The sequence below is a fragment of the Paroedura picta genome, chromosome 9 (genome assembly GCF_049243985.1).
Source record: "Paroedura picta isolate Pp20150507F chromosome 9, Ppicta_v3.0, whole genome shotgun sequence".
NCBI lineage: Eukaryota > Metazoa > Chordata > Lepidosauria > Squamata > Gekkonidae > Paroedura > Paroedura picta.
Window position 1 is genome coordinate 63,325,867 of NC_135377.1, and position 112,337 is coordinate 63,438,203.

At 41.2% G+C, this 112,337-nt stretch overlaps 4 protein-coding genes across 12 annotated transcripts in view; all 4 read left to right on the forward strand.

Annotated features, from left to right (window-relative positions):
• Window positions 1–2,624: 2,624 nt before the first annotated feature.
• NHLRC1 (NHL repeat containing E3 ubiquitin protein ligase 1) lies at window positions 2,625–5,893 on the forward strand. The gene has a single exon (XM_077353060.1). The coding sequence runs from the start codon at window positions 2,754–2,756 to the stop codon at window positions 3,978–3,980; it is 1,227 nt and encodes a 408-aa protein (XP_077209175.1). The 5' UTR covers window positions 2,625–2,753; the 3' UTR covers window positions 3,981–5,893.
• An 11,521-nt stretch (window positions 5,894–17,414) lies between these two features.
• KIF13A (kinesin family member 13A) lies at window positions 17,415–88,902 on the forward strand. 6 transcript variants are annotated; one of them, XM_077353053.1, is made up of 40 exons: window positions 17,418–18,026; window positions 19,472–19,562; window positions 34,780–34,792; window positions 35,999–36,059; window positions 38,867–38,959; window positions 39,995–40,175; window positions 41,710–41,797; window positions 43,040–43,174; window positions 44,491–44,603; window positions 49,113–49,224; window positions 50,075–50,287; window positions 50,593–50,703; window positions 52,614–52,748; window positions 53,548–53,678; window positions 56,080–56,166; window positions 57,036–57,202; window positions 57,492–57,702; window positions 58,894–59,056; window positions 60,398–60,538; window positions 61,580–61,729; window positions 62,643–62,804; window positions 63,416–63,589; window positions 64,414–64,565; window positions 64,789–64,921; window positions 65,020–65,166; window positions 66,213–66,251; window positions 68,219–68,318; window positions 68,617–68,743; window positions 70,991–71,046; window positions 73,167–73,291; window positions 74,955–75,131; window positions 76,402–76,494; window positions 76,641–76,793; window positions 77,065–77,142; window positions 78,055–78,099; window positions 78,383–78,494; window positions 80,382–80,530; window positions 80,986–81,090; window positions 83,321–84,386; window positions 86,097–88,902. In XM_077353053.1, the coding sequence occupies exons 1-40, from the start codon at window positions 17,972–17,974 to the stop codon at window positions 86,372–86,374; spliced, it is 5,922 nt and encodes a 1,973-aa protein (XP_077209168.1). In that variant the 5' UTR covers window positions 17,418–17,971; the 3' UTR covers window positions 86,375–88,902. The 6 variants fall into 6 exon arrangements, with proteins under 6 accessions (XP_077209172.1, XP_077209168.1, XP_077209170.1 ...); XM_077353055.1 differs by having other exon boundaries at window positions 17,419–17,986; XM_077353057.1 differs by lacking the exon at window positions 86,097–88,902 and having other exon boundaries at window positions 17,415–18,026; window positions 81,035–81,090; window positions 83,321–83,554.
• SIRT5 (sirtuin 5) lies at window positions 87,305–103,518 on the forward strand. 4 transcript variants are annotated; one of them, XM_077353061.1, is made up of 10 exons: window positions 89,886–89,975; window positions 94,292–94,333; window positions 95,168–95,300; window positions 96,360–96,493; window positions 98,038–98,263; window positions 98,944–99,031; window positions 99,400–99,453; window positions 100,110–100,227; window positions 100,902–101,017; window positions 102,568–103,518. In XM_077353061.1, exons 1-10 carry the CDS (start codon window positions 89,973–89,975, stop codon window positions 102,641–102,643), a joined length of 990 nt encoding a protein of 329 aa, XP_077209176.1. In that variant the 5' UTR covers window positions 89,886–89,972; the 3' UTR covers window positions 102,644–103,518. The 4 variants fall into 4 exon arrangements, with proteins under 4 accessions (XP_077209180.1, XP_077209178.1, XP_077209176.1 ...); XM_077353064.1 differs by lacking the exon at window positions 89,886–89,975 and adding an exon at window positions 92,068–92,389; XM_077353065.1 differs by lacking the exons at window positions 89,886–89,975; window positions 94,292–94,333 and adding an exon at window positions 87,305–87,380.
• Window positions 103,519–105,174: 1,656 nt separating this feature from the next.
• The window catches only part of NOL7 (nucleolar protein 7), an 8,850-nt gene continuing 1,687 nt past the window's right edge, over window positions 105,175–112,337 (forward strand). The window contains exons 1-8 of the mRNA XM_077353066.1: window positions 105,175–105,387; window positions 106,339–106,399; window positions 108,604–108,662; window positions 109,695–109,726; window positions 110,112–110,193; window positions 110,620–110,741; window positions 110,828–110,905; window positions 111,709–112,337. The exon at window positions 111,709–112,337 is cut by the window's right edge and continues 1,687 nt beyond it. Coding sequence (XP_077209181.1) covers window positions 105,224–105,387; window positions 106,339–106,399; window positions 108,604–108,662; window positions 109,695–109,726; window positions 110,112–110,193; window positions 110,620–110,741; window positions 110,828–110,905; window positions 111,709–111,776 — 666 coding nt within the window. The 5' untranslated portion in view covers window positions 105,175–105,223 and the 3' untranslated portion in view covers window positions 111,777–112,337. The remainder of the gene's footprint in view (window positions 105,388–106,338; window positions 106,400–108,603; window positions 108,663–109,694; window positions 109,727–110,111; window positions 110,194–110,619; window positions 110,742–110,827; window positions 110,906–111,708) is intronic.

The following is a 112,337-nucleotide window of genomic DNA, read 5'->3' on the forward strand; positions in this document are numbered from 1 at the left end:
CTGTCACATCTCATCAGAGGAGAGGAAGGGAGAGTATATATAATATAAAGTATATATAGTATATATAAAATATACTTTTTAGATGAAATATTAGATAAAATATACTTTTTAGATGAAAATTAAAATTTAGGTGGATTTTTATATAGTTTGGGAGATCAGTGAGTTTTCTGATGTTATTCCAGAGCCTCAACCAAAGTCCTGACTGGAACAGCTTTGCCCTGTAAGCCAAGGTGGTGTTTAAGGTCCTGCAGTGACTTGATCTCAATGGCCAAAGTGCTCCCACCAGGCCAGGGCAGAAAAGGCCCTGGTTGAGGCTAATTTTAACTTCCTTGGGGCTAGGGGTCCTAAGCAGATTTTGTTGGCTTGATCTGAGTGTTCTTCAGTAGTAACTCTGATCTGAAATTTAATTGTGCGGTCCTGATCAGAGTTACATCATATGAAGCTTGCTGAAGTCAAGGCGCTTAGGAGGGTCGTTACTCTTTTAGGATTCCAGTGTAATTCATAAATCCATAACCAGTGAATCAAGCTGTGAGTTATGATGTATAGAGCCAGTCAGCTTCATGCCATTCAGGTTAGTTGTCTGTTGTGTCAGAACAGTTAGCTGTACTCCTTACCTGAGCTGTTGCCTTGATAATGAAAGCGTTTGCTGAGGCAGCTGTTCCCCGGCTGTCAATCCATGTTCTTGTTGCAAAAGCACTGGCTGCACTTGTTATGAAAGACTTCTAGCTGAGGAAACAGCTGCTGTGACAAGATCTCCTTTTTAAATCTGGGGAAATATAGATGAACAGCAAGGAGAAGCAGCTGGTTGTGCCTGCAGCAAAAAGGACATTTCTTCTTCTTCCCCCTCTTGGAAAGTAAAATTTAAAGCTTTAACACAAATGCAGGGTAAGATTGTGAAGGAATAATTTCCTAATGGTCACGTTCAGAGGTCTGTCTTCACCCCTTTTGTGAAAATAACTGGGCTTTTGATGAGTAGCTCCCTGGAATGAAAAGCCCCTAAGGAATGCCAAAAGTCCTGAGAAGAAACTGAAGAGGGGCAGGAATTAAAAATTAGCTTAGTTTCTGGCTAGTCATGAACTGTGCGATTAGATTGTGTTGAAGAAAACAGAACCTTTTACATTGAAGTGCAGAAGCTTTTAGAGTCCAGTTTGTGGAATAAGGTACAAGTCTCACAAACACATGGAAAAATATGTAGGATTTATAGGGCTGTATTTTGTACCAGGCTTTAATACAAAATTGCCAGATACGCAGTATTAATTGATTCTCCTCCCCCCATATAAAATCAGAAATCTGAGTATTCTCCCCCCTGAAAAATCTGGACACTTAGAAGCCATGTGGCAGGTAGACATTATTAGGTACAGCTTTCCCTGTTAATAACATACCCACACTCCCAGTAAGAAACAGTCCTGTGAAGGAAATGTAGGCTACAATAAGGGCGGCCCCCTTTCCTTCCATTTGCTGCTGTTGCCTTCACAAAAAAGAGGCATACTGCTTTTAGCAGGTTCTTCTGAACAGCTAACTAGTTTTCTTCCTTAATTTAATTCAGCTTTGATGAACATCTCCTTGTCTCAGTCAAGTGGCTTCCCTGCTCATCCCTGGGCCATGTTATGAAGGATCCCTAGCGGCTGCTTGTGTGAGCTCTTTGGGGAGCCCAGCAAAAAGCCTTTTTCAAGTGGTCTCATTCAAGCTAGAGCTTTTATTGGATGAAAGAAAAGGAAAGCCGGAGAGCCAAAATAGCTTTGTTAGAAAACTGATGGTTAGTTGGAAGAGAGCTAATAGGAAATTATAAAAATTGTACATACTCAGAAAAGGTAAAATTGGGGCTATTCAGTTTAATTGTATAGAATGTAGTGGGTAAAGGTTAGGAAAGTAAAGGGAGGGGGCAGAAGGACTTAAGGAAGATGGGACTAGGTGGCCAGAAGCCCATCCCCCCAAAATCATGGATTTCTGGATACTAGTATGCTAGGAAAGGGAATTGCTGTTAGTTTTTCTTGTCCCTGCTTTACGAGCTATAACCCTTTCCCCCCAGTCCTAGTTCTCTCTGCTATGCAATAATTAAAGGCACCAGGACTCTGGCCCTCCTATGTGGAAAGGAGAAGAATTAAGTCAAAACAAAAGAGTAATTGTGAATGGGGGTGGGACCGCAAGCAAGAGGAGCAGAGAGGGGGAGGACTTAATGTGGTTAGCAAAGGACCACGCCCCAAGTGGGTGAACAGAGCAGGAAGTGTCAAATGCGGCCAGTGTGAAACTCCCAAAATGCAACAGTTGTCTAACTTTCCTAAACAGCTTTCATATAGTCTAGCGATAGTGTTGATTTTGGAGAGCAAGGCCTTTAGAGGTTGCTATTGTTAAGAAAATCAAATCTCTGCTCATGTCTTTTGTTTGTTTTAGTGAACTTTAATCTTTCCTTGTATTTATATATCCATTTTGCTGGACTGAATTGCCATGGTTACAATTATATGGGATCATGACAGTTGGCAGGTTCATATTTATGTCCATTTTAATTCAAAATAAGACAGGGAAGGAAAAACTGGAGATTAATGGTATGTCAGAGCAATCTTGGCAGGCAGCCTGTAGTATTATACCAAATGCCCTATAGAGGGCAGCAAACGACAACCAAAACTTGCATATGGAATCCTGTCTTATAATTTGTTGACCTCTGATGTAAGGGGGTCTTGTGATCAGCCAATGTGACCAGAGGGCCAGCGCACTGTCAGCGGCGTGAAGCCGAAAACCTCTGGAGAATTGTAGACATGTCTGTCAAAGCCACCGAGAAAGTAGAAACAATGACAGAGCTGCTTGATCAGACGGAGACCGGTCTGCTTGAATGCAAAGTATGCTTTGAAAGATACGGCCAGCAGAAAAAACGTCGCCCAAGGAACTTGCCCTGTGGACACGTTATGTGCCTGGAATGCGTCTCTTCTCTAGCCCATCCCCGGAATTTTAAGTTGGAGTGCCCTTTCTGTCGGAGAGCCTGCAAATCTTCCGAGACCAGTGACTGTTTGCCGCTGTTGCACTTGATGGAAATCTTGAGCCCTTCAGCTATTAATGCTCCAGTTCCTGGAAGGACAATTGGGACAGGTGAGGATATGGCTGTATTACCATCTCATGTCTTGACATTCAGTCTTTCATTTGGAGGATGGGGAACGCTCATCAATCCAACCGGGATGGCCGTATGTCAGAAGTCCGGCTGCGTAGCTGTTGCTCATGACGGCAAGAAGAGGATTAAGCTGTTTTCTTTCAACGGGAGCTGCATACAACAGTTTGGAGAGAGAGGAGAGGCAGGAAATGACATCATGTACCCGACTGATGTCACAGTCACATTGGACGGCCACATCGTAGTCACAGACAGTGGAGACTGTTCTGTCAAAGTGTTTGATTTTAATGGCAGAGGCAAGCTAGTGATCTCGGAGTCCTTCTCTTTACCGTGGGGCCTTGATACGACGCCTCAGAACGATATTGTCATGAGCGATTCAGAGGCAGGCATTCTGTATCGCTTGACGGCTGACTTTAAAAAGGGAGAATTGAAGGCAGTGAAAAAAATGTATTCTAATCTGTGCAACCCGAGAAAAGTGGCCATTTCTCAGACCTCTGGGGCTATTACAGTAATAGAGCATTTGATGGCCAAAGGCCCAAGCTTTGGCTGCACAAGAGTGAAAGTCTTCAGTGCAGATATGAAGCTCATTAGTCAAGTAGATAGTTTTGGCCTGAATCTTGTGTTTCCTTCCAAGCCTTATGCCAGTGCTGTCACCTTCAGCAAGGAAGGGCATGTAATAGTAACCGATGCCTACAACCAAGCAGTATTTGGCCTTGGCAAACCTGAAGAATTCCCTGTATGTAAGCCCATCATTACCCAGGGACTCTCCTACCCCCTGGCATTAGCTTACACTGCCAATAATTCTCTGATTGTCTTGGATGGTGGGGATCATTCTTTAAAAGTCTATACCCAAGTGGGACCTGGGGATCCCCTGGAATTATAACTCCCCTCCAGGTGACAGAGATCAGGTCCCCTGGAGAAAATGGCGGATTTGGAGGGTGGACTCCATGCCATTGTACCCCGAGGTCCCTCCCCATCCCAAATCCCACTCAATTCTGGCTCCACCCCCAAAGACTTCAGGTTTTTCCAACCTGGAGCTGGCAAAATTAATACTACCTGTTTAAATAGTGGGGGAGGGTGCTTTCTTACAAACTGAGAGAAATGGTTCCAGTCCACAACCAAGGTGATCCGTGGGAAGTTCTTCATAACTCCCCAGGTTCTCTAGCAAGTAATTGAAGCCTCACCCATGTTAACCTACAATGATGTCACCAGCCCAGAGCCTTATGGGAAGGACTGGTTAGAAAAATAATAGTAAATTTATTATTGTTGTTGTTGTTGTTATTTATTATTATTATTATTTAAATCCAGCCCTGCTGATATGAAACAGACATAGGTCAGCTATCCTCTTACAACTGGCCGCAATACGTAGTAAGAATTTTTAAACAGGCCTGGACGAGAAGGTCCAGAAAACTTTATTTTCCTGGCTTTCTGCAAACTATGCAAAACCATTCAAGCGAGCTTTTCTGCGCAGGTAATAGGTTTGCGCTGCACAAAACGGTTTTACAAACTTGCTTGGATAAATTATTAGGGACAGTGGGTTTTTACTGCTGTGAATAGCTTATTGTAAGCAGGGTTCTATTCATGTGATTTCTGTACAGCTTAATGTGTCATGTGAATACTTATGCTGTGCTTCAGCTCTTTCTGGTAGTTCCAGACTTCTAAAATCCTAATGCATCGGTTCCTGAATGCCCCATTTTTGTAACTGCACTGTCTCACTGTGTGTAATCTGACGCCATTAAACAGTCAAATGATAAATAACATCAAAAATACAAATAAAATGTCAGTGCTGCTGGGTTCTAGATCAGTTTGGTTTGTGATGTAGAGCAGTGGTCCCCAACCTTTTTATCACCGGGGACCACTCAACGGCTTTTACTGAGGCCCGGTGGGGGGGGGGTAGTTTACTCCTCTACTCTCAACCACTGCTCTAGCACTCTCTGATCGCTATGGTAATGCTTAAACATCCCTTCAAAATAAGATACAGACATGCCACAACAATGAAGTGTGTTGTAAAGGGCTGGGGGGAATGAAGTAAAGGGCAGGTGGGCGGGAGAAGGTGTCCTTCGGGGCCCACCTCCAATTAATCGAAGGACCACATGTGGTCCGCGGCCCACAGGTTGGGGATTGCTAATGTAGAGGGTTCAAGTGAAAGCACTCTTTCAGCCTAACTCTACGTCCTACTGCACCAACAAGGCAATGATCTACAACCTCTGCATCTATAGGGCACCATAATGGATAAAACTGAACTGGCCATTAACAGATAACCAGAAGTGTAACATGGAGCAGTGGCATTATCTGTTGTGCTGCTATAGCCAGTTGCAGTGTGAACACACCAATTGAGCTAAACAAAACAGGGCAAAGGAGGGGGGTTGTAGGTGGGGGGATGGTGGCAGTCATGAGGCCTCTCACTTCAGTGCCATTGTAATTTTTTAAAATATGCTTTGGTGCCCGCCAATCCGGTTCCGCATGCCAAGTATTTAGAGTTATACTTTCTCAACTGTGTTGCACTGGATACATCTAACAGATTACAGACCTACTGTTAAGAAGGCAGCACTCGCTATATCATCTGTGCTCCCTCTTCCCACTCCTTTATAAAGATTTGAGGAAGGGGGGTTGGGCAGGCTGAAGACCACCATAATTTTTTAGGAGTCCATTTTATTGTATGTATATGTATGTCCACATTTATTTTAATGGGGTTTTACTGGGTTTTATATGGACAAATTGTGACCCACCACAAGCTGGTTCGAGAGTGGCAGGTAATATGTTTAAATAATAATAATAAAATAATAATTAATTTGCCTTCTGCCGGATGTCTCTGCAGTGCCGGTGGTCCATGCATCACTGTAACAACACCTATGACACATTGCTTGCAGTTTTAAATCAATATTATTGTATCCACTGTTGATTTAAGAGACGCCGATTGAATCGTACTTTTGTGTGTTGCATGTCTTTAATATAATCACGTGGGATCTTTTTTTCGGATGAATGTTAAATATCACCCATGTGTATAGTTCCTTAGATATTTCACACCATCCTTAATCAACTGTGACTTTTTGCAGAGGGATGGTGAGGGAGATTAACTAATTCCCATTTGGCCATTTTTCTGTTCCATATGGCTTTGCCATCTCTGGTTCACACACACCACCACCACCACAATGACAAAAGTGGAATGAAAAGCTGCTGGGTCGGTGAATGGGGAAAATGACCAGAAATGAGTGTTTCAGTGTTCTCTCTGAAAGATCCATGAGATGGCAAGTAAAGTATAATTTGGCCCTAACAGAGAGGTTTTTGCATGGTTAGAATATGCGTATGATTAGGGTTTCTAGCCTCCAAGTGGTAGCTGGAGATTTCCTGGGATCACTACTGATCTCCAGGTAACAGATCACAACTGATCTCCTGGAGAAAATAGCCACTTGGGAAAGTGGATTCTAAGGCATTATATCCCACTGAAGTCCCTCCCTTTCTCCAACCCCACCCTCCTCAGGCTCTGACCACAAACTCTCCAGGTATTTCCCAACCTGGAGCTGGCAACTCTATGTACAATATAACAGAAGAAGGAGCCAGTCTGTTCCAAACAATAAAAGACATTGTCTATTATTGTGTAAAACTATTTTTACAAGTATATTGAGATGAATGTAAGAATTCTGTAGGCATCAGATGCTCACTCCCGTATTCACTCTCCAGTATGGAATCACTTGACAGCTATGACCTTCAGTTGTCTATCTAAGACAAACAAGATAGACTTAGCACAAAAGCATACATGGACACAAATCTGACATGATTCAGAAACCTGTAGCAGAACATTTCTTAATCTACCTGTTGTTGTGAAAGTCAGCATTCTTCAACAGAGAGACTTTGGATGGAGACTCCGTATAAACCATTGAACTGGATTAATTCAGTAGCATTAATTGTATTGATCAGTCTGATACCTTCCACATCCTCTGTATGTGTTAAGCTATTGTAAAGTAAATAAGTAGTCTAATTAATGTCCCTTTAGACCTTTTAGAGCCAGCTTGGTGTAGTGATTTGGAATGCGGACTTCTAATCTGGCGAACCGGGTTCAATTCTGCGCTCCCCCACATGCAACCAGCTGGGTGACCTTGGGCTTACCACAGCACTGATAAAGTTGTTCTGACTGAGCAGTGATACCAGGGCTTTCTCAGCCTCACCCACCTCACAGGGTGTCTGTTGTGGGAAGAGGAAAGGGAAGGTGATTGTAAGCCACTTTGAGACTCCTTCGGGTAGAGAAAAGCAGCATACAAGAACCAACTCTTTATAACTTTTCTCCTTTTGTACAGCATTTACTGAATGAATGAGGGTTCACCTCAGCAATGCTTCGATAAACTCTTTCGCCTTGAAGGAGCCAAATGACTCCTTTTTTGGTTTTCCTACCCAATGACTTGCATGGCTGCTGCACTGGAATTTATAAACATGTGCTAGAAAATGGTTCATTATAAAAATCCTATAGCTCTGTGTATCAAAATATGCTGATGTCAACAGAGATGTTGATTTGGACGTAGATCAAAGTGTGCATCCCACTGAAATTAATGCGCTGTGGACAGACCACATCTGCATTTGGATACACAACTGAAATACTTTGGAGTCCTTTAAACTGACAAGAGGAAAGCCCCAAAGAAATTTGAGGACTCCTTTAGAGGGGAGAATTGTTAAAAATAAAATGGTTAAAAATAAAATGCATTCTGTTGTCTACTCTGGCATGTTTTTAAATACTGAAATAACTTAAAGGATCACTGGAGAAATCGCAAACTGCAGCACTTCTAAGATGGAAGGTTTAGGGAATCCAAATGTAATACATCCCAAAGGAACTTTGTTTTGGACAGATTTCAGACAGGACTTTATTGCCACCCATCCCATTGTCCATCTAGAATCTCTCAGTTGCACAGGGAACAAATATAAGCAGGCTTCCCATTCAGGCCCATTTATTGCCTAATGAACCTTGCAGACGACTACGGTAATCTTCGGAGACCCTGCTTCAGGGGCCCCACTTCTGAGATTAGGCAACCTGGGAGAGGGTTCTCTTGGAAAGGCTCCAAACTCTGGAACCCTCTGCCCAGTAAGTCTCATTCATACCCTTCTGTTGCCATCAGAGGATGAACTTTTTGTTTGGTTTCAATTGGCATTCCCTCAGTGATCTCCTTTCTGCCCAATGTTATTACATTGTTCTGTTTTTATGTATTTTAGCTCTGGGTTTAATGATAGCTTTTGGAAGTGGCATTAAGGGTTTCAAAATATGATTTTCTTCTGTATGTTTTAATTGATCTTTTTGTTTCAATATATAACCCACCACTCCCACACAGTGGCTCATGGCAGGTAACAATAATTTAAAACCTGGGGGGCAGCAATGGACTGGCTACCCAGCGGGGACCCCAGATCTTACTAGCCTGGCTTCAACCAAAGACCTGGCAGAAGAGCTCCATCTTGCAGGTCCTGCAGAACTGAAAAAGTTCTGACAGGGCCTGTAACTCTCCCAAGAGCTCATTCCACCAGGTAGGGGCCAGGACTGAAAAAGCCCTGGCCCTGGCCAGGTGAACCTTCCTTGGGCTGGGGACCTCCAACAAATTCATGCCTGCAGAGCAAAGTGCCCTGTGGAGGGGGGGGCACAAGGAAGATATATCCTGCAGATATAAGGGGCTCAGACCACAGATAGCCTTGAAAATTAGCACCAAAACCTTGAACCTGATCCGGGCCACAACAGGCTACCAATGTAGCTGCCTCGGCACAGACTGGATATGAGTCCTCCAAGATGTTCCTAGCAGCTGCATTTTGCACCAGTTGCAATTTCTGGGTCAGGGACAAGGGCAGGCCTGCATAGACCAAGTTATAGAAGTCTAGCCTGGGCGTGATCATTGTTTGGATAACTGTGGCCAAGCAATCTGATGACAGGTAGGGCGCTAGTAGCTTCACTTGACATAGATGGAAGTGCTGTGCGCACTACTCCCATGACCTGGTCCTCCACAGAAAGGGAGGCATCCAGGATCACCCCCAAGTTCCTGGATGACAGTGAGATATTAGTTGTACCCCAGCCAAGGTGGGTAGGTGCACTTCCCAATCTGCTGCCTTCCTGCCCAGGCATAGGACCTTCTTGGAGGGGTTGAGGTTAGCTGCTTTTGAGGGTAGAAAGGTGGAATATAATTTTTAAAAAATGAATGTTATTCAGAGAGCAAGCTACTGTATATGACATATAAAATTGATTTTCGGGTTTTTAAGAGGAGGCCACTTAGCACAAAACAAAAACTAATTAATATGGTTAACATTGTACATAATGAAGAAAATAGTTGGCTATTGTGTTACACATTTCCTGTACTATGATTGGATGTTTATGTATGTTTCTAAACAGAGGATGTTCGGACTGTGAGATGTATGGTGCACATATGCAGATTCAGTTGTGAACATTGACCAACAGGAATGGTTTATGTGCCACCATTTTGTAGAAAGCAGATTATTTTTGAATTTTCAGTGAAGTTTCAAGACGATATGTGTATGTATATACTGTTCCTTCTAGTGTTATTTTTTTCTTTACATGTTGATTTCTAAAAAGTGTAATTAAGAAACATTTTTAATGTCCTGAATACATAAATAATAATCTCACAGTGTTTATATATTGGCCCCCTTTGTTTTACTAGAAGCCCCTAGTTTCAATTCAGGAAACATGATCACAATAGAACTGCAGGCATCTGTTTCAGCCATCCTTGCATACCAGACATTCTTTATTGTAATGATGAAGAGACTGAATGCTTTTTAGGGAGGGGCGAATAATGGGAGTTTTGTCCTTTCCACAGCTTACGCTCATTTATGTTGAACAAGTCGCAAACTGTCTGTAGCAATTAATTGCTTTTTAGGGATAAAGCAATTCATTTCCCACTGAACTAGTGCAAAGAAATAAAGTAAATGTGTTAGAGCCAGAGCTTTTACCTATAATAACACACACTAGCTAACATATTCAAAATTAATCTTTATGTTTTCCATCAGGAAATTTTCTGAGAATGTCAATATGATCGCCTTTTTTCACATAGTTCATATATTGACATTCTTATTCCAGTTTGTTTATTGTAAAATGTTGGCACAGGTGCAGTCAGGGAACACATTTAGATACTGATTGAATGAAAGAAAGATACCTTTCATTCTCTTTCCTTTTGTGCCAGAGATCTGCATGCGTCTTTGTTTTAATAGTTCCGAAAAAGAGATTATTGCTGGATTTCCTAAAAAGTTGACTGATGTTCAGGTATCATACATCTGTTCCAACACACACTTCCATAGCTTTGTAAAACTCTTTAATAAATTATTTTAATAATTTGAATACTATCAAATATATGATAAATACTAATAGTATTTCCTGAATAACAGCTTTCTTACTGTATCAAGAAGTAATTTTAATCAAATAGGTACTCAAGCATAATAATGATATCTTTCAAGATGTTTCCCTGCCAGCAACAAAAAGAATTTTTCAACAACGGCCACTTATCCCAGAACTGCAGGTGTGAGGATACTCTGGCTTTTGCCTAAGAGGGTTAAGCCTGGTTTACATATGCAACAGAATGAGGGGACAAAATGTTCTGTACCACTTGGAACTGCCTGTTTCAATGTTCTCCTGAATGAATAGCACCGTGTTAGCAAAAAATGATCATAGTATGCAAAGGGACAGGCTAGAAACTTTCCCCATGAGGTGGTTTTCTTTTATTTGCAGGAAGTTTTTGGAAGGGTCATTAAATTAAAATCCTTTCAATTGTGGTCTAAAGTGTTATGGCGCTTTCTGCCACTTTAATATTTTACCACTTCATTCTCCTTCATGAATAAGCCAGGCCTTAAATTGGACACGCTGCTGAACTAAGCAGGAAGAACCCTAGACAGGGAAGGAATACAGTCAGGGGGAAACAAACAAACCTGTATTATCCTAAGCACAGTTAGACCCTTTTAAGCCCCATGGAGTCAGTAGTTTTAGGAAGTTGTGACTCTAGTCAGGATGGCCCATAACAGACTGAAGCAAGCAAAGAAGAAAACAGAAATGAGGTGGCAGAGGCTTAAGAGCCAGGGAAGGAGAAAGGAAGGATATGAGAAATGGGTCACAGGACCCAAGCTGTAAGGTGAGGGAGAGGGGGTCACATGCTGTGCTGAGATACCTGTGGAAGGGAGAACCAGAGGAAAACGGGAATGAATATTCAGAGCAGTGGCACAGGAATCTTATAGAATTATACCAAGAAATAGAAAGGAAAACGAAAAGAGATGAGATGCATAGAAACCTGTGGGAAAGTAAGGAAGCAGTCACATCATCATCATCATCATCATCATCATTATTTTATTTATTCCCTGCCATTCCCATTGCGGCGGGTTACAAACGTCCAGTAAAAAACCTATTAAAACCCCATTAAAATTGACACAAAACTTACAAGAACAGGCAATATGGCAAAACACCACCCTCCACCCATCCCTGCCTTTGGAAGGGGGGGGGGATGAGGGTCCAGGTAACACAGGTTGCAGCTAACACCAGGGTATTATGTAACTACATTATGTGTAGTTGCATTTGTTCATTATTAGGACATTTCCCACAAAATATTATTCAGTGTATAAACTGTAAAAAAATTCTGCATAAAATGCATTTCTTTTTATTGGTTCTCTGTTTAGCATGGCATAAGCTTGGTGGGGGAGGGATGTGAGTCCCCGCCAAAATGTCCTCTTTATATTCTGATAATAGTACCATAGATATTTTGGTTGCTTGGTTGGCTGGTTGAGACAGTCCATCCCTTGAACTATTTCAGTATTTCAATTTTCTGCTGTTTTTAATGTCCGATATCACCTGATAAATGTTTAACACATTTAAACCATATATCAAAAATTAATTAATTCCCAACCAATTGGGAAACCCTTCCAGGGCCATCAAGAAACCCCAGGATTTTACAAAATGAAGCTGATGGGCAGTAGGTTCAGGAGGGACAAAAGGAAATACTGCTTTACACAGAGAGTGATGAAAATGTGGAATTGGCTGTCTGAGAATATAGTGATGGCCACAGAAATAAACAGCTTTAAACGGAAATTAGATCCTTGAAGGATATGTCTAACAATAATTACTAGCCATGGTGACTGAGTAGAACTCCATGTTCAGAGGCACTAAACCTCTGAATCCCAGAGCCAGCAGGCAACATCAGTGGCAGGCCTCAGCCTCTATACACTGTTGTTGGCTCTTCAGAGGAACTGGTTGGCCTCTGTGTGAGACAGGATGCTGGACTAGATAGACTATTGGTCTAATCCAGCAGGGCTCTTATTTCTTAATATAACATATATTACAAATAAATTTATTTGGACTTTAACCATGCCATTCCAAGCAGAACTACTTAGAATGCCACCACGAATATATCTGTATAATTATGCATACTACTGTGCATAAATCTCACATTATCTGGATTAAATTAGTTTTGATTTAGGGGTGAATGTAACTTTTCAGAGTTGTCACTACAGTTCAACATTTCTTGGCTCATTCTGTCAGATTAACAATAGTAACATGGCAGGTGGAATAAGGAAACATGAGTTTCCAGTCTCTATTTTTAGAGCAGTGGAGTAGGGATTATCCTACAGAGAATTTCGTGTAGTTAAATCTTAATTTAACTAAATTGTCCCAGAGATATTCTCTCTTTAGCCAGATATTTATGCCCTTTATCAGTTATGCTGCAAACTATAGTGGGGTAGCCAGCAGAAATGAAAAAATGGGTTATACTAGAAGAGTTAGTCTTTATACCCTTTTGAAAAGCAGCTTTTCACTACCTGAGGAGTCTCAAAGCAGTTTATAATCTCCCTTCCCTTCCTCTCCCCTGTGAGGTAAATGGGGCTGAGAGAGCTCTAATAGAACTTCTCTGAGAACAGCTCTAACAGGAGAGTGGCTAGCCCAAAATAGTGGATTCACTACTTTGAATTTGCTTCAATATGCTCTGCTTGTTTGTTTGCAAATTAAACAAATGTTGCAAATACATTGTAAATTTTCAGTGCTTTCAGTAGGGCAAACTGAGCGACTTCTGGAATTTATCACAGTGGGGAGTCATTAACAACACAACAATATATGTAAGGTATATTTCTCTATATCCATATTTTGATGTTGGAATGGCATTCTCATGGGTCATTTGGGAAGGACAATGCAACTGCAATGCAGCAATATAGCTCTAAAGACTGATGATTTTTAGGTAGAAGAATTTCCTTATTGTTCAAATGGTGATTTAGTGAGTGAACATACATGGAATCTTTCAGTCAGATATTTTCCACTCTTATTGGATATGGTCTCGCAGTCTCCACTGGACATCAAGACCAGAGATTTGACCATGCGTTCAAACCTATGTTGTGTACTGTGTTGCTATATAACTATTCTGTGACCAGGGCAGGGGTGGCCAAACTGTGGCTCTCCACGGACTACGATTCCCATGAGCCCCTGAACTAGGGGATATACAGAGTACAATTCCTATCAGCACTTTTCTTGGAGTAAATCCCAATGAATAGACCTGAATAGGATTCTAAGCATTGGAGATAAGCAGGGTCAGGAGACCACAAAGGAAGACTTTGCAGAAGGAGGCAATGGCAAACCACCTCTGCTTCTCACTTACTTTGAAAGCCCCTTTTACCAGAAGTTGGCTGAAACTTGACAGCAGTTTACCCACACACAGAGGATTCTGAGCAGACTTGTCTAGGATTGCTCTTAGTGTCTGTCATATGATCTTTACCCTGGTAACACAGGGCCCATAACACCTGCTACATGTGCTCCACAGATAGCCCAGCCCTGCTACATGCACAGAATATGGTAATTTTAAAATGGCATAGTTATATATTTGATATTAATAGTTTATCTGACATTATCTATGGGTGTGTTTAGGGCAGGTGCGATGTGGTTCTTTTGGTTGACTGCAAATGCAATGCTCTACGAGCCACGGAGTGAGTACCACTGCTCAGAGTGATTCTCGGAGGTCTCAAGGAGAGATCTTTCCTAGATTTGTTACTTGATGTTTGTTCGTATTTTGTGCACTTAGATTCAAGTCCAAAGAGAAATCCAAAAGCAGACTTCTAGAGCACACGCCAGGGTCAGAGTCCAGGGAGTCAATCAATAATACAGGTTGCAAGGTCCAGAACTAACAGATACCTTACTTCCACACAGTCACTCCCTTGTTTGCTGTTTTCACCTGCCAGCCATTTTATTTATTTATTTTTAGATTTATATACTGCTGCTCCCCAGCAAGTCTCGCAGCGGTTTACAAAATAAAATATTAAAAACACAATAAAACTCTATAATTTACCCAATTAACAGTAAAACAGTACAACAATATAACATCATGGATGTTCCTGCTCTGATCTATTCTGAAATAGGGGACAGATACCTGAGCCATACTGGGAGGGTGGTATAGAAATGTAATAAATAATAATAAACCATTAAAAATACGACACATGAAAGTGCTTGTAAACTAGCGGCTGTACAAGGTGGGCCCAAGGTGAAATCTGGTTAGCATAATGGTTTGGGAACAGGGCAACAGATCACTCAAGTGGTGCTGGGGCTGAGGATATGGCCCAGTGAGATCTAAATCATGGCTGTTAATAACGGTCACATGTGAAGGAAATGTTTTTATTTCTTTTGGGATTTTTGCTTAGAAAAATCATCTTGGTAATGCTCTGTGAAAACTGGGGATGGCATCGCTACCGGTTGCTTGAACCACACCCTTACCAAGGCTTTACAAGTAAATGGACTTCCTTGCTTAAAAATGCCGCGAGGAATGTGAAAAATATAACAGGTGAGCCGATGTGGAGGGCAGGGGGGGGAGATGTGTTATTTTTTGAAAAGTACTTCTTTCCTATCATGGAACTGTTTGAGGTAGGGGATTTCATAAGGCGGCTTCCGTGGGGAGGAGCTGGCTGTTGTCTCCAAACAGTTTGAGAGACCAGTTCACTGGACCAGGTGTGGAGCGAGGTGTGGAAGACAGGTTCGGCCTACCGCCGCCTGAGAAGGGGCACAATCCGGGGGATGCCACTGTTACCTGCAAAGGGTCAGCCGCATTTCCACTCACCTCTGTGGGCTGCTGGTTTTGGGGTGAGAACTCTGTTTTAACCCTGCTCCTGCAAACACTCATTATCTTGGTTAATGTGAGGTCTGTGCTGTGCTGCACCTTCTGGCATTTGCAGCTCCCTCCTATTATTTCTTCTATGCTGCTCCTGAGGTTCTGGAGACAGGGGAGATGAACTGGCTAGTAGCTGGATCTTGGATGCCAATGCAGGGCCGGGGGGCTGAGGGGCAATGGTACTGGTTGAGGGTTTGGGTCAGGCCTGCTGGCTGCCTCTTCCCCAGGTCCTGGCTGTTTCATGACAGCCTGACCTGGATAGCCCAGACTAGCCTGTTCTCATCAGATCTTGGAAGCCAAGCTGGGTCAGTTCTGGCTAGCATTTGGATGGAAGATCTCCAAGGAATACCAGGGTTGTGACATGGAGGCAGGCAATAGCAAACTGCCTCTAAATGTCTCTTGCCTGGGAAATCCTAAGCATAGGCTGCCTAAGGAGGTGGTGAGCTCCCCCTCACTGGCAGTCTTCAAGCAAAGGTTGGATACACACTTTTCTTGGATGCTTTAGGATGCTTTGGGCTGATCCTGCATTGAGCAGGGGGTTGGACTAGATGGCCTGCATGGCCCCTTCCAACTCTATGATTCTATGAAGCAGTTGCCACACACAGGTAGCATCTGATTATAAACAGTAAACACATTCTCTACCACTAAGGTAGAACTTAGTGCTTTCTATCCATGCATTCTGCTGGCAAAAGCAACTACTTCCACTATTCACAAATTGCAGTATCGCTTGGGCTCCTCTCTATATGACTATACCCCTGAATCCTACAGTTGATATGGGACAGCACTGAAACATTAATATTTAGATAAAACCTTGCTGACTGTTTTAATGCCTTTAATTATGGCTTTAGTACCAAGGTTTATATTGTATTTTATTAAAGACTGTATATTTTATCAGAATATGTTGGAAACCACCTCAAGATTATTCTCTGCTAGAAGGGGTGGTGAAATCAAATAGATAAATATATCCAACATGATTTTTCTGCTCTACAATCTTCAATAAGAGGATTTTCATCTTATTGTATGATACTGCTTACTTGCATGAATCCTCTATAACTGGAAGAAAGTTGTTTTCTGCTTTAAATTTTGCCATGTCACACCACAACCCTTACTGCTCCCTAGGTCAGAATTTGGACTAATCTGTGCAAAGGACATAGAAGAAGTAAATCTTAAAACTGCTGTCCAATGACATTTAGAGGGAAATAGTCAAATAATCCTTCAAGCAGAATTATTAATCATATGACAGAGTTACACCCAGGAAGCATATAAAGCAAAATATGCAGCCAAGTAAGTACAACAGTTATGCAGACAGCTTGGGCAATCCCCCTACATACTAATAACTAAGTATGCCTGCAATCACAGCTGGAGAGAGTACAAAGAGCTCTGTCCTAAGTAGAAATAGAGGTGTTACAAGGATGATGCAAATGTTGGATGGTATGTAGTGATACAATCCCCAGGGGAAACCTGGGGACCCGCTGGAGTTATAGCTCATCCCCAGATGACAGAGATCAGTTCCCCAGGAGGAAATGGCTGCTTTGGAGGTCAGACCCTATGGCACAATACCACACTGAGGTCCTTGCTAGGGATGCCAACCCCCAGGTGGGACCTGGGGACCCCCTGGAGTTATAGCTCATCTCCAGGTGACAGCGATCAGTTCCCCTGGAGAAAAATGGCAGCTTTGGAGGGTGGACTACATAGCATTACGCTCCACTGAGGTCACTCCCTGCCCACTCCTGGTTCCACCATCCAAAGTCTCCAGGCATGTCCCAACCCAGAGCTGGCACTCCTAGTGGTATGGCCTTTAAGAGAAATAGCGGGCTCCATGCTGCAGGTTGTTCTGAAAAACGCAGAGACAACTATTTTCTCCTTCATTTCTACCAATGCTGCGTCGCAGCTGAAACGATGGTCTGGTCTTCGGTGGCGAGGAGGATTTACGGATCCCCATAAACGTTACAGTCCAGAAAGTCCCAATCTTACTTCATCCAGGCCGCGTCGTCCCCCAGCCCTCTCCAGCGCCGCCAACCATCCGCCGAGGCCGTTTAAGGCGGTCCCTGCCCCCCACCGCCTTAAACTTCGCCTCGCGCCGCCCTCCCCTCCGCGCGCTTCGGCGGGGAGGACGAGCTGGCTCACTCTCCCTCGCGCGCCCGCACATTCCCCCTCGCCAATCCGCGACCCGCCCCGAGGTTTCCTTCTGCGCGTGCGCGTCGCCAGCCCTCCCTCGCGCGCGGCCCTCGGGAGAACTTTCCCCAACGGCGCCTGTAAACGGCCGACCCTCTCCCCCTCCCGCCCCCGCCTTCCGAAGTGGCTCGGCCTTTTCCGGCTCTTCCCGACGTCTGCCTCCGCCTGGAATCTCAGCGGGGACTGAGCAGCGAAGCGGCGCCGGAAGATGGCGGTTGCGATGGGGAGGAGGCGGCCGCGGCAGCCGCCGCCCCGGGGCTGGCGAACAGGGCGACGGGGCTGAGGCAGGGAAGGGAAGGGCAGGGGAGCGCCTCTGCCGCCACCGCGTGGGAGTCTCGCCCGCCCCCCTCCTTCTCCTCCCCACAGCCCGAGATGGACCCGGGAGGCAGCGCTGTCGGCAGAGAGTCCCCAGAGCGCGCGGCGGTGGCGCTGCTGTCGCCCTGAAGCGCTGACTGGAGCCCGCCGCCGCCGCCGCTTCCCGAGGAAGGGAGGGAGGGCGTGTGGCTCCCTTTCCTCCTCCGCCTCCTCCTTCTCCCCGGCCGGCTGTGTGCAGGAGGGCTCGCCGGCTGCTGGGCACCCCGCGCCGCCTCCGCCTCCAGGGAAGATGTCGGACACCAAGGTGAAAGTTGCCGTCCGAGTCCGGCCCATGAACAAGAGAGGTACAAACAAGCAGGCGGGCGAGGCGGGCGGTCGCGCGCGCCCCCTCCTAGCCTAGCCTCCGGCTGACCCCGTCTCAACCCTTTCGTGGACACACCTTTTCCCTCCCTCCCTCCTCTTCTTCTCGCTGCAGTAAATTGTTTGCAAAAGTTAGCTCGGGATGGGAGAGCGCGAGCCAAAGGTTGCAGGGCTCTGGCGAACTTGTCGGGCGGGGCGGGGGGATAAAGGACCAAGAAAGTCCTCTGTTTTGTCCAGTGTATGCAAAGTAGTCGGGGATGGGGGAGAGTGAGTGCAGGAGGGCTTGGCTCTTGAGAACGTGGTGGTCCTTTGCAAACAATTGACAGAAGCAGAAGATTTTCTTGTTCCCCCCGATGGGAGAGAGATTGTCTGGCTCTTGAGAACTCTTTGGTCCTTAAAACAAACAAACAAACAAAAAAACCAGAAAGTTCCTGACTGTTAAAGGTTTAGGAACAGTTGGGTTGATCCTTGAAGGAGTTCATCCTTGGACTCCCCTTTTTGTAATTTAAGGGGGTAACTGTGTTGATCTGCAAGTTGAACACTTAGATTTGAATGCAGATGGCAAAAAGATCTTTGGGGTATGAACTTTCCAGAGTCAAAGTTTCCTTCCCCTGATAACTGACAAAGGAAATTTGGACTCTCTAAAGTTTATTTCCCCCTCGAAATCTTGCTGACCTCTGCGGTGCCACTGGATTTGAATTTGAGTGTTTGATTTTTTAATATGATTGGTGTGGAGCTCTGTAGAAAGCTGTCCACTAACAAGCTGTTTTTGGGCTTGTTGGGTGGGGAACAATCATGCCTCTCTGGGCGGGTTCTCCTTGGATAACCTCCCACCCTGTGACTCTCCTCTTTTCCTTTGCCCCATAAAAGAACCTGTCAACATCAGATTCATATGCAAGATCAGTACGGTTCAGTTGCTTCTTAACTTCAGCATTTAGATGGCTTCCTTAACTAGTCAGTCACAATAATGGTGATTAAAGAAAGCGTGAGAGCAGTTCTTCCCCAACTTTTTCCATGAGCAGTTTTGTGTGCAGTGTGGTTTTGTAATCTGCATTGTGAATTGAGGATATGGTGGTAATTTATTCTGAATTAATTCAGGCAGAAGTCAAAGGTATGAGTGCACATGTTTGTCGTTGACCAGCATGCAGCCCTTGTAGTTATACTGAATTCAAGTCTGAAATGCTTATGTGTTCCCTATACTTCGGAAACATCTGTTTCACAGCCAGTGGCGAATGTCTAATAATCTGTAGATTTCCAGTGTTTTGACTGTCTGTATTTCAGAGAGCAGCATCCATATTACTTGCTATTCCCCTTGTAGCAAATGGAAGCTGTTTTCTAGGCACAAGAAGAAACAAACAGGCAAAATGCTGTTGGGGATGAATGAAATGTAAGTGAATGTTCTGAAGTCCTCTGTTGCATTATGTTCCAGAGCTGGACTTGAATACCAAATGCATTGTGGAGATGGAAGGGAATCAAACAGTGCTACATCCTCCGCCTTCAAACAAGCAGGGAGAAAACAGGTATAGAGGACAAATCTAAAAATCAGTGTTTTCAAGCCTCATAAGTAGAAATGCTTCTGTTTTTTGTTAAGAAAGAAACTGCAGTTTTTATGACCAAGCTCAGTTTTGTGTGTAGTGGTGTAGTGGTGAAGCGTGGCAGCCTCTGATCTTGAGAACCGATTTTGATCCCCCACTCCTCTACCACATGCATCTAGCTAGGTGAGCTTGGCCTAGTCACAGTTCTCGCAGAGCTGTTCTCACAGAACAGTTATCTCAAAGTTCTCTCAGCCCCACCTGCCTCATAGGGTGGCTGCCGGGAGAAAGAAAGGATAGGTGCTTTAAGACTCCTTTGGGTAGTAAAAAGCAGGGTACAAAAAAAACCTCTTCTTCAGCTGTTGGGGGAGTTCCAGGACTTCCATCTCCAGAGTTCCATCTCCAATTCACAGGAATGTAAATGAAGAACATTGTCAAGTAAGTGGTCCTGTATTGAACTGTACAGGCAAAGGTTACCTGTTGATTCCAATGTAAGGTGAAATAATATATCTTTATAAAACATTAAACTAGAAACATGTGAAATTAGAGCTGCATATCATTGTGAGTGAATCATAGGATTATTGATCAAGTAGAATTCAAGCATGTTTTTGAAGGGGGAAATACTCTTAGTTTTTAGGTGATTATGGAGACTGTCAGGGCTGTTTACTTGATTATTATGTGTACTGCTATCTTTTAGATTTCTTATTCTGAGTTAATCTAATTACTAGAAAGTATAGCAGTAATTCAACTAACTGACATTCACATGTAGGGCCCTTAAAAATCCCTTGGAAACCATCCCAAATACCAGTGTGCTGGATTATAAAAATAGATTTTTTTCATGTCAGACTGGGAGGCTCTGCAGAGGAGATATAGAAGGAAAAGTTATATTTGTGTCTATTTTTTGTTATTAGTTGTTTCTATAGCTGCGTCTTGTGAAGAAGTTAACAGTGACTCATAACTCTTGCCCTGCCACAAATTTTGTTGGTCTTTATTTATTTTATTTAGATTTTTATACCACCCTTCCATATGGCCCTGGGCAGTTGCTACTTTAAGGTGCTACTGGACTCTTGTTCTTTTCTACTGTGTTTTGTGTAAGAGGATTGCAACTATCAGTACTTGGTCCTAGAAAATATTGTTTCACATAGAACAGTTTGAGTTGTTGTCTTTTAAGGAAGGGAGGGAGAATGGCAGAATGCATGGTGATATGTGTGGTGAAGGGCTTTTCCTGTGCTCCTCAGATTCCACTAGTTCAGTGACATCCATCCCATCCCAAAGTGAAGGATAATGGACGGTTTAAGGAAGAATAAGTGTGAAAGAACAAATAAGTTAAGATTTATGTGCTTGTTGTCAGAACAAGATGGAATGTTTGCTGTGACAATGTGACAAAGTATGACTTTGTACTACAATCACAAGTTGTTAACCTTTACATTCAGAATCCTAATTCTAATAGATACATTAGATTTGTGAAGTTTTTATATTGATTACTTACATGTATGCATGGAAGGAGATATGGGGGAAATTGCAATATTAGCTCAAAATATCTGGTTTTGTATTCAAAGATGCACTTTATAACAGTCAAGGGTATGGATAGAGGAGTTAAACACAAAGTCCTCCTGGGTGTGTGCACTCAGCTTGTTGGACTGCAGCTGTAACCAGATTTGATTTAGTGTTTTTTCTTCCTGAATTTGGCCCTAGTCCTGCACTGAACTGGGGAAGAAGAGAGACAAACTCTGTGATTGAGGGTGGAAGGCTGGAAACAATGTAATAGAGTTACATAGCATAGAGTTCCTTTTAGACTAGCAGAATACAACATAGTTTGTTGCAGAATTAAGTATTGGTTTTACCTATATATCTTACCTAAGTAGTACAGCACTTTCTATTACAAAGATGCCTTCAAGCTAGTTTGCATTTCTATATTCTGGAAAACTATGTGTCCACTGGTCAGTTAATACAGCTTTTGACTTAAATGTGTTACATTTAAATAATTGATACAGATTACAATCTATGAGTATGCTGCTTTGCTTGACAGAGTCCATTGCTTTATTGCCATGAACTTTGTTATATTCCTGAAAGTCTCCTTTTATCTCTTATTTGATTATTTTTTACAACCCATTTAGTTGTAAATGGGTGCCTAATGTATCATGTTTAATCAAACTAAATCCGTTGTGGTGATATTCTGATTCTTTACCTCTGTGTACAGATATTTCAGATTCCCTGTGAATCAGTTTGTCTTGGATTTGTATATTTAACTTTCTTACTTACTAGGATAAAAGCCCGTTGCTCACCATTAGGCACTAGCAGCCCTTCCCCCACTGTACCCACCCATCCCGCTGCAGGCTGCCCACCTCGTTGTCTTGGCATGGCCGTTGGTGAGGGCTTACGGGGAAGGGCACGTAGAGTGTGGACAGCATTGGCTGGCAGAGGAGCCACAGCGGGAAAAGTGCAGTGACTCACTGCCTGCTGCCAGGCGGGGGTGGTGGCTATTGGAGCGGGCAGCTTCCTCGGCAGCGGGCCAAGGAGGTTGCCTGCTGGCGCTGACTCCCCCAGCTGCCTGTGCTCGCTGGCTGGTGGCTCTGTAGGCTGGTGGGCAGGGGCTCTCGCTGAGGGTGGCTACTTCAACAGCGGGCTCATAGGGTCAGGCAGCACCACTGGCAGATGGCTCCACAGGCTGGCGGGGGCTTCTATAGTGGGCAGCCGCATTAGTGGGCTCAGGGGGGCTGCTGCTGGCTGGAGTGGCTGCAGGTTGATGGCAGTGGCTACCACTGCAGCTGGCTCCCTCGGCAGTCTGCTCATGGCATCTGCTGCCACTGGTGGCAGCTGCTGGCGTGGGCGTGTTTCAGAGGAGGCTGACGGCGGCGCAGGCTCATGGGGGCAAGGGCTTGTTGCAGTGGTGGGTGCTGATGCGTACTCCATGGGGGCTGGGCCAGTGGTGTAGGAGGTGGAATGCTCCGGGGCTTTTTCCTCAGTGGTCAGGGGGTTTGTGGCTGCCAGGCTCCCTGAGCTGCACATGGCTGTCTGGTTGGGGCAGGCCCTCTAGGCTGGATTGGCCTGCAGTCCAGAGAGGCCCCACCCCTGAGGCCATTTCCCTTTTATATATCAAGCTAATACTGGTTAAGAACTATTTATGAAGTGATCTGTTAAAGTATTTGCTTCTGTATTTCAAATATGCTATAACTGATGTAGGAAATGCAGGTTACAGTCTGGGAATCTTATAGAAACACCATCTGTTCCACATAATATATTTCTGGTAAGGCCTTGGAGGAGGAGCGTGTCTCATGGCTTAAGTGCCACTCAGCACTTAACACCCTCTGAGGGCGACTGTCCCACCCCAGAGTGCCTCCTCCTCCAACCGGCTTGCCTGTCCAACAGCCAACGAATCGCCTTCTGTCCTCCACCCCTCCTCCTTCCACTTCCCTCCAAGGCTCAGAGGCTGCAGATCCCTGCTGCGTGAGAGCTGCTCCTGCTGCTCCATTCCTGGGGGCCTTCAGCCTGCAGCCTTTTCAGGTCGTGGGGGACAGGAGAGTCAATCCATAGAGTTCTTCCACACACACACAAACCCTCCAGTCTAGTGCCCGTTGTACTCCTGAATGCAACAGACTTGGCTCCTAGTACAGCTATATGTTTCTGAATAATCTTGATAATTTGTTGATTTAAACAAAGTATCTTTTTTGCTCGAAGACTTGATGGCCATAACCACATACTCTAAAATGTTCAGTAACCATAAATTCAATAGGGTTTGTATTTTATTTGGTAATAATCTGTCTTGGAAAAATAAAGTCCTTACTTATTTGAAGACAAACTGGCTTATTTTAAAACCCAGTTTTCAGAGGGAGATAAGTAATGACATAGGGCTGGACCCAGGCTAAGGGTTCTGCAGGTGTAGGGCTTTTACCTGTGGTGCCCAATGTTCTCCTATCCTCCCTCTTGCAGCAGGCCTAGAATCATAGAATAATAGAGTTGGAAGGTTCCTCCTGGGTCATCTAGTCCAGTGATCCCCAACCCCCGATCTGGGGACCCGTACCAGTCCGTGGATCAGTTGGTACCGGGCCACGGTTCCTCCTCATCCTCCTCCCCGGCTGCTGTCTCTGGGGCTGCCCTGCCAGTTTGCCGCCGGCTCACCTTTGGTGCTCTCTAGCGGCTGCCATGGCTAGGACTCCCCCTCAGCGTGGCACTGCGCAGCTGCTGCTGGCAGGGCCCCCCAGCGGGCGGTGGGAAGTCAGGGGCGCCGGCAGGAAAGCAAGGGGAGCAGGGGTTCTGGCGGCGGTGACATCCCTCAGCAAAAGACTACCCCCCACTCCGGGCCTCAGTAAAATTGTTAAGCGTTGATTGGTCCCCGGTGATAAAAAGGTTGGGGACTACTGATCTAGTCCAACCCCCTGCACTATGCAGGACACTCATACCCTATCGCTCATCCACTGTAACCTGCCATCCCCTTAAGCATTCACAGAATCAGCCTCTCCGTCAGATGGCTATCCAAAGATGGAGGACCCACCACCTCCCGAGGAAGCCTGTTTCACTGAGAAACCACTCTAACTGTCAGGAGCTTCTTCCGGATGTTTAGATGGAATTTCTTTTAAATTAATTTCATCCCATAGGTTCTGGTCTGGCCCTCTAAATCCTATTCCTGTGGATCCAAGCCACTATATGATGTACTGTTTTTAAATTTTTTTTTGTAAGAACAGAATAGCAAATAACTGGGAGATATCAAGGAACGGACTGTAATTCATATAATTTTTAAAATTCCAAGATCCACTGCTAATGTTTAGACTTTTTAAAAAATCCATCTTTTTTTCTTAAACCAAGATAGATGATAGAGGCAAAACTGTGGTGCTTAATGTGGTTTGTACTTTTATTTATTTCTGCTTCAGGCCTTGCAGTTAAAAGGAAGAGGTTATGGCTCTGGGGAGTTGGTGTTTATTCCAAAAGCGTCAAGTGACATTTATCTCCATACAGTGTCAAGTGAAATGAGACAGCCACCAATTCCTGTATCTGCAGGAATTATCAGACAGAAAGGCTGCTGTGCAAGCGCTCTAATATCACCTGCCTTAAGGTAGCAGATAGAATAACAGCTGATAGTGTTCTTTCACTTTGTGGGAAACTGTAAGAAAAAAGATCTGATTTTGACCTCTCGTAAATTGCTGTTAAGCTATTGTTCAGTTTGGGAACTGCCAGCTTTAAATGGAATATTGTTTTCTCTTTCAATGGGAAAATGGAATGAGGAAAAAAACCTTTTCTGAGCTACCCCAGCATAATTTTAGTATCCCTGCGATCCACATACTATTCCTTTGGAGTACCATTTTTAAACTGTACATAATTAAAATCCTAGAATTCAGGTTATAGCTCTATGGTAAACTGAAGTAAAATGATTGCGCACTTATTTGTACGCATAAGATTTTAGATTCTATACCTAATTTTTAATGAATTTCTAAATATTGGTGTTTAAACTTCCAGATGTTCTCATAGATGAACTAGAGGAAGTTCAACTGTGCTTTAGAGTAGATAATGTATGCTTCAACAAGGCATATTAAAAGTTAGAGCAACTTCTTTTGATATAGAATCTGCAAGTTCTTGATGTGCACATAACTTTGTTTTTGATGGTTAGTATGCAAGTAAATACTTGCACGTACTGAAGTTGATAAAGATATCACAGTATTTAATATTAAGCTCATTTGCCTTTATATGGATTACAAAGCACAGCAAAGCAAGACAACAATGGGCAGGTATGAGTATATGGAGAACTTCCTTATTGTGCAGAGAAATATGATTTTGTAAATTTTACAAAGGGAAAAAATGGTCTGATAATGACAGCATTGATTCTAGAAGCGGTAGAATGATAAAAGTGGTTGGTTAGTGGGCCAAAGAAGGAATTGGGCAGTTCAGTTTCCTGGAAAGAGAGATTTTGGGGATGGTAAAATTTCTGGATTACCTCCCCATGATACCCATCCGCCCCATTCTATCCAATGGGACGTGGAGAGATGGGAACACCCTCTTTCGGAACCCCTGGCCATGGCCCCATCGTTTTGAAATTTGGAGGGGGGACAGGGAAGAGTCTCCCAGAGATACCTGAAGGTTTGGAGGCTGTAACTGGAACCCCTCACCACTCCCAGGCCCCGGGAAAGGCGGGAAAGGCGGACTTCCCACTAAAGTCAGTGGCACCGTTGACTTTAATGGGCGCTGAAGCTGAATCGGTCCAGATCAGTACACAAGCCTAATTCAGACTAACGTAACTTGTAAGTGAACCAAAAGGAACAACGCTGTTCTCTTCCCCCATTCTCTGTCTGATAAAGGCTAAATAGGTTGCTGGAACACAGACTGTTGACAGCTGTTGAGTGCTAGTTAAAAATTAAAAATGGGATCTTCCCTGGGAGCTTCAAGAATACTGGGGGAGCAGACTTTAGTGTGGGATTTCCAAATCCCCCCCTTCTGCGTAGGTCCTTCTCTTTTTATCTTAAAATTATTGTTAAATAAGATCACTTAACTAGCAAACATTCATTGCCCCAATTTACTGTATAAAATGCTGCAGTTGTGAGTGATTAGCATAACTGTAAATATAGTTGACTTCTGAGGATATTAAGGGAATCATTATGCTTCTACCAGATGGTTATCTTTGTAGCTTGGAGAAATCATAAGTTTAGTTTTGTGTTTCATCAGTTAAACAGTGTAATTTATAAAGAAGTATAATAACTATTACTTTAGTATTATTATTATTATTATTTCGATTTATTTCCCGCCACTCCCAAATGGCTCGCGGCGGGTTACAATGTCTTAAAAAACCCATTAAAACTCCCATTAAAAGACTTTAAAATGTCACAACATGGCAGCACAATAATAAGATCCCCTTCCTACCCCCATTCCTAAAAAAAGGGGGGTGGAGGAGAAGGAGGTCAATGATGTTCAAGAAGCCCGGGGGAGAGCAGTCAATGTACCCCGGCAGCCCCAGCCTCAACCATAGACCTGGCGGAAGAGCTCCGTCTTGCAGGCCCTGTGGAGGTTAAAGGGTCCCGCAGGGCCCGCAGCTCACCCGGGAGCTCATTCCACCAGGTGGGGGCCAGGACCGAAAAGGCCCTGGCCCTGTTCGAGGCTAGTATATTAAACATGTATTGAAATGTATACTACTGATCTAAGATGCATATCAGCTTGAGCAAATACCTGTTGTGGCTTGTGTGTGTATAAAGTTCTTTATGAAAAAAGGGGGATTGAATGCGATGAAATTAATTCAAAAGAAACATCCGGAAGAAGTTCCTGACAGTTAGAGCGGTTTCTTAGTGGAACAGGCTTCCTTGGGAGGTGGTGGGTTCTCCATCTTTGGAAATGTTTAAACAGAGTCTGGGTAGCCATCCGATGGAGAGGCTGATTCTGTGAAGGATCAAGGGGATGGCAGGTTACAGTAGATGAGCGATAGGGTTGTGAGTATCCTGCATCGTGCAGGGAGTTGGACTAGATCAGTAGTCCCCAACCTTTTTATCACCGGGGACTGGTCAATGCTTGGCAATTTTACTGAGGCCCGTGGGGGGGGGGGGGTTAGTGCAGGGGGTTGGACTAGATAACCCAACTCTATGATTCAATGAATAGGCTTTTAAACCAGAAAGGGCTCTACTGATGTTACTTATCAAACAGTTACCATAAATATAACTTATCATATATACCATGTTCCTAGTGCAAGTGATGTACATGGTAACTCAGCTTTTTCAACAGTCTCCCTGATGTGATCAGTAGGCCAGTATATAGAAGTATAAAGTAGTATAGAAGTATAAAGTATAAAGTAGTTCCACAAACCATTATGACTTCTGTGATTTAATGTTTCTGTTGTTATTGATTATACATTGTAATTGTGGTATTTTATTAAGATTCTTTATTGTAAGCTCCCTTGCATACTCAGGAAAGGCAAAACATGGGAAATTTAGAAGAACTGCATTTGCTAGAACAGTTTGAACTATCTGTTGCTTAATATGTGATCAGATCATAGTTCAGTATTGACAGTGACTGAGTACAAGTTTGCCAGGTTTATTACAATAATGTGTATGTATAGAATCTGATTGAATTGGAGGAGTGGAAGAAGAACCAGAGAACCTTGAATACCGACATTCTAAAATAGAGATTATGAATTGCTGCCCTGTTCTGATATACCCTCTTTTGGTACTGATCCTGGAGGGCCAGGTGCATTAGTGGGACTTGCTAGTAGGCAGTTTGAGTGGCAGTGTTTTAGACTGCCACTCTCCCCTTGTTCTAAGCCTTCCTCTGGCAAAACTAGAAATCTAATGAATTTGTCTACCTTACCATTAGTGCTTTTGCAAGTAAGACGTGTTATTTTATATCTGGGTTTAAAACTGCCTTTTAAATAATTGTGCTTTAAGTAAATGATATGATGTCCACTGTGTAGTTTATGTTTTAAAAAGTGTAGTAAAATAATTTTTACATCTTACCATTGCCTGACTCATTTGTTCTTGAACAGAGATAAAATTAATTCCAGACAGAAAATATGTGGTCTGTTGTGTTTGTAAAATCCATACAGTTTATTGGATGCAAAAATATACTTCTCATTCTTTAAGGATATATATGCCAGAATATGTAACCTTGGAGTATCTGGGAAACAAGTAGAGCGGTATTCATGTCATGCTCCTGCAGAGCAAAATGATCCAAAGGACTTCCCTGAGGAATAGACAGACCCTATTTCAAGATTCTCTTCTCCATGATATCAAAGCTGTTTTTCAGTTTTTCTAATATGCATTATTCTGAGTAAAAAAAGGATTTTCTTTTCTTTGAAATGAACTGCTTTTAAAGTCTGGATTTTACATAAAACACATAGCATGGTTCCAAAACCATCCTTTTTTTTTACATTCTCGTTGGATTAATTGCTATGCCTTCAAATCACTGTTGTAGTGCAGAGTACATAGTCATTTACTTTGTTAACCCATAATTATGCAGTAAAATTTGATGTCCCAGAAAATGAGATAACTAGTGGCTAAAGTGTTTTACAGGGCTGGTATGTTGTTGCAAAAACACAGTAAAGGAATTTGTTATGCTGGAAATCATCATAGTTCTAAAAATTAATTAACACAGTGACAAAATTATGGGGGGGGGGAATCCTATCCTAACCAAAGTAATTCCATGCTGTGTTTTCAGCACTTCATCTGATTTTCTCTTGGCACATGGCATAACAACTGCCAAGGCTGACTTGACCCAGCCAGATGGCATGTCATTAAAAAAAATTCTATATATACAGAAATAATAAAAAGCAGACATTTCAGTCAAATATCAAGAAACAGCAGCTGCCTCTGCAGAGGAATGTTGGTCCCCCCCCCCGTCTTATTAAACATATTTACTGTCTAATTGTTCACATACTTTTGACTAGTTGTCCTAGAGTAGCCTGGGGAAGGCACTGGCAAACCACCCCATATTGAGTCTGCCATGAAAACGCTGGAGGGCGTCACCCCAAGGGTCAGACATGACCCAATGCTTGCACAGGGGATACCTTTACCTAGAGTAGCAGTTGCCTAACTGTGGCTCTCCAGATGTCTGTACAGGGGCTCATGGTAACTGTAGTCCATAAACATCTGTAGAGCCACAGTTTGGCTACTCCTGCAACCTAAGGACTTATAGAAAGTGGAACTGGTGAGGGGTTGGAACACTGGGAGTGTCCCTCAGCTGAGTGCAACTAGAAACAGAAAATAAAGTATTGCAAACTGGGATATAGATTATCAACAAAATATAATTGGTCCATGCATATCTAAGGGGGGGCACCTCTCTCACTATGTCCCCTGGAGGGTACTTCACTCTGCAGCGTAATCCCAGGCCCAAAAGAGGTCTGACTGGCCTCAGCCAGTGGAATGAGCTCTCCGATGAGATCAGGGCCCTAACAGAGTTCGGTAGGGCCTGCAAAATGGAGCTCTTTCACTGGGCCCATTGCAACTCAATAGCTCATTGCCTGGCCCAATCTGAATAACTCTTGAGGACCACTTAAACTCTAACCACTTAAATTAACCACTTATTCTAGTTAATCGTTTTAATTGATTTTAACTATATTGTAATTGAATTATATTGTGTTTTAATATTTTATTTTTATTTTATTTATTTATGTTTCTATTTGTGAACTGTTCTCTTTTCTAATAGAGAAAAAGCCTCTTACAACAAAGCTTCTTTTACTGAAATGTATTCATTTCTTAGTTTATCCAGTGGGGGGAAAATGGAACATTTTGGGGGGCACTAAAGAAATTCCATTAAATAGATTTTTTAAAACAAGTTAAATGCTTTTAAAGACAAAGCTTCACTCACTCCAAATGTATAGTCTGGAAATAAATTCTAAGGCCAGTTTTTCCAGTGGAAAATTCCATAACTATGCTAAATAGTACAGTTGTGTATGCTGAGTTATAGGTGATACATTTTATGTTGTTAGATCAGTAAAAATAAGTTTAGATTTGATAGGAACGTAAATATTCCTTCTATTTCAGTTTTTCCCAAGGCTCCGAGGGAAAATCCAATTTCCCCTTCTTGAGGCCGAAATTTCTGGAAATCTTACTTCTCTTCTTGTTGGCATGCAGCCCAACACTTGCATGGCTGTTCCATGACCGCAGAAGTCAACTTCCCCAGAAGTTGTGGTAGGGGAAAACGGAGAGAATTTTCTTGATTGTCCAGTGCCTTCTACAGATAAATCAACACATACTACTCATTGTCCATAATAATTTGTGTCAGAAGAAGAGTTAGTTTTATAACCTGCTTTGCTCTCCACACAACAGATACCCTGCGAGGTTGGAGGGGCTGAGAGAGCTCTAACAGGACTGCTCAGTCAGAACAGTACTGTCAGGGCTGCAATGAGCTGCATGTGGAGGAGTGGGGAATCAAACCCAGTTTTACCAGATTAGAAACTGCCACTCCTAACCACTACACTACTCTCTCCCCTCAGCTTGCATGAACAGATGTTACATATAAAAATCTGTCAATAGGGATTATCAGGAGAAAATGTCAGCTACAGATTTGAAATATATACAGACAATAATGCTAGGAAAAGGTAAAGACAGCAGGAAAAGAGGAAGCCCCAACATTAGATAGGTTGACTCAGTCGAGGAAGCAGCGGCTCTAAGTCTGCAAGACCTCAGCAAGGCTGCTAATGTTAGGCTGTTTTGGAGGTCATTAATACATAGAGTCTCCATAAGTCAGAAGCAACTTGAGGGCATTTAAGACACAAACACATGTGTGAATATCAGCATCCATTAATCTTCCTGTTCTGATCCAAACCTCTTCTTGAGATATCTCTGCTGTAATGATTACTGCATTTAAAATACCAGCTGCCCTTTACCATATTAGATGTGAAATCCTGAGGGATGAGAGCAGAGTTTGAAAAAAATAATTACATTTTATGTATCCAAATTTAACTTCATATGTTTTTTAGTCCTTGTGACTGAAGAGGTTAGAATGATAATGTGAGCATTGTAGTAACATGTTTGCATAGCAAAAGTATGCCAGGATACCCTTTCTGTCCTAGATTTTAAAAGTATTTTCCAAGGGCAGGCCCACTGAGGCTGCAGCACAGCTGCTTAGGGCAGAAGCAAGCGCTGCTGGGGGCTCCCTCCTGTCCTCCCCCCCCACACACCCGGGCTATTCTTGCTCCATTTCAACATTTATGTTTTTGTTTTTCCCCTGTTTTCATATTCTATCAGAAATATTTAAAACATTAATCTACAGAACCCTGAAAAAATGAGTCTGGCTCCTCAGTCTTTGGACTGGCTCCTAGTCTGAAATACTACATGAATTGTATGTGAATCTTTACAACATTTGTACTTAGACATGGCTTAAAACAAATAGTGAAAAATTAAATGAAACAATTGACACAGATATTTAAGTCTCAAAACAGGAATTCACACATCCCTTAGCTACACGTAGAACATGTGCACTACCACTGAGATGCAGTCTTTCTCCTTCATCGTAATGTAGTTCTACTAACATGAGAATAGCCCCTGCAAAAGTTTGTGATACCAGCTAAGAATAAGTTCCAATTTGTGTCCTGTTCATATACACAATCTTGTCTAAACACGTAGTTGTGGTAGCATTCCTTGTTCCTTTTTACTGTCAAAACATCTAAAGAGAATCTAATTATGTGCATGTGAATTTAGTTTAAAATTTTGCTTTGGTATTCTTTCCCCTGGGCTGTCTCACATCATTCTGTTGGGCAAAGCAAAACTCCTTGTAATTGTATCTATCCGGAGTAACACATGAAGTGCTGTTTCCATTGTGGAAACATGAGTCTTTGTGCGTGTGTGTGTGTGTGTGTGTGTGTGCGCGGGAGAGAGAATTCTTATCTGTGGAATGTCTGCATTGTGATCACAATGGCTTTCAGGTTACTGTTTCTGGAAATACAATTAACAGCTGTTTCAGTGGTTCAGTTGACTCTCTGAACTGCCTTAACTGAGAAACATTCTATGTTGAGGTGATATGAAATCTGTCTTTGATGGTGTTTTTGTGCATGTAACTGAATACTTAGTGCAGTTTCCCATCCTGTTCCAGCTCCACTCATGTGAAGTTAGGGCCAAAAATTTGGGCTTTACTTGTTCAAAATAAAACAGGTGAGGAGAGCAAAATCCTCCCTTGGCACTCCATTGCTTTTGACACATTTCTTCCAACCTAGCTCTCTTCCTCTATTGAAACTTGGCTGGAAATGTAATGCTAAAAACACCAGAGTTGATTTGGGGGAGGTAGGGGCAAGGTTTAGCGTATCTGCCCCTAGCTCATACACTCAGTGCAAACAACAAAACCTTCTGATGTAATGGGAATGAGTGTGTGTAAATACAACTCTGGTTCCTTGATTTACTCAGGTGGGTAGCCATGTTGATCTGAAGCAGCAAAACAAAGTTCAAGTCCAGTGGTACCTTCTAAGACGAACAAAGTTCTATTCGACTTGTAATACCCATCTTTGTACACCCATATACTTCTTCAGATAAGTGTGCATATACATGAAAGCTTATAACTTGAATAAAACTGGGCTCAAACTTTGTTTTCCTTGATTTACTCTGACTTGTCATGGATCTCTCGTTTGTACAAGTGAAACAAAATACTTGGTAATCTTTATCAGTTTTCTCATCTTCTCTTTAGTGAAGATGGCAGTTTTTGTAATGCAGGCCTAATCTTACAATGGAGAAGTGGAGGGAGAGCACCTTGTCCAAAGTCACCTTTATCAATGCAGGACAACACTTTGCGGCCCCTCCCCATTCTGCCAACTTCACTAAGCTTGGAAGATGTCCTTCATTTGGCTGATCTAGCCACAGGGATCCATCCTGTGGCTATCTATTGTAATATACTCTATGGGTTTGGCTTTAAAGACAACTTGGAAACTCTCCTTGATAAAGAACCTCATGTCCCTGTACCATTGGGTGTTAAGCGGAATCCCTCTCATTCTGTAGACTTCATTGGCTAATGAAGGTTCAGTTGAAGGCATCTGCCTCTCCTGCTGTGTTCTGTCAAAGCAGTTGTACTGATCTCAACAAAGTCTTCTTAAGACACTATCCTGCAAACATGTTGAATTGTCAACTGCCAATTCATGTGCATTCTCTGCACTGGCCTCCGCATTATGGAAGAGCCTTCCTGATGTTATCAGAAAGACCCACGTACTTTTGTCATTTCACTGAATGTTCAAAATATTGTGATGATTGTATATGTCACCCCTTTTTCTGAATTTGTTTTTGTCATATTTTGTAATCTGTCTTGAGTCTCAGTGAGAAAAAGCAGGCTATAAATGAAGCTAATAATGTTCTGCCGGGCTACTCCTGGATTCAAAGTGCTAACAGCTATTTGAATTTTTAAGGGGGAGGACAATGATAGTATTCTTCATAGGTTGGGTACAACTGGCATTTTGTTGCTCTTTTCGCAGTTGCTACTAATCTTGAGGAACAAAGTATAAAGCTTTTGACATGGTCATTTCCCTGCTCTTAAGTTGGCATTCAGTTGTTTGTCATTTTTCGTTTGTCTGTGGCTCTCGCTGGCAGCATTTGTGAAAGAAATACAGAAAGTTGACAGTAAGAAAACCACAGTGTTGTAGTTGGGAAAATGTAATACTTTTCACAGATAATGTATTCATTTAGATCACAGTAATGGCATCAATTATAGTTCTCCTGTTCACAAACAATACCAGGCTTTGTTGATTTCATTTAATATTGGTTATAACATAGCACATAGTCTTGCATTTGTATTGATGAGCAGGACAGAGTTTCCAGGGAAAGATTTGGAGGATTTGGTGGCTAGTAAGTTAACTTCTGCCATAGATGTTTGCTGTGGCACAAATATTTCAGAAATGCACATAGCCTGTTTTTGAACAAATTAGAGACTGTTAAACATATAGTTGCATGTGTTAAACATGTTGAAAGGATTGTAGCATTTTTAGCCATTTACTTGGAAATTTGGCAATATCACCTGGATGAAATCTGAAAGATGATTCCACCCCAACCCTGCTATGTAACAGAATATGAAAATAAAATGTGGGTCTTAATGGATAGCTGTGGTTTGAACAAGAGATAGTATGGCTCTGAACATATTTATATGTAAATAAAATACCATGGACAAAATGATATGGATTTATGTAAGGTTGATTCTTGATAAGTAATTTGCTTCCAGACTGTTGAACTGTGTTTCCATTTGAGGTTATAATAAAATGACTCTGAGATTGACAAGCAGTGGTATCAGAGAAATATTTTCACATGTACTGATGCAATCCATGAAAACTCTCAAAGAAAAGTTTCCTTTAATGGTGTTTGCTTAGTAAGACAAAAAGAAAGCCTTGAAATTAATGTGTGTGAGAAAGATGTGCTACTGTTCTTCAGCATTGTTCTGTTACTGGAAATCTCTTCTGTCAGTGGAAATTGCTGTTGGATCCAAGCCATGGCATGCTGCCTTCAGCTCCTTGAAGGGGGGGGCGTTAAAATATGATATATAAATAAGCTCCTATATAGTATGTTGTTAAAATACACTGATATCACTCTTTAACTTGACTTTAGTCCTTGAGGTTCAGAAGGTTGTCTGTTCACCAATTCTTATTATCTGAATTGTTCCTGGAAAAATATTGCCACTGGTTATCTTAGCCCATTAAATCCAACAGTCTTTCTGATAAAATTGAATGAACAATATTTTAATAGTCTCAGGCACTAACAATATGTTCTGTCTTTTAAATTCCTTTTGGTTTTGCTGATATTATTATTACCGCTGCTGAATTTCCATGCTGCAGGAAACTTCCAAAGGTGAGTTTTTTAGATCTGTTTGTATATATAGTTTGTTGAAATGCAGATCTACAGTGATATCAAATTACTTAGAACCTTTTAAAAAGGCATTTACATTCAGATCAATCAACTAGAAATAAAGATTAGCCCATTAAAAACAATTATGTACAAGATATTTTTGATGTTACTGTACATGTTTGACTTGTATGTGAACTTAAAACTCCTCCCTGTTTCTTGGTGGCACATGTAGGAGGCAAAACTAGGCTTCCTTTTAAGTAAACTGGGTAATTTTTACCTGCTGGTATATGAACTGGCGATGTCCGGCCTAGGGGCCTATTGAGGGAGGGACCCAATCTTTCTAGCCCAGCCTCAACCAAACACCTGGTGGAAGAGGCCCTGCAGAATGCATTCTTACAGGCCCTGCAGAATGCATTCCCTTAGTCGTCCTTTTTCTAAACTGAAAAACCCTCGATTTGACTTTCCTCATGAGAATAGTGCTCCAGCCTCTTAATCATATTGGTTGACCTCTTCTGTACTTTTTCCAGCACTGCAATATCCTTGCAGTGTTGGCTATCTAATTTCCGTTTCTTTCCTAATAACCCTCAATATCAAATATGACTTTTTTTTACCACCACCACCCACTGAATCCACTTCATCATTGAGCTACAATACTACATGGTCAGATTTTTTCCACTCAGACTTGGCTCACTCAGTTAACAGATATTTAAATCTGGATTTTTTTTATCCCAGTGTGCATCACCTGACATTTAACAATACTCAGTATTGAGTCTTATTTACCACACCATTGGCCATTCATCCTATTTAGAGAGATCTCATGGAGTACCTTACATCTTGGCTACAACACTGCTCACCTCCAGTTCCCCCACTTTATGAAAAATGCCCTTCAGGTTACTTTTTATCTGTAAGAAAGTGTATAATTTTGCAATACTTTCTAGAATCTAAATAATGGAACTGGGGAACCTTAGAAAAGGTTGCTTTACTTAACTGTAGCTCTTCAACTGCAGTACTGTTGATGCTCATTTAAAAGTTTATTAGTCAGGTGGTCCAGATAAGAAAACAGCTACAAATTGAGACGGTGGTATCTGTGTTCTGAAACAAATTCCTTTAATTGCCTTCCAGACATGTAAAAATAGATATTGCTCTTCAAATTAGGATGTCATGATATGTTACGGAAAATCTTAATTTAATGTATATGTTCTTATACAGGTATTTGCCTTTGATTACTGCTTTTGGTCTATGGATGAATCAAACACTGCGAAATATGCAGGTATAATTCTTCATCTTCAGTGTGCTTAGCTAATTTTCAAGATTCTGCTTCCTTCCTCCCCCACATTTAGCTTAAATTATGTCACCCCCCCCTCAGCATGTCTTCTTTTGATGAGTGATTCTAAAGCAATGTTTCCCCAAGCTTAGTTGAGCTACACAATATCTGAATCTTGACCCAGTTTTGAAGTATATTATGTTGATAATGCTGGTCAATATGAAAAACTTTTGGGAATACAATCCCATTTTTCCTCTACAACAAGTTCTCTTAAATCCTTTGGGGATTTTTTCTTTCTCACCCTGTAATTCCTTGCAAGTCACAGAACAGCAACACCCAGAATGTAGCTGTTTTGTTTAAAAGGGAATTATTATATCTATTATGATAGTCAGATTATCCCTGAGACTAAGTGACAAAAGACTATGTTGATGTGATATTCGTAATACAAACAGTTCTGAGTTGGACGAAGTACTTCTTTGGCAGAGAAGTGTTAATTCTACCATCTCCCCACACTCTGCTTTGAGAACAGAACAGCACTGTAAATATGTTTAAACATGGCTGTCAGTGTGATTAGATGCAGCATAATCTTCTGTACAGCTCTGTCAGCTTCACTTGTGTTTAGCTCATCATGTCAACCATGTAATCTTTGCAGTCTGATGAATTCTGCTGAGTGTACTTTTTGACTGTTTTGATGTGTGGTGGCTAATAAACTGATGAACTCTTATTATCAGCACTTCCAGAGCACTGGATTCCCTACCAGCAGTGGAAATGACTCTGTAGCTCTCTTCATCCTTAAAATGTGGTTGATTGTGGTGAATATGTCCACAAACTGATGTTTCTGCAGAAGGCCAGCTGACTGTCTTAGCAGGAGATCTGTGATCTGACCTCTCACTCATAAATTAAAAATTGACAGTAGCTGCACATGGGGCAGAATTTCTATGAATTGTATCAGAGCATGGTGCTTGTTCATGGTTAAATATTTTCTTTGTGATCTGTATATTTATTTCTTTTTGAGAAAATATAGAAAATAGGAAGAAAAGATTGCATAGCATAAATATCTGGTTAAAGCATCAAAAGACTTATTGAAATTTCTTACTTGACACATTTGTTGGACAGTATTCCAACCTGGGGACAGACAGGATTTGTGGGGGACAAGAAATCAATTCCCCCTCCTGGCCCCTACTTGCTTTCTTTTTATACTGCCGATTCACCTGGTTTCTAAACCTTCTGAACTCAATTACCTGTTGTCCCCTGCAGCCCACCTGATTACCCATTTTGTTACCATTCCCAGTCTGCCTAACCTTACATTTTCCTCACCATTGCCTATTCAGGCAGTTGCGTTCCTCCATTGTTGCTGATGCCTACCTTTGTTTTTGTGCAGTTTGTCAATACAGTGTTTGTGAATGCGTTGCAATTTACTTGGGGGGAAGGGGAAAATAACCATCTGTAGTTGTGTAATTTCTTAAATGTTTTTCTTCAAATCTGGGATTACCCCACATCCCTAGTAATATATACCCTAGCTCTGAGTCTCCAGAATTTTTCGTTTGCACAGTAGTGGCAACCAACTTGCTTCTGTTTGGTAACAAAAGAAAAAAAAGTCTAATTTGATTTATTTCAATAGCTGTTAATTTATTCATTTATTGGCCATTGAGTATAGCAGAGGTAATTAATATACCCAAAACTGAATTGCAGTATTATGAATTAATCTAAGTATATGCCCAGTGTAAAATACAGCCCCATTTTCTGTGTTGCCATTTTTGACCCTATGTCTATGTTTTTAGGATATTTAGTTTTATCTTTTCAGATGTTCCTAACAACTGTGTTTTATAGCAAATAAAACAATCCCTCTCATTTTCATGGCTCATTATTGTAAAATACAGGGAGAAATCCTCTAATTGTGCTCAGTGGCAAAGTTTTGATCTAATAAATTGCTTTGGAAATGTTCTGAGAACAGGTTCTAGTACGGAGACAACTTTCATCATTACTTATACACAAAAAGTTTTAAAATTTCATTAAATCAATCTTATAATCATGCCTATAATAGAGAACATGTTTTATTCAGCAATGTTGTGTATTTACAAAAAATCTAGGCTGAGAGAAGAGTTGAATGCACACATGAAGCCATCTTATGCTGAGTCAGCCCATTGTTCTGGCCAGGACATTCTTGTCTACTTTAGCTGCCAGTGGCTCTCCACCGTCGCTTACTATCTAATTCATGGCTCAACTAGAGAAGCCTTATAGCGAGCCTGGGAACTACATTCGAGCAGACTGTCTTACCACTGACGATGACCCATTGCTTATCGCATTGTACATGCTGGGTGATCTTAATGAAGGCATCCAAATTTCTTTTGAAGGTCTTTAGTTAAGACAGTGCAGTAAACTTCTTTCAAACCATGAAGTCTTTAATAGTTCTTCCATGGGTGAAGGGAGGAGAAAGGAAGTAGGTGTGAGCCCAACAGTTAACCTAATCTCATTCTCATCACAAACAACCTGGATAAAGCTTGTAACAAGTAATGCAGCAATTCCTTGTTAATACGTAAATATGTTGGAAATTACAGACCCCAAAATTAAGCATGGCTTAAGAACTGTCCAAGGCAAACTCTTCCTGTACTGCTGCTTTATTGTAATCAAAGCTGTTGTACAAAACTGACCAGATGTAGCCTTGATTATATGCAGTGGAGCTGCTCTACCCAACTATACCGTGGGATCAGTTTGCTAACATTAGTCATGTTCATCATGTATTTTAAAAATTGAGCATTTGCTTAGTTCAAGGGTTTGTCTCAATTTTAAGCGATGCAATATATATTTTATAGGTCAAGAAGTAGTATTCCAGTGCCTTGGAGAGGGAATTCTTGAGAAGGCCTTTCAGGGATATAATGCTTGCATTTTTGCCTATGGACAAACAGGTGAGAATGTTACCTTTTGTGGTTAAGTATGGGAAATGATTTTTAAATACATTGAGACTTGCTACCCTGACTTCTCAAACTGATAGATAACTTGCCCTCTCCAGCCAGTCAGATGAGGAGTCCAGTTGGCTATGTCCTGTGTTCTGCTTCCTTCTTCTGCTCCTTCCTTTCTTAATCCAGCCTCATTATTTGTATTGGATTGGACTTATTTTATTGCACAAATGTCGTATATTTGACATATATTGAGCCAGATTCATATAAGGAAATACCAGAATTTTCCTGCAGAAATATTCTAAATCAATACTTGTAATCAACTGTTGCAAAATGCAGTTTACTTTGATTAAATTACTCCTGAATAATTATGTACAGGTTCTAGCTGAAGATCTGTTTCTGTATGAGGCATAGATTAAATCAATTATCAGTAAATAGATAAAGCTATAAGCACTTTTCGGGGTCAGAAACTATCATGTAGGATTGGAGTTACACAGTTCATTTTCCCTTTCTCTGTCTTGTGAATTGTTCGGAAGAGCTAAAGAAGCAGGCAGCCTCATTTGCAATTTATATTAGTTAGCATTCAAAGTCACATTTTAAGAGCTTGAGTTCTTTATAGATAAGCTATCTTTATATATCGTTATGCTGCTAACTTCGATTTTTCTGTAAAGGTAAAATTTTGTATGTGTTTCCTATAAACTGGGTTTAAGAAATGCTTGTACAACAGTATAGTTCCACTAAATCATGTTAAAGTCATATCATGGATCGTTGCTCACCTGCAATGACTCATCCTGTAATTATGACTTAGACATTTACCTGAATGTTAGTTATTAGCTTGTGTGTCTGCTAATACTGTCAAAAGAATAAAGCAATTGGTGAGAGGGCATGTTTCTGAAATTTGTCTGTCTGATTTATTTGTGTACTTTGTTCATATAATTTCTGCACATAAGAACACGCTGATCTATTACAATTTTCAGGCATATATATGGGTTTTATTCAAATTGCTTTAAAAGACGTTTCTTTTTCATATATATTCCTTTTTAGGCTCAGGAAAATCCTTCTCAATGATGGGCAACACGGAACAGCTGGGTCTGATTCCACGACTCTGCTGTGCTTTATTTCAGAGAATTGCTTTAGAAGAAAATGACTCTCACACTTTTAAAGTTGAAGTGTCTTATATGGAAATTTATAATGAGAAAGTCAGAGATTTATTGGACCCTAAAGGGTGAGTGATTTTGTTACTGTTCTTAATGCAACAGGTTACAAATTAGTCCTCTGGCTCTTGTACATTGCATGATCCAAACTACTTGTGGTGCAAGCAGAGATTTATCTTTAAATGAGATTTTGCCCCATTTTTTGTGTAGGTAAGTAGGACATTTGCAGTTTATAGGACAAAGTTTTCCCACCCAAGCGTCTCCCCCCCTTCCCTCCACCTCCAAGTGCTTACTGGGTTGTCTGCTGATAGAAGAAAAGAACTGAAGAGCTGCAGGCTACAGAAGGCTCAGTGTCCTTTGTGCACACTACCCCTTGCTCTTTTAAATAGCATCTCCACCCCCCACAATTTTATGCATAAAGAAAGCAAATGGGCACTTAGAGTCACAGGTTTCACATGTGTAATTTAAATGTACAGATATGTATGTAAATTTCAAAGAGGTTTCTGTGAGAGTTGAAATGACAACTTTATATGCCAGTGTTTGAGGCTAACATAATTTCTTAATAGCTGCAGTAGTGATCATACTGAAGGCCAATGGGAATTACTTCCATCTAGCTGTTATTATGCAACTGTATTTTGGTATCTTGATAACATTATAAAATTGGAATAGTGGAGGAGTAGAGGATAGTTTTCACTGCAGCCTCTTTATTGTGACTCTGAACACAAAGAACAATTAACAGGTTAAACTATTCCGAAGAAAAATGCTGAAAAACAGTTTGTAATATCAAAAATGCTGTTTAAAGTAAGTGAGGTACACCCAGGCACACTCTAGTCAGCAAAGTGAGAAAACCTAAGCTTAAGGAGCCTTCCTCCAACCTAAGGGGCACTTCAGAGCCACTTAAGTTGGAGAAACCTCCTTAGACTGGAGGAAAGTTTCATGCTTTTTTGAATGGGAATGACCAAGTAAACCAGTAAGATTCAGGTGTGTAGCCATGTTGGTCTGAAGCTCCAGAACAAAGTCCAGTGGCATCCTTAAGAAAAACAAAGTTTTATTGAAGATTAAAACTTTTTTGGTATTAAAGGTGCTACTGCACTCAAACTTTGTTCTAGGTAAACCATGTTGCCATTATAATTGAGCAGTTATTAGTGATTACCGATATTGCTGTTATCATTGTTATTGTTAACTGATACAGTTGGTGAACTCTGTTGTATATGCCTTATGGTTTCCATGTTCTCTGTAACCAGCATGGTGTAGTGGTTAGGAGTGTGGACCTTTAATCAGGTGAGCCAGGTTTGATTTCCTGCTCCCCCACATGCAACTAGCTGAGTGACACTGAGCTCACCACAGCACTGATAAAGATGTTCTGACCACGCAGTAATATCAGGGCTCTTTCAGCCTCACCCACCTCACAGGGTGTCTGTTGTAGGGAGAGGAAAAGTAAATGTAAAAAAATGTAAAAGTAAAAGTGAACGTAAGCCGCTTTGAGGGGAGGGTAGTATATTAAATGTCATAAATAAAAAACCTCTGCATGTCAAATGAAATTACTTGGTGAAGCATTGGGCTTACTCATATAATTTAGGCCTCTTGTTTCTTTTTGTTTCAAAGGAGTCGACAGTCCCTTAAAGTTCGTGAGCACAAAGTATTGGGCCCATACGTAGATGGTTTGTCTCAACTAGCTGTTACTGGCTTTGAGGTAGGTGTAGACTTTACATAGAAGACATGATACATCATTAATTGGTGAGCTTGCACAAAGCAGTGAGTGAATATGAGTACTCATAAGTCTGTTTGTTTTCATTTGAGATAATGTGTACATATGAATTCTGCAAAAAGCAAGCAATTAGAAGCCTTCTCCAGATTGAAAGGACTAAAAGTATAGCATCTTGATTATATTTTTCTTTAGTCACAGGAAAATCATTAATAGAATGCATTTTTGAAAGAAGAAAGGTAACAGTACATCTGTATATTTCTGATTGTAATAGTCACACTTAGAAGTGGCTTATCAAGAGGTCTTAATGGAATAATATTATCATTTAACTAGCCTCTGATAAGATACTTCAGATACTGGTGTATCTAACAACTTCATTCACTTTAGCCTGATTTTTTTTTGGGTGGGGGGAGCTTCCATAAGCTTATTGAAGTATAAGTGGTCTGATATCAGATTTTTGCTTTATGCACACTGAAAATGAGTGATTCTAAGCAAAGTCATTTCTTAATCCAATTAATACTGGTGAAAGGAGACTTGACACACAGTTGTCCAGATGGATTTGTATTGGCCTGTTTAATCAGCAAATCAATACCTTATGTAGTATGGCATTAAGAATATGCTTGGGTGAAACTACAAGAGAATGTACTGGAATTGTGCTTAAGCATAATGGAATAAACTATTACCTGTTTTACTTAAATTTCCCCCTCTTTCTCTGCGTTAGCTCTGAACCTAAAGGCTTGAACCTGAATAGATAGGACTTGTAACAAGGATGCCAGTCCCCAGCTGGGACTTGAAGATCCCCTGGAATTATAGTTCAGTTCTAGGCAAGAAAGATCAGTTCCCCTGGAGAAAATAACTGCTTTGGAGGGTGGACTCCATGACATTATACTCCACTGAGGTTCCTTCCTGCCCAAGTTCCCACCCCCTACTGGGCCCATCCCCAAAGTCTTCAGGTATTTCCTAACCCAGAGCTGGTAACCCTAGCTTGTAATTTCTCTGAAATTTACGTTGGGATCTTGGTGAGTCCATAGTAGGAAGGAGTTCTGTGGTGAAGGAGCCCAAAAACTTGCTACTTAGCTTTGAGATTATGCTCATTTTAATGTTCATTTCAGAATTATTTCACATTTTGTAATGTTGGACTAACAGCAATTGGATTAATGTGGAAATATAGCTTCATGGGAAGAGCAAGTTCACTGTCATACCCATTGTTTCTCTTATGATTTGCTTCAGGATATTGAGTCATTGATGTCAGAAGGGAACAAGTCTCGAACAGTAGCAGCAACCAACATGAATGAGGAAAGCAGCCGCTCCCATGCTGTATTTAATATTATAGTAACTCAGACACTTTATGACCTGCAGTCTGGTGTAAGTATATTCAGTCAAAGGATTCCAGCAAATTGGTTATGTCCAAACCTACTAAAATGTTAGTCCATTTCAATGGCATGCATTTCTAGGTAAATGTTCAAAAGAACGGTGCAGCCTCAAAGTTTAAGAAGCTTTCAGTCAAACTCCAGGTTGCCGTTATGTCCAAATACAGGCACTAGGTCAACTTAGAGCGTCTTTCCTTCTCACAAATTGGGATTTTGAAATTGAAAACCGAAGATTGAGCTGGAAGCTTTTTGTGGCACATGGCAAGCAAGAGCCTGGGGTGGAGGGAAAGAAAAAAAAATAGTCTTTGCATCCATTGTAAACTGAGAATTGGCATGGCTGGCATCTGAATTTGGCCTAAGATGCATATCAGAGAAAGAATGTTAAAGGAATTAAATGTGCAGAAAGCAGCTAAACTTGGACTTTATATTTGTAGTGCTGTAGATAAATAAGTGTAATCAATCTGGGATGAATATCCATAGTGGCAGGTAGTCTGAAATTTTAAACTGCATGCATGAGAAATCATATTTCCATTGTAAGATGCATTATCTGTTAGGTACTATTTTACTATTACAAATGTTAAATTTACTTTTTAACTGGTATTGGGTTTCTATGATTATTTTTGGCATTTCTTAATTGCTGATCACCTGCCAGTAGAAATAAACAGAACAAGAAAGCAGTTAAGTCAAGATACAATGACCAGTAGCCATTGGATAGTTCTACATTATATGCTGTGAAAGAGTCAGTGAAGTTAATTGTAATGGCAGAGGGGTGGAAAACTGTTTCAGATATCAGTTTCTACATTCTACATTGGTTCCAGGACAGGCAGGTAACTTAACAGCTTGTGTCTGAGAATAATCTTTACCAATTACTAGAAAGTTAAACATATAACGAGAGTTGTTTATTCAGACATTCAGGTGATTATGTGGAACTGTGCTTTCAAAGTGTATCCTCTCAGAATTCATATGCTCATTTTAATATTGCCCCACAGAAGTCTCTGGTTCACATGGAAGGCTACAATGATAGGGTCTACCACTAGGCTAAAAGCATAGCACAAGTGAAGATTCCAATTGTTTAAAAAGCATTGGTGGGTTGTTCCATACATGCACATTCACTTGTGTGAATGTGCAATCAGATCATACGAAGAACATCATCTACAGGAAAGTGGAACACTGTTTTCTTGGGGCTGGGAAGGTAATTTCAAATATGCATGTTTTGTTACAGCTGTCTAGATGTCTTCATTTATGCCTGAGAGCAAAAGTAATTTTGAAGTCTTATTGATGTTTTTTCTCTGCATTCTTGTTTTTGTTTAGAACTCAGGGGAGAAAGTGAGTAAAGTCAGTCTGGTAGATTTGGCTGGAAGTGAAAGAGTATCTAAAACAGGAGCAGCAGGAGAACGTCTGAAAGAAGGAAGCAATATAAACAAGTAAGTGTGCTGATGAAATCAATTTTGCAAAGAGGCATTGTTTTTAGCTGTACTTATCAGAAGGCTTTTTGAATAAAGATGCGGATCAGTAGGCTGCTTTCTAGTTGTGTCTTCAGGTGCAAAATAAAAGTAGACTCTTTTTGTCGGCTCTTGCCGGTGATGAGTAAAATATCACTAAAGTAAGAACTTTTAAGTGTGGAGTAACAGGAGGAGTCCTTTTAATTTAAAGGTATTCCCAAATTACAAGTGCCTTTATGCATCCATTTGCCCAAGCATCTGGGTATCGCATCAGCTTGCAACACAGAGGGAATGTGCAGCTTGCGGAGTTTAAGAGTCATAGAGTCATAACTGCATTGTGCTATAAAAATGGAAAAGTAACTAACAGGCAGCAAGCCAGAGTTTAAGGGTGTGTAGCCTTTGAAGGAGCCTGAGTCTCTCATAACTGAAGCAACAAGTAGTTACATGACACTTTAATATTACTATTGTTTTCTTTCAGAGAAACAAGGAGAGTCACAACACTGTTGCTTTAAATCATAGCAATTCCTTTTAAAAGAAAAGCTATACAGTGCTGTCCTCAAAATGTTTTAAAGTGGCTCAATTTGCTTCCTTTAAAGCTGTACTATTTTCATGAGAAGCAACTGAAATCATAAAAAGATCCCATTTCAATAGCTTACTAATAGGGAGCCCCCTACCTTTTATGTACTCAAAAATATTTAACGGGGGAGAGAAGGTATATCTTGACACTTTGCCAGTGCATGCCACAGTCTTTACTAAGCTTAAGGTCCATCTAATGCAGCATTTTATTTCCAAGCACGCCCAGCCAGATGTCCCTGAAAAACAGGCAAGAAGACTATTGCCCCTCCCTCTCTGACTTGTGAGAAAACAGTTGCTTGTAAGAACAGAAAATGCATTGTGCAGCATTATTTTCTGTATGAATTATCCGTCTCAAGTTGCACTTATCTAGGGAAGTCAGAAGGTTCTTTGTACCAAATTATGCTTTGCCCCCAAACTAGATCAGACTCAGCCACTCAAAAGACCTAATACAGTTGGCACACTGAGTTATCATTGTATAAATAGTTTTATGATTGTGTTGTTGCATTTCTCAAACCAATTAATAACCTCTGTGTTAAATTTATTTCACTGAGTCATGCTGGACTGAAAATTTTATTTATTTATTGAAAATATTTTTATGCCTCCTTTCCATCAAAATTGAGGTGCCCAAGTCAGCAAGCAGTCAAAACATCATAACAATATATATATATATACTCAAGTGATGGGGACATTCAGATCAGGGCCCCAGAAGATAACCTCAATGGTTGGGTAGGTTCTCATGGGAGTATAGGTAAAATAAAGCTGGAGTCACATGATCCCTATGGCCCACTGCAACCAACGTTTTCATTGCAGTGTTCTGTACCAGTTGTAGATTCCAGGCATGCTTTAAGGGCAGTCTCATGTAAAGTACATTACAGTAGTCCAATCCAAATATTACCAGGACAAGCACCACAATAGCAAGAAAAAACTGACCACCACCATCATTTCCTTATTCAATGGGAGGAGAACAAGATGGATCCTTGCGGGGCATCAAAGAACTAGGGGTTGAGCAGCAGTCCCCCAGAGCCACCTTCCAAAAGCTACTTTTAAGTTTGGACCAAAACCATCCCAGTCCTAAACCCTGAAATGTGGTCCAGAAGAGTACTTTAATCAATGGTATTGAAAGCCACCAACTGATTGAGGAGAATCAGCAGGCTTAGACTCACCCTATTCATCTTTCATCACAGGTCATCTGCCAGGGCAATTTCAGTCCCATAATTAGGTCTGAATTCAGACTGGAGAGGATCCCAACAATCGGCTTCATTCAGGAGTCCTTTCAGTTGCCCAACAACTACTTATTCAGGATGGTACATTTCAAACTAGAGGTTAATGATTCAAAATTACTGGATCCAAAGTATATTTCTTTAGGTGTGGATGCACCAACACTGGTTTCAAGGCTGAGATGACCACGCCATCTCTCAAAGAGGCATTTACAGCCTCCTGGACTGGGTCAGCCAGATTCCCCTTGTCAATTTAAGCAGCTGGATGGGGCAAAGGCCATACAAGCAGGTGGTAGATCTCAATAATCTTTTCCACGTGCTCAGATGTTGAAAAATATTACACGCACTGGACAAGCTGAATAATCTCATACCACTACTAATGTGGAGCAAATCAATGTGGAAGTGAATGTTTTCATTCACAAACTGGTCACAGCAGGCCACCAAGTAGTGCCCCGCCCACGAGAACAAAATGGGTCAGTATTTGAATTAACTTTAGTTGAGGGTGCTAATAAAATATGAAAGAACCCTGTGAGTTCTTTAGAATCCTGTACATATCAAAAACAGAAAACCACATGACAATAGGAAAGTCACTGTGATGGACAGAAGTCTGTCCCTCCCCAGAGAGAGAAAAGAGCCACTCAGCTTCTTTGTCCCAGAGTTTGTAGGAATTCCACCCAAGCATCCAATCACCTCTCAGAAAGGGGTGAATATTGGAGGGAAGCCCAGCAAGACATCACTTTGAAGGAGAGCTCTGCTTGGTAGCATGGCAGAGTGGTTTAGCTTGACCTTGGGGAGAAGACGCTGTAGTTATTATGAGGCCTGGTATAAGCAGACCTTGTGCAATCTTTTCTGACTCTTGGGAAAGGGCAGTCTGATGTGGGTGGAATCTTGTGAGTGTGAGAAGATCCAACCCAGGGGTTAGTCAATAAAAGCCTAATTGTACTTGCAGGCCTCAAAGAGAATTCCAACCACACTCTAAAGTTGACGCTAGCTTACATGAATGTGCTTCAGCCAGGCTTCTCCTTTGACTGTCTGGAGACATGGACTGCTGTTCTGTTCTTTCAAACCCACTTGTATATAATCCAATCTTCTTTGTTATTTGCGTACAACTCCTGCCTCAGTGATCTTTGTGTTAGTTTTGCTCTCCACAAAACGTACCTCGTGGCAGTGAACCTAAGGCCTTTACACTTGCTACCCTCTAAGAACATCTTGTAATTGAAGGGATGGTTTACAGTTCAAAACTAAGGTGGTTCCTGAAAATTGTAAGAGGCTGTGTGGGTCTCTCAGTTTGTAGAACTGGCTTCTCACAGTCGCCTTGTGTGAAAGAATGGGTGAATGAATCTTTCTGGCAGCTTGAAACAACATTTAGTCATTTGTGTATGATGAGTGATGAATATTAAAGCTACCTGTATTTGGGAATACCCTGTCCACTTGGTTAAACATTTCCTCCATCTTCCTTTGATTCAAGATTTTGTTTGCATGTAGGATAATAGCAGGTAACCAAGCATTCTCTGTAATATAAAGGAAATGTAAAAAGCCTTATGGTTATGTTTCCTATTAGGTTGCTAAGGAGACACATTCAAAGGTCAAGGCAAACGTCTGTCTTTCAGGAGCTGGCACAAACATAGTCCTCATTCTCACATGCTATTTTCCACTCATGCATGCTGTGCCAAGTGAAGGCCTCTCAATGAAGGAGCCTTGTATCAAACCAGTTTTCCGTGTTAGCCAATTTTAAGTGCCGGTGTGAATAACGTTTTGTTTTATCCTTGCATAGAAGGATTCTAATCTGGGGATTAAACCAAGTTTTACAATCCACTTTGGTGAGGAATCAAATTCCAGTTTGCCCTGGCACCGGTATTTGGGTGTCACAGCAAGTTGGTGCTTGATTTGCAGCAGCTTAAGCCCGGAAGGCTTCTATCCTACTCTGCACGTGAACAAAAAAAGGAGAGAAGCACATTTGCACTCATCAGAATCACCAGTTTGACATCTGAATGCAGCTGCTGTCCTGTTTCCTAGCTATTTAAATGACTGATTTATTATCTAGCACAATAAATAAATCAGACATGATGGAATATGCCTGAACTAATTGCATGCTTTCAAGTAAATTAAAACAAAACCCCATTTTATTGCAGTGTAGCACCTTTAAAGATAATAGTTTATTTTCTTTGTGAAAGTATGCTTATGCATACTGATTGTAGAACAGCCAAGTAGAATTAAAAGTTCATTATTATTGTTTATTAAATTGTTTGTTGCTGTTTTGAGACGAAGCTCTCTGTTGTGGAACAATTTGGGTTTAAACGGTTATTTCTTTAAGAATGCGTTCTTTGTGAAATCCTACCTCAGCTCCTTCTGAGTCTTGTATCTATCCAGTTTCTGGGAGGTCTTTCCTTTGATTGCGTGTGGTACTATGTGCTATGGTAGTCCTGTTACAGCCTCCTGGTGGTGCTCCTTCTGACCTTGAAGTATGTTGCCACTTGATAATGCTCCTATGATTCAGAACCTATAGGCTTCACAGCAAAGCCTCCTGAGTCTTTATAACCTCTGTGATTCATTTATGCTTGGAATTAATTTATCTTCATAAAGTTATTTTACATGGCAGTCTGTTTTCTTTTTTCAGAGTTGCCTTTTATTATATATTTTGCCGAATTGCATATCTATGTTGCATGTTCAAGCTGATGGCAATTTGCTGCTTCCCTAGGTCACTCTCAACACTAGGTTTGGTTATCTCATCACTTGCAGACCAAGCAGCAGGAAAGGGGAAAAACAAATTTGTGCCTTACAGAGACTCTGTACTCACCTGGCTCCTCAAGGTAAAATGCAATTTTCTTCAACTTTTAAAGGGAAATGGAAATCCCAGTTCAGTCCATTGTAATCAGTGTAACCACCAGATTTTTAATGAAAACAGACATTGGAATGACAGGATATACTCCTTGGCTCCCCCCCCCCCCCCCCAGTTATGCCGGTAGTCTCCTGGTTGCATGGGTTGTTTTGTTTAGGGTTAAATCCTGCCTCTTGGGACCAGAAGATGGGGTGAAAGGTAGGACCTTTCCTGTAGTTCCTAGTTATCTTTTTGGAAATCTTCAAGGTCTGTGCCCTGTCTTCCATTTAGTGAGGAATTTCTTCCTGGCATCTAAAAGCAGTCCCTTTGCTGTTGAGGAAAGAGAATCAAACTCTACAGGTATCTGTAGGATTTCGGTTTTCCATGTAGACTGTACCACAATCTCGAAAGAACATACATAGATGGCCATGGACTGCATGCCATGATCTAAGAACCAAAGGCCAAGAGCCTTTTGGCATTTTCCTGGTTACATCTAGGCTTTAAGTTACCCACAAAAGGGGGAGTTACACATGCTTATCCCAGTTCTTAATCAGTTGGCTGAAACATCCTCAATTTTCTGCGCTCTGTATTATTCTTTGCTTACTGTAGAGGTTTGTTGTTGCCTATTTAAAATGTTAAGCTGTTTTTTTTGGGGGGGTACAGTTCCCCTTTTATGGTTATAGTGCCTTACGGATCTTTTCTGTAGTTTAAAAAAAATGAATGCAATTAAGAAGTGCACCATAATTTTTTTAATTACGTGTTAAGTAGGTTAGTACATTTAAGGGTAGGTTTATTTCAATCAGTTCCAATTATTTGATGTGTCCTATGAATATACCGCATAGGACAACTTGGGAGGAAATAGCCAGACAGCCATGATCGCTACAATCAGTCCAGCTGCTGATAATTATGAAGAGACACTCTCTACTTTGAGGTATGCAGACAGAGCCAAAAGGATAGTTAATCATGCTATAATAAATGAAGATCCAAATGCCAGAGTCATCAGAGAACTACGTGAAGAAGTAGAAAAACTTAAAGAACAGCTGTCTCAAGCAGAGGTAAACATTGTCAGAATTTTACTCGTCAAAATTTTGTGATTATGTGATTTTGATTATATGGCTCTTACAACAATAAACGGAGAGGGGTGCTTAACTTTGCTTCTTAAAATAGATTTAAAATAGGTTCTGAAATGGTTTTAAGTTGGCTATAAGACTTGCACCTCAGAGAACTGCTTGAAGATAATGAATCTTTCTTAGAAATCCTTGTGGGAAGGGAAGGATACTCAGGAAAGATACACAGGGTTAACAGACCTTCCCTTCTTAAGAAAAAAATTGTTAACAGTTGTCATTTTCTGGCTCTTAAGGCTATGAAGGCACCAGAGCTAAAAGAAAAGTTGGAGGAATCTGAGAAACTGATAAAAGAACTGACTGTCACATGGGAGGAGAAACTTAGGAAAACAGAAGAAATTGCACAGGTATTTCTGTCTTTATATTAAATAGTGATATTAAATATTGATTGATATAACAAATTAAATGCTAGAAACAAAGTTTGAGTCCAGTGGCCCTTTTAAAACCAAGAAAGTTTAATTCTGGGTATACACTTTCATGTGCACGCACGCTTCTTCCAAATTAAACTAAGTGATTTTCTATAAAAGATATGAATGCACTTTACGTTTTCAATGCCTGTGAACTTTGCTGGCACTAGCCAAGTCTGTTCGGTTACTTTTAATATTGTTTGTATAAACACTATACTAGTAGGTTGCTAGCACAACTTGGTCCGGTGCTTAAATGAAGTACTGCTCTGATATAGTGTGCACCAAAATAACAGTTTCTTTGAAACGCTCTACTACGGAATGTGCAAGACCAAAAGACCTCCAGTATGGCAAATAAGTTCAAAAACTCTGACCTTGCTGTTTTGGATGCTCAAGTACTGAATAGTGCATGCTCACTGCTGGTAATGGCATGTTGGACATAACTGAGGTACAAAGTAAGAAGTTTGACCCTTATCATTCTTGTGCCCTCACTATGGAGCTATTAGCAGGACACTATACTTCAGCAGTGTTTTGTCCTCCCATTCTGTATTATGGACACAATAGCTTATGTTTATTTATATATTAAATTTATATTCCACCCCATCTCCACAGACCTAAGGTGGTCTGTGGATAAAATTACACATAAAATTTCAAAATACAAAAATAGAAATTCACATTAAGCTGTAAAAACATTAAGACTAAAAAAAAATCAAATACTAAATTATCCACAATGATTCTGATCATCATGGGGAAGGGGGATCATACAAAGTAAACTTTATTGGGGCTTCAGTTTGGTGGATTCTAACAGACAGGCCAATGGATTTGGATGTTACTTCAGGCCTCAACCATAGACCTGGTAGAATAGCTCCAACTTGCAAGCCCTGCAGAACCAATTAAGGTCTCTCAGGGCTCTGATCTCATTTGGCAGAGGATTCCACCCGGCCTGGTTGAGACCAGTTTAAGGGGTACATGATGACAGTATTGAAAAAAAGGTGAAACATTTCAAAGTTAGGAAGGGGATGGGCTTAAATTGTGCATTTCTGAACATTTTACAAGGGAACTTTAATTCAAGGCAAATCACTTCTGACCTGATTGATATAATTACTTTGAGACCAATCAATCAATTGCATCTTCATTAGCACCTCTAGTAGTAACTAACAGTCAGTTATTGTGAAGAGAAAGATGAGAAAGTGAGTTTATATTCTAAACCATGTTTTTTAAAATAATTAAATATATGGGTCAACTAAAATGAACAAATATGTTGTAAACTGTGAAATTATAATTTTCTCATAGTTTCAAATTAAGCTGGCAGAGCAGGCTTTAAATGTTAGTCCAGAAGACCCCAACATTTTTGAGTATACAGGCACCTATGGTGGGCACTGTCATAAAATGGCTGCCACAAGAGATGGAAACAATCACAAAATGTCAGGGAACAAGGTCATATATAAGTCTAATGTTACTTCTTTCACATGTCTGTGTGGGGGTTGCCCCTCTTTTGCCCCCCCCCCACAGACATGTGAAAGAAGCACCATTAGACTTTGATTAACAGCATACACTTTAACCTGCACTGCCAATCAGAAGTCCAACTGGACAGAAACCCCACTTAGCCCCGCCCACTTCCTAAAAGGACTTGGAGGTGCTAGGAAAGCTGATGGCAGGTACCTCCTTTGGGACCCTGTGCTAATCTCTTTAACAGTTTGAAGAGCTGGGTTCTAGTACCATTATAGGCATGGGGATGACTGGTACCGGTGCAGATTAATGTGCGTTTTGCTTTTATTTGCATCATGCTTCAATTTGATGCTGTCCAAGCTAACTGTGTCTGGCAAGTTTAAAATATGTTCTCTTCTTTGCAGGAGAGACAAAGGCAGCTAGAAAGTATGGGTATTTCCCTTGAATCTTCTGGCATCAAAGTTGGGGAAGATAAATGCTATCTTGTAAATCTAAATGCAGACCCTGCACTCAATGAATTACTGGTTTATTATTTAAAGGTAAGAAGGGATTCATGAAGTGAACTGCAAATGCTTTGGAGAATCTCTTTTTAATTTACTAGCTAAATCAGAATTTTATGGCACTAGATGCTTAAATGTAGACATTGCTGAAGATTTGCTGAAGAATTGTTGAAGAATTTCAATATAAAAATATACATTTGTAATATTTAGCTTTTGGAACTGAGAAATTGCGACTTCTTCCCCCTAGTACTGCTTTGTAGCTGATTGCAGAAGATTGACATCAAGTGGTTCCTGGCTTGATTCTTGCTCTAGCATTTTATAATACTCTTGGTCAAGAAATTCACCTGCACTCCTTGGAGGTCTGCAGCAAGAAGATGGGAAAGATTCACTTTTAGTGATAGGCGCTCCTATTTCGCTCATAGTCTTGGTACTCCTATCATACGTTTCACATTCTGGGAAATCCCTCAGAACACTGTCTAGGAGGACATAAGATGTATCTGCTGGGCAAATAATATTTCACTGTACAATGAACTTAATCAAAATCACGCTAATCCCTCTAGTTCTGAAACCGTCAAAAATTGGGACTGTTGATGCTGCCGACTGGTACTAAGATTCAATACCCAGATTACTTGCTGCTATAAACTAATTTTAATTGCCATTAACTGAATTAATGAACTGTTTTAACCATTTTATGTGATTTTATGTCAGTGAGATGTTGTATGCCACCCTGAGCCAGTCTGCTGGGAGGGCAGTATATAAATATAAATATAAATTGGTGAGCTTTGTATAACTGTAAAAGCAGCACATTTTATTTTCATTGCATTTGTCTTTTAACGAGGATCACACCAGGGTCGGCGCAGATACATCTCAGGATATACAGCTGTTCGGAATAGGTATCCAACCAGCGCATTGTGTGATAGATATTACAACAGATGGGGAAGTTTCTCTCTCGCCAAGAGAAAATGCAAGGTAAGCACAGTGGGCTTAATAAAATCTTGACACAAAATAATCTGACTGTTCCGTTCAGATTCCGAAATAACATAAGAACTAGTTGCCTTATGCATTAGAGACTTTTAGGTAATCAAGGAGAGAGTCCTCAAGATCCCAACTTATGTGTGATCATGGGCATTTACTTAAACTGAAGGGAGTGGAAGGAATGTTGAAGTCTCCACCAAGACTTGTCATGGGAAGCAATCTTTCACCTCCAGTTTGTCACACTGTGACACACAATAAGCTCTGCCCCTGGGTTCCTTCTGATTTGGCTGCTCCATGAACTTTATAACCAAGGTTTCTTGATGTGAGTGAGAAGGGTACCCCTATTCCTTATAGTCATGAAAGTTGGAATGATTTGACTTGTTTGTCCTGAAACATGGTCGTAGGAATCTACTTAAGCATGGGGCTACTCAACAGGCTATATTGTCCTTCATCATCATTCAAATCCTTCTTTAATAATGTAAGTGGAATACAAGATTGTTGTTTCATTTAACCTGGTGGTGGCTTTTATGGGCACTCTTTAATCTCATTAGTTAGCTGTCTTTAATTGTACTTTAATTCTTTCTCTAAACTGTTTTTGCCATATTAAAAAAAAAAAACAGAATTTCTGCTACATTTCTGTTTTTTTTTTTAATATGGCAAAAACAGTTTAGAGAAAGAATTAAAGTACAATTAAAGACAGCTAACTAATGAGATTAAAGAGTGCCCATAAAAGCCACCACCATTTCTAAATAGAAACCACAATTTCTAAATATTTTGCTTTCTACCGCTTAAGGAAATAGTGCCGAATTGTAGGACCACATAAAATAATAAAATAAACATACATAAATGAGCACATTTTTTTCCAATCAGAAAGCTCTGTCTTGTTGTTTTGTATTGTAGTACTATGAATTAGAAGCAGAGAATTTGAAACAGATGGTATTCAACATGATGATAAGATTGCGTTACTGAGATTTAGTCATTTTGACTGGTAAAAACAAAGCAGCATGTTTCTGGAAAAAATGGGTAACTGAATAGGCTTTGTTTAATTTGGGGTTTGTCCAAAATGCTTAAGTAGGTACAAACCATGTTACCAAAGCTACAGTTGTCAATAAATGAGTCACTTCATTGTTGACCCTTGTGGGGCTTGAAAGTGACTTCTTGGTGATACGGAGGTGAATGCTGTTTTTTTTAATGTTTAATATATCATACTTGGAACAATATAGCATAAAATAATCAGATGCTTTAAATGTTGCTTTTTAAAGAGTGGGTCCTGATTTTACTTTTTATTTTAAGTTGGAAATGAAGACGTTTTTCTTCATTAGGTGTAGCTGACTTGTGGGATAAACCTAACCTGGAATTTTCATAAAAGAGGAAGTGACTCATGTACAAGCCCCATTAAAGAGAGATTTAATTGGGTTTTTATAGTCTGCTTTAAGAGCCTGACACCCAGTTACAATAGGCTTCATTGCTAATATAGCTTTACTTTTCTTGTTTACAGCACGGACCTGCAGCTATAGCATCATTAATAATTAGTCAGTAGGAATCAGCCTTCTGTTGTAGCCTCCATGACTCAACAACCAAGATTTATGCATTCGTACCAGATATGCTTAATGTATGGAGAGGGTATAACTAGATCTGTTATTCCTGAAGTTTCTCCTAGTAGAGGTTTCTATTGCTGAATCAAGAAGCCCTCTTCATTGCTCTTAGGTTAGGTGAACACACAGAAAAAATAGGAACTTGTCTGTTAACTGATGCTCACTTCACTCTATGAACAGCAAGTGTGGTTTAAGGATTTGTGGGGCCTGTAGCACCAGAGCCAATTTAAGGATTCATAGGGCCCTAGTAGTATAATTGCAGTAGGAGCAGACTGGGGGAAGAGGGCCCCCCCTGTAGTCAAAGGGAGTGTCACCCTGCGTGTTCTTAAAGAGGGGAAAGGGGGGGAAGAGAGAGGCTATAGCCTTGATCCATGGAGGGGAAGGCACAGCATGGGGGCCCTGGAAGTGTGGGGCCCATAGCATGTACTACTTGTGCTACATGGATAAACTGACCCTGAAGAACAGACAAGACTTTTAAAAAGTGAAGTAAATTCATCTGCAGGCTCTGCAGTATACTTTATGTCTGGAAGGAAACAGCAAGTAAATAAAACACTGAAACTTCCCATAGGTGTTCAGAATTATAAAGCAATATTAATAATTGCAGAAGCTCTGTATGCACCTCTTCTCCATCCTAACTCTTTGATGTGTATCTCTGCCGTCACTGCTTTATCTTTAGCAGCAAGTGCTTCTGTGGATTAGACTAAATACACAAGTGATGTATTGGAATTGTTCTTACAGTAAACTCATCTAGTAGAGGATGACTTGGATTTTGTTTAATAGCATTTACATTTTATTTTCAGATCCTGTGTAAATGGTACACTGGTATGTTCTGCGACACAGCTGTGGCATGGAGACAGAATCTTATGGGGAAACAACCACTTTTTTAGGTAGCAGCTTCCCCCCCCTTCTCTGTGTCTTAAAGAGTCATAACTAATGTATGTATGTAATCTAAAGCTCTCTTTGGTTGATAGTATATTTTTAATTCTTGCACACAGCTAGTGTACATTCTCTTGATTCATATGGGTTATATATGGCCTGTAGACTGTTTTCAGTCCACCTGGGTTTTTTAAGTCACCTGCACAAAGTATTCTCAGGCATTTTTTTTCATGTAATATTGGTGCATAAGGGACAGCTTATGTATGTGAGTCCCTCTCAAAAATCAGGTTGATCTAATGAGAAGATCAAGGCTGACTGATTGCATCAGGCTTTTAAGTGCAATCAGCATGTGCACTGACTGACACCAGCAATCGTACAAGCAACATGCAACCAAAGACCTCACACTGATGATGGGAAATAAAATGTTCCAATGTGGAATGCTTTGTATTGTCTGGTTTTCTTTCTTTTTTCTCCTTTCCTTACCCCAGTTGTCGTATAAACCCACCAGGGAGAAATACCACCTTAGTAAATAATGCACTGATTCATTCTTAATGAAAGGATAACTATCCCTCTCTTTCCAGACACCATGGCAGCTAGCAGTTGCATTCTCCCCCAAGAGCTTCAGGAGCAACAGAAGAAAAAGCTAATAAAAGAACACATTAGTATTGTATCACACATGCATATGCCACCATTGTATAGTGTAGATGAGCTACAGTTAAGACAGGAATTTGTTGCATAGCTTCCTTTCCTGGGAGTAAGCTTGCAGTCCCTTGTCCAGCCTATAAAAGGATTCTCAATAGAATCAATGAGTCTGTTCTTGCAAAAATACACATATGCTGTATTGACCTCTAGGAAATACCTTCTTGACTTTTTAAAACAGAATCAATTTACCTAAACGAAAGCGACGAGATTGGTTGAAAGAATCTGAAAAAGAAACGCTGTTAGCGGAACATGACCTTGATGCTGCTAGTGAAGCTTCTTCGGAACCAGACTACAACTATGAATTTGCACAGATGGAAGTTATAATGAAAACACTGAATAGCGATGGTAAGAAGATGGTTGCTTGGAGCCCCTGAAAATACAGAAAGGAGTACAGAAATACTCAGATCACAAACTGTCTATTTGTTCTGGTCTGTTGATCTCTGCGTAAAACTGTGTAATAAAAGATGGATTGACTCTCCCACCCCTGCCCCCTATGTGTGTGTGTGTTTTCCAGCTCATTGTAGCAGCTCTGGACTTGTTATACTATTCTGCATTTTTGAAATAGCCTAATTTAGCTGGTACAGCAGCTGTGCTGCGGTAACAATTTCTGAGATGCGATTTCCTGTCTACCTAGACCCCGTACAAAATGTTGTCCAGGTCTTGGAGAAGCAGTACTTGGAAGAGAAGAGGAGTGCTTTGGAAGAACAGCGGGTGATGTATGAACGCGAACTGGAGCAGCTCCGACAACAGCTCTCCCCCGAAAGGCGATTTCAGGATTGCAGTGACAGGCTTTCAGACACTACCCAGGTTGCTCGGCAAAAAATGAGCCTCTGGTCAGAAGAGAGGTGAGAAATATTTGGTCTTCCTAACACACTCTTGCTTATCATTGCTTAAATAGCTCTTCAGTTATTATGTAATTTAGAGCTCAGATCTGTGGATGTTTTTTGCAGCTTTTCCTGACCAAGAAAGAGCAAAATGTCAATGGGTATCTTAACATGACTACAACTCATCAGTGTAAAAAGCTGGTCTTTCTCAGATCCACCTCTATTCACAGTTTAAATATATAAGTTTATATAGATTCCACAAGCAGAAATACATGCTACTACCCTTACCTGAAAGAAAAATGATCCTCTCTTCATCAAAATAAGATTAAAGTAAAAAAAACAGGTGACCTTAAATGTAAGATGGCCCTGCTGTCCTTTCTGCAAGAAGTGCAAGGGGCAAAGAATGCACTTACCAGCCAGCTTCCAACCCAGGGAGCTGCCTGATTTTTTGGGGAGGGGGGCACTCTTCCCTTCTCTTCCTTCTGCCTGATGTCAAGCCAGCTCCTTGAGTTTCTTCAAGCCTCGAGTGCGAGGCGGTGGGTTGTCCTCTCTTTTCCACCTGCAACTTCTGACAGTAGGTAAAAAATGCAGGATGGAAGGATCTGCCTACCATCTGGCAAGGTGGGAGGGGGGTAACTAGAGGCAGCCCCCATAGATAGATGGGACTGGGACGTCTGGCTGGGGATTGGCTCTGTTAATCATCTGGATCACCATGACAGCCTTTTATTTACACGAAAGACAACCCATCCCTTTTGTAAAGTTAATTTTTTTTAAGCCTTTCTTTTTGTACACATTTGTTAGTTTGTGTATTTCTTATATTTATATACCACCCTCCCCTGTGGCTCAGGGAGGTTTACATGGAACAGTACAGTATAACTCGATGACCATGTTGAATGAGGAACAGTGATAACAGAGATAACAGTGTTTAAGAACATGAACATATTAACAGTCCCATGGTTAGTCAGGATGTTTGCTTCATGGGGAGTTCTGGGGGCCCAATAGATGTTGTTGGTTTGGTCGAGCTCAAACAAATGCCTGATCCTTGCACAAATTCGTCCCCCCCCCTCCCCCGGACATAACATTCTAGGCTATACATTTATGATTACATTTACTAATCTTATTTTACTGATTTCTTAAAAGATCCTCCCAAATCCCCTAATAATGCTTTTAAAACTAATGACAGGTTCTTTTCTATTTTCTGTTTGCCTACAGGGATGAGTTATTTCGACAGAGCTTAGCTAAATTAAGAGAGCAGATAGTTAAAGCCAACACACTAGTAAGGGAAGCAAACTTCTTAGCGGAAGAAATGAGCAAACTAACAGATTATCAAGTGACACTGCAGATCCCTGCTGCTAACCTGAGTGCTAATAGGAAGGTAAGAAATGTAAACTGAAAGAAGCATGTTAGCCTTCAAAAGAAGCAGTCATTTAGTTCCAGAAATAAATGATGGCACTTCTTTGTACATATGTTTGGGCAAATAGTAAAATTATGAGCACTAAATACATAGACTGGATTGAATTCAAGGTCAGTTTAAGTTGGAGGGGGAGTGAGTTTTTCTATTTTCTTCCTCTATTTGTCCCTTGCAATGTACCCCAGAAACCAATCTGAACTCTGCATCTGATCCAGTGATTACTGATTCTCTGATCTTTCTCAGTGCTCTTTAATTATACACATACACCACAGAGACCTGTGCTGTGACTCTTCACATTACTGAGTTTTAACTTCATACTTAGGAAATGCTAGCTTCCATTAAAATTATCACTAGAAATAATCCACAACAGTATTAATTTTAATTTTGATCTCGGGTCAAATTAAAAATCCAGTAAAATGAAGATTGATTTCATTTGAACAAAGGTACAGTCTGCATATAGGAATTTAGCCTATTGACATATTCACTTCCTCTGTGACATCTAGTTTTTTTAAGTGCAGGGAGATACATTTTCAGATATAGTCTGCAAAAGTAGAAGCTTGTTACAACTGTGAGATTTATTTATTTATTTAGATTTATATACCGCCCTCCCCGAAGGCTCAGGTCGGTTTACTTTGAACTAATCAACAATACATGAAACAATCATCGTTAAAAATCATACAATAATTAATAACAGTGGTTGTAACAGTATAACAGAATAATATAACAGTATAACGATGCAACAGTGCAATGGCACAACAGGTCCAGAGCGCTCTGGTGGAGTTCTAGGAGGAAGGGGGGGGAGAGCGGGGAAGAGGGAATTTGAAGAGGAAAATTCCCTTCCCCTCCCTCCACTTTCTTGCCAGGCCCAGTGTAGCTTCCAGGATCCCTGATAATGGCCAGAGGGAGGTACATTCTCAGCATTTGTGCAGACAGCAGTATTTTACAGTATTTTACCACCACCACCCCATGCATTGTTGTTTTAGTTTTCAGATATTTCTGCAAATTTGAGGTGGGGCATCACCCAAGTTTGCAGAGAAATCTGTTATGGGTAAGTGTGGCCCCAGTCCACAGTAACACTCACACAGAGACCGTGTGCCTTCTGACCTATTTAGTTCTTCTGAACTTTTTCTGACAACTTCTGACATGAAAATATGTTATGAAAATAGAACTATCCATTATGTAAAATTAGCCAAGACTCTTAAATCTGAGTTCAAAAAAGTAATTGGGAGTCAGTAATATACAGTCTTCTAGAAATGCTTAATGAAAATTGAAACACTTTGTTAATGTGTCTGTTTTCCCACTCAGAGAGGAGTGATAGTAAGTGAACCAGCTATTCAAGTCAGAAGAAAAAGAAAAGGCACTCAGGTCTGGAGTATTGAGAAGCTGGAGAACAAGCTAATTGACATGAGAGATCTATATCAAGAATGGAAGGGGAGAGTCCATGAGGTAATAAACTATACATTTTCAGCGTTGCCAAAATGCTTTCCCTAATACTGTTTCTTAGGAAAGAAGGCTGTGTTTATAAATTACATGTATAGTTGCACATTTTATGAGGAACACTCTGCGCTGTTTCTCAAACAATCTTGCCCCATCAGGTTGCATCATAAATTGTTTATGCATTTAAGAGAAGACTGGTGGGTGAAACGTGTCATCAAGTAACAGCTGTCTTACTGCAACCCTGTAGGGTTTTGAAAGTAAGAGACTGACAGAGGTGATTTGCCATTGCCTGTGTGCCATTGCCCTGGACCTCCAAGTACCAGGGTTGGTCTTCCAAGTACGAATGAAGACCAACCTTGATCTGAGAAGAACAAGCCAGTCTCTGCCATCTAGGTCAGGGAAGAATAGGCTACATAGAAACAAAAATTGAAATGCCTTGTTCTAGAAGGCTGTGTTTCGTTACAGGTATTTTATTTAATATTACTTTAAATTAGTTCTCTCTTGAACCCTTTCTCATGGTGTATAAGGAGTAGCATATGATTGGCCATAAACCTTTACCATTTTAATTACTTGCCACCCCATGAGAAATGTAGTTTTCTTCCTTAATCTGTGTCTGCGAAACATACCAGCAAATATAACCTGCTATTTTATATTAATTCGCAAGAGCTCCTGTGACTCAGATTTCTGCTTTTTGCTTCTATGTTAAGCTTTATTTTTGTCCATGGAGTGGTAAAAAATATGACTACACCGTATAAAATCTGTATTTCCAACCACAGAAAGAAGTGTGGCAGTTTCATACATATAGAATTTTATTTTATGGATTCTTTACATAACTAAAATTCCTGAAAGTTTAGATTCTCTTTAACAAATAACCTTTAGTCATCACTGTTATTAGATTCTAACATATGTAGGGTCTGATGTCTCTGTGGCTACCTCTACTTCTCTCTTTATTCTACATACAGTTGTATCACCTGATAGGGTGATACAACATAAGTACATAAGTACTGTATATACTTTTGTCACTTTTCAAATATTGCCTTTAAAAAATAGGTAAAGAGACATACTGGAAAAAGAGGTGACCCTTTCTACGAAGCACAAGAAAACCACAATTTAATTGGTGTTGCAAATGTCTTCTTGGAGTGCCTTTTCTGTGATGTTAAACTTCAGTATGCAGTGCCAATAATTAGCCAGCAGGGGGAGGTAAGGTTACATTATTGGTGCTGCCTGCCATCTCCGTTTGTGACCCTGATGCTTTGCCTTAATGAGCCAATGAGATGTTGTGTGCCTTGAGTAGTCCTTATTTGCATTGTTGCCGGTGTTATAACCTTTCCAAGTCCGTGGGTCTAAAGGAGGCAATGCATGTGTAGCTTGAAGGGAGGAAGGATCTATGCAGTTAGTTGAGGTTGGGAAACCACAACAATCCCAGTGGACAGTCCTGTGGCATTATCAGCAGAACAGAGTATACATACAAGGAGAACTTTGAAGCTCCAGGAAACCTAAAGTGGTGGACAGGAAGTAAGAGAGGTAAATTTTGTATAGTGGATGAAACTCACCAGCCAGATCTTTGTTTGTAGGACCCTGGCTGACCAAGCAAGCTTTAGTAGCTAAATAAAAAGAACTGAGTGATATAACAGTAGCTTTCACTTGACTACTCAATATGTAAATTGTGAGGATATTGACTATGCCAATCAAAACTTTTTTTTTTCATTTATATCCTGCCTTTCTCCTCCGTGGGAGGCCAAAGCATTTTATATCGTTCTCCCCCCCCTCAGAACAGCAGAATGAGGTGGGTTAGGCTGAGCATGTATGGTAACCCAGTGAACTCCCATGGCAGAGTGGGGATTCAAACCTGGGTCTTCCAGGGGCTACTCTTAACACTATAACCAACCACTATCCAACATTGGCTCCTGATGGTCATCTAATGAGTTCTGAGACAAGTTTGAGAATGATAATATGTGGCTAGAAAATTTGTGCACGGATGTTCTTTCAGTTGTGGAAGGTTCAGATAGAGATATGTGTGCATGCATTAGTGCGTTGTCGTATATAAACGTGTCTGTTGGATGAGCTACTGGTAGCCTAGTATATTAAGATCTCACATGTGTTTGCACTGTAGGTTGCAGGGCGTCTGCATGTTGAAGTGATGCGTGTTACTGGTGCTGTTCCTGAGCGTGTCGCAGAAGATGACTCTTCCGAAAATTCTAGTGAGAGCGGAAGCCTTGAAATCATGGACAACAATGGAGAAATTATTCACAGGCCTAAAAAAATCACTTGCAGGGTTAGAATGCTACTATTTACTGACCAATACATTAAAAGGACAAATATTTTAGCAATATAATGCACTTGAACCTATTTGGGATTTTTAAAAAAACAAGCCTTATTGCTATAGGAGATACATCTGTTGCTGGACCAATCCCAGTGGTGTAGTACATAGCATTAGATATTAGGGACGGGCACAAACCAACTGTCATGGATTTGGCTGGTTTGTGCCCTGCTGAACTGAGTTTTGAAGGAAGTGCCTCCCACAAACTTTTCTTGGACCTTTTCTCTGGATCAGTTTGGGCCATTTAAACCTGTCAGCTGAGCAGTTGGTTTGCTAGTAGCCATTTAAACCATCTATTTTACTTTCTTCCCCTTCCAAGTAGGGGTGGGGGAAGCCAAAGTGGAATGCTGATTGCTCTTTACTTCAGAATTTTTTAAAACTACAACATCATCTTTTTTTTAGTTTATGGGGAGTACACATTCCTTGGCTAAAGTCAGTATCAGAAAATAATGCCTATATCTGTGTGATCATTCAAATCCTAATTCTTCACTATATAGCTGATTATCTTGTTTTAAAATAACTATCAAGCATTGAACTTGCTGAATTTCCCTTTCATTGTTTTCTAGGTAAAAATTAAAGAGGCAACAGGTCTGCCATTGAATCTCTCAAACTTTGTCTTCTGTCAATATACCTTCTGGGATCAGTGTGAGCCAACGGTTGCCGCACCGGTTGTAGATCCAGATGTGCCTTCACCTCTAAGCAAGGAGGCCCAGTTTACAGTCACTTTCTCGCATTGTAAGGTAATTATTTTGTGGTTTTGTTTAGAGAAAACCTTAAGTATAGAGTACCTTGCTCCTGCATGGATAAAGGAAAGTTTGTTCACTTACTGTAAAGTTCTCTTCTCAGTGGTCCTAGGGGAGGGCTGTCATGACTCATGGGTAGAAACTGCTTCCCCTTGTTGGATCCTGTTCCATGGGATAATATCCTGGCAAGACACTAGCGGGCCCATGAGGCTTGCCAAAGTCTCTTGCGATTCCTGCACCATGTCCTGTATTAGGATTTTGATATTGAAATGTAAAAAGGAATAGGTTTCTGGAATTAGTTGCTTCCACTAGGAGTTTTTATCACAGCATGAAGACCTGTTAGAGCAGTGGTCCCCAACCTTTTTATCATTGGGGACTGTTCAATGCTTGACAATTTTACTGAGGCCCGGGGGGGGGGGAATCTTTTGCCGAGGGATGTCGCTGCCTGAGCCCCTGCTCCACTTGCTTTCCCGCCGGCACCCCTGACTTCCCACCGCCTTCTGGGGGGCACTGCCAGCAGCAGCTGCGCAGTGCCATGCCGAAGGGGAGCCCCAGCCATGGCGGCTGCTGGACCAGCACCAAAGGTGAGCTGGCGGCAGAGTGGCAGAGCAGGCCCCGAGGCAGCAGCCAAGGAGGAAGACGAGGAGGAGCCGCGGCCCGGTACCGACAGATCCACGGATCGGGGCCGGTCCCCGGACCGGGGGTTGGGAACCACTGTGTTAGAGCATGCAAACTGAACTTACACTATAGTGCTTTTTTCATCATTAATGATTGACCTAATATATGAAATGTTAACGGCAACCAATATTTCAACTATTCAGGATTACACAGTAAACGTAACAGAAGAATTTCTGGAGTTCATGGCGGATGGAGCACTTGCTATTGAAGTATGGGGTCACCGCTGTGCTGGGAATGGCAGTTCCATATGGGAGGTGGATTCTCTTCATGCAAAAACCAGGACCTTGAGAGACAGGTAACACTAAATTTATATTATCCTGCTGGAGAAGACAATGCTCATGTGCCATGAGTAACTGGATTGGGGACGATTGAGGGCAATAAATATGCAAGGGAGGTATAGAGGTTGAACATGAAAAAGCACGCATAGCTAGGGGAAAAAATATATTTCCTGAAATGTTCTACTGTTATATTAAGGAGACAATTAGTTCAGTTCTTTCTGCTTATTGGTTTGTCTTCAGGTGGAGTGAAGTAACACGTAGAATTGAAATGTGGGTTTCAATTCAAGAACTGAATGAAATGGGGGATTATGCAGCTGTGGAACTCCACCAGGCAAAGGATGTAAATACAGGAGGGATTTTCCAGCTTAGACAGGTACAGTGTATTTTTCTCCGTTTAGAAAACAATGTGAACATAGCAATAGTTCTTTGCTATGCTGTAACTTTTTTTTATTATTCTGATTATGTAACCAGGGCCATTCTCGTAGAGTTCAGGTGACAGTCAAGCCAGTGCAGCATTCAGGAACACTGCCGCTTATGATGGAAGCTATTCTCTCCGTTTCTATTGGCTGTGTGACTGCCCGGTCAACCAAATTACAGAGGGGCTTGGACAGTTACCAGGTAGGAAAATAAGTGTTAACACTTGAATTATTACCGTGTGATACAGACTTACTGTGTTATTAGACCTTCAAGAGTACAAGCGAAGGTGTTAGACTTTCCTTTGTATTAATACTTTGGCATTAATATTCAGTGCACAAAAATAATCTTGAATGAGAGTTCATTGGGTGGCTCCTTATCTGCATTTTCCCCATTGCTTTGGTAGTCATTTGTCTCGACTACCATAACCACCTCAACTCACTTTTTTCCCACCTGATACTAGATTTGTTTTACTTACTAATATTTAGTCTGGTTTTATCCCCAGTTGTGCCTTACTTTAGTACTTTTTAACCTGTCTATCTCTTATTACCTGTGGAAGTGTCTCATGGCAATATCAGAGTCCTACCAAATATATAATATTAAATTCAGATTACAATAAAGAACAGTTACTAGGCAGAGCTAAAAGAAAAGTTAGAAAGCCCCAACACATGTATTATTAAGAATTCAATGTTCTCTGATCTGGAATGGGGTAAGTCAACAGTGGATTTACTTGTTGCATTGAAATGGTGCTGCATGGAATTTTTTAAAACATGTCTGCTGCTTAGAGTTCTATGCATAGTTTAATGTACACTACTCTACCAGAATGGTGGTGAGGAAGACTTTGACAGTTCTGTTGACCTGTTGTTGTGGGACTAAATCTAATTTCCCCTCCCCTCGAAATATGTGATTGGCACACTACCATTGAATTGTATGGAAGTTGTTTTCATGCAATTCCTCTGCAGAAATGCAGAAGTCATCTGGTGAACGATGGCTTTGTATCAGTGCTGGTGCGGAAGCCCCGTTTCGTTCACTGTTTGTGGTTCTTGATAGAAGGGAGGGGCACCCATTTGACTTTCCACCATTTGGGTGAGCGACTGGCAGTAGCATTTGAACTGATGTAAAATTTGCCAGACTATTTTTTAAAACTAACTTGTGTTCATGTTTACATTTGTAAATGATCTTTATTTGTGGTGTGTTGCCAAGGAAAATGCATGTTCTTTCTGTTCACAAAGTTTATTTTTTTCTACCAGAGAGATGATGATGATGGTGGTGATATGGATAGTTATCAGGTATTGCTGCTGTTGCTGTCAAATCACATGGCATGAGGCACAGCTAAAGCTAATAGTTTTCTATCTGACGCAAAAAGCTTTGAAGTACGGTCTTCCTTGATTACAGAACAAGCCATTCCAGTGTAATTTGATGGTACATTTTGTTTCCTCATGTAGCATCCCTAGCGATAATTGCATTTGTAGGTGGGCTTGTTCTGTAAAGCTGGAATAAAATTTTGTTACTTTGAGGTGCTACAAAGACTCCTGTTTACTTTTATCAATATATTAGAGATATCTGTAGATTTGAGTTGTGTAAGAAGATTTAACTGAAAGCTAGAATTGCTTCTTCCATCATGTAAAGCAGCCTTTCTCAATTTTTTTTACTGTTAAAGAACCCCTGAAACATTCTTTAGGCTTTAAGAACCCCCAGAAGTGATGTGATCATGCAGAATATGGTTGGGAAACATATCTATGAATGTGCCCATTTGGGCCCCCTCCCAGGGGGAGGGTCAGCATGACCATATATGGTCATATCACCTGATAAATATTTAACAAACCTTAAAAATATATTAACATAAATTAACAGTCACCCATTCGGGAAACCCTTCCAGGACTATCAAGAAACCCCAGGATTTCACAAAACCCTGGTTAAAGCCACGTAAAATAATTATCCGGCATCCATAGCTGTAATTGATTTTATTAAGATCATGGTGGGTTGGATTCCACTAACTGAAAGCTGTTCTATCATTGGAATGGAACATTTTTGCCTTTTCCTTCCTACTGCAGCACATTAATCTACTTGAAATGGTGTTCTTGGGAGAGAGGTCTGCAGCATGAAGTGGAAGCTAGTGAACCCTTACCCTTCTGTTAGTGGAAAATTTAAACAGCAGCCAACCTATTATGTATTATGAAAATACAAAAATATAGAAGTGTAGCAAAACAAACCCCACAGGTAGGTTTTAATGTCCACCCTGTATATTTGACTGGATTTACAACATACTTAATAAAGTTTTACAAAAGTAGTTTAATTTTTCAGTAGCATAAATTCAGAAATTTCCCAGTAGCCTGATAAGCTGTACAGTCATTTAATAATCTTAAAGCTCAGACTACCCATTCTAGTAGTAGATCTGGTCCAATCACATAGAAAACACAAGATGTCTAATTTAAGGATCAAAATGGTAAAAATGAGATAATGAGATAAAAATGAGAGGATCCCTCCTAGATACCTGCTGCCTACTTGTTTGCAGCTTCTGGTCTCCTCCCCACTCCACATTTTTATTTGTCAGGATTGTTTCCAGTATTGAGGCTCTCTGATGGAAGAGTAACATTGGGTTACTGTTGGGCTGGTAGTACTGCAGGAATAGCACGCTCCATCCCATATGTCCCCATAACTTTTTAAATTAGATCTCTCCCATCTGCCTTCTACACGTTCATGGCAGATATGCAACCATCACATATAATTTGAGCCTAAACTAGCTACTAACTTGCTGCAAGCTGTTCTTGGCGCTTCTTGATGATGTCTTATGAAAAAAGGATCCAGCATTTCTCTAAGCATGATTGCATGGTGGAGGTTTGTTTGCATGGGGAATATTAAGTTGCACTACGTAATTAAATGTATGCAGGTTTAAGGGTACTTCTATTGATATCTCTATAATCATTGTCAGTTCCATATGCTACTAAATAGTTCTTGGCCCCTGCATTATTTTTCTGCTTCAGTTTAAATCACAAATTTATGCAAGATGAAGTATGCAAATAGTTCAGATGATGGAAACAACGATAATTCCAGCTTTTCATCTTTTTGTCACTTGCAAATTTGGCAGACTTTTCTTGGGTGGTACACTGTTTAATCATCTAAAGTAAATCAGCTGTTTACATTGTTCTGTTGCTGCAATCAAACTAATGAATAACTTCTCCAAAACAGCATGCAATTAAATATTTGGCTTAGTTTAGTATGCTGGATGTTCAAACAACATTTCTGCCTTCAATAGGAAGAAGACTTAAACTGTGTGAGAGAGAGGTGGTCTGAGGCACTAATAAAAAGGAGAGAATACTTAGATGAGCAAATTAAGAAAATCAGCAATAAACAAGGTTTGTGCTCCTTGTAGTTCTATGCAGTGCAGTTTTTTGTACATCTGTTCTTCTTGTATATTTGTTGATCTAGAAAGGAACTGTCTAAATAAGCAATAGTTGTGGTAGCTTTAAGCTTTAAAGTGGAAACTGAAAATCCATCTCCAGTGTTACAATTCCTGTTGCCTTCACTGGAAAGCATTTTAATGTATTATAATCTAAATGCAGTCTGCCACGGCTTTGCTGTAAAATAACTTAAAGGCCCCGGGATGTAACAGGTTGCGTCTCTCTTTCTCCCCTTCTCCTTCTTGTGTTCCAGTAAAAACGGATGATGATGATGAAAGGGAAGCACGGCTTGTAGAACAGTGGGTGGGACTAACCGAAGAAAGGAATGCTGTGCTTGTCCCAGCACCAGACAGTGGGATTCCAGGTGCTCCTGCAAATTGGTACGTGGAGAAAGCATGTACATTATAGTATCTTTAAACTAATTGAAGACCGGATAGAATTCAAGGGTTTGGTCATCACCTTCAAAGCCCTAAATGGTCTGGGACCTTCATATGGCCTCTCCCTGTATGTACCCCAAAGAGCCTTAAGATCTAGTGAGCAAAACTTAGAATCCCTGGCCCCAGGAAGATTAAACTGGCCTCAACCGGGGCTAGGGCCTTTTCAGCCTTGGCCTCGGCTTAGTGGAATGCTCTGCCAAAGGAGATCAGAGCCCTGCGGGACTGGCTCCACAGGGCTTGCAAGATCTGCTCCGCCAGGTTGAGGAATGAAACAGCTGAAATCTGCTGGCCTCCCTGTCTGAAATCCACCCAACTATACTTCAGTCAAAGGGTTTTGCATGAACCTGCCCCACTGCTCTCTCTCACAAGGCAGTGAGAGCTGGGCCAACTTAGTATTTCACTTTCTGTTTTAGTGCTTTAAAGTTATTTACCGTATTTGCCGGCATATAAGACGACTGGGCGTATAAGACGACCCCCAACATTTCCACTCAAAATACAGTACTATTGGCCACTATGAGCAGCTATGTCTATCCCAACTGAAGTGCACCCGGCATATAAGATGACCCCCCCACTTGGAGGCATGTTTTTCAGGGGGGAAAAGTAGTCTTATACATCAAATACTGTAACTTAAATTCCTATTTTTATATTCTGTTTTTACATATGTAATTTTATATATACACATCACCCTCCCTTTTAGCATCTTTAACAATGAGAACTAGTGACAAATAAAGCAGTTTATAGTTTAACATTCAGCAATCGGTAATTCAGCTTTTTCTGCACTGTGATTCTGTTTCTTCTTTGTTAGTGCAGCGGGTGGTGGGAGGGGATCTGGGCTTTGGTTGGTGGTTGGTGGCTTGTTCACTTTTCTTAAACAAAAGCCTGGTGGAGGAGCTCCCTTTTGCAGGCCCTGCTGAATTGTTTTAGCTCCAGCAGGGCCCTGATGTCATCTAAGCTTATTCCAACAGGTGGGGGCCAAGACCAAGAAAGCCGTAACTCTGGTCCATGACAGATGAGCTTCCCTGGGGCCAGGGATCACCGGTTTGTTGGTGTTAATGAAGCATAGTGCTCTTTGGGGGGCATAGGTAGAGAGGCAGTTTCTCAGATACTCGGGGTCCAGACCATGTATAACCTTGAAGATGATTACCAGAACATGAAGTCTGATCCAATAATCAACTGGTAGCCAGTGCAGCTGTTGGAGTGTGGGCTGAATGTGGGCCCTCCAGGGTGTTCCTGTAAGAACCCTGGCAGCTGCATTCTGCACCAGTTGAGGTTTCCTGTGGCAGAAATCCAGCCTAGAGGTGACCATTGCCTGGATTATTGGGGCCAGGTAGAACACTAGTAGCTTAGCTTGACATAGATGGAAGAACACCAGCTGAGCTACTCTTGTCATCTGTGTTGTGTATTTACAAATTCTGTAATTTTTTGTTTAGGATACCACAAAATAGGTATCAACAACATTTGGTTATATTAACTTAATTATTTGAAAGTATAATTTTTTATCGATAAAATTTTAATGACATGATGAGGTCCAGTATGGAGAATCCAAAGCAAGGCTGCTTGGTCAGTACATTTCAGAGTGCTATCAGGCGTTGAAATGTGCTAGCTATAGGAATAGGGTTGCTAGATCCCTTGGAGCAACCAGTGGAGAATGGGAAGGTACCCTTACCAGATGGGAAGAGAAACACCAGAAATTACATAACCTAGAAGTGACATAGGTAGATTGGAGGGTGATTCTCTGGCTTTAGGGCAAAACTGTATGGTAAAATTCGCCATAGAGTTTTGCCCAGAAGGCAGAACATTGTCCCCCAACATTCCTACATCACTTCCAGATCATGTAGACACCCAAAGATAGTCTCTAAGCGATAACAAGCAAACAACATCAGGGATGCACTGTGTTCTAATATAATTATTTTATGTACAAGGAAGGTCTGTGTGTTTCTTAAATGTTGAATGTATTTTGTTACACCTTCATATATGGGGATGTGCCCCATCGCACAATGTAAATTCATGATCTTTAACTTGAGAAGTGCTGATGTGCACAGTTCTTTACACATTTCTCTTGTATGGTATTGATAACTACTGTTGATTAACTTGATTTACTTGCTTTTACAAAAACAGGTGAGTTTTTCAATAAAATATTATGCATAGATATAATTGACTATATTGACAGTGATATTCTTTTACTGCTAGGATCCCACCTCCTGGAATGGAAACACACGTTCCTGTTCTTTTCCTTGATTTGAACGGTAAGTTACCGCTTGCAACAGGTGTGAAAGGCATGAGTTAATGCTGGTGGCTCACTGCTTTGGCTGAAGCTTAAGAGTAAGAGACTTTTAAAAGAATCATCTGGCCATATGACTTCATAAGAGTATATAAAATGGCAGTTTTGCTTATTGTACATACAGAATAAAATATAATTCTATAGCTTGTTCAAAAGTTAAAATCGTTTAAGTACTTGCAAGACCTTTCAACAGCAAGGTGCTCTTTGAAATATAAAAATATTGTATTGATCCAGCTCTTGGGCCGTAGAGAATGTGGCTGCCCAGGTTCTTACAAGGTGCAGCTTGTAAGGAGGCCTCATATGCAACCTGCTCTTCAGCAGCTACATTGGTTGCCAGCTGAGTTCCGGGTCTGGCTCAAGGTTCTGGTTTTAACCTTTAAAGCATTATGTGATCTGAACCATGCATATCTGAGGGACTGCCTTTCCCAATATGCACCACAAAGAACCTGCGCTCTGCCAATTCCAACTTGTCGGTGGTCTTTGGCCCCAAAGAAGTGTGACTAGCCTCAACAAGAGCCAGGGCCTTTTCTGCCCTGGCACCAGCCTGGTGAAACAAGTTGCCAGCAGAGAGCCGGTCCCTATCAGAACTACCAAAGGTGTTCTTCCTCCCTCCTCTCCTCTCTGCTTTCCCACCATTGGAATCTGGAAATGGGACCTGGAATTTGAAAACTAGATCCAAAAAGAAGAGTTGGTTCTACCAGGAGTCTCAAAGTGGCTTACAATCGCCTTCCCTTTCCTCTCCCCACAACAGACACAGATGAGGCTGCAAGAGCCCTGATGTTACTGCTCAGTCACGAACAGCTTTATCAGTGCTGTGACTAGCCTAAGGCCACCCAATTGGCTACATGTGGAGGAGGAGCAGGGAATCAATCCTTGCTCGCCAGATTAGAAGTCCACTCCACCAAGCTGACCAAAGGACCAGGACTAAAAACACAAGACCCTACTAGTCAGAATTTTTCAGAGCACTTCAGTTTTAAACTGATATTTTAAGTACCTTAGTTTTAGTGGTTTAACTATTTCCCTGATTAAATGTTTCTAACTGCCCCCAAGCCCATTAATAGAGAGGGGTAAGCTACAGATCATCAAATAAATAAAAATGTGAAATTGTTCAGTAGTATTACCTCCATGCAATCTTTTCAGTATCAATGTCCCAAGATTGTTTACAATAGAATATTTTGTTCCTTTTGATGCCTTTGTTCTCAACCACACTTTCCATGGGGCAATCTCTTCTGGTCTCCTTCTCTAAACTTCTGTGGCTATCTTTTCAGGGCTCCATGGATATTCTGAGGACATATCCATTTCCCTCCTGACATTCACGTCTTGAGACTTCATAATGGAAATGGGACTTCCTGATAACAGCTGAGCTGTTGTTTAGGGTCTCAGAACCTGTGTGGTGTAGTGATTAAAGAGCAGTGGACTCTAATCTGGAGAACCGAGTTTGATTCCTCACTTCTCCACCTGCAGCCAGCTGGGTGCCCTTGGACTAATTGCAGTTGTCTCACTTCTCTCTATTGATGTGCACTTTGGCATGGCTTGGCTGCTTCAATGATCACTGAAGCCCAAGGCGGTGCATAGGAGGCCAGCACCACGCCGCGGAGAGGAGGGACAGTGGCACGCCAGCCAGTGGCCGCACGCAAGCGCAGAGCTCTACACCTGTGTGCAGCCACCGGTTAGCGCACCACTGCTCCTCCATGCTGTGGTGCTAGCCTCCTGCATGCCGCCTCGGGCACCAAAGCACACCCCACTAGTTCTCTCTGATGTAGGGAGAGGAAAGGCAGGTGATTGTGAGTTCTTCGAGACTATTTGGGTAGTGAAAAAGCTGGCTATAGAACCCAACTCTTCTTCTGATCTCTCCCCTCTTCTCTCCTCTTCCTTCTGGATAGCAGAAAGGAAGCTTTGGCGATAACAGTAACAACTAGGTTCCTGTCTTGTCTGCAGCAGGGATTGTTTCTGTTCTTTGCTAGCTTTGCTATGACCCAGGGAACAATATCAGTGCTACCCTGCTCTGAGTGAATAATAGAATTAATAGAATGCTTTGATGCTAAAACTTGCTCTTGTAATTGAATTGTGCTACTTTTTTGTCAGCTGATGACCTCAGTGCCAATGAACAGCTTGTTGGTCCACATGCATCAGGAGTTAACTCAATACTACCGAAGGAGCATGGGAGTCAATTCTTTTATCTGCCAATCATAAAACACAGTAATGACGAGGTAAATTCTTAGCAAACTGTCCTGGACAGGCGATTTATGACTATCATATTTGTCTTTCATATGTGTTTTATTTGTTTTAATAATACCATCTCCTGCTTTTATTTGATCAATGAGATGTGTAGACTGTATTTTGTTTCAGAACAGCAGCAAAGTGGAGTATGATTGATTGCTACATGAGGTGAGAGACTGTATTGTGTATTTCCAAGAATAACAAAAAGGCAGTTTTCATAGGAGGCATTAAACAATCGCTTAAAGAAGTTTTACAACGTCTTCCGTTTCTTAGTTTTCAGAAGTGTTGCTGTTTTTTGGTAGACTTGTAATTTGCATAGAGGATCGAAGCACCAGGCTGCTTAAAAGAATAAAATAGTTTTATCAAGAAGAGAAACAACTTTGTACATAAAGACAAGAGAGACCTACTAACCTCACTGTTCTAAATTCATTCTGTTGGTTCTGGAGGCAAGTAGGCAGGAAGTAGGCTCAAAGGACAGGAAGTCTCCAAAGAGCCAATCAGGACAATGAAGGAGATTATAGAGAAATATCAAGAAGTTCCTATTTTAGCTATGCTAAATACACATCTCATCCGATGCCCCCTGCAGGATTTTCTTCATTTGTTTTTTAGTCATGTACACTACAGATCATGCATATTCCAACTGTTTGTATGTTTTTTTTATTCATATGCCTGAATATACTACCATTAATTTCACCTAAAGAGATCTTCCTTCTGATGAATGAGAACCATCAGAATTAAAGATATATTAATTTATAATACTTAAGTATGGGCCAGTCTGTGGCTACCTAAACCTGTGGATCAGGCCCGCAATGAAAGAAAGGATTTTTCTCTGCAAACTTCAGGTTTGCAGAAAAATCTGACAACCTTATAAATTATATGGAGGGTCTAACCCCCCCTACAATAAAGTTGCTTGTACATACACAGGTAACTTACCTGAGCAGCCTCCTGGATCTTTGTCATGTTTGGCTGCATTGCCAGCTGGGAGGTACTGCTGCCAGTGTAGCTGTGGATCTTAGCATCCCGGTGGTCCAAGAGCAGGTCAAAGAAAGGAGGAGGGGAAAGAGATAGGGAGGATTTAAAGTAGGATTTAAAGTAGAGATGGGGAAGAGAAACGGGGAGATTGACAAATGGGAAGAAAAAAGAGGAGATTGTCAGGGAAGTAAAGCAGGGAGAATGAATGATGGAAAAGGGGTGGTAGGAGAAAGAGAAGGAAGATGGTCAAATAGGGAGAGGATGGAAGCAAAAGGGCATGTACCCTCTTTACAGGTGAGGCCTCACTTGTGTCTTCTTAACAGAAGCTTCTATATAAATAGAATTAATGGTTTTGTTAATGGGTGGCTGAGTTTTTTTTCTTGTTGACAAACATTATTTGACAAAATGCCCTAATTAGTTTAAAACAGCAGCTTGAAGATGAATTTTGTGTAGAGATGTGTGTATAATCTCTGGAAGAGTGGGGATTCGTTCTTCTGGATTGGAGACATTTTTTCTGTTAATAAAATGCTGACTGTCATCCCACCATACTGGAACATCATTTGTTTCAAAGGCTTTCTGTGAAGCTTCTGCCGTTGTTTCATTAGGCATTTTTCCTTTACAGATCTAGGCTGAAACAATTTGTGTTAGCTTCTTTCATTCTCTACCAATCTCTGCTTTTAGGTTTCAGCCACTGCTGCCTGGGATTCTTCTGTGCATGATTCAGTGCACTTAAATAGGGTGACCCCCCAAAATGAGAGAATCTACTTAATAGTAAAGATCACAGTCCAGCTCAGCCATCCTGCTGCAATGGAACTGGTGTTACGTAAAAGGATTGCAGCTAATATTTACAATAAACAGGTAACAGGTTCTTGCAATTCAGGTCTGCTTTCAGTTTTATTGTATCATATATTTGATTGTATCTCTTTGGTATTTTATCATCTTAGCTGGGAGAATTAATGTGAAAATCAATATTAGGACCTGTCTCCATGAAATACTCTGCACTTGTAACCTAGAATGTTTGGCAAAAAAAATTGCCCATGTCAAATCAATGTCGTGCTTGATAAGGAAAATAATAATGTCCCTTTCTTATCCCATGGGCCACAAGTATTTTACAGTAGTAATAATTACCAAATTTGAGCTTTGCCTTCTTCTGTGTTACAAAACCTATATAGCTCGTATAGTCCTTTGGAAGAATTACTAATTTGGTTATTTTAGTCCATCTTACTTTGGTTTCCGATCATGCCAGTGTCACACCATTTCCATACAAGGAAGCAGCATCAATATAGAAAATTGCTACATACTGTATGGATTTGAGACCGTAATCCATTTAATATGGGTGCGATCCAAATGTACCCTTGTGCATTTCTGTACACCTACAGAGGGAAAGTGTTCTGTATTTCTGGGGACTTCCTACTTGAGTTTCAGCTCTTCTTGTAACATAGCACTTATTTCTATGATCCCTGAGTGTCAGGAACAAATTCTTGGGCATTAAGGTAGAAATGCAAAAAACAGGGGCAGGGTGGAATATCTGTGTCCTATCACACATACTGATATTTCACTTCCTGTAAAGGAGAACTGCTCCCTGGAATAGAAAATATATCATTCTAATCTTGCTCTGTATTTGACAAGAAGCTGTCAACCAATGTGCTGGGGGAGGGGTGCAGTGTACTGGGGGAGGGGTGCAGTGAACTGAGCTGTGAACTGAAAAAAATTTATTCTCCCTATATTTCTGTGAACGACAACTGAACCCAAAGGATTGATTTATTATTCTAGCAAATTTGTAGATGTAGTGATGCTGTTTACTAATTTGCTATTAATTTGCACTCCCCTTTTATCTGTACTTTTATGATCTCTGTTCATTGTCTGAGGAAATGTTCATGCACATGAAAGCTCATGCCTTAAATAAATCTATGTTGGCCTTAAAGGTGCCATTGGACTCAAATTTTGTTCTGCTACTTCAGACCAACATGGCTACCCACCTGAGCTATTATGGAATATTATAAGACTGCATATGAGAAAGATGTTTCAGAGTTGTTGTTTCTCATTGTATTTTTAGTAGCATGCATGTGTGATCAAGCTATTTATTATGTGAATTCTGCATTTTTCAAAAATATCTTTGCCTTTTTAGAGTTTTACCCAGAGTCTGAAAAGAAGAATATCACTGAAGAATATATGTTATTCTTGTGGTGTGACCTATGAAATAGTGTCAAATATACCAAAGGTACATTCTAATGCTTTCTGCCAGGAGGATATTATAAGTGGGAAGGTCAGACTGTAAGGGAACTATACAAATTTCTTGAAGCAAAACAATAAGCACAGACTAATGTTACTATCAATGTGTGTCTTCGTTTTAAACTTAAATTTTAGGCTACAGAAGAAATTGAGGACCGAGAAACCCTGGCTCTCATGGCAGCCAAGAGTGAAAATGAGGGTACATCCGATGGCGAAACTTACATAGAGAAGTATACGCGGGAAGTATTGCATGTAGAAAATATTTTGAGCCTTGAACGACTAAGACAGGCAAGTAGGAAAGAGGTTTCTGCTATTTAATATATCTCTTACAGCCATTAGGAATATCTGTTATTTTCTTTTTTTCACCTTTAAAATGGGGTGGTTCATAATCCCAGTCAATGTGAATTTTCTTTTGGAAATATAATTTAAATCTGTTTATGGAGAAGTAAAGTATACTCAAGTGTACACAAATATATCTTTAAAGCATCTTCCAAAATAAGCTTTATTTGGATATATAGTTACAACTGTGTATTTCACTGTGTTCTTTCTGACTTCACAGGCTGTCGTAATCAAAGAAGCTTTGTCCACCAAGGCTCGACACATACGGAGGAGTGTTAGCACACCAAATGTTCACAATGTAAGATGCTCTTTTAGCTTTTCAAGTAGTTTTGCATGTTAAGACTTCAGACGGAATTTGGAAAAGAATTGTAAGGACTGCTGTTCAGATATGTAGGTGCTAGGTGAAGTTGGGATGCCACCACGGAGATTCTACTATCTCTGGTTACTGTGCACCTCAGTTTTGTGGGCAGGGACCAGACAGCAGGGCTTGGGATATTGGCTTTAACTGCTCTATTGGACAATATGGAAAAAGGCCTTCTTTTGAGTTACCTGTTCCCATATCACTGGGAACTATACAAGTAATTGCTAGCATTTTGAATTTCCCCAGTAATAGGCAGCCAATTCAAGTCTTTTCAATACACAGGTATTGGATATTTTGAGAGCATGAACTTCAGCTTAAAGAAATGGCAGTATATCAGCTAAAGTTGGGAAAAAGTGCTCTGTGCCAGAGAAAATCTCAAATCATCAACCAAAGTCCAGCAGCTACCCCCAAATTACAAGCAGTTACATGGAAAGCACAATAGTCTCCAGGATAGGCTGACCTTTCAGTCCCAAAAGTGGATTTTATCGTTGACCAGCATCATCGTGGATTTCCCAGCCACCACCATTGCGTGTAACCAGCTATAAATCAGGAAATAACTACATAGCAAAATTCCACATGCCCCTCTGCAGAAGAAAACCATAGAAGTCCACCCAAACTTTATTTCCCCACACAGATAAAAAAAAACAATTTAAGACTCATGCACGCTGATAAACAGAATGAGAATCACGTTTCTCCCACGCACCTAGAACAGAGAGCAAACCACAGTTACTTGTTAGCATCTTCTATTTTAAGCTTACAAAGGCTATAGGAGGCTTTGCCAGTGGTACCCAAACAGTTACAAATTTTGCATTCCATTGACTTAATGCCTGTTCATTTTTTATGTTTTAGGTCTCTTCTAGCCGTTTAGATCTTTCTGGCTGTGATGAAGACAAGGTATGGGTTCAGGAAGTTAAAAGAACCTCAATCTTTCATTGTATTGAAAATGTTGAAGTTATTTTTAATAATGTAAGAAAGAATTATGTTTAATCATACATTATAAATTAGTTTATTGGAAATATGTTTAGAACAAGAATATAGAATTTGATTTAAATCTAGTTTCAGCTCTAGTTTTCAAGTCTATAAATCAATAAATTACTGCTGATAGAAATTGAATTCTTGAAATGCTTTGCTAGTTATTCCTAACTTTGCTTGATTTTGTTCATTTTTGTGACTTTAGGATTGGTCAGAAGGCCATCTAGATATCTTAGACTGTTCCACCAGTTATCAAGACGTAGCCTGTTATGGTACTTTACCCAGGGATTCGCCACGCAGAAGTAAAGATGCTGGCGGTAAGGATGTGTGTGTTTGTTTAATTGGATAAATAAATGCAGATAATAAAATTATGAAATTAAAGTGTATGATATAAGGGACTGTGATCTTTTTTGTTTGCTACCCTTATAACACAGGCAAAGCATTCGGTCTGTTTAGAAATGAAATCTCCTAATGTTATACCATTTGTTCATATTGGTCAATATCAATCTGTATTGTTAGTGGATCTCTAGCTGGTCCAGGAGTCAAGCTGTTAGATCTCATGGAGGAATCCTCTTTCTGGCTTTCTCTTTCTGCACCTCTCACTGGGGAATTTGTTTTTCTGTCACCAGCAGGTTGGCAGTTAGTTTTACTTGTATGCTAAGCCAAAACCCAAATGTCTTATTTCTGTCTCCTCAAATTGAATCACCACATGGATAAAGAGAAAAAACATGGGATGCTATTTGAGTAATTCAGATCCAGGCAACCATGAAATTACAAAGAAAAGGCAGGGAGTTGAGTTAACCTTTTGCTTCGAGTGCAGAGACTGACCACATTGTAACTCCAGTTGGAGAAAATGGCTACACGAAAAATGGATGACAAAATATCATCTAGTTGAGCAATAACTCTCTGATACGTGCACCCTAATAAATTAAGAGGTTGGTAGGCTTCTCTTCAGGCTCATTTTGAGGTCTGATTCACTTCAACCTTCAAAAAGTATCCCATAAACTTTCTTCTCACCCCATCATGTGATCTGATCTCACCAGAAAAGGTCAGAAATTCTCTGTATAATCCATGAGACCTCTCTCCTGTGTACCTGGTAGAATCCTAAACTCCTGCTTCCAGATTACAAAAGCTTCCTGCCCCCTACACTGAATACATACTGTTTGCCCAGGCCCTCCAAAATAGTTCTACTCTTCTGTCTAATTCCATCAGCATATGAACTGACGTCTTGGCAGTTTTTGGTAATAGAAGGAAAACTTGTTCAGGTTAACCTGTCCACACGGAGTGTCAACACAGTAAATCAAACATTTACTGTAAAGTCATCAGCCTTTCCACAGATAAGCTTCCGCACAAAGATTGTTTCACAGTCCAAAATGGCACTGTCCATAGGACTTTTATAGTTCCAGGCCCTGAGTCGTCTCATTCCCAGGCCCTGAAGTCGTTTCATACAGTCAGTTTGGTCCAGTGGTTAGGAATGCGGACTTCTAATCTGGCATGCCAGGTTTGATTCCGCCCTCTCCCACATGCAGCCAGCTGGGTGACCTTGGGCTCGCCACAGCACTGATAAAACTGTTCTGACAAAGCAGTGATATCAGGGCTCTCTCAGCCTCACCCACCTCACAGGGTGTCTGTTGTGGGGAGAGGAAAGGGAAGGCGACTGTAAGCCACTTTGAACCTCCTTCGGGTAGAGAAAAGCGCCATATCCTCTTCTTCTTCATTGGTTCTTGTACAGCACTCTGGTTAGAATAATTGCAAAAATGAAAGGAAACCACATGTTCTTCCTTGTTTTAAAATTCTAAACTCCTGCTTCCAGAACTAGTAGTAGCTGGAAAGTTGTGGATGGCAACATCCATCTTCCATTTCTGCCTAATAATATACTAATAAGGATTGAAGTGGAGAAGAACATAAAGGGAGAAAGACTTTACACATTTATTCTACGGTTGATAGAATTCAAAGAACATTAAAACTGCCCACATGCGAACTATACAGCAGAGACTCCTTTTGCAATAGAAGAGTGCAACTGATGAGTGAAAGGCCTGTCCATGGAATTGTCACAAGAAATGTAAAGATAAAATGACCATAGAGTCCCCAACTTTATAATTATAGAGGTCTGTATTGATAAGGATCTATTGTCCATTGTTGTTCTTATTGATGATTCAGCTGGACATCAGAATAGCTAATCGGGTGTTTTTATATTCTGCAAGGTACTCTATTGGAGAATCCACAGGCGTCCATCATCAGTCCATTCAAAGCGTTTTCTCCACAGCCCCCCAAGTTTTTCAAACCTTTAATGCCAGTTAGAGAAGAGAACAAAAAACCTTCTCTTGAAACCCGGCCTCTACTTAGCAAAGAGGTGGGTAGAAGACATTTAAGTAATAATAAACTTTTTGAATGTTGACACACTTAGATGCAAGTAATGGTTGTATTCAGCTAACAAATTGCTTGTGGCATGCAGTTGTAATAAGGAGAAGTTCGAACTGTGGGAATAACACCATAAAGTTTTAACTAATCATGTTCTCATTTGGAATGCCATCCTACAGGGTTGGGGTTTTTTTTTTTGGTCTTTTTTTGAATAATGCACAGTGTTGCATGGGAGCCTCAATCCTTAGTTTATGTTAAATTTCAGGATTATTTTTAGAGTGTTGTAATGCTTTTTAGTCAGGCATCATTGCATGGATTTGGCAGCTTCCTCGTCTATCCACTCACCTGCTCTGTTTCAGTCAACAATCTTTCTGTGCTATTAACTTGCATGGGTTTATTGTCAGTATGCTCAGAGTATGATGTGTTTGTGTGTCTCAACCTTTGCAGAGCATGCTGTCATCTCAGGTATATAACATTGGCTGTGTTGTGCCCCCAGGAAGTAATACCAGTAGCATGCCCGTAGAGCACAATAACATACACATGAAGAAGATTGTAAGTTTTGCCTTGGTTCTCTATTCTAATGCCTGGTGGTGGATTAAGGCCCTGTTACTTTAATTGTCTTTTGGAAAAAAAGGCAAACAGATCCTGCCTCTGAGGAGCTAACAAAATGTGCAGTTAACAGAGCACCAATTAAATATAATAATAAATAATTGATACAAAGTGTGCTTGCATGTTCCTTAATCAAATGCTAATTTTTGCATGAAATTCCTAGTTCATTTGATTAATAATACAAGTCTTTCAAGGAGAAAAGTATCAGATGTTCTATTACTTAGTGCAGTCTTTTGGGCTAAAGATTGACTGGTAAATGTCAGGGCTCATGAATTGTTTGATTAATTATTTAAAATTATTCAGTTACAGTACTATGCCTGCAAATGTTATATGCTTCTTTTCCTGTGAAACTGTTATAAGTCCACTGTTTCATATATACCTGTATTGCCATGTAGCAATTTGGAGGACAGAGATTGTCCATGGCTGCTTTCATGAAAGTACTATTCTTGTTGGAATTTGCAAGATCTGTAGTTTGCATGTCTGAGCAAAAAATGAGGAATATCCTACAGGGGGCATAACAGGAGAGAGTATTTATTATAGTTAGAACAGGAACTTCCTGATATTTTAAAAAGAATTTCCTCTTATGTCCTGATTGGCTTATTTAGAAACTTCTTACTCATTTGAGCGCACTTCTTCCCTGCTTGTCTCCAGAACTGACGGAACAAAGAGAACAAAACAGTTAAACTGATCTCTATCATCTTTCTATACAAAGTTTATTTCTCTTCTTAATAAAACTATTCTTTAAAACAGCTTGATGCTGAAGTCTTACTTGCATATTTAAATTCTGCCAATAAATCCTACACTGTATTCCTTTTTTAGGTCAAAGATTATCGATCCATCTACATCTCTTGATTGCAGGCTATGTATTTTAACAAAATGGAAATAATTTAGCAAGGCAGTTCATAATGTGATAATACCCAAGTCTTATAATATTAATTTGTCCACCAGTTAGAATCATAGAGTTGGAAGGAACCTCTAGAGTCATCTAATCCAACCCCCTGCACAATTCAGGAAATTGCCCACCTCTGGACATGCCCCAGTTTGTCTATATCCTTCTTCAGTTGTGATGCCCCAAACGGAACACAGTTCTCAAGTGAGGTCTAACCAGAGCAAAGTGGTAACGTCACCTCATGCGATCTGGACACTATACTTTTGATAGAACCCAAAATCCCATTTGCATTTCTAGCCACCGAGTCCACTGCTCACTCATGAGTTCAGTGTATCATCTACTTAGACCTTTTCATATATACTACTGCCAAGAAAGGTCTCCCCCATCCTATAATGATGCATTTGATTTTTCCTACCTAAATGTAGAATTTTGCATTTATCACTATTGAAATTCATTTTATTATTTTTAGCTCAGTTGTGATGCCTTTTGTGAGATTCTTTGCCGATTTATTTTTTAAAAACTCATCTGTTCCAATTTGGGGGGCAAACTTGAGAGTAAATCCATCACCGGAGATGTCAGAAGCACCTGCTTGTCCATTTTCTATGGACAGGTTTGGACTGATCTTCCAGTGGATGTTAACAGGGATCCTTGGGAGTGTGAGAGCTAGACCAATCCCACCCCCAACCCCCATAACCAGCAGTTGTCAATCCTCCAGAGCAGGGGTAGTCAAACTGCGGACCTCCAGATACGAATGCTGGCAGGGGCTCATGGGGATTGTAGTCCATGGACATCTGGAGGGCCGCAGTTTGACTACCCCTGCTGCAGAGTGTAGCCACAAGGTGTGTTCCGGCAGACTCGTAGACCCACATAGGGAGGGAGCAGTTCTTCCTAGCCTGGCCTCAACCAAACGCCTGTCTCTAACCCCCCCAATTAAGGTTGCCTACCTGACATCTACCAGTGCCTGTTCGTTTTCAAGTCCAGGCTCCCGTTTTCTTGAACAGGTTCCCTGAGGAGAAGAGGTGGGTGCTATTCTTAGAAGTTTTTAAAGATGCGCTATAAACCTCTTTTCAGTTACATTTGTGCTTGGAATTCATTGTAGCTGCTCTTCTGTAGCAACATAATCATACTTAAAATTCAGTAACTTCTCCTTTAATTAATTGGCTTTCTCTCTTCAGAAGGCAATAGTGGACAGTCCTTACGATGAAGTAGGGAAGAATATTTTTGTAAACACAAAATGACAATTATTTTATGAAGAAGTAACATCCCTTTGTAATATTTTCACAGGACTCGGAAGAAGAGGATGAGTTGGAGGGCCTTAATAAGAAGCCTTATGTGCCCGAGGAGTTTGCTGATTTTAGTGTTTATAATGCCAGCCTGGAAAGCAAGGAGTGGTTATCCTCTAAAGGAGACTTGGTAAATTCTCGGATCCTTGAGAAAGAGGTATCCCGTAGCCCCACCACTAGCAGTATTACTAGTGGCTACTTTTCTCACAGTGCCTCAAACGCTACTTTGTCTGATATGCTCGTTTCCTGTAGTGATAGCACAGACCAATTAGTGAATCAGATTAGGGATTTGGACTCTACTGACCATTACACTGCCCTTGTCTCCCATGATTTGAGACCTTCAAACAAAGAGGCTTTGGACCCAGAAAGGGGCTGCTGTAAAGATAAGAGAGCCGTGTCACCACTCAAAGGAGACAATGCCTTAGCAAGAGAGATCCCAGTGTCTGAAAGTACCACCAACGTAGATGCCACAAAGCTACAAAGTTTGGCTGAGGATTTTTCAGCGAATAAAAACTCAGAACACGGAATTGAATTTACAACACGAGAAGTAACAGTGGAGCACACGTCAAATGTTTTTGAGGATTATGCTTTCACAGAATTCATGGGTGTTGAGGATGGAAAGGAACTTGAATGTTCAGGACTGCCACCGTTCTGTTCTAGTGGCTCTTCTAACAGAAGAAAAAAGCTTTCCATCACTGAAACGAACTGTGCCACAGGTCTCTCAAAGCAGAACTGCAACAAGGACAAGCCAGTGAGTCAGCTGGAGCCTTCACAAGTGGCACACCCGCAGACCAGCAGTATTGAAAGCCCTGTGTCGGCTGTCATTGTTAAAAAAGATTCATGTTGTGAGACATATACAGATTCTTTTCTAGCCAATGACTTCACTGAAAAAAATAATTTGGATAGCTCTGGTTGTGAAGATGCTCCTTCTGAAGAGTACCCTAACTGGGTGGCAGTTGGGGAAGAAGTGTGTATTGGAAACAATAAGTCTGGCATAGTGAGATATGTTGGGCCGGTGGATTTTTCAAGTGGTACTTGGATTGGCATTGAATTGCACTTCCAGATGGGTAAGAAATTTCTGTGTCCTTAATTTAGAATTCTGCAGGCACAAATTTCTTAGCAATATTTGCATGTCCCTAAAATCCAGGGCAGGGCTAACCTTAGCCTGCAAATATAGTAGTACTGACTTAAGTTTCTTGAATGTATCTTTATGCTTTAGTGATTACTTTAAATTGTTTAAGCATTAAGAAGTAATTTACTTTTGGGAGGGAAATCAACTCTACCTCTAGTGGTCATTTATAAACTGAAAAATCAAGATATGAAGTATTTTCAGGCTTTGAATTTGAACACACTCAGATAGTCAATAAGAAAAAATGTACACAACAGCATTCCAGGTTCATTAGTAATCATAGAATCATGAAGTTGGGACTTCCAGGATCATCTAGTCCAACCCTCTGCACAATGCAGGAAATTCACAACTACTTGCCCACCCACAGTGACCCTAATTTCATGCCCAGATGCTGCTTCCCCCACCCCCCAAGAAAACCAGAATCCCTGGCCAATCTGGCCTGGAGGAAATTCATCTTCCCGACCCCAAAGTGGCAATCAGCATTTCCTTGGACATGCAAGAAAGGGACGCAATAAGTATCATCCAACCACTCTTCCTTGCCCCCACCCTAAATTTATGTAATATGGCTGACCAGGAGTGGTTTAAAGATTTGTGGGGCCCATAGCACCACAGTCAGTTTAAGGTTTTGCAGGGCCCTAGCAGAGTACAATTGTGTTGGAAGCAGCCAGACAGGGGAGAGAGAGGCCCCTCACACTGGAAAGGGGTGTCACTCCAAGCGTCCTTAAAGAGGGAAAAGGGGGGAGGAAAGAGCCTACAGCCCTGATCCATGGGGGAGGGGAAGGCACTGTACAGGGCTCCTAGAGGTGTGGGGGCCCATAGCACATGCTACTTGGATAAACCAGCCCTGTCAGTTAGCTCAGACCAGATGGTGGAAGGAGGGATTCATGTATCTGTGTTCATTTTGATCAGAAGCCCTCCATTTCCATCACCCTACAAAATAGCAAGAGCCTTATTTACACAGCAGGTAAAGGTATCCCCTGTGCAAGCACCGGGTCATGTCTGACCCTTGGGGTGATGCCCTCTAGTGTTTTCATGGCAGACTCAATATGGGGTGGTTTGCCAGTGCCTTCCCCAGTCATGACCGTTACAGTATAGAGCCTCTTGTGGAGCAGAGTGGTAAGGCAGCAGACATGTAGTCTGAAAGCTCTGCCCATGAGGCTGGGAGTTCAATCCCACCAGCTGGCTCAAGGTTGACTCAGCCTTCCATCCTTCCGAGGTCGGTAAAATGAGTACCCAGCTTGCTGGGGGGTAAACGGTAATGACTGGGGAAGGCACTGGCAAACTACCCTGTAATGAGTCTGCCATGAAAACGCTAGAGGGCGTCACCCCAAGGGTCAGACATGACCTGGTGCTTGCACAGGGGATACCTTTACCTTTACCTTTATTTACACAGCAGAGCTGTGAGTACACTGACCTTAAACAATACATTTGCACTATCATAATAAGACTGCTGGTAAAATATTATTTGGAGTCTCCCCCCCTGAATCTTATTGCTACAAGAAATATTTCAGAATTGTTTCTCTGATGGTTGGCTACAAGAAGTTTAATCCACTAAATAATTTTTAAAATTGACCATGCATTGGATGAAGACCATTCCAAAGTGATCACCTAATAACCGGGGGGTTTCCCCTCCTGTTTTTGTCCTAAGGGAAACATGATGGCACTGTGAAAGGGAGAGAGTATTTCCGCTGCAAGCCACGACATGGGGTATTTGTTCGTCCGGGATGTCTCACGAGAGTCCCCATTTCCACAACGATACACAGTGGCTCTTCACAATCTCAGGGATTATCCTCCAACACGGAGCTATGGAAGAATTCGGTCCAAGGGTCACACTCTTCCCAAGCAGCGGCCCTCTGTCAGTCAGGAGATGCAGCAGCTTCTGCTTTTTCAAGAAAACAGGAGATCAGAAAATCTTGGATCAACTAAAGCTGCCGTTGTTGTTGTTTTTTTTGTCTTTGCACTTGCTGCACATGTCAGTGTGGAAACATTTTTTTACTTTGACGTGACTGGTATAGTTTTAATCTGTCCTCATTGAATGTTTGAATCATGGACACAATTTCCCAGTTCTTTTTTTAAAAATAAATAAATAATATATATGTAAAATGGCTGTATCATTTGTCTGCTAAAAGGCAAACATCACTGTACACTAAATGACAATTCGTTTGTAGATACTTTGAGGTACTTGACGGTTTGTTACTCTGCAAATTAGATCATATTTTGAAAGAAATGTTTTATTGTGTGGGAAGGCTGTACATATGTACTGACAATGTGCTGTTAATTACCAAAGAACACACTTGCTGTTTATCTTGTGTTTATTTTACATGTTTGTTTAAACTGATAGGCTCGGGGCCATATTTTTCGGCATGACCATCAGGCACCATGCCGCCTTATATCCTGTGTTTTAGTAAGCACACTGAAGAAACTGTGGGTTGTTCCTGTTTTCTTTGCTGGGTCTTCCTAAGGGCCTGCCACTGTGCTGACTTCTTGACATGTACTGAAAAAATATTAATTATGCCTAAAGCTTGTATGTTTGGTGTTTCATGTGCCAATACAGGCCAGCCAAGTGATTTGAATGCAGAAACAGTATTATTGTACGGACGGCGGACAACATTTTCAACAAATGGCTTCATTAAAAGGGGGGGGGGACAAAGCAGCAGCCGTGGATCACAGCTATAAACCTATTCACTGCTTGTTGCTGACTGAGTCCAAGCTGGAGAAAAATGTCCTGATTTGGAAAGTTCAACTGTTTGACGTGATGCATTGAGTCCCTGGCAAGTTATTCCCTGTGCAGATGCTGTCTTGGATATTTATAAAGTAACACATGATAATGGAATGTGTGGCCTGCCATATTTGTTCTTTATTTCTTGGAAAGTGATTGAGATAGTGGGACCTTACAGAAAAGCTGCTGTTCTTGGATTCGTATATATGTATAGTAAGCTGACCTAGTATTTTGCTATTTACTGTAAAAAGTGTAATTTATATTCTATTTCTGCTATTCTGTATTTAATTGGTACAGAACATTGGTGTTAGAGTACAGATGATTTACTTGGTTTATAAAATATATGCGTATTTGATGATTTTACATCCTGTAATATAAAACTGTCCGATAAAAGGTTTAGTTACTAATTTGTTGCTTCGGCAATATGTTGTATGTACTTCTTAATATACATGTTAAATAGTGTATTTTTAAAAATGGAGTGTATACATAGGGTCCCCGTTCCCCTTGGCCACTGGTGGGGGACAGGGGGGTAGGATTGCCAGATCCAGGCTGGGAAAGTCCTGGAGATTTGGGGCTGGAGCCTGGGGAGGACAGGGACCACAGGGGGATACAATGCCATAGAGTCCACCCTCCAAAGTATCCATTTTCTCCTGGAGAACTCAGCTGTTTAGTCTGGGGAGGAGCAGTAGTTCTGGGAGATTCCCAGGTCCCACCTGGAGGCTAGTATGCCTATGTACACATCACCAATTGAATCAAAAGCCCATCCAAAGTAGTGGTTTTTTCCTCTCAAAGATGATGGGAAACATAAGATACAAGCTATTGTGGATAACATTTCAGCTTCTGAATTTAGATGTATGTGCAGAATTATGAGTGTTTCCATGTCTTTTTATATTTTCTTAGCCAAACACAGGGCGCCACTATGGCTGTATGCTCAGTTGTTTACTCCAGCAGTAGCTTCAGCAGTAAAGACTCAGCAATAGGGGTGCACACCCAGTGTCATTATAGAAAAAACTGTTCTTGTTCATTTTGGGGTTTTATACCTACTGCAACATAGTTCTTTAAACCAGCAGTAAATTGTTTCCAAATGTAAGTGCAAACTAATCTTTGATAACAGTCACAGGATGGGAGATACCACAAATGACTGTAAATACATTTTTAAATATTAATCAGTAAAAGCACATGGCAGTTTTTAAAAATCAAGGCTACTTGTGCTTTCAAGAATACCTCTAATTGCGACAATCCCTGAGGTAAAATTTCCAAAGACTTTGAGACAAGAGTGTGAAATAAATAGGGTGCAGAAAGGAAAGTTTATTTGCGACAGGCATTAAATTTTGTGACATGCATTTCTGATGTCGATTCTAGAATACCATTTTCATGTACAACCTGCAGTTCTAATATTGTGCATATGCATCTAATCACACCAGTGTTTTTCATTCATGTATACATGTTTTTGTTGGAATAAGTAACCCCTGTAATATTTCGGGTATTTTTTAAAATGTATCTTCTAATGATGATTGGGTTCAGTATGAAGAGGGACATTTTAGGAACATATATGTAAGAGAATACAGTGTGAAGACTATGGAACTGATTTGTGTGTACATCTGTCTCTTTTTACTGTTTTATATTAATTTGAATATGTATATATGCATTTTGACTAATATCTATCTGTAATGTATTTTTATATTCAGAAAATATTTTATAGTAATAGGTCACCTATAAAACATGCTCAAACACAGTTCTGGGAGTAATTTTTTAAATATAGTATATGTTTGATAAAAATTCAGCGATTTGTATAAATTAACAAAGTGTAGATGTAAATTCTCAAGGATTCAAGAGTAATGTATTCTTTTGCTTTAGTATGTTTTCACTCTTTCTCCCATGTCTTGAAGGCAGATGTAGCTTCCCCCTTTTTTGTTCTCACAACTATCCTGATTAGGCTTTCTTGCTACCCTAGTTCACCCAGAGCACTTCTTGTCAGAACAGGGACATGAATATGGGTTTCCCAGTCCCATTCCACCACTCTGAATTTTGTCTGTGGCTTTGAGTTTTCCTTCTGTTTTGTCTTTCATATGAAAGCAGCCAGTGTATCAAACAGCATAGGTGGATGAAGAATTGTTTTTTATACCCTGTGTTTCTCTGCCCTAAAGTGTCTCAACGCGGCTTATAGTCACATTCCCTTCCTCTCCCCACAACTGACTCTCAGGTCAGGCTGAGAGAGTTCTGAGAGAACTGCAGCCAGACCAAGGTCATCCAGCTGGCTGCACATGGAAGAGGCGTGGGAAATCAGACCCAGTTCTTGAGATCAGAGCCTGCCACTGTTAACCACTACATCACACTGGCACTGCCAGTATTCCATGACATTTATTTGGTTTTGTTTATATGCTACTGCTGTCATCAACTGGAATTGCATTTGTAGTCTAAGAATGCTGCAGTGCCCTAAATTCATAACATTATGTTCTACATAATTTCTGGTATATATGAACCTGGCAATCATGCACAGATTAAAACAATCTACATAATGGGACCAGTAGCAGTTGGAGGGGTGGAGATTTTTCTAGAGGCAACCCAAGGTTTGTTGATATCTTAATGAAAGAATCCAGCAAACAATAGAAGTGATATCTGTCCCTTTAAGGAAAGAGAACTTTGCTCAAGATTTCATAAAACTGCACCATGCGATCTTAGTGGCCAGTTTGGGAGTTGCTAGGCAACTCCAAACAACATTCCCAAGGCTCCTGTACCTTTTTTGGTGTCAACAGAGTGGACAGGGCAAGAGAAAAACAACAGTTACAAGATGGAAAGGAAGGAATGGTAAGCATAAATACAAGGAGGAGAATAAGGTAAAGGTGATGTGGAGGGAGGTAAATAAAAAGGCAGAGGCTGCAGGACAAGGGAAGAAGGGAGAGCTGGAGACGGGATAAAGCTGTAAAGTTGGGTGAGAGAAAAATATGGGGGGAGCCAGCTCTGAACACCTACCCAAGATTTTCCCCAAAGGAGAAAGTCAAGCTGCTGCTTCAAGACGAAGACAGGCAAATAACTCTCCACACAGCTAAATTTTGCACTGCTGCCATGAAATTGCATACTATGTATGTGGATCAGAAAATTTCTCTCTGATCCAACTTCAGAAGTACAAAGAGCCAATTGTTACTGGCAACTTAAACTGTCTTAAATATTCAATCTAACATCTTAAAGTTTTTATGTTGCCAGATCTTTAAAAAATTTTATAATACATTACTGTTTTTTCTCTTTTTAATTTGTCTTAGTTTTTAATTGCATGTATTTGAATTTTAGTCTGAATGACCATGAATATTTAATATGGGGGAAGAGAAGAGGCTGTGGACAGAGAAAGAGGAAATATGGGTAGGAGAATACAAGAGAAAGATGACCCCTCCCCCCCTGAACTCTTGTAGGTTCTCTCGTTAATTACATGGTTTCTGATTTAGAATGCTTGGTTGTGAAGTTAATGATATAAGACTGCTGTTTAGGGCAATAATTGTCCCACAGCTCTTTCTCACTAAGATATATCGCCCAACTTTTAAGGTGTGTGACAAGCTGTACCCATCCCTTGGGGAGCAGCCATCATCTCATGCCCTCAAAACAATGCAGTCAAACTCTTCTCAGTAGCGTTTTCAAGCAGGAGTCCCATTTTCAAGCTCTGTTGGTTGAGAATTGTCACATTTAGCAACAGTGTGCATATACAGTCAGATTTGTTAGCTGCCTGGATAAAGTCCTGTCCTAACAGAGGCTTAATAGGATTTTATTAACCTCCATGACATTAAAAACCCGCTGCCCATTTCCACACATTATGCCTCTGTTAAAGGGATAGGATTTATCTAGTCACTCAACGACACAAATTTCAGCCATTTGCTGTGTTCAAACTTCAAAGTGGGCAAAGCTATCTAGCAGTACTTCCATTCACCATTCAAACTGTTCCCCATATGTACAGTGCCCCTTGCAGCATACTGTATGCAGCATCACTTCTGTCTTATAGTCAGCATTAATGATTAGTGATTCTTAAACTTAAATATCATGATTTTCAGCATAGCCAATTCTATTGATACTGAAATCCAAACACTGAACATTGAAGAGACTTTTCTTCTATAATCCTAAAAAGTGCTCCTGGTCTGCAGGAAAATCTGAAATCTTAAATATATGTAGGTTAAACCCTGCAAATAATGTATCACCAGTAGGTTTAAGAAACAAATGACAATTGCTAGGCAACTACAACAGTACTGCCAGACTTCAAGCCTTGGTTTGTGTCACTGAGGCAGGAAGAAGGTCCTGCTGAGGGCTGTTTTGGCCTTTGATGGAGGGCTCATTGGGTCTGGCTGGTAACTGGAATCTACACTTGTGCAGCTCACCCAGGGCTGGTTATTTGGCAGCAGACCAAATGTGAGGTGTGACAGAGTTTCACTGGCTGGCATTGTACAATTAGGCTGGGCTAGCAGCCAGTACCAAATAACTGGACAATAACCTACCTAAAGACTACCAGGAAGAGAGCAGGAGGGAGGATGACAAGGAAGCAGATAAAGGCTGGCAGATGGAAAAGAGAGAAGGAAATGGGAAAGGGAGAGACTGTGAGGGGCCTTCAGGACAGCAAAAGTTAATGGGGGGAGTGAGCCCCCCTAAACACACATACACGTTTTTTTCAAGTCCCCTGCTTGTTTAGGATGCAACACAGCAATGCTAATGTGGAAATGTGCCTCAACAGGAATAAAGGCGAGGAGGCTCTGCTACGGACCCCCCCACACACACACACCCCTATTAAAGATGCTCAGACAGCAGTTCTTCGCCCCCCCCCCCTGCATCCCTGGCAGCCTCGTGGTCGGCGGGTGCCTTTGGCCAGCTGCTTCCCCTCCCTGACCAGCCAACCCCCGTCCAGTCGGTGGCCTCCAGGAGCTCATGTCCTCGGGCCGGCACCTGCCGCCCGAGCGCGCCTCCTTCCCCCTGGCCGCGGGCCTCGCGGAGACGGAGGCCTGCCCCTCGCACCAGGCGCGGCTGGCTGGCTGGCTGGCTGGCTGGCTGGCTGGCTGGCTCCACAGCGAGGCGGGACGTGAGGCGCTTCACGCAGGGCCGCCTCCCGCCACGGTCGGGGCGCCTTGCAGCGGCTGGGCCCGCTCCACCCCCCGCGCTCCGCTACCGCTGCTGCTGCCGCCGCTGCTACCACCGCTGCTGGCCTTCCTGCTCCTCCTCGGGCTGGCGGGGACGCAGCGGGGGCGGAGGTGGTGAGTGCCGGGCAGGGCTCCGTGTGGCCGCCCGCCCCCCAGCCGCTTCCCTCAGCCGGGCGCGTGTGGGTGGGGTGGAGGGGGAGGCACCCTCCGCTCGCCTCTTAAATAGTCTTCTTGGGTCCCCTCCCTTATCAAGGGGGGGCGGGTGGCTGAAGGGAATAATGTGGTCTAACTGCCCCCCCCCGTCCCATACCCAGCTGGAAAATGTGTGGGGGGTGGGGTGGGGGGGTGTCCCCCTCTAGGCCTTTCTGCTTGCCGAATGGCAGAAGTTGCAGGGAGGAAGGCCACGCTTTCCCCGCTTGCTTTTGGCTCGGCGAAACAAGCCCCCTCCTGGGGGGCCGGGGGTGGGTTGGGAGTGTTTGTCTTTTCATCTGTCCGCAGCCTGCTTTGGAACTGCGGCTTCCTTCGCCTGGGGCCGCCAAAAGAAACACTGCCCCGCGACGCCTTTCAGACTACCAGATTTACTAAAGCGTGAGCTTTTGGAGCCCGCTCAAAAAAAGCACTTTGCTTCCCCCGAAATCTGCTGTTGTTGTTGTTGTTGATAATAATAGCTTATAAATCGGTCCCTGTGGAGGGTTTGTGACTGAAGTAGAACAGCTGCCAGATGTTGAGCTCAACGAGTCCACAGTCGGTGTCCATGCTGGCAGGGGCTCATGGGAATTGTAGTCCATGGACATCTGGAGGGCCGTAGTTTGACTACCCCTCTAGTCGAGAACAGGATAATTTCTTGGGGCCTTATCCATTCTTCAATAAGCACTATGAGGTCTTGTAGCTACTGTGGCTCTTGCTCCTGATCTACAGATTAGGAAACTGAGAATCATGCAAAGGGTCTCAGTAATTTAAACGTAGGCTGTTTATATCCATGAATGGATGTTATGGTGGGACTCAGAAGCCCAACTTTGAAACCTTACTTAGCACACTGATGTACCAATGTGTCTCCATGTTCCTTTTACTGTAATGAAAAATAGATATTTCTGAATGCTTTCCAAGTGGTTTACTTCTGAGTATTGTTTCAGATGAGGTAGCTGTGTTGGTCTGAAGCAGCAGGACAAAGTTTGAGTCCAGGGGCACTTTTAAGGCCAACAGAGTTTAATTCAATGCATAAGCTTTTGTGTACATGTCCATGAAAGCTTATACTACCAGCCTCTTTGAATATTTTTGCCATTGGGAAACCCCTGAAACATTCTACAGACTTTGAGAAACCCCAGAAGTGGCATGATCATGCAGAATATGGTTGGGAAGCATAGCTGTGTACACACCCACCAGGGGGGGCTCCCCTTCCCACCCCTTCCAGTCTCATCATTGGCCATTTTGGAAGGGATGACGGAGTGGCATGATCATCACTGATAAATTTAATATTTTAAAAATATATATACAAAATTAATTAACTCCTACCCATTCTGGAAGCCTTTCCAGGGCCATCAAGAAACTCCAGGGTTTCACGAAACTCTGGTTGAGAAAGCCTCTCTTATACCTTGAATAAAACTTTGTTGGTCTTAAAGGTGCCACTGGATTCAAACTTTGTTCTTCTTATTGTGTTAGGTAGAATAGAGGTCCTAACAACTTGGCAAGTGAAATTTTATATATAAAATGCATGTGACTGTTTCCATCTTTGATCCATTAAGCATCTTAGAAAAGTCTCCTACTGCATGTGCTTGTGTCATCTCATTTTCTGCAATTTCTGCAATTTCGGGAAAGGAAACAGCTCTGCAGTTTTTAACCCATACTCCTTAATCTGTATAGTTTGCTAATTCTAATCCTGCTTCTGCTGCTGCTTTTGGGAATTAATATTGTTTAATTTTGATGAGACTAGGATTTAGACATAAAGCACTGATTTGTTGGTGGACCAGCTTCACTGTTATATATTTATATAAAACAGATAAAAATCTTTTTCTCTAGTTCTGGAATCCTGAAGAATCTTTTCTACTTTTCTACAAAAAGGTTGGTTTCTCAAGGGCCAAAATTTCTACTTACAAAGTTTATTTTGGAAACAGTGCATAACACGGAAAAGCCTTTTCAGTAACATTAAATGTAGATATGCTAGTAGGAAACAGAATCAGAGAAAACTGTTGGAAGGAAGGGGTTGTGAATCCAGTGTGGCTGGTGTGTCAGTTTTTCCATGAGAATCTGTTCATTGTTTTATCAGCAAGACATGAGCTTCTCATTTATATCACGTGAGTAATAATCCACATACCAGGGGCAGTCAAAGAAACTGACAACTCAGCCTCAGAATTAAGGTAAATAATAGTCATCATTTTATCCATCAGCCCTTGAAATAGTCAAAGGCCTGATTATTTTGTGGCCTCCTGTAATTCAGAGGTTTTACGCTTTCAACTTCCAGTGAGGCTGTGCTTGTTTCTCATATATGTTGAATGTTGAATAACAATTGGTTGGTCTTAAAGCTGCCATTGGACCAACCAATTGTTATTCAACGTATGAACTTTTCTTCCTCAGAGACAATATGGCATGGTGATATGGTAGATAAATTCTTAAGAAGCCCAGTGAGGGCAGCAGGGCGTTCTTGACTCTTGGGGCACCAGTGTGGAAATGTGCTTCCCCAGGCAGAATGAAAACCTCATAGCTGGATAGGAGGTGTTTATAAGTGGACCCATTTAAGATGAGGCTGTGCTATGGATCTCACACCTGTTAAAGATGCTCCGATAGCATTTATTAAAGGTGCTCCGATAACTGCATCTTGGTGAAATGTTCTAATTTGTTGGTGGACCAGCCTCACTGTTATATATATTTAAAAATTCTATTTAACTTTTTCTCTAGTATTGTTCTGGGATCCTGATGAATCTTTTCCACTTTTCTACGAGAAGGTTGGTTTCTCAAGCATATTGCGGACTTAAACCTGCTTCTTCCAAGAAACAAAGCATTTGCTTTGAAATGGCTCGGCCCAGTTCAAGTAAGCCAACTTTGTTCTTGTGGCATGAGTTTCTTTCTGTGCGTACACAAGATGTCTATACATTGCTCATTCTTGCTCCTTATGAACCATGAGATCTTAATATCTGAAATGTTGCCATGGCCATTCCTCCCCCAACAAATGAATCATTTTGGCTTTGAGAACCACTGTTGATTAAAATGACTGAGTGTACAAACAATGGCCTCTTTTATCTGTCTTTTTAAAAAAAACGTTTTTAGGGTAGATTCTCAGCACTTTCCATCCCCACTCCTTGAGATCTGCTATTAGCTGGAGATTCAGAATGAGACTTATGTCATTTCCATTCCATGTTCTCAAACATTAACTAGCTAGCTTTTACAAGTCCTAACCGGGATAGCCCAATCTTGTCAGATATCAAAAGCTAAAAAGGGTCCACCCTGGCTAGTATTGGGATATTTGGAATACCAGGGTCATGGTGTGGAGGCAAGCAATGGCAAACCACCACTGAACATCTCTTGCCATGAAAACTGTATGGCAGGGGTAACCAAACTGTGGTTCTCTAGATGTTTGTGGACTACAATTCCCATAAGTCCCTAACAACTTGACCAATTGGCAGAGGCTCATGGGAATTGTCCGTGAACATCTGGAGAGACAGTTTGGGTTTTCCATAAATCAGCTGTTACTTGACAGTGAAAACAACCAAAAAAAAACCTTTAGAAAGAACATTATGTCTATTTTAGTACTTGTGTTTACTATTAATATATTGCAGTGTTCCTAAAACACCATCTTAGCCCTTACTGAATGCTTAAATGTCATAATGCAAGCATACTTTCTTGTCTAGCAATTTCCATTGGACGCCTGAGATATAAAACTCTGTACACAGTTTTAAATATAAAATTACAGTGTAGCCAAAGCTGATTAATCTGGGAACATATGAGTTTTTTCTGAGCCATACTCTGTGCTTTGTCATTGGGAAGGAATGTCAACTTAGATTTCCTCTATCCATATCTGTATGTTTTTCTAAATGTAGCTATTTAAATTTAAGCAAATCTGAATTTCCTTTATTTATTTCTTAAAAAATAGATATTGCTGATTTTCGAGATGCCTTTGCTAAAGCAAAGCACATAGCCATGATCACAGGGGCTGGCGTGAGTGCAGAGAGTGGTGTTCCGACCTTCAGAGGCGCAGGGGGATTCTGGAGGAAGTGGCAAGCTCAGGTACTGGCTACTCTTAGCTGTTAAGGGATGTCACCAACTTTATGAATGCTGCTGGCTCCTCTGTCTTTGTTTTCTTTCCAGTCGGTGCTCAAGACTTTAGTCAGAAGAGCATGAACAAATGATGCTGAGTAGGATCCTACCAGCTTTTCCACATGCAAAAGGGAGAAGATCCTTTTGACTTCAAGAAAATGCTATTGCTCATAAAACCTCCATAGACAAAAAAAAATCCACATGACATGAGTGTTGCTGGGATGAAGGGAATCAATAAAGAAAGAGCTGAAAAACTAATTACAATCAAGTATACAAGAGAGACGCAATAATATTTGTAAATTTCATTAAATGTTTGCAAGCCATTGTAAGGTTTTGGATAACTATAGACTGCGCAGAAGCCACCATTTGAATATATTGAAAACGTCCTGTATATCTTTTCATTTTTTCTTCCAAAATATTATCCTGTACCTTTAGAAATTAGTCCAATTCAAAGCAGTACCTCACCTGTTATCTCTCCAAGCTGTTTGGAAATACCTCTACTTCTCTTTAGGAACTGATCCTAAGCACAAATGTTGTATACATGGTTTCATGTTACTTGTTACGTATTGCTGCCTTTACAAATTCTAGAATTCAGAAAGGCTTTTCAATCCACATTTTAGGGATGCTAATCACTGTTACTTAATAGCCTTATAGTGCAATCCTAAGCAGTTTTACACTTTCTAAGTCTGTTGGATACACTGTTGGGCACTTACCCTTGCACTGAATATACTTACTGTTTCCACTTACGTAGTTTTATTTCAAACAGAAATTGAGTAAGTGTTTAAATGTGAGTATCCTATTAACGAGGATTCGGGTCTGAGGAGTCTCCCATTTCTCATCACAGCCATAACCTCTCTGAGTGGCTTTTAGGCAACCTAGTATCTCTCAGCTTCATTTCTTCCATCTTATGGGGGAGGCAATAATAACGGATTAGTTTACATAGGCGTTGTAAGAATTACACTAAGAAATATATGTGAAACACTCTGAGCAGTTCTGGGTGCAGTTCTGGAGACCTCACTTCAAAGAGGACTTGTCCAAAACAAAGGGTGCAAAGGAGAGTAATGAAGATGATCCAGGGCCTGGAGACCGAACCCTATAAGGAATGTTCAGCCTGGAAAAGAGGAAGTTAAGAGGAGACATGATTGCTCTCTTTAAATATTTGAAAGGTTGTCACTTGGAGGAGGGCAGGGAATAGCTCCTGTTGGCAGCAGAGGATAGGATCCACAGTAATGCGTTTAAGCTATATTTAGAATGGTACCAGGGGAAAATGCTCACCCAGTAGTTCAGCAATGGAATAGGTTGCTTAAGAAGCTCCCCATCACGGGCAATCATTAAGCAATGGCTGGACAGATACTTATCATGGATGCTTTAGACTCATCTTGCACTGAGCAGGATGCCCTGTGTGGCCCCTTCCAACTCCTACGATTCTCTGATTCTAATTACAAATGAACATGAGATTTTATAAATCAATGTTATTTTCTATTGGCAAACCAACTAATTGCATTTTTCTCTAGGAACTGGCTACTCCAGAGGCTTTTGCAAGGAATCCCTCTAGGGTGTGGGAATTCTACCATTACCGTAGGGAGCTTATGATGAGTAAAAATCCCAACCCAGCACACATTTCCATAGCAGAATGTGAGGCCAGGCTAAGCAAGCAAGGCAGAAGTGTTGTGGTCATCACACAGAACATTGATGAGCTCCATAGGAAAGCTGGAACAAAGCATCTCTTAGAAATTCACGGTAAGAATCCATAGAAACGTTTTAGTCATATTCCATTAACCTATCCTTGTTTTCTTGGAACTGCCAGAAAATCTTCATACATAGACAAATATCTATTCCTGGCAACTTTCTGTTACTCTACACCTCCCTTTTTTGTTTCAACACTGCTTGAAGGCACGTTAAAACTGAACTTGTGTAACTGTATTTTATAGATGGAGCAACTAGTTTTTAAGCATATTTGTATTTTGAGGGAAAAAATATTGTTAAGATTTGCCTGTATCCTTTCTAAAGTTTATATCTCTAGTACCTGGTATTATATTTTTATTGCACACATGGGCCAGCCTGACAATTTGGCACGTAAGTCATATTCAGTATGTCGCATCCAGCACTCATATACTAGTTTGACACCTCTAACATAGCAGCTGGGAGAAGAGCTGAACACACACACACAGAGCGATCACTTACTGGATTTGATTAACATAAATACTTGTGTGAAGCTTTGACTTGCATCAGTGTAGGTTGGCTTTTAATTTCTACCGTTCAGTTTGGGCCTATGTATTTCTTTTGCTTAAACATTTTGGTGATGTCCTTTTACTAGCTAATACAGCAAACACAATTATTGAATACTAATTTAATCATTTAGCACTACCAACCACAAAAGTCAAGAGTTTAAACTCTAGGGTTCCTACTTTGTTTTACAGGCAGCTTATTCAAAACGCGATGTACCAGTTGTGGAAATGTGACAGAAAATTACAAGAGTCCAATTTGTCCTGCTTTGGCTGGGAAAGGGTAATTCATCTGCACTGCTTTATCCATCCTACTAAGAACATGTTTTCTCCTGAATAAGATTTGTCAAAAATGCAGTTAATTTAAGCAGAGCTCACAGAGTCTCAATCAGATTTCGCTGTTCTCCTTCTTTAAATCTCTTGTTCCATCTTTACAGCTGTTTGTATTTGTCCATACGTGAATGTTGAGGCAAAATAACAGCTAGAACTAGTTGCTATTGCTTGTTTTGGGCAAGCTTTTAAGCAAGTTTTGCTGATCACCTAAAGGTAAAAGCTACTGTCAAGGTCAAGGAGAAAATGGAAATGCCACTAGCATGGTTGGCTATACTTGTAATCTTGCAGTTCTTTTGTTTTTCTGTTTAACAATTTCAGTACTCCAGACCCTGAAGTCAATGACGCTAAGATTCCTGTGGAAGACCTTCCTCGGTGAGTGCACTGCAACATGGACCCCTCTGTGATTTTCAGGGTGTTAAAAATGGATTGGCATGAGTGAAGCTTAAAACTGTTTAATTGGTTTAGCTTTTGCAGAGATGAGGAGGAAAGTGAGGCTGAGTGGTTGGGAAGAGTGGCATGGCAAGAGGTTGAGGAAGGACCGACATGGTGGGAGGATGCTGGTGTTGGGAGAGAGAAAGGAGGAAGCTGCAGGGTGGATGAGGAACTCAGTGGGTTGAATCAGAAATCCTGTCCTGGGCACTTTGTGTCCATGTCTCTCACTCGTGGTGGCAGCAACAGACTTGGACACAAAGGGACTTTAAGGTGCCACTGGACTTTTTAAAAATCAGTGTCAGTCTACCGAACCGTTGGCTGAATCCCATCTTTTGTTTGCATGATGTTAGATTTAGAGATAAGGGTGAATATTTTTGAAGAGGTTAGAGTTCTTTGCGAGATCAATAAATGAGCCATGTTATTTTCCTTGTTTTTTAAAAAAAGGATATGCAGCAATATGCATTGTCTAGGTTTGTACAAAACCTAATATAATTTAAACACTTGATAATAAATGTATTAAAGATATAATGTACTATTTTTCCAGCTTTACTTCTGTGCTCTGAAGTATAATTTCCCCCCAAATCTTTTTTGCATAGGTGTGAAGACTGCAATGGCCTCTTGCGCCCTCATGTTGTATGGTTTGGTGAAACATTGGATTCTGATATCCTTACAGCTGTTGAAAAGGAACTTGAAATATGTGACCTCTGTGTGGTAGTAAGTGACATTAAGGTTTTCATACTTAAGGTCTGTATCTATGTTACAGAGCAATCCTGTGCACAGTTACATATATTAGAAATACTACAGTAACTGCATTGGATTGCAGTGTTTTAGGTTTGCCATTGGCAAGGGATGTGGGGGTGTAGAATAGCTCCCCCCTCCCCAAACATCACGAAGGCCCATTATGTACGGCCGCCGAAATGGCGATTTCGGGTCACATGGAAAATGCGGAGGGGGAAGACGCGAAGCACACCGGTTAAATGCGGAGGGGGAAGACGCGAAGCACACCGGACGAGGCGCAATGGCGGCAAATATGCACCTGATATCATAGAGTCTGATTAGAGTTGCTAGCTCTTTGTTGGAAAAAACCTGGAGACTTTTGGGGTGGAGTCTGCAGAGCACAGAGTTTAGGGGGGGAAGGTACTTCAGTGAGGTATAATGCCATACAATCCACCTTTTAAGTGGCCATTTTCTCCATGGGAACTGACCTCTATAATTCCAGGGATCTCCAGGTCCCACCTGGAGGCTGGCATCCCTAGGTCTGATTCATAAACGTTTTGCCATAATAAATCTGTTAGTCTAAGGGCCCACAACTTTTAACATTCTGATTAACAATTGAGAAATGTGACACTGTCACTATGTGTGAACTGATATTATATTTCCTCTCTCAGGTAGGAACCTCTTCTATAGTATATCCTGCTGCCATGTTTGCTCCTCAGGTGTCTGCCAGAGGAGTACCAGTTGCAGAATTCAATATGCAAAGCACCCCAGCTACGGATAAGTTCAGGTGAAGCTTTAATATTTTCCATAGTTTGCAGTCAGAGTTGTAAAATTTCCAGAAATTTTGAAGCCATGAAGAAAAACTGGTAGTTTTTTCCAAGATTTTTTTCCAGGCAAAAAGGAAATAGAAAAAGAAGAAGAGTTGGTTCTTATATGCCGCTTTTCCTTACCCGAAGGAGGCTCAAAGCGGCTTACAGTCGCCTTCCCATTCCTCTCCCCACAACAGACACCCTGTGGGGTGGGTGAGGCTGAGAGAGCCCTGATATCACTGCCCGGTCAGAACAGTTTTATCAGTGCCATGGCGAGCCCAAGGTCACTCAGCTGGCTGCATGTGGGGGAGCGCAGAATCGAACCCGGCATGCCAGATTAGAAGTCCGCACTCCTAACCATTACACCAAACTGGCTCTCAAACACAATTATTGAATACTATTTTAATCATTTAGCACTACCAACCACAAAAGTCAAGAGTTTAAACTCTAGGGTTCCAACTTTGTTTTACAAAACGTGATGTACCAGTTGTACAAATATATACAATATTTGCTTTCCTATCAAACTTAAACTTTTTAAGCTGATACGATAATTCATAACCTAGTTAGCATATAAAATTGTACGATTTTGCAAATTCATGGAAGGTAAAAGTATAAATGTCTTCACTTTCTGTAAGAAAGTTTTTACCCAATAAAAGTGCTTCACTCTATTCTGCAGTAGCACGTGTATCTGAAAAAAACAGACGTTGAAAGCAGAAAAACAAATTTTGTAGTAAACAAACTATATTATTTGGACAGGAACTGTCATGCCATCAAAATAATAGGACTGCCAACATGTTTAGATATTAAATTTTAGAAAACAATTAACTTTTTATTAATGTATGATCATTAAAGATGTTATAGCTTACTAATTGTTACCAAAATGATTGTATTTAAATAATAAAAATATATAATATTACTGTAAGGTTTTTTCCAAGTGCCCCATTGGAAAAAATTGACCTTTTATGTCCTCAGACCTTTTATGTTATACATTTGGAATGAATGAAAGGCTTTGCTAGAAAGTATTTCCCACTCAAAAAGAAAGGATTTCATAGCTGTTTTCAGTGTTCCTCAAAATTTCCCAATTTATGGTGAAACTGATATAAATTTTGAGCACAAAAATCCTTACTTATTTTAAAGCATTTTATTTATTCTATGAGCTAAAATATCTTCTAGGAGTTTCTTTTTAGTGTTTCCCCAAATTTTACAGTTTCAGGTCTCACAGGGGGGGAATTATTTCCCCCCCCCCCCATCCCCTGGGTCCTCACATATCTACTTATAGTGTAATCCTGTCAGTGTTTACTCAGAATATTTTCAGAACCAAGCTGCAGTACAAGTAAATTTGAAATAGCTACCTTTAAGCATATTTATACCCATAGGAGTTAGTGGAATAACAGTAGTTTTAAGATGAAAAACTTTTAACTAATTTATTAATTGTCTATAGGCAGCAATGGTTAGACAATCAGCTGTGTTGGTTGGCACTGTTCTTTGATGAAATACTGTTTATATCTTGATATCTTTTTCTCTTTAGCTTTCATTTTGCAGGTCCCTGTGGTACCACATTGCCCCCAGCGCTTGCTCGCCATGAAACTGAGATTATCTCATGAATGTTCATCACAAGCACACAGAAAAATTATCTCCTTGCTAAATTCAACAGGGTGCAAACACAAGATCAACTTGGAATGTGTAGAAAAAGATTTGTGTATACTTGGGAAACTGGATCTAACAATGATACTAAATCAGGTTTCTCAGCTGATTTACAAGAATGAAGAAAAGAATATAGAACTATCATGGACATGGTATTTGAAAAACAGTTACATTTTCTTGTGCTAAATTATATTAAATGAATGCCTAAAAATATTAACAGTTCAAAGCCTAGTGGCATACTGGTGACTAGGGGTTAGCATGAACTGGAAAATTCCTGTTCATTTAGGCGTTTGGGTGTTCCTGAACGGAACCAAACGTCCTAGAAGCCTGAAACAAATCAATTAGGTAGGGTTCCTTTCACTTCCCCCTTGTTAGATGATGGAAAGCAAAATGGAGTGCCAAACTGGCTAGCAGCCATTTGGCCTCATAGAGGACAGGCGCACATACCCCTCTGTAAGACCAAAATGTCTGGCAATAATTTCAGTCTAACTGTAGGGCAATGAGCAAAAAAACCTCTGTTCTGCCCCCACCCCAAAATGGAGGGAAGCAAAACAGAGGTTTTAAATGGCTGCCAGCTATTTGTGACCAACTGAAAATTGTGAACCAGTTCATGCTCATCCCTACTGGTGATTGCAGGTTGTTTGTGCTTCCATATATCCAACTGTATGTTTACTGAATCAACAATATTATACTATGATTCACCAAGTGAAACAGTTGTACAATTCTGGAAATATGTAAGGATGAGTAATCAGTTATGGCAAAATTACAGCTTCTTTACCTTACACTCCAGTATTTTTTTCAGGAATTCAATAAAACAAGGTCTTATTCTTCACAAGTTTCATTTCTGCAAGAGGTTTACATTTGTGGTGATAAGCACAAGAAAGTAATTGAATGTGTATATCTAACATCAGTCACTTGCATGGTGCAGACGCTTCTGTTAATTTCACACTCTTCTGTAGGCTTGATTTTTAGAATATTTGAATCTTTTTTCTCTGCTGCCTTTGAAAGCAGTATGTTAAGTTAAATTAGTCTTGGTTATAGTGCTTCATCTCTCATCTTGGTAATTATATGACACTGAAGAATGAAATGTCAAGTAACTTTAAGCATGTGATAGTAAGAAATCCATATTACCTTTCTATATACACAGCTGAAATTTTATTTTGTTTCTTACATTATTTTACAAAGCTTTAGTCACTTGATACTCTATCGACAAGCCATACATGATCTAAAACTGATTTTTTCTTGTTGCCCAGTGGGCAGGAGAAGCATTTCTGAAATAAAAATTTCTCCTTGTCAGTTAAAGTAGGCCTGACTGCTCTTGGTAGGAGAGCTCTATTTTACACTGGTTCTTTTCATACCTAAACTGAAATTGTATATATACATAGGCAGGAATAAGTTCCAGGGAACTTCAAATGCAGAGGTACCAGTGATAAATTTTTTAATTGTTATTTCCATAGTCCATATGCAGATTACATAATATAAATCAATACAACCCACTTGATGAGATGTCTAACCATTTAATGAATAGAACTAGGATTATACTTCCCTAGGATTATACTTCCCCATCCACCTCCCTCATTCAGAGATAAGATTTTCTCTGTTTTTCTTTCCCTTTACTGACTTAGACACCCTAGTAATTGGTTTTCTTTCTGAAGAACTCTGGCTGTCCCACTCTGACACAATATATTTTGGCTGTTGGCTCAGCCTGGGGAAGGATGAGGAGGATGAGGAAGAACCTGGGGAAGGATGAGGAGCCCACTTTAAACAACTTTTAAATTAAAGTATTAAAGTATTAAATTAATTAAAGTATTCAAGTATGCAAGCACAATTCCCCACGTACCATGTGCACACGGAAGCTTATACCCAGAATAACACTTTGTTGATTTCAAACTTAGTCCTGTTGTTTCCCACCACTACGTCAGTCAGTCCCCAAAGCAGATTCCAGAGATTTGAAAGTTGGTCTGAAATAGAACAAAATTCGAGACCAGTGACACTTTTAGGCCCAACGAAGTTTTATTTAAAATGCCTGCTGTCGGTGCCCATGCACACGAAACACTCGTACCTTGAGGAAAAAATTGGTTGGCCTAAATGGGGCCAGCGGGCTCAAGTTTTGTTCAGCCCCCAAGCCAATTCACTTGTGGGTCAGGATAATGTCGCGCTCTCTGCAGACGCCCTGCGCGGGGCTAAACCGCAGGCCTACGAGGAACACGAGGCGGGACCAATCGATGAAGGAACCGGTTCCCGCCAGTTGTGGGCCGGCCCCGCCCGGCTTCTCGGCCAAGGGCCTCCCTGAAGAGGCGGCGCCGCCACGGCGAAGGAAACACACAGACCGCCCCCGCCCAGAACAATTCCAGGGCTTTTGACAGCTGTGTTACCATAGAGAGGGCCGTGGCAGCGTAGCTTCCGGCTTCCGGTGTCAGGAAGACAGGCGCTCCTGGAGCCGGACTGCCGGAAGTCTTCGCTGGACAGTCCCGTCTTCCTTTATTTCCGGGTCACAAGAGGAGGAGGATGCGGGGTGATCCGGAAGTCGGAAGAAGAAGATGGCGGGGCGTAGGGCTCGCGCGATGGCGGAGAGAAAAGAAGTCGCCGAGCATTTCTCCTCGGAAGACGAAGGGAGCGACGAGGCGCCGGAGGAGGTGACCTTCGAGAGCGCGCGGGTGGCCGCGGAGGAGGAGCGCCGGTCGGCGGGGGAGCGCGTGCGCAGGTGAGTGAGGGCGGGGGCGCGCGTGTGGGAGGTGCGGCGCTTGGGCCAGGTCTCTCCTGACCCCTGGCGGGGATGGGGGAGCAGAGTTGCCGGGGCCAGGCTGGGGCCTTCAGTGGGGCCCAGTGCCATAGAGCCCCCTTTCCAATGCAGCCATTTTTCCAGGGGAGCTGCTCTCTCGTCTGGAGATGAGCTGTGATTTTGGGAGATCCTCAGGGCCCGTCTAGAGGTTGGCACGTTAGGCTGCGTCTCTTTGCGAGTCAGCAGAAGGGCCTGTTGGGGCAAATGGAGATGCCATGGGTCTCCTTCAAAAGCCATGGGTCCATATTTTGCATATCTTTAACTACGTGACCCCCCTCCCACCATGACAATCATACTTTTCCAATTTGGGCATCATGCAGCTTTTGTGTGCAAGTGCAAACAACACTGTGCAAGGAAACTGAAAGCTGAATTTTGAACACAACAGAAAAATGGCCCTAAGTTCATCTACACACTGTAAACTGTACATATATGATTTTTGCTCAGTTTCCCTCAAGATCATATAAGGTGGCTCTCAAATTGTTTCAGAGTGGGAATTATCCTGATCTCTTCTGTGAAGCCATGTGAAAAAAAATGCTTGGTTTGAGTAGAAAGTAATGCACGGACCTTGTCATATCTTATGGATTTCAGGAATGGAAGGTCAGCATTGGCACCTGGGCTGAGAGGGGAAAGGTGGTTTGTCAGGTTTGCAGGTCCCAAGCCATGTAGAGCTTTGTAGATAACAACCAATGCCTTCAATTTGACTCAGAAGCAAATGTATTTAAAATAGGGGAAATTGGGTGCTATTTTAGTACCAAGTTTTACTTAGTACTTTACTTAGTAAAGTGGTTGTGTAGAGACTCAGTGCAGTTGCTCCTTCTTGACTGCATTGACACTTTGATTTTTTCTCCCAACTTTTTTTTTTTGCTTTATTAGAGAAAAATCTGCTTTGAAAGAGAAAAGACGACAAAGGGAAGAATTATTTAAAGAACAAAAGGTAATAATGCCATCTCTTAAAATTAATCCATTAGGTTTTATTAAGCTTAAGCCTTAGATGTTCCAATCTGGTAGTGATCTCTTTTTGCTCTGTAGGTGGGAGATCAGAGTAGGAGTTCAATACGTCTATTAGGTTTTATTATGTACATAGAGGTTCTGTATTGGCTCACCACGGAATAGAAATCTTCCATGGACATTGTATCTCTAGAAAATCTGGAGGAGGAAACTGTAGTTTTTCTCTTATATGATTATAAACTGACTATAATTCTCCCTTTAAAAGTTTAAAACCTTAACTGAAGATGCATAAATTATTTTATATTCTATTGATGATTTATACAATGTGGATCCATTTTCATTCAGGTTGCTTTGGCACATACAAATGTATCTCTGGTAGTTCATGTGTTTGCATACAGAAGATTCCTGGTTTGCTCCCTGAAAGACTTTTTTGCCATGGGATTACTGAAAGACTTTTTTGCCATGGGAGTCTTTGAAGATCTCCAACAGATAGAGCAGATAGTACTGATAGATGGATTGCTGATCTTATTTGGTAAACAACTTCCTGGTTTCAATGGGTTATGAGAGCCCGTAGTGGTGGTAAGGATAATGACAGTCTGTAGATTGTGGTGGTTAGAGCAGGGGTGTCTATGGACATCTGGAGAGCCACAATTTGGCCATCCCTGGGTTAGAGTATCAGATTAGGACTAGGAACCTTTCATTTCCATTCCCCACTCAGCCATGAAATTCACTGGGTGTTGTTGAGCTAGTTATCTTCTCAATGCCTAACCTACCCCATGGGTAGTTGTGAGGAATTTTATACCACCCTGAGCACCCTGGAGGAAGGATAGGGTAAACATTAGTAAAATAAAAAATAGGTTTTCAATACTTTAATGTAAGGCTTTTACTGTAGTGGCTTATATATTCTTTTTTTATATATATATATCCTTTTTTTTTTAGAACAGATGACAGCAGTATATACATTTAAGACCTAACATCAGTTCTCTATTTAATATCTGTAAGCATCCACTGTTGACATCATCAGGCGGTTTGGGCTGTAGTCCCACCAATATAGAGATGATACCCAGTTTTAACTTTCTTCCTTGCCTATTTCTGAAGATTGTGTTGAGGCTTGGAGTCAGTAATGGGCTGCATAAGGGGAAACAGGCTGAAACATAATCCTGACAAGACAGTTCTCTCGGATAATAGCAAGTTAGACCAGGGATTTGAGATCTCTTGTTTCTTAGATGGGATTGAAAAGCCAGGTTCACAGATTTGGAATGCTGCTTGATGCAACAGTCAGAAAACCAGGTAGCTGCTGTAGGTCAGTTGATGCATTAGCTGTGCCCATTCCTGGGTCTATCAGATCTAACCACAGTGATCTGTCCACATCTAGATCTGGTTGCATCTACCCTGGGCTTGTTGCAATGTATTCATGTGGGTCCACCTTTGTGTGAAATGGTGCAGCAGGATTGACGGTTCGGGCCAGCTATCAGGAGCATGTGACTCCAATACTACAGCAATTACACTGGCTACCAATCTACTCCTGAGCCTAGATCAAGGTGTCATATTTGTCTAAGACTCTGAATGGCTTGGGACCAAGACATTTGAAGGGCCATCTTCTCCCATATGTTCCTGCTTAGGAAAAAAGATCTCAGGGACAAGCCCTCCTGACTATGCCACCAATGAAAGAACGTGGGATGGGGCTTACTCAAGAGGGAGTCTTTACAGTGCCATCTGATCAAATGTGGGACAACCTCCACGGGGGTATGCCTGGCCCCCTTGATTTTGATCTTTAGCTTGATGAAGACAGAATAACAACTGGAGTGGGGTCCCTAGGCTTGTTTCATCTACACTGGTTTCCAGTTTGCTTCTGGAGCCAAACCAGGGTGTTTGGGGCCAGCATCCTTTAATGATTGCTTACTCCCACATGACTACCAAGCCCTATAGTCTTCTTCAGAAGAAATGAGGTGCCCCACCAACTGAGAAAGGGCCTTCTTGGTTGTGACATTAAAACCATGGAGCTCTGTCCCCAGGGAGATTTTTCTGTCCCTAACTACCTTTGCCTTCCATTTGCAGGTTTCTCACTGATCTCCTTTCCTGGTTATATTTTAAGTAAATGCAGGAATTGCTATTTTCTGATTGATAATTGGGAACTCCATCAGGTGTACAAAAAAACCCTAACCTTGACTTGAAGTTTATTCTTTCTAGAAAAAAAAGCTACTTCCTGAAAACGTTCTAGAGGAGTTGGCATCATCAGCACAGGACAGGTAAGCAAAGCTGGTGTCCAGGAGGGCATTTTTAGAATGGAAAATGAAGTTAATGTCTGAGAAATTTTAAGCAGCTTTCATTGGTTTGTTTCTTTTATACTGGTTTTAGTGCACCAGTATTGTAACCCAATTTTATCCAGTGTGGATTGGATGGCTTATACTGTTCTTACTGCATTGTTTTAATCCAGTTTGTGTCTTAATTTTTTAAAAAAGTAGTGACACCCAGGCTCTCATAGGTATGTAGAACACATCCCTGCTCGGTAGCTCTTTGATCATTCCTCCTTCCCCATCACTCACAAGCATGAATATGCAGACTCCTTCCCTCCCCACTTCCCCAACCTACTCCCTGGTTCCTCCTCCCTCTGACACACACACACAAACATGCACACAAAGAGTCCTTCCATCTCCCTCCTTACCTGTTCTCCCAAGAGGACCCCAGGCTCCTCCAGCCTGGAGAGCAGACCTGCGCCTGTGTTGTGGCCCCCGGAGGCCTGGAAGGCAGCAGCCTGGCTCTCAGGAGCCATGTAGCCTCTGCCCTGGACCCCAGAAGCCTGTAAGTTGGCGCTGTAGCTTCGACCAGGTGCATGGTTTCCCTCCCTTGTGGCCAGTGCCTTGGCCTCCGCCTCCACTGGCCCCCTCCCTCTTCTGACATGCTCCTTTGGGCGGGACTATAGACATCAGGATTTACACCAGAAGATACGTTCCACAACAATAAACAGAGCACAAACAAACACTCCAGCTTCGAATTGTGAAAGTCTTTAGCCACAGGCCAGAGAATGTTGACTGACTTTCCATACCCTTCAGGGTTATGCAGACAAACTGGCAGATCATGTGCCACTGGGATTGCATACTAATTATATGACTTCTGAAGTTAAGTGGTCGAACCTCATCATATTTAGGGGTGTCATAGCAAGGGGGATGGATACTTATGCATGATCATGGTATCTGTTTTTCTTGTCTTAAGTACCTTTGTGTCACAATAAAGAAAATTGTTACAAAGAATCTTCCTAAACAGAGCTTTTCTTTCTTTAGCAATAACAAGTCATCTGACACAGCTGAGCAAGGTCTGTATAAAATTATGCAGTGCTGAATTATTTCTATTGCTCAGTGTTGTATCACTTATCCAATATTGTTCCAGATACTGCCTGTGAATACAATGCTGACTATTAATAGTTGGTGCTGTGTCTCATTCACATCTTTTGTCACATGATAATTTTAAGTAGTTTATCATTCACATCTCTACCCTTGTTAAAGTCCAATGTGTCTTCCTTTCTGATACTGGGCATTTTTGGAATTGATAGCTTCTCTAACCCACTGAATTTAATGAATTTACAGATGTCTATAAAATAATCCAATTTAAGTGTAGTTGAAATTAATTTTGTTTACTCTTGTATAAACCGTGCTGATTGTAATTATGAAAATGTTCGATGAATACCCTTGTCTTTATAGATCAGAATATTGAAGATGAGTCTGAAAGTGAGAAAGAAGGAAGCTTAATAGAAGACAGTGAAGAAGAAACACTAGCCCTGAGGTATACATTTCAGGAACCATTTACTATGTCCTATTATTGGGGTGGGGAGGCAGAAGGCCTACTGGCACCCTTCTCTTCATGCACATCTATGCTAACTGTACCTTTGTCTTCCCATAAGCATTAAATTGGTGGCAAAAGTCAAAATGCTATTAAAGAATAAGTGCTGGTTTGCATGAGATACCTTTAAGAGGTGCTGTTCATGAGAATAGGAATGATGAAGGGTTGATAAACAAATATTGTAAATTGTGAAGAGGCTTGTATCATTCATAAGTGAGGTTATGAATTATCATTCATAACCTAGGAAGAAACACAACTTTCAGTTGCTGCAGCCATTTAGAATAGTTCAATCAAGAAGCATAGAGTTAGCAAAATATTGGCTTTGAAGTAATACTGCTTTGGACTTTCCAATCTGTTCTTGGTCACCAGGCTCCAGCAAAGCTATTCAGCAGTACGGCTAAAAGATCAAGAGTTGGCTAACAGGCAGCAACAAGCAGCCAAAGACTTCGTACAAAAGCAGCTCTACGGAGGCCATAGCAACCGAACTACCGGTATTGGAAATACTGCTGTATTGGAAAAACTCCTTGGTTTAGTTACATACACTGCTTGAATGATTTTTCTCCCCTTCCTTTTTTAGCAAACAAGTATTTTTCTCTTGAGAACAAGAAGGGTACGGTCAAGAAAGCTGCAATCCAATTTGTTGTTAATTCTTGGGGTGAGTCCAAGTTACTCTTCTTGTGGTGGTTGGGAGAAAGTTATCATGATCTGCTCAGAAAACATTTGGAGTAGCCTTTGGGATCAGTGGTTTGTACATACTGTACTAGATGTTTTGCAGTTTGACATAAAGGAGGCTGGAGTTAAGATCCTCATCTCAAGCTGTTCTCTGGGCCCCTACCTGTAGAGCTAAGATGGATGGTGGTCAAAAGGATTGTTTCCTAGTTCTGTCCCAATAGGAACTCAGATCAGCTGACAACATTCTTTTCCCTATCTCCATTTTATCCCCGTAACCACCCTGTTAGACTGCAAGAGAATGATTGGCCCATGAGCCCCCAAGAGCCTCTGTGGCAGAGTGGTGGTGGCACCTTGCCTTGGAATGCCTTCCCACTGGGGCTTTACTGCCTTCCACTTTCCTTTCCTTTGGGTAACAGGCTAAAACATTTCTCTGCACTCAGGCCGTTACCTAAAATGTTCCTTGGCTGTTTTATGGTATGCTTCAGTTTTAAGAATGGTTTTACCCCTTTCATTTTAGAATCCTCCATTTTAACAACATGTTTTTATTGATTTGGCCCTAGTTCTTAACAGCTCATTTTTATAAAGTTGGTTTTACCTCATTACATGCAAAAGGTACCAGGCTAAATCCTTGACATTTCTCGTTAAAAAGAACAGGTAGGAAGTGATGAGACTTCCCTGAGAAGCTGCTGGCAAGCAGAGTAGACCATGGCTTTGATAGATCAGTGATCTGATTCTGTATAAGGCAGTTTCAAGGTTCAAGTAATCACTGTCTATTTTTTTTAACAGGTAAAAAGAAAAAACAAAAAGCTAAACAATTTACAAAGCGTTGGGTTGCTTCAAAGATGACACCTTAAACATAATTTGCCTGCATTTTGACTGCGTGAAGATTATTCCCAAAACTATTGTAAAGATTGTTGCAGACAACTGTTATTTTTTTAAGATGAGAGGTTTCTGTATAAAAGTTGTATTCAGCAGTCCTGTATTTGGCTGTAATTTTTTTCTAAGTCCTCTTTTAAAATGCAGAGACCCTGTAGAGCAGTGGTCCCCAACCCCTGGTCCGAGGACAGGTACCGGTCCTTAGATCAGTCGGTACCGGGCTGCGGCTCCTTCTCGTCCTCCTCCCCAGCTGCTCTGGTGCTCTCCAGTGGCCACCATAGCTGGGGCTCCCCCTCAGCGAGGCACTGCACAGCTGCTGCTTGCAGCGCCCCTCAGCAGGGTGGCAGGAAGTCAGGGGTGCCGGCAGGAAAGCAAGTGGAGCAGGGGCTCAGGTGGCGGTGGTGACGTCCCTCGGCAAAAGACTACCTCTCCGGGCCTCGTAAAATTGCCAAGTGTTGACCTATCCCTGGTGATAAAAAAGTTGGGGACCACTGCTGTAGAGCACTGATTAAGTCTTGCACAGATGAAGTGGAGCACAG

What these genes read in the sequence shown, in the direction of transcription:
- NHLRC1 (XM_077353060.1), top strand. Translation starts at nt 2,754, where the DNA reads ATGTCTGTCAAAGCCACCGAGAAAGTAGAAACAATGACAGAGCTGCTT.
- KIF13A (XM_077353053.1), top strand. Translation starts at nt 17,972, where the DNA reads ATGTCGGACACCAAGGTGAAAGTTGCCGTCCGAGTCCGGCCCATGAAC. An exon ending in CCGGCCCATGAACAAGAGAG is followed by an intron (nt 18,027 to 19,471) that starts GTACAAACAAGC and finishes ATTATGTTCCAG; the next exon opens with AGCTGGACTTGAATACCAAA. An exon ending in TTTATGACCTGCAGTCTGGT is followed by an intron (nt 43,175 to 44,490) that starts GTAAGTATATTC and finishes GTTTTTGTTTAG; the next exon opens with AACTCAGGGGAGAAAGTGAG.
- SIRT5 (XM_077353061.1), top strand. An exon ending in GCATCTCTTAGAAATTCACG is followed by an intron (nt 98,264 to 98,943) that starts GTAAGAATCCAT and finishes TTTGTTTTACAG; the next exon opens with GCAGCTTATTCAAAACGCGA. An exon ending in CCTGTGGAAGACCTTCCTCG is followed by an intron (nt 99,454 to 100,109) that starts GTGAGTGCACTG and finishes TTTTTTGCATAG; the next exon opens with GTGTGAAGACTGCAATGGCC.